The sequence below is a fragment of the Arachis ipaensis genome, chromosome B9 (genome assembly GCF_059453495.1).
Source record: "Arachis ipaensis isolate K30076 ecotype BB chromosome B9, ASM5945349v1, whole genome shotgun sequence".
In the NCBI taxonomy this organism is placed as follows: Eukaryota; Viridiplantae; Streptophyta; class Magnoliopsida; order Fabales; family Fabaceae; genus Arachis; species Arachis ipaensis.
The window spans coordinates 36,236,101-36,363,931 of record NC_142444.1 but is presented as its reverse complement, the minus strand read 5'-3'; the positions used below and the strand labels follow the sequence as shown (position 1 = coordinate 36,363,931).

The 127,831-nt window shown below is 38.6% G+C and overlaps 3 protein-coding genes and 8 non-coding genes across 11 annotated transcripts; 7 read left to right on the top strand and 4 right to left on the bottom strand.

Annotated features, from left to right (window-relative positions):
• Window positions 1-21,746: 21,746 nt before the first annotated feature.
• LOC148544307 (small nucleolar RNA R71) lies at window positions 21,747-21,854 on the bottom strand. The gene has a single exon (XR_015900948.1). It is a non-coding gene; the product is annotated as a small nucleolar RNA R71 (small nucleolar RNA).
• An 8,937-nt stretch (window positions 21,855-30,791) lies between these two features.
• LOC107619393 (uncharacterized) lies at window positions 30,792-33,365 on the top strand. Its single transcript, XM_088497989.1, has 6 exons — window positions 30,792-30,887; window positions 31,380-31,612; window positions 32,370-32,524; window positions 32,687-32,769; window positions 33,130-33,226; window positions 33,331-33,365. The coding sequence occupies exons 1-6, from the start codon at window positions 30,792-30,794 to the stop codon at window positions 33,363-33,365; spliced, it is 699 nt and encodes a 232-aa protein (XP_088354115.1).
• A 12,350-nt stretch (window positions 33,366-45,715) lies between these two features.
• LOC148544306 (small nucleolar RNA R71) lies at window positions 45,716-45,819 on the top strand. The gene has a single exon (XR_015900532.1). It is a non-coding gene; the product is annotated as a small nucleolar RNA R71 (small nucleolar RNA).
• Window positions 45,820-51,885: 6,066 nt separating this feature from the next.
• LOC148544305 (small nucleolar RNA R71) lies at window positions 51,886-51,989 on the top strand. The gene has a single exon (XR_015900521.1). It is a non-coding gene; the product is annotated as a small nucleolar RNA R71 (small nucleolar RNA).
• A 6,809-nt stretch (window positions 51,990-58,798) lies between these two features.
• Window positions 58,799-61,573, bottom strand: LOC148544303 (uncharacterized). Its single transcript, XM_088498458.1, has one exon. The coding sequence runs from the start codon at window positions 61,571-61,573 to the stop codon at window positions 58,799-58,801; it is 2,775 nt and encodes a 924-aa protein (XP_088354584.1).
• On the top strand, window positions 60,885-60,988 carry LOC148544304 (small nucleolar RNA R71). The gene has a single exon (XR_015900510.1). It is a non-coding gene; the product is annotated as a small nucleolar RNA R71 (small nucleolar RNA).
• A 9,069-nt stretch (window positions 61,574-70,642) lies between the features above and the next one.
• On the top strand, window positions 70,643-70,746 carry LOC148544302 (small nucleolar RNA R71). The gene has a single exon (XR_015900499.1). It is a non-coding gene; the product is annotated as a small nucleolar RNA R71 (small nucleolar RNA).
• A 6,962-nt stretch (window positions 70,747-77,708) lies between these two features.
• LOC148544300 (uncharacterized) lies at window positions 77,709-80,483 on the bottom strand. Its single transcript, XM_088498459.1, has one exon. The coding sequence runs from the start codon at window positions 80,481-80,483 to the stop codon at window positions 77,709-77,711; it is 2,775 nt and encodes a 924-aa protein (XP_088354585.1).
• On the top strand, window positions 79,795-79,898 carry LOC148544301 (small nucleolar RNA R71). Its single transcript, XR_015900830.1, has one exon. It is a non-coding gene; the product is annotated as a small nucleolar RNA R71 (small nucleolar RNA).
• Window positions 80,484-85,585: 5,102 nt separating the features above from the next.
• LOC148544299 (small nucleolar RNA R71) lies at window positions 85,586-85,693 on the top strand. The gene has a single exon (XR_015900681.1). It is a non-coding gene; the product is annotated as a small nucleolar RNA R71 (small nucleolar RNA).
• A 24,808-nt stretch (window positions 85,694-110,501) lies between these two features.
• On the bottom strand, window positions 110,502-110,609 carry LOC148544298 (small nucleolar RNA R71). Its single transcript, XR_015901230.1, has one exon. It is a non-coding gene; the product is annotated as a small nucleolar RNA R71 (small nucleolar RNA).
• Between the last annotated feature and the right edge of the window lie 17,222 nt (window positions 110,610-127,831).

Genomic DNA, 127,831 nt, shown 5'->3' with positions numbered 1-127,831 from the left:
AATTTCTCAGTTGTAGATGCTTGTGGTGTTGAAGAAGGAATATCTTCAACTGGCTCAGTAGGCTGGCTTGTAGTGGCTGCTGAAAGTCTGAGGTATTTCCCGTTAGGGACATATTGATCATCCTGTGGAAGCATGGCTTTGGTGTCCCCAGCTCTGTAGGAGACTCCGGCTGCTGAGATAAGATTTGAGACCAGGGCGGGAAAAGGTAGGATGCCCGCGATTTGTACGTGCTCCATGGCATTCCGGATGTGTCTTGAGAGATTCAGAGGTTGGTCTGTAAGGATGCACCATAGTAGAACAGCCATGTCTGCAGTGAAGGAGGACTCATGAGTGCTCAGAAAGACGTAATGGGACATGATCTGTGCCAATACACGAGCCTCCAAGGTAAGTGCGGAAGCCAAGATTCCCTTAGGGCGGGTACGGTGGTATCCGTAGATCCAACGGCTGCCAGGTAATGCGATGACTCCGAGAACGGAGTCCTAGTCAAATTGGTATCTCTGGCGCTGAAGGGTGGCTTCTTGAAAAGCGTCCATTCCTGCTGGAATAGGGGGAAGACTCAGAACGTGCTGAATGGCCTCTTCTGTGATGGGGACTTGTTGCTGCCAGACATAAACAGACTGCAGGGTCGGTATGTAGAAGTTGGAGTAGAACTCAACTACCCAAGAGAGATTGACCTGCCTCGGCTGTCTCCGTAAGAAACCCCATTGTCTTCGTTCAATTTGCGGCTCAACAAAGGAGGCAATATTGGATGGGAGGATAAGAAGGTATTCATTGTTATAGTTCCTTTCTGCTAGGATAGGGAACATCTGCTCACAGTTGCGATTGGGAAATCGCGCAGTGTCCTTTGCTGGAAAGGCTTTCTCCTTGTCGTCAACCTTTATTATCCTCTTAACTCTTTTTGTTGAGGGCTTGACTGTGGTTGAAGAAGGCTCTGCCACTAATGCTCTTTTAGTTCCTCTTCTTGTTGGTGGTTTGGAAGTAGCTTTCTCTTTTCCTTTCTTGGTGGCCATCCTGAAAGAAGGGAAGAGAAAGGAAATTAAATTCAAAGAGATAGAGCAAGGAAGAGGGTATTGTAAGTGATAGCCAATGCACAATAAAGATAAATAGCATTAACACATGGTCCGGATTACATGTGAAAAGCTCATCAATGGAAATATAGCAAGTGCATGTAGGACAATGGAATGCAAGAGGTTTATTGGCATGCAGGCAAATGCATGAGTAGCATATATCAAACATTCAATGTCCAATTCAGATTACCATTTGTAACAAACTAGCCATCACGTTTGTATTGACAATTAAATTTAATTAATAAAATATGAAAGGGAATTTGTGAAAAGCAAGCATTGCATATTAGAGTAAAATAATGTGAAGAAGTGCATAATGCCATATGGGCTTTTTCACAAACACATAGCATGCATGTAGAATAAGCTCTTGAAAGTATGAATTTGAACATGCAAGCAATCCTTTAAAAAGTAATATATATGATTGTCAAACAAATTTATAACAAACCATAAGCATATAAAGATGAATAATGACTCACATAAATAGATAACACCAAGTAAAAAGGAAAAGAAAAGAAAAGAAAATAAGAACAATGAAGGAAAGATAAGAAGATAACATATGAAAATAAGAAGAATAGTAGAAAAGTGAGAAAGAAGAAAAGAAAAACCTTGTTAATGGGGGTGAGAAAGATAGAGAATGAAAGGTGAGATAGAAAGGGGAAGGGAGAAAGAAGAAAGAAGGAGGGAAAAGAAAAATTAGGATTTGGAGGAAAGAAAGATAAGATAATTTGAAAACTGAGGTTGAGCTGTGTGGCGCATGCGACGCGGCCGCGGAAGGCACGCGTTCGCGTGGTTGCGCTCCAGGGAAGATGACGCGATCGCGTCGGTCACGCGGTCGCGTGACCTATGTTGCGCTGCTGGCGCGAGTGCAGCCTCGCTCCAGCACAACTCTCTGTTCGATTCATTTTAATTGCCAAAATTGGGTGACGCGATCGCGTGGGTCACGCGATCGCATGAGTGTGCGTTATAAAATGGGTGATGCGGCCGCGTGACAAGGATTGTGCTTCCAGCACCAATCCAGCATCACTCTCGCACAGAATGCGACTGTGCACCCTTTTACGTCGAAAACTCAGGGCACGCGGTCGCGTGGGAGGCCATGATTTCCATGCGACGCGGTCGCGTCAGCGACGCGGTCGCGTGGGGTAATTTGTGCCATTGGCACGACTCCAGCGCTGCTCCTGCGTAACTTTCTGTTCATTTTTATTTTTCTTTACTCCCCCTGCCACGCGGACGCGTCGCTGGTGCAATCGCGTCGCGCGGCGAAATTTTTTTTTTTTAAAAGTGAAAAAAAGAACGATCTTACCGCGGTGGGTTGTCTCCCACCAAGCACTTTGCTTTAACGTCCGTAAGTTGGATGCTCCACTAGCTCAATCTGCTGCTATGTGGGGATCTTCCAAGTGGAGGATCTCAATCTCCTTGCTTTTCTGCACTTTCTCACTATGGTACAGCTTCAGGCGGTGTCCATTAACCTTAATAAGTTCAGAGCTTGAAGGATGGCTTAGGTGATAAACTTCGTACGGTTCAGCCTTTTCTACTCTGTATGGACCTTCCCATTTTGATCTTAACTTACTGGGAATTAGCCTTAGTCGAGATTTGTAAAGGAGGACGAAATCTCCAGGTTGAAATTCTTTCTTCTTGATGTTTTGATCATGCACAACTTTCATCCTTTCCTTGCAAATTCTGGAATTCTCATAAGCTTCTAGGCGAAGGTTCTCCAGTTCCTGCAGTTGCAACTTCCTTTCAGCTCCGGCCTTCTCAATTTCCATGTTGCACTCTTTAACAGCCCAGAAGGCTCTGTGTTCGATTTCAACTGGGAGATGGCAAGCTTTTCCATAAACTAAGCGAAAGGGACTCATCCCAATGGGTGTCTTGTATGCTGTTCTATATGCCCACAGTGCATCTTGTAGCCTGGTGCTCCAGTCTTTTCTATGAGGCTTCACTATCTTTTGCAAGATACGCTTAATTTCTCTGTTCGACACCTCGGCTTGCCCATTAGTTTGGGGATGGTAAGCTGTTGCAACTTTATGGATTATCCCATGCTTCTTCATCAATCCTGTTAGTCTCCTGTTACAAAAATGGGTGCCTTGATTGCTCACGATCGCTCGTGGTGATCCAAAACAGCATATAATGTGGTTTCTCACAAAGGAAACAACAGTGTTAGCATCGTCAGTGCGGGTAGGGATTGCTTCCACCCATTTGGAAATATAATCCACAGCTAACAATATATAAAAATATCCACTAGAATTTGGAAATGGACCCATGAAGTCAATGCCCCATACATCAAAAACTTCACAGAAAAGCATATAGTGTTGAGGCATCTCATCCCTCCTGGATATATTACCAAATTTCTGGCATGGGATACAAGATTTGCAAAACTCAGCAGCGTCTCTAAAAAGAGTAGGCCACCAGAATCCACAGTCTAAGATCTTTCTAGCTGTTCGTTGAGGGCCAAAATGTCCTCCACTCTCAGATGAGTGACATGCCTCTAAAATGGACTGGAATTCTGATTGAGGCACACAACATCTAATTATCTGGTCAGCGCCACATCTCCATAAATATGGGTCATCCCATATATAATATTTAGACTCACTTTTCAGCTTGTCTCTTTGATGTTTAGAAAAATGTGGAGGAAATGTGCGGCTAACTAAATAATTAGCAACAGGTGCATACCAAGGGACTACCTCAGATACTGCTTGTAGGTTATCAAAAGGAAAATTATCATCTATAGGAGTAGAATCATCCTTAATATGTTCAAGGTGACTCAAGTGGTCTGCTACTAAATTCTGATTACCACTCCTATCCTTTATTTCTAAATTATATTCTTGTAGCATCAGTATCCAACGTATAAGCCTTGGTTTGGACTCCTTTTTAGCTAATAGATACTTTAGAGCTGCGTGGTCCGAATACACCACTACTTTGGTACCAAGTAAATAGGCCCGGAATTTATCCAGAGCAAAAACAATAGCAAGAAGTTCTTTCTCAATAGTAGTATAATTGGACTGGGCAGTGTCTAAAGTCTTAGACGCATAGGCAATAACAAAAGGATCCTTACCTTCACGCTGAGCCAGCGCTGCTCCTACTGCATGGTTGGAAGCATCGCACATGATTTCAAACGGCTGGCTCCAGTTGGGTCCTCTCACAATTGGGGCTTGAGTTAGAGCAGTCTTCAGCTTATCAAATGCTTGTTTGCAATCTTCACTGAACTCGAACTCAATGTCCTTCTGCAGTAATCTGGATAAGGGAAGTGCCACCTTACTAAAGTCTTTAATAAATCTCCTGTAGAAACCTGCATGGCCAAGGAACGAACGGACTTCCCTCACAGAAGAGGGGTAAGGTAAACTAGAAATAACATTCACCTTTGCTGGGTCTACAGAAATGCCATTATTAGATACCACATGTCCTAATACAATCCCTTGTTTTACCATAAAGTGGCATTTTTCGAAATTCAATACAAGGTTTGTATTAATACATCTATCCAATACTCTAGATAATCCCTCTAAGCAAAGGGTAAAAAAATCACCATAAACGCTAAAATCGTCCATAAAAACTTCCATACAGTCCTCAGTAAGGTCAGAGAAAAGACTCATCATACACCTTTGGAAAGTAGCTGGTGCATTGCATAAGCCAAAGGGCATTCTCTTATAAGAATAAGTCCCAAAAGGACATGTAAAAGTAGTCTTTTCCTGATCCTCAGGAGCTATATGAATCTGGAAATAACCTGTGTAACCATCTAGAAAGCAATAATGTGATTTACCTGACAGGCGATCCAGCATTTGATCAATGAATGGAAGTGGGTAGTGATCCTTACGGGTAGCTTGGTTGAGACGCCTGTAATCAATGCAGACTCTCCAAGCATTCTGAACTCTAGTTGCTATGAGCTCTCCATGCTCATCCTTCACTGTAGTGACTCCAGACTTCTTGGGCACCACTTGTACTGGGCTTACCCATTCACTGTCTGAAATGGGATATATGATACCGGCCTCCAATAGTCTGGTCACCTCCTTCTTGACAACTTCCAAGATGGTGGGATTCAATCTTCTCTGGGGTTGACGGACAGGTCTTGCTCCCTCTTCTAAAAATATTCTGTGCTCGCATACTTGAGGGTTGATTCCCACTATGTCTGCCAAGCTCCACCCAATTGCCTTCTTATGCTTCCTCAGCACATCAAGTAGCTGCTCTTCTTGTTGAGGAGTCAGTTCTCTTGCAATAATAATCAGTGGGAAATGTGAGCCCTTTAATGTTCACCAAAACATCTTCAGCAACTCCAGCCACTGTAATAATGCTTTTATCTGCTAACACAAAACGAGCTGCCGACCTTTTTAAGGGAGGGAGCCTCAAAACATCATATATAGACAAAGGCATTATACTGACACATGCTCCTAAATCACATATGCAATCATAAATTACTACACCACCAATAGTACAACTAACTATGCAAGGACCTGGATCACTACACTTTTCAGGTAATCCTCCTATTAAAGCAGATATAGAACTACCTAAAGGAATAGTTTCTAATTCATTAATCTTGTCTTTATGGATACATAAGTCTTTTAGAAACTTTGCATATTTAGGTACCTGCTGAATAACATCAAAAAGGGGGACAGTTACCTCGACCTTTTCGAATATCTCTACCATTTTAGGATAAGGTTCCAGCTGCTTCCTGGGCTTCCTTGCAAGCTGTGGAAATGGAATGGAAACAGTGGTTTCCGTGGTGCCTGCGCCTTTTGGTGCTTCTTCTTGTGGTTGAGCTATCTCTTCTTCAGCTATGTCCTGTATATCCTCTTCCTCTTCAACATCTTCGATTTCCACCACCTCTTCAGCTGAGGCGTATTCTGGTGAGCTTGGTTCCTCCTGATTCCTCTCCTGTAGTGTAGTTCCAGACCTCAGGGTGATGGCATTAATGCCTCCCTTTGGATTGGGTAATGGTTGAGAGGGGATTCCAGTGGTGCTTGAAGGTTGGTTACTGGAATTTTGTGCTGAACCAAGCTGTGTCATAAAAGCTTGCAGAGTAGAGGTGAGACCATTCAGATTGGCGTTAATACTGTTCACGATGGTACTTTTCATGGCTAGTTGTCTTTTCTCAAAAGCTTGTAATAAATCTTCATTAGAAGATACAAAAGAATGAGTAAATTGAGAGGTTTGCTGCTGATTGTTCGGTGGTCCTTGGTTTTGCCTCAGGTGAGGTGCTCGGTAAGGTTGATTTTGCTGCCTGTTGTTGTTATTATTCCACCTCTGATTTCCCTGATTATCTCTACCTCCCCTGTTATTATTGTCCCTCCAATTCTGGTTTGAATTGTTCTGCCATCCATGGTTATTATTTCCATTTTGATTGTTCCCTTGGTTGGGACGGTCATAAAAGTTGTGAGTGGATGCCACCATGTTGTCTTCTTGTTGGAGCTGCAGGCATTCATTAGTGTAATGGTTGTAATCAGCACAAATTCCGCAAATTCTTTGTGGGACTAGTTGTTGGTTTTGCTGCGGTTGAGTTTGCTGAGCTTGTTGATTCAACTGCATTTGCTTCAGCAGGTTGGTCATCTCACAGATGCTTTGAGTTAGAGCAGCAGTCTCTCTGCCAGAAGATACTTCTGCAACGGCTTTTGAACGGCCTTGCTTCTGTCTGTGGTTCCGAGTAGATTCAGCTAAATCACTGATCAATTGCCAAGCTTCATCAGTGGTCTTGTACTTCTTCATAGACCCATTGCTGGCACTTTCCAATGTGGTCTTATCTTGGGGCCTCATACCTTGTGTGGTATAGCTGAGTAGCACGATCTTGTCAATCATGTGGTGGGGGCATGCTTCCAGAAGATTATTGAAGCGCTCCCAGTATTCGAAGAGAGTCTCATTGTCATCCTGAACAATCGTAGAGATATCCTTCCTCAGTTTATCAGTAACTTCAGATGAAAAGAATTTCTCCAGAAACTCCTTTCTGAGTGTATCCCAGTTGGATACATTTGCTAGAGGTTGAGTGTAGTACCACTCTCTTACTTTTCTCTCAAGAGAAAACGAAAAATCTTTCAGCAGAATTGAAGTTTCATCAGTGCCGTCACGCCTGACAGTAAAACAGGCTGCCTGGAAATCTCTCAAGTGCTTGATAGGCTCTTGAGCAGGTAGGCCATGAAACTTGGGCATCAAATTTAACAGTGCGGTCTTTATTTCAAAATCTGTAGCTACCGCTGGATGATGCGCTTGAAACGGTTGCGTTGTAAAATCAGGAGCTCCTTCCTCCTGAATGGTAACTCTTCTAGCTGCCATGTTTTCTGCACGTAAAACAACCAAATCAGTAGAACGGGGGTTGGTTTTTTCCTCAGATTCACTTTCAGATCTGCCCTCAGAGCGGGCTAACCTACGCTGTTCTCGCCTTATTCGTGAAATAGTCCTTTCAATTTTAGGATCGAATATTAGCAAGCGCGGATCAGGAAGTGAATGCATCATTTGACGGAAGAAACATGCAGCTCATAGTAGCAAAATTAAACACAATTCAAATAAATAAATTCTAATTAATAAAATTAGCACTCTATTGCAACTCTCCGGCAACGGCGCCAAAAATTGATGGGAAGCAGAAGCTGATGAATTAAAAAATTATTAAATTTGATACGTTGCAAGTATAGTTCTTAATTCACCGAAAATCTGCCTATCAATTTAGAAATGTGTCACAAAGAGTTTAAATCAAAATTACTGGGAGTTTTAAGTCCCAGGTCGTCTCCCAACGAGTTGCAGAGAAGGGTGCTATCTTATTAATCAGAGGTTCGAAGAAGTTGAGGTAAGTAAATTGGAATGTAAACTGAGGAAAATTAAATGATATGAATAAAAAAACCTTGACTGGGAATTGATTGGTTAGAATCTCTATCATTGATGGAATGATTTTTTTGATGGATTTATAATTAACGGTTACTCTGTTTAGTTATCCTTTACTAGGTAAGGGAAAGTCAAACAAGTTGGATTACTAGATCCGTTCACGAGTTACAACCCACTTAGTTCAAGGGATTGACGTTGGTGACAGGATAGCAATTCAACAATTAACCCAATTACAAATTTTCTTTCAATCCTTCCAACTCAAGAGTTCCTTTTCAATCAATTCCCCATCAAGTAATGAAACTACTCACTCATTGTAAATAATAAACCCATAACACATAAAAGGGAATTAAAAGAAGACATGATTATTGGAATTAAAATTGAATTAAAAAGAAATAATCCTTGCATTAAATAATCATAAAAGTATCTGAATAATAAAAGAGTAAAGTATCGTTTTTGTCCCCAACGTTTGGGGTAAGTTTTATTTGTGTCCCTAACGTTTAAATCGTCTTATTTGTATCCTTAACGTTTATAAAAGTGATTCAATGTTATCCTACTATCAATTATACTAACAAATATGATTATATTTTTCAATTATTCTCACTTGGATGTATTTATTCTCAATTAGGTCCCACTTGGATGTGGTCGATTTTAATATTATACCCACTATTTATGTTTAAATTCAATTATGTCATAGAAAAGTGAATTATGTAAATATTGTAGGAATTAGTTTCAACATCTGATGACCTATTTTTCGGAGTAGATCATCGATTCTATCCCAGACATTTGTATTCTAACTTCAAGAAGAGATTTTTAAAACTCAAACTAAAGCGCTCATGATGTGTAATTGACAGCAGGATAACATTGAATCACTTTTACAAACGTTAGGGACACAAATAGGATTTATCCCAAACGTTCGGGACAAAAACGATACTTTACTCATAATAAAATTGAACAAAACAAAGAATATGGAAGAATAAAACCAAGTTAAGAAAACAAACTAGAATGATGAAGTCTTGATGAGGAAATAACTCTTCTCAATATTCCAATGCTAAGACCAATTGAAAATTAAAATTCTAAAAACTAGAGAGAAAAACCTAAGAGAGTGAAAAACTAGATCTAAAACTACTGAATGAATGTGTGTGTTGTTTCTGCATATTCTCTGACTCTAGTCTGCTGTTCCGGGCCAAAAACTGGGCTGAAATAAGGTCCAAAAATCTCCCCCAGCGAATTCTGCAGATTATGCAGATCGCACATGTCACGCGATCGCGTCGTCCATGCGGACGCGTCGCTTGCGCTTTTTCCTCTCCACGCGTTCGCGTCGTCCACGCTACCGCATCGCTTGCGCTTTCCAATCCGCGCGGCCGCGCAAGCCATGCGGCTGCGTCACTGCGATTTGCGCTCCTTCGCGTGGTCGCGTGAGCCATGCGACCGCGTCACTTCTCGTTGGTTATCTCCTCAAATTATTGTGTTCCTTCCATTTTTTGCTAGCTTCCTCTCCAATCTCCATCTCATTCATGCCCTATAAAGCCTGAAACACTTGACACACAGATCACGGCATCGAATAGAATAAAGGAGAATTAAAATTAAATAATTAAAGTCTCTAGGAAGCAATTTTCAAACATGTACTGAATTTAGGAAGGAAATCTAAATACATGCTAAATTGATGAATAATTGGGTAAGGATCATGAGAAAACCACACAATTAAACACAATATAAACTATAAAATAGTGGTTTATCAGTCCTGGTCCGATGTCATTTCAGATTAGGATGAGATCGTTGATAGCGAAACTTTACTGGACTACCTTTTCGGTTGTACCTTGAAGCCATTCGACGCTTTAATGCTTCCTCTCAAATCTGAGCTCTTTCTCGGACCTCGGGTAGTAGGTCGAGTTCCTCCCTTTGATTTTTGGAGTTGATCTCTTCATTGTAGAGGATCATTATGGGGGATCCTTCCTCTATCTCCACTGGGATCATTGCCTCCATTTCGTAAGCAAGTCGGAAGGGTGATTCTCCTGTGGTGGAGTATGGAGTTGTCCGATATGCCCATAGGACTTGTGGGAGCTCTTCGGCCCAAGCTCCCTTTGCACCCTGTAGTCTCCGTTTTAACCCGGCTAGTATGACTTTGTTGGCAGCTTTTGTCTGTCCGTTAGCTTGTGGGTGTTCTATGGATGTAAATTGGTGCTTTATTTTCAAGTCAGCTACCAAGTTCCTGAAACCTATATTAGTAAATTGAGTGCCATTATCTGTAGTAATGGAGTAAGGAACCCCAAACCTTGTAATAATGTTTCTGTATAGAAATTTCCGACTTCTTTGAGCGGTGGCATTGGCTAGGGGCTCTGCCTCAATCCATTTTGTGAAATAGTCCACTCCTACAATGAGGAACTTGACTTGTCCCGATCCTTGGAGAAAGGGTCCGAGGAGGTCTAGTCCCCATTTTGCGAACGGCCAGGGTGACGTTACACTGATGAGCTCTTCTGGTAGAGCGATGTGGAAGTTAGCATGCTTCTGACATGGTGGACATGTCTTGACGAACTCTGTCGCTTCCTTGTGTAAGGTTGGCCAGAAGAATCTAGCTCGGAGTACCTTTTTAGAAAGAGCTTGTGCCCCCCAAGTGGTTGCCACACATGCCACTGTGTACTTTTTCCAGGACTTCAGTTGTATTGGAAGTCGGTACGCATTTTAGGAGGGGTGTTGAGATCACTCTCCTATATAAGATGTCGCCCACCATAGTGTAGTACTGTGCTTCTCGTATCAACCTCTTTGCCTCCTTCTTATCTGTGGGGAGTGTCTTTGTCTTAAGGTAGCTGATAATGAGGGTCATCCACCCTTGATCTTGACCAGATATGGTTAGGACCTTTTCTTCCTCTGTGATTGATGGGCTTTGCAATGTTTCTTGGATGAGGCTTCTGTTATTGCCCCCTGGTTTGGTGCTAGCTAGTTTTGAGAGTGCATTCGCTCGAGCATTCTGTTCCTGAGGTATATGTTGGACCTCATATTCCCCGATCTGTCCGAGCTGTTCTCTAGTTTTGTCGAGATATTTCTTCATGGTAGAGTCCTTAGCTTGGTAGCTCCCTTCTATTTGTAAGGTAACTACTTGTGAATCACTGAAGATGGTGAGCTTTTGAACTCCTATCTCTTTAGCCAGCCTCAAACCAGCCAGTAATGCCTCATATTCAGCTTGATTATCTGAAGCAGGGAATTTGAACTTTAGTGAGAGTTTGATTTGGGTTTCCTGATTGCTTTCTATTATCACACCTACGCCACTTCCGGTTTTGTTTGAAGAGCCGTCTACGTAGAGGTTCCATCTTGTGGGAGTTCCCGGGGTATAAGTGTACTCGGCAATGAAGTCGGCCAGATATTGTGATTTGATGACTGTCTGAGCTTCATATTAAAGATCAAATTCGGACAACTCGATCGCCCATTGCAGGATTCTTCCCGCTAGGTCTGTCTTCTGTAGAATGCCTTTTATGGGCTGGTTAGTTCGAACTTTGATAATGTGCGCTTGAAAGTACGGGCAAAGTCATCGAGAAGTGAGTATTAGTGCGTAGGCAAACTTTTCTATCTTTTGATAGTTCAGTTCGGCCCCTTGTAAGGCTTTGCTGATGAAGTAGATGGGTTGCTGCTCACCTTCGTTTTCTCTGACAAGTGCTGAAGTGATTGCCCAATTTTCCACTGCGAGGTATAATATGAGTACTTCTCCTTCCCGTGGTCGGGTAAGAACTGGTGGTTACCCCAAGAATTTTTTGAAATATTAGAAGGCTTGCTCACACTCTGTTGTCCACTAAAACCTCTTTCCTTTCCTTAATGTGGCGTAAAAGGGAAGAGATCTGATGGCTGAGCCGGCTAGAAACCTGGACAGGGCTGCAAGTCTTCCGTTGAGCTGTTGTACTTCTTTGACGCAAGTCAGGCTTTTCATGTCGAGTATATCCTGACATTTATCTGGATTTGCCTCGATTCCTCTTTGCGTGATCATGAAGCCCAAGAGTTTGCCAGCTTCTACCGCAAAGGTGCATTTTGCGGGATTAAGTCGCATTCCATGCTTTTTGATAGTGTCGAACACTTTGGTTAGGTCGGGCAACAAGGATTCTTCACTTTGTGTTTTTACCAGCATATCGTCTACGTAAACCTCCATTAATTTCCCAATATGGTCTGCAAAGACTTTGTTCATCAATCTTTGGTAGGTAGCTCCTACGTTTTTGAGCCCAAATGGCATGACGATATAGCAGTGGTTTGCTTTTGGGGTTAAGAAAGAGGTCTTTTCTTGGTCGGGTGGATACATTGGGATTTGATTGTATCTTGAATAAGCATCCATGAAGAAGAGGTATTTATATCCAGAAGAGGCATCCACTAGAGCATCTATACTTGGGAGTGGGTAGGGATCTTTTGGACAGGCTTTATTGAGAGCAGTGTAGTCAGTGCACATCCGCCACTTCCCATTTGACTTTTTTACCAAGACAACATTGGCTAACCATAGTGGGTACTTGACCTCTCTTATGAATCCTGCCTCCAGTAAGGCTTGTACCTGTTCTTCCACAACTTGGGACTTTTCTGGTCCGAGCTTCCTACGTTTCTGCTGCACTGGTCGAGATCCTGGGTATACCGTCAGTTTGTGGCACATTAGTTTGGGATCTATGCCCGGCATGTCTGTGGCCTTCCACGCAAAGAGATCGGTATTATCCTTTAGAAATTGTATCAGAGATTCCTTTAAATCTCCCTTTAAGGTAGCCCCGACATTTGTCCTCTTATCCCGGGCATCACCTATTTGGACCTCTTCAGTCTCGCCTTCATGTTGTGGACGAAGTTCCTTACGAGCTCGAACTCCTTCGAGTTCAATAATATTGACTTCCTCTCCTTTGGGGTTGCCTTTAAGGTTCAGACTTTCATTGTAACAGTGTCGTGCAATTTTTTATCTCCTTTTATTGTGGCGATCCCTTCCGGAGTTGGAAACTTCATGCACAGATGTGGAGTCGAAACCACTGCGGCGAGCTGGTTCAGTGTTTTCTGACCTATTAGGGCGTTGTAAGGTGAGCTCACGTCAACTACGATTTAGTCTATGTTGAGTGTCCTTGACTGGGTTCCCTTTCCAAAGGTTGTGTGTAGTGAGATATATCCAAGTGGTTGGATTGGAGTATCTCCCAGTCCGAACAAACTATTCGGGTATGCCCTGAGCTCTTTATCTTACAAACCGAGTTTGTCGAAGGCGGGTTTGAACAAGATATCCATGGAGCTTCCTTGGTCTACTAGTATTCTGTGGAGATTAGAATTGACCAATATGATAGTGATGACCATGGGATCATCATGTCCCGAGATGATGCCTGTTGCATCTTCTTGGGTGAAGGTAATGGTGGGGAGGTCGAATGACCTCTCCCTTTCCCCAACATGATATACCTCTTTAAGGTGTCTTTTGTGAGATGATTTAGAGATCCCTCCTCCTGCAAATCCTCCATTTATCATACGAACATGTCTCTCAGGAGTGTGAGGTGGTCGTTCAGCTTGTCTGACCTCTTCATCCCTTCTTCTTTTTCTTGGTTCATCTGCTTTGTTGGCTAAGTACCGATCTAGTCGCCCTTCTCTTGCCAATTTCTCTATGACATTTTTTAGGTCGAAGCACTCGTTAGTAGGATGTTCGTAGATTCGGTGGTATTCGCAGTACTCTATTTGACTTCTCCCTCCTTTTTTGCTTTTAATTAGGCGAGGTGGTGGGATCTTCTCAGTGTTGCATATTTCTCGATAAAACATCCACAAGAGACACTCGGAGAGGGGTGTAATTGTGGTATTTTATAGGCTTCTCACCGGGTTGATCTTCTTTTTTCTTGGACTCTTTATCCTTGTTCCTAGATGGGTAGGAGAATCCAAGTTTTGAGGTCTCTCCTAGTCGTGAGTTCTCCTCCATATTAATATACTTTTCTGCCCTTTCTTGTACCTCGTTCAGAGATATTGGATGCTTTTTTGATATGGAGTGACTAAAAGGTCCTTCTCGCAGGCCATTGATGAGACCCATGATGGCTGCTTCAGTTGGAAGACTTTGTATGTCCAGACACGCTTTGTTGAATCTTTCCATGTAGTTGCGAAGACTTTCCCAATCTCCTTGCTTGATCCCTAATAGGCTCGGGGCGTGTTTGGCTTTGTCCTTTTGGATGGAGAATCTGGAAAGGAATTTTTTGGCTAAGTCGTCAAAACTTGTGATGGATCTAGGAGGCAAACTGTCGAACCACTTTATTGCTGTCTTTGTGAGGGTAGTCGGGAAGGCTTTACACCAAACGGCATCCGAGGCGTCAGTGAGATACATTCTGCTTCTGAAATTGCTGAGATGATGGCTTGGATCCGAGGTACCGTTGTATGAAGTCATGTCGGGAGCTTTAAAATCCTTTGGGACTTTAGATTTCATGATCTCTTTGGTGAAAAGATGTTGGTCTTTGTGGGAGTTATCTTCATGGTTGGGATAAGCAGTTTTGGTCTTGAGATTTGCTTCGAGTTTTGCAAGCTTGTCCTCTAGCTCTCGGCAACGTCTAGCTTCTCTTTAGAGGTCTCTTTCAGCCTCCCACTGATGTTCAGCCTCCTGTTCGAGCTGTTTGAGACGATCCTGTTGTTCTTGGATAGCTTTCAAAATTTCTGTGTTGGAGGGTTGTTTATCCCCTTTGTTTTGAGGTGCATCTTTTGATGTGACCTCCGTATTTCTGTGTTGGAGTTGTGATCATTGTCAAGGTTGTCCGCCATGAGGATGGAAAGACTTCTAGGTTCCCCGGCAACGGCGCCAATGTTCTGAGGGTTACCTGAAACTGTAGGTCGATCTCGGTCGAGATCTGCGGTGGTGGCCGGAGCTGACGTGTCCGACTTGTTGGACTTGGTGGTGCTGCTGATCCTTCGTCATCAGAGGGTGGTGGTACCTACAAGAGACTCCGATGCCTAAGTTAGCATGGGCTTTAAGCAGGTATTTTGTGTAGAATCAGAGTATATGTTATACCTGGGTGCTCCAGTGTATTTATAGTAGTGTGGGCTGACATTTCCAAATAAGATAAGTTAGTTATCTTATCTTATCTTTAAGTGAAGTCATATTTTCTCTAAGGGGAATCACCTTTATCTTTCTGGGCTTTGGCTACCTTTAGATTGGGCTGTGTCCCTTCGTTTGGGCTTGCTTGGGCTTCTTATGGCAATTTGGCCGAGCTCTTTAAGGAAGAGGTCGGGGGACCTGACCTGGAGAGGTCGGTTGCTTTGTCTTTAATCAGCCCGGATCGGATAGCTCGACCCAGGGTATGAACAATTAATGACTAGGATAGAAAGCCTATATTCTCAATCCTTGCCATGAATGTGTCTCTTTATTAATTTCTTTCTTTAATTGTTTACTTTACTTTTCTTGCTATTTATTTTCTTGCCCTTTTATCAAATCAAACCCCCCTTGTTCCCTCATAGCCAATAATTGATCACTTCATTGCAATTCCTTGTGAGATGACCCGAGGTTTGAATACTTCGGTTAATTTTCATTGGGGTTTGTACTTGTGACAACCAATTATTAAAATTTGATTTGAGGATCAATTATCGGTTTGGGCTATGATCACAACGAGATTATTTTGTTAAATTCCAAACCGGTATAAATCATTGTATCAAATTTTTGGCGCCGTTTCTGGGAAATTGCAATGGTGTTATGTTATTGGCTATTGTATATATGTGAATATTGTGAATATGTTTGCCTTTTGCTTCTTTGTTAGTTGTTGCTAGTTGTAGGACTTTGCTTTCTTTGTTTCTTATTAGTTTTTGTTTTTATTTTCTCTTGTCACTATGAATTCTTACCCTTTTGGCTATGAGTGTGGTTACAAATATGTTGTAGGAGATGGAAATTACAATGACAACATGCATCGAGAATGGAACAACCAAAGATGGGAGGAGCCTCAAGGATTTGATAACCCTTTTTGGCAACAACCTTCCCAAATGTGCTATGAACAAGAGCCATTCCAAGATGCATACCAATCTAATGTATGTGGTGACCTTCATTGTGGTTGTCAACCACAATCATCATATGCATATGAACCCCCTCCTCAATATAGCCCTCCACCATACTCACAAGCCCATATCACCATTCACCTCCATATGATCCTAACCCATATCCACCATACCAACCACCATATGAGCCATACTTAGAGCCACCACCATTCCAATACCAATACTCCCAAGAACCATAATTTTCCTATACACCACCTCAAGAATTTCACCAATATGAACCACCTTCCAACTACAATACCTTTCCCTCAAACAACGAGCCCTTTCTTCCACCAGCACCTTCAATGGACCAATCTCTCCAACCCTTAATGCAAGAACAACAAGAACTTCTAATTCGTTGCCAAAAGCAAGAGGAAGTGATCGCTAAGTTAACCGAAGCAATGGGCCAATTGGCATCATTGTGCTCAACTATCCAAGACACCCTTATTGATAAATGTGGAAGATTAGTTGAAGAGCACAATGAGAAGGAGAATTTGGAGCTTCAAGGTGGAGAAGAGGAGTTGAAGCAGGAATTGCCACAAGAGGAGGAGGTAGAGATAATTGAACAAGAGAAAGTAGTATTTGAAGATTTAGGAGATGTTGAGTGTAAGGAAGAATCTCAAGTTGAAGAGCCTTCTTCCATGAAGTGTGAAATTGGTGTTGAGGAGGAGAGTGCACAACCTCCAAGGCACGATGTGATTGAAGAATTGGAAGAAATGGGGCAAGCACCATGTTCCCCCATCTATGATGATTTCGCATCAACATATGATCCTTTTGAGTTTGATGAATCCTTCCCCATTGAACTTGGAATTGATGATGAGGTAGGTTTCACTCAACCTCCAAGATATAATTTGAGTGATGGGGAAGAGCTTGAAGAAATTTGTGAAGAAGAATTTGAACTTGAGGAAGCTTGGCAAGAGATAGAGCTTGAAGCACCTTGCCAAGTGGTGGAAGCCTCTAGAAGATGATGGACGGGAGTGAAACGTGCTTTGTCAAGATCATTGGGAACTTCTCTACCGAATTCACCATTCAATCCTTCATTTGAGTGGGTAAAACTTCTAACTCTTAGCTTTATTATCCCACTTGAATTTGGTTTGCTTGAAACGGATGGCCAACTTAGGGCGCTTTATGGAATGAAGTGTAAGAGAAGGATGTTTAGTGGTTGGCACTGTAAATCTAGGCTCATTATGGTTGGAAGCTCAAAATTGAGGAGCATGGATTAGTGTAGTGCTCAAAGGAGGATAGTTTGATGCCTTAGAGAGAATTCGACTTTTCTACCACCCAGAGGAAATCAACGTGATCAACTTGAAGACGGGTGTCAAAACAAAGTGTGGGATCCCAGATTACAAGATGTGGATCAACTTTGGGAGCTCATGGTTTGTGAAGAACTCCATTAAAGCTTGGAGCTATTAATTTTGGATGATGGAGCTTATTGGAAGTCCAAGCATTGGTGGATGTTTAAGGATAGATTCAAGTACAAGCCACCTTGATGAGAGCTCCCCATAAGTCCAACTTAAGGACAATAAACAAAAGTGCTAGGTGGGAGACACCCTACCATGGTAACATCTTTCCCTTTTTCTTTTTGTAAATATTGGTAAATAAGTTTAACTCCATGTTTAGTTTAGTTTGTTTGGTTTATTTAGTAGTCTAATATGTTAAATAAGGTTTTATTGTGTTTTGATAACTATTTGGAGGTTTGGAATTCTTGGTTTGGTGCAAGAAATTGTAAAAATTTTAAAAAATAGAGCACCATGCCACGCGTACGCGTCACCCGCGTGTACGCGTGACCCACGCTTTTCAACCATCCACGAGTACGCCTCGGCCATGCGTACGCGTGGGCCCAAAATTTTCACCTCCCATACAAATTCCAGAGAGTTGCGCACATTTTGGGCTAGAATTGTGCTTGATGAGCGGATAATTTATACGCTTTTTGGCATTATTTTTACATAGTTCTTAGTATGATTTAGTTAGTTTTTAAAATATTTTTATTAGCTTTTAAATAAAAATCACATTTCTGGACTTTACTATGAGTTTGTGTGTTTTTCTGTGATTTCAGATAATTTCTGGCTGAAATTGAGGGACTTGAGCAAAAACCAGATTCAGAGGTTGAAAAAGGACTGCAGATGCTGTTGGATTCTGACCTCCCTGCACTCAAAGTGGATTTTCTGGAGCTACAAAAGTCCAAATGGTGCGCTCGCAATTGCGTTGGAAAGTAGACATCCAGCGCTTTTCAGCAATATATAATAGTCCATACTTTGCCTGAGTTTAGACGATGCAAACAGGTGTTCAACGCCAGCTCTCTGCCCTATTCTGGAGTTAAACGCCAGAAACAGGTTACAAACTGGCGTTTAACTCCAAGGAGGACCTCTGCACATGAAAGCTTCAATGCTCAGCCCAAGCACACACCAAGTGGGCCCGGAAGTGATTTTCTGCATCATTTACTCAATTCTGTAACCCTAGTAACTAGTTTAGGATAAATAAAACTCTTTACTATTGTACTAGGGGTCTTTTCCCTTAATTTCGAATTCATATGCCATTTGGGGAGGCTGGCCATTCGGCCATGCCTGGACCATGTTCTTATGTATTTTCAACGGTAGAGTTTCTACACATCATAGATTAAGGTGTGGAGCTCTGCTGTTCCTCATGAATTAATGCAAAGTACTACTGTTTTTCTATTCAATTCAAGCCTATTTCTTCTCTAAGATATCCATTTGCACATAAGAACATGATGAATGTGATGATTATGAGACGCTCATCATCATTCTCACTTATGAACACGTGCCTGACAAACACTTCTGTTCTACATGCAAACAAGCTTGAATGTGTATCTCTTAGCCTTCTGATCGTGAGATCAGAGTCTTCGTGGTATAGGCTAGAACTATTGGCGGCCATTCTTGATGTCTGGAAAGTCTAAACCTTGTCTGTGGTATTCCGAGTAGGATCCGGGAAGGGATGGCTGTGACGAGCTTCAAACTCGCGAGTGCTGGGCGTAGTGACAGACGCAAAAGGATTACTGAATCCTATTCTAGTATGATCGAGAACAGACAAATGAATAGCCGTGCGGTGACAGCGCATCTTGGACCATTTTCACTGAGAGGATGGGAAGTAGCCATTGACAACGGTGATTCCCTACACAAAGCTTGCCATAGAAAGGAGTGGGAATGATTGGATGAAGACAGCAGGAAAGCAGAGGCTCAGAAGGAACGAAAGCATCTCTATACGCTTATCTGAAATTCTCACCAATGACTTACATAAGTATCTCTGTCCCATTTTACGTTTTATTTATCTTTTAATTATTAAAACTCTATAACCATTTGAATCCGCCTGACTGAGATTTACAAGGTGACCATAGCTTGCTTCAAGCCGACAATCTCCGTGGGATCGACCCTTACTCACGTAAGGTTTATTACTTGGACGACTCAATGCACTTGCTGGTTAGTTGTGCGAAGTTGTGACAAAGTGTGTGAATTACGTTCTGAGCACCAAGTTTTTGGCACCATTGCCGAGGATTGTTCGAGTTTGGACAACTGACGGTTCATCTTGTTGCTCAGATTAGGTAACTTTATTTTAATTTAAGCTTTTTATTTTTATTTTTTATTTCTATTTTCAAAAAAATTTAAAAACAAAATTTTTCAAAAATAAATTATTCTTTGGCTTCAAGAATTTTTAAGAATGAATTCTAGAGTTTCTTCATGATCTGTTGAAGCCTGGCTGGCTGTCAAGCCATGTCTAATCCTTTGGACCGAGATTTCAACTTATCATCACAAGAGTCCGTGGATTCTCATCTAATCAGCTGTTATATGTCTGATTTGTATCTGCTGAAGCTTGGCTGGCCATCGGCCATGTCTAGTGTTTTGGACCGGAGCTTTCACTGAAAGCTTGGCTGGCTAGTAAGCCATGTCTAATTCCTGGACTGGAGCTTTAGATTAACATTGCATGATTCCTGGAATTCTCATAAAAAAATTTTGAAATCCTTATTTTTCTTTTTCCAAATAATTTTCGAAAAATACCAAAAATTTTAATAAAATCATAAAATCAAAAATAATTTGATGTTTCTTGTTTAAGTCTTATGTCAGTTTTTAAGTTTGGTGTCAATTGCATGTTTATCTCTTTCTTGCATTTTTTCGAAAATCCATGCATTGCATTCTTCATGATCTTCAAGTTGTTCTTAGTAAGTCTTCTTGTTTGATCTTTAAAATTTCTTGTTTGATGTCTTTTCTTGTTTCTCATATGCATTTTTGAATTATTAATGTCTCAACATTGAAAATTTCTAAGTTTGGTGTCTTGCATGTTTTTCTTTTCTTAAAAAAATTTTCAAAAATAACTTCTTAGTGTTCATCTTGACATTCAAAGTGTTCTTGGTGTTCATCTTGACATTCATAGTGTTCTTGCATGCATCATTTGTTTTGATCCAAAATTTTTATGCATTGTGTCTTTTTTGTGTTTTTCTCTTTCTTCATTAAAAAATTCAAAAATCAAAAAAATATCTTTCCCTTTTTCACTCATAAATTCTCGAAAATTTGAGTTGACTTTTTCAAAAATTTTTAAAATCTAGTTGTTTATTATGAGTCAAATCAAATTTCAATTTAAAAATTCTATCTTTTTCAAATCTTTTTCAAAAATCAAGTCTTTTTCATTTTTTTCTTTCATTTTTTTCGAAATTTTCAAAATTTATTTTCAAAATCTTTTTCGAAATTAATGCTAACAATTAATGTGATTGATTCAAAATTTTTTAAATTTGTTACTTGCCTAGTAAGAAAGATTCAATCTTTAAATTTTAAAATCATATCTTTTTATTTCTTGTTAGTCAAGTAATCAACTTTAATTTTTAAAATCAAATTTTTTTAAAATTCATTTTCAAAATAAATTTCAATCACATCTTTTTCAAAATCAATTTCAAAATCTTTTCTAACCTCTTATCTTTTCAAAATTGATTTTCAAATCTTTTTCAATTAATCTTATCTTTTTGTTTGATTCTTATCTTTTTCAAAACTACCTAACTAATTTTCTCTCTCTAATTTTCGAAAATCACCTTCCTCTTTTTCAAAATTCTTTTGTAATTAACTAATTATTCTAAAATTTTAATTTTAATTTTATTTCTTTTCTTATTTTTGAATTTTAACTTTAATTTTAAATTAAAAACAAAAATATTTTCATTTTATTTTATTTAATTTTCGAATTCTTCCATCTCTCATCTCCTTCTAATTATTTATTCATCTACCAACACTTCTCTTCCACCCAAGAATTTGAACCCACTCTTCCCCTCTGTGTTTGGATTCTTATCTTTTCCTTCCTCTATTCTTCTCTTCTTATACTTACATAAGGAATCTATATACTGTGACATAGAGGATTCCATATTTTCTTTTTTGTTTTCTTCTTTTTCATATGAGCAGGAACAAGGATAAGAACATTCTTGTTGAAGCTGATCCTGAACATGAAAGGACTCTGAAGAGGAAGCTAAAGGAAGCAAAAGCATAACTCTCTGGAGAAAATCTGACAGAAATTTTCGAAAAAGAAGGAGACATGGCCGAAAATAATAACAATGCAAGGAAGATGCTTGGTGACTTTACTGCACCAAATTCCAATTTACATGGAAGAAGCATCTCAATCCCTGCCATTGGAGCAAACAATTTTGAGCTAAAGCCTCAATTAGTTTCTCTGATGCAGCAGAATTGCAAGTTTCATGGACTTCCATCAGAAGATCCTTTTCAGTTCTTAACTGAATTCTTACAAATCTGTGATACTGTTAAGACCAATGGGGTTGACTCCGAGGTCTACAGGCTTATGCTTTTCCCGTTTGCTGTAAGAGACAGAGCTAGAATATGGTTGGACTCTCAACCTAAAGATAGCTTGAACTCTTGGGATAAGCTGGTCACGGCTTTCTTAGCCAAGTTCTTTCCTCCTCAAAAGCTTAGCAAGCTTAGAGTGGATGTTCAAACCTTCAAACAAAAGGAAGGTGAATCCCTCTATGAAGCTTGGGAGAGATATAAGCAACTGACCAAAAAGTGTCCTTCTGACATGCTTTCAGAATGGACCATCCTGGATATATTCTATGATGGTCTGTCTGAATTATCAAAGATGTCATTGGACCATTCTGCAGGTAGATCCATTCACCTAAAGAAAACGCCTGCAGAAGCTCAGGAACTCATTGACATGGTTACAAATAACCAGTTCATGTACACTTCTGAAAGGAATCCTGTGAGTAATGGGATGCCTCAGAGGAAGGAAGTTCTTGAAATTGATACTCTGAATGCCATATTGGCTCAGAACAAAATATTGATTCAGCAAGTCAATATGATTTCTCAGAGTCTGAATAGATTGCAAGCTGCATCCAACAGTACTCAAGAGGCATCTTTTGAAGAAGAAGCTTATGATCCTGAGAACACTGTAATAGCAGAGGTGAATTACATGGGGGAATCCTATGGGAATACCTACAATCTCTCATGGAGAAATCATCCAAATTTCTCATGGAAGGATCAACAAAAGCCTCAACAAGGCTTTAATAATGGTGGAAGAAACAGGTTTAGCAATAGTAAGCCTTTTTCTTCATCCACTCAGCAACAGACAGAGAATTATGAGCAGAATCCATCTAGCTTAGAAAATATAGTCTCTGATCTTTCTAAGGCCACTCTAAGTTTCATGAATGAAATAAGGTCCTCCATTAGAAATTTAGAGGCACAAGTGGGCCAGCTGAGTAAAAGAGTCACTGAAACCCCTCCTAGTACTCTCTCAAGCAATACAAAAGAGAATCCAAAAAGAGAGTGCAAGGCCATTACCTTGCTTGGTGTGGCCGAACCCAAAGAGGAGGAGAAGGACGTGAATCCTAGTGAGGAAGACCTCCTGAGACGCTCAGTGACCAATAAGGAGTTTCCCTTTGAGGAACCAAAGGAATCTGAGGCTCATCTAGAGACCATAGAGATTCCATTGAACCTCCTTCTGCCCTTCATAAGCTCTGATGAGTATTCATCCTCTGAAGAGGATGAAGACATTACTGAAGAGCAAGTTGCTAAGTACCTTAGTGCAATCATGAAGCTGAATGCCAAGCTATTTGGTAATGAGACTTGGGAAGATGAACCTCCCTTGCTCACCAATGAACTAAATACATTGGATAGGCAGAAATTACCTCAAAAGAAACAGGATCCTGGTAAATTCCTAATTCCCTGTAACATAGGCACCATGACCTTTGAGAAGACTCTGTGTGACCTGAGGTCAGGAATAAACTTAATGCCACTCTCTGTAATTGAAAAACTTGGGATCTTTGAGGTGCAAGCTGCCAGAATCTCTTTAGAGATGGCAGACAACTCAAGAAAACAGGCTTATGGACAAGTAGAGGACGTGTTAGTAAAGGTTAAAGGCCTTTACATCCCTGCTGATTTCATAATCCTAGACACTGGAAAGGAGGAGGATGAATCCATCATCCTTGGAAGACCCTTCCTAGCCACAGCAAAAGCTGTAATTGATGTGGACAGAGGAGAGTTGGTCCTTCAACTGAATGAGGACAACTTTGTGTTTAAAACTCAAGGATTTCCTTCTGTAACCATGGAGAGGAAGCATGAAAAGCTTCTCTCACTGCAGAGTCAACCAAAGCCCCCACAGTCAAACTCTAAGTTTGGTGTTGAACCCCCATATTCAAACTCTAAGTTTGGTGTTGGGAGGTTCCAACAATGCTCTGAATATATGTGAGGCTCCATGAGAGCTCACTGTCAAGTTATTGACATTAAAGAAGCGCTTGTTGGGAGGCGACCCAATGTTATTTAATTATATCTATTTTATTTTATTTTATTTTTTTAGGTTGATGATCATGTGGAGAAACAAAAAAACTACTGAAAAATAAAAAACAGAATGAAAAACAGCTCACCCTGGAGGAAGAACTTACTGGCGTTTAAACGCCAGTAAGAAGCATCAAACTGGCGTTTAACGCCAGAAAGAAGCATCAAGCTGGCGTTAAACACCAGAAACAAGCACCAGACTGGCGTTTAACGCCAGAACAGAGCATGGAAGTGGCGTTAAACGCCAGAAACAAGCAGCAAGCTGGCGGTTAACGCCAGACATGCATACTAAGGGCGTTTTACACGCCTAATTGGAGCAGGGATGTTAAGTCCTTGACCCCACTGGATCTGTGGACCCCATAGGATCCCCACCTTTTCTTCTCTCCTCTTCACACCTTTTGATAACTCTCTTCAACAAATACCCTTCACCAATCACCTCAATCACTCTTCCCCATCACCTCTTCACCACTCACATCCATCCTCTCTTCCCAAAAACCCCACCTACCTTCAAAATTTAAACTCTTTTCCCTCCCAAACCCAACCCTAATGGCCGAACCCTAAACATTCCTCCACTCCTATATAAACCCCTCATTCCTTCTTCATTTTCACACAACACAACCCTCTCTTCTTCCCCTTGGCCGAATATACCTTCTCCCTCCATCTCCTCCATTTTCTTCCTCTTCTCTCTCTTTCTTTCTTCTTTTGCTCAGGGACGAGCAAACATTTTAAGTTTGGTGTGGTAAAAGCATAGCTTTTTGTTTTTCCATAACCATTAATGGCACCTAAGGCCAGAGAAACCTCAAGAAAGAGGAAAGGGAAGGCAATTGCTTCCACCTCTGAGTCATGGGAGATGGAGAGATTTATCTCAAAGGTCCATCAAGACCACTTCTATGAAGTTATGGCCAAGAAGAAAGTGATCCCTGAGGTTCCTTTCAAGCTCAAAAGGAGCGAATATCCGGAGATCCGACAAGAGATTAGAAGAAGAGGATGGGAAGTTCTCTCTAATCCTATTCAACAAGTCGGGATATTAATGGTTCAAGAGTTCTATGCAAATGCATGGATCACTAGGAACCATGATCAAAGTGTGAACCCGAATCCAAAGAATTGGCTTACAATGGTTCGGAAGAATTACTTAGATTTCAGTCCGGAAAATGTAAGGCTGGCGTTCAACTTGCCAATGATGGAAGAAAACACACGCCCCTGCACTAGAAGGGTCAACTTTGATCAAAGGTTGGACCAAGTCCTCATAGACATATGTGTGGAAGGAGCTCAATGGAAAGTTGACTCAAGAGGAAAGCCGGTTCAATTGAGAAGACTGGACCTTAAGCCTATAGCTAGAGGATGGTTGGAGTTTATTCAACGTTCAATCATTCCTACTAGCAACTGGTCTGAAGTTACTATAGACCGGGCCATCATGATCCATAGTATCATGATTTGGGAGGAAGTGGAAGTTCATGAGATTATACCTCAAGAACTCTACAAGGTGGCCGACAAGTCCTCCACTTTGGCAAGGTTAGCCTTTCTTCACCTCATTTGTCACCTCTGCAATTTGGCTGGAATTGACATAGAGGGAGACATCCTCATTGAAGAGGACAAGCCCATCACTAAGAAAAAGATGGAGCAAACAAGAGATCATAGACCTCAACAAGAGCATGAGGAAATTCCTCACCATGAAATCCCTGAGATGCCTCAGGGGATGCACTTTCCTCCACAAAACTATTGGGAGCAAATCAACACTTCCCTAGGAGAATTAAGCTCTAACATGGGACAACTAAGAATGGAGCACCAAGAGCACTCCATCATCCTCCATGAGATTAGAGAAGATCAAAGAGCTATGAGGGAGGAGAAACAAAGACAAGGAAGAGACATAGAAGAGCTTAAGAGCACCATTGGTTCTTCAAGAAGAGGAAAACGTCACCCTCACTAAGGTGGACCCATTCCTTAATCTCCTTGTTCTTATCTTCTGTTTTTCATTTACTATGCTTCATGTTTATTTATGTTTGTGTCTTTACTATATGATCATTAGTGTCTAAGTGTCTATGTCTTAAAGTTATGAATGTTCTATGAATCCATCACCTCTCTTAATTGAAAACTATTCTAAAAACAAAAGAACAAGAAGTACAGGGTTTCAAATTCATCCTTGAAACTGGTTTAATTATTTTGATGTGGTGACAATACTTTTTGTTTTCTGAATGAATGCTTGAATAGTGCATATGTCTTTTGAAATTGTTGTTTATGGATGTTAAATATGTTGGCTCTTGAAAGAATGATGAAAAGGAGAAATGTTATCGATAATCTGAAAAATCATAAAAATTGATTCTTGAAGCAAGAAAAAGTAGTGAATAGAGAAGATCTTGCAAAAAAAAAGAGAGAAAAGAAAAATGGCGAAAAAAAAGAAAGAAAAAGAAAAAGCAAGCAGAAAAAGCCAAAAGCTGTTTAAACCAAAAGGCAAGATCAAAAAGCCAATAGCCCTTAAAACCAAAAGGCAAGGGTAATAAAAAGGATCCAAGGCTTTGAGCATCAGTGGATAGGAGGGTCTAAAGGAATAAAATCCTGGCCTAAGCAGCTAAACCAAGCTGTCCCTAACCATGTCTTGTGGTGTGAAGGTGTCAAGTGAAAACTTGAGACTGAGCGATTAAAGTCGAGGTCCAAAGCAAAAGAAGAGTGTGCTTAAGAACCCTGGACACCTATAATTGGGGACTTTAGCAAAGCTGAGTCACAATCTGAAAAGGTTCACCTAGTTATGTGTCTGTGGCATTTATGTATCCGGTGGTAATACTGGAAAACAAAGTGCTTAGGGCCACGGCCAAGACTCATAAAGTAGCTGTGTTCAAGAATCAACATACTGAACTAGGAGAATCAATAACACTATCTGAATTCTAAGTCCCTAAAGATGCCAATCATTCTGAACTTCAATGGATAAAGTGTGATGCCAAAACTATTCAAGAGGCAAAAAGCTACTAGTCCCGCTCAACTGATTGGAGCTAAGTTTCATTGATATTTTGGAATTTATAGTATATCTCTTCTTTTTATCCTAGCTATTTGATTTTCAGTTGCTTGGGGACAAGCAACAATTTAAGTTTGGGGTTGTGATGAGCGGATAATTTATACGCTTTTTGGCATTGTTTTTAAATAGTTTTTAGTATGATTTATTTAGTTTTTAATATATTTTTATTAGTTTTTAAATAAAAATTATATTTCTGGACTTTACTATGAGTTTATGTGTTTTTCTGTGATTTAAGGTAATTTCTGGCTGAAATTGAGGGACTTGAGCAAAAACCAGATTCAGAGGTTGAAAAAGGACTGCAGATACTGTTGGATTCTGACCTCCCTGCACTCAAAGTGGATTTTCTGTAGCTACATAAGTTCAAATGGTGCGCTCTTAATTGCGTTGGAAAGTAGACATCCAGCGCTTTCCAGCAATATATAATAGTCCATACTTTGCCTGAGTTTAGATGACGCAAACTGGCGTTCAACGCCAGCTCTCTGCCATATTCTGGAGTTAAACACCAGAAACAGGTTGCAAAGCAGAGTTAAACGCCAAAAACAGGTTACAAACTGGCGTTTAACTCCAAGGAAGACCTCTGCACGTGAAAGCTTCAATGCTCAGCCCAAGCACACACCAAGTGGGTCCGGAAGTGATTTTCTGCATCATTTACTCAATTCTGTAACCCTAGTAGCTAGTTTAGGATAAATAGAACTCTTTACTATTGTACTAGGGGTCTTTTCCCTTAATTTCGAATTCATATGGCATTTGGGGAGGCTGGCCATTCGGCCATGCCTGGACCTTGTTCTTATGTGTTTTCAATGGTAGAGTTTCTACACATCATAGATTAAGGTGTGGAGCTCTGCTGTTCCTCATGAATTAATACAAAGTACTACTGTTTTTCTATTCAATTCAAGCCTATTTCTTCTCTAAGATATCCATTCACACACAAGAACATGATGAATGTGATTATTATGTGACGCTCATCATCATTCTCACTTATGAATGCGTGCCTGACAAACACTTCCGTTCTACATGCAAACAAGCTTGAATGTGTATCTCTTAGCCTTCTGATCGTGAGATCAGAGTCTTCGTGGTATAGGCTAGAACTATTGGCGGCCATTCTTGAGGTCCGGAAAGTCTAAACCTTGTCTGTGGTATTCTGAGTAGGATCTGGGAAGGGATAGTTGTGACGAGCTTCAAACTCGCGAGTGCTGGGCGTAGTGACAGACGCAAAAGGATTACTGAATCCTATTCCAGTATGATCGAGAACCGACAGATGAATAGCCGTGCGGTGACAGCGCATCTTGGACCATTTTCACTGAGAGGATGGGAAGTAGCCATTGACAACGGTGATGCCCTACACAAAGCTTACCATAGAAAGGAGTGGGAATGATTGGATGAAGACAGCAGGAAAGCAGAGGCTCAGGAGGAACGAAAGCATCTCTATACGCTTATTGGAAATGCTCACCAATGACTTACATAAGTATCTCTATCCCATTTTACGTTTTATTTATCTTTTAATTATTTAAACTCTATAACCATTTGAATTCGCCTGACTGAGATTTACAAGGTGACCATAGCTTGCTTCAAGCCGACAATCTCCGTGGGATCGACCCTTACTCACGTAAGGTTTATTACTTGGACGACCCAATGCACTTGCTGGTTAGTTGTGAGAAGTTGTGACAAAGTGTGTGAACTATGTTCCGAGCACCAAGTTTTTGGCGCCGTTTTTAAGGATCACAATTTCGTGCACCAAGTGCCTCTCGCACAAAATCCACCCACGCGTACTCGTCGCCTCTCTGGTTTGTCCACCACGCGTACTCGTCGCCTCTCTGGTTTGTCCACCACGCGGACGCGTCGCACCTCACTTTTGCCACTCACGCATACGCATGACGTGAAGCGTATGCGTGACACCCCTGTCCTGTTTCACTCATTTCTTTTCTTCTCCTCTTTCCATTTCTTTCCTTCTTCTCTCTTCTCTTCTTTTCTTTCCCTTCTTCAACCATCATCCAACACTACCAATCACCATTGATTGCCATCTCTTTTAGTTAGTTATTTGGTTAGTTTAATTTTTGTTCAATTTTCTATTTTTCATGATAAGTGTTGGATTATTAATTTTGTTTGTCATTTATTGCTGCTTATTATTAACTGAATGCTATTTTAGCATAATTGCTTTTGATATTTATTGTTGGATTCCTTTGTTGAGGTTATATTTTGTTACTTGGTTTTGCATTTTTCATGTTTAACACTTGTGAATACCAAGTATATGTGACATTGCCTTCAAGTTCTCTACATCTTTTGAATTGCATGTTTTGGCCACCATGCGATTTAAAGCATTTCATTATGATTAGGCAATAGTGTATTATCAATGCATTTTTTGTTAGGTGATGCTTGTTTACACTACTAGAAAACTAGTTATTACAGACGGATATTTCCGACGGATTTTATCCCACGGAAATACAAACGGAATTTTTGGAGAAATTTTTTGTCGAAAAACAAAAAAAATGAATTAGCATAAATTACAGACGAAAAGAAATCCGTCGATAATTCTGTCAAAAAAATTAATTTTTTTGTGTGGAAAATGATTATAGACAGAAAATCCATCTGTAATTAAATGGACAAAAATACTAATTTTATTAAATTATTACAGACGGATTTTTCCGTCCGTAATTTAAAATTTTCCGTCAATAATATTTAGTTAAACCTAGCATCTACTCGAACTCCACTCACAACACACAAATCAAAGAAGCCTAGCTTAACTTCAAATCGAAGAACTCCCTTGGCTAAACCTAGCTTTCCCCTCTCCGTCAACGGGCTCCTTCTTTTCTCTGCCGCTAACGGAATCAACCCGCGAAGCTGATAGAATGGCCAACCTTGTTAGGTTCAGCTCCTCCGTCCCCTCCCCCGTCGCTAAGGACACCCGCGGTTGGCTCCTCGACTCTATCTCGCTAGCTCGAGCTTCTGGCATTTTAGGTTATTCTTTTTCCCCTCTAACTTCGGTGTTTCTCATCATTGCCTTTTAGTTAGAGATCGGTATGTCAAATTGTATCATGATTAGCATGTTTATAATGTGATTATGCGATGGAGCAGAGTCAAATTGAAATTGAGAATTTTTGGGTGGATTAATTTGGTGTCTCGTTCATTTCGAGAATAGTTTGCATTTTAGCTTTGTTTTTTTAATGAGGATTTTGCATTCTTGTTATGGATCTGTTTTCTAGTGTTTAGTGGATTTGTTGATGTATTTGAGTGTTTTAACGGAGACTTAGATGTACGATGTGATTCTATGTTTTGTGGCCATTAGAATTTGAAAGGGAAATGGTGGTTGGTTCTCTGCAGGTGGAGCTCTCACTTGTGCTTCAGTTCATATAGGAGAGATTCGGCCTGGCAGGTTGAGAGGGAATCATAAGCATCATGATTGCAACGAGACATTTGTCCTTTGGGGTGCCCTAACCAAATTTAGGGTAAGCTTTATGGGATTCTATATTTCTATTATTTTATTAACATATATTTGTACTTCATATGTCTTGAGATATTTCTCACTATTTATTGTTAAGTATAGCAACTCTTGCAGAGAGTAAAGGTGTTTTAACAGCATGATGTAATTAATTATTAGTTGCAATCGCAATTCTAAAAAATCGATGAGGCTGCCATAGTTCCATTACTCTGGGTTGAAAAGTATTTCATCTGACACAATTTGTTGGATTAGCTGTGAAAATTTTGTATATTGAGTTTAGTTGACATAAGACAGAAGTTAATAGGTCCTTTGTTGGATCCATTATGCATTGCTGCAGTTACACTGATATATAAAGTCTGATTCTTTAAATTGCAGCTCTAAATACAAGTGGTCTTGACAAATTTCTTAAATCAATAGGAAGAAATCCCTCATATGTTGATTTGGAGGTGAGTTAATATTCAGGACATGTCTTGTAGCTTATTTCTCCTCATTAAACCAAATTTTGTTGCTTTATTCTAATTATTTGAATGTGTTCTTGTTTGACAGTTGACTGAACAAAAATTGACAAGAAAGGAAGGTATAAGATTTTCTTGTTTGAGGTTACTTGCTAAGATTAAAACCTCGTTATCTTTCACTTAAAATTTCTGAAGGTTTTGATAAATTTTACCATCAATAGAAGCAGGAGGCTAATCTAATTCAATTTGCTCTTATTGACATGATTTTTAAAAAGAACTAACCCAGAGAAATCTATGGAAGAGTTTCGACCAGCTAGTCAAAAACTTGGTGATGGCATGGGTGTAAAGTCTTTAATGCAAAGCACGGGACTTGGAATGATTTCTGGCCAAGTAGTTTCTGCTTTTAATTATGAGTGTTTCTTAATCTAGTTTTAGGTTCTAAGCATTTTTAGGGGCTAATAGTTTCTTCTATTTATGTCCATATAGAACAATTCAATGTATCAAATCTCCAAAGTCAATGACTCATTTATAATTGAATTTGGTATAATAAAGCTGATTCACTTCTTCTAACATTATATGATGTCTTAATTTTTTTATAATTTTTTACCTCTCCTCTGGCTAATGCTTATCTTGTTTCTCTATTGAAAATTAAGTATAAAATGCATGGCTGAGTCATTCTGTGTACTTGAAAAGGGTTATCATTCTGTGTACTTAGCCAATAAATAAACCGTTATCATTCTGTGTTGTGTTCTACCTCTTTTAGTACATTAATAAATCAATGTAATTGGAGAGAGTATTAAAGTATTTTTGTTTTCTAATCTGTGGATTCTTGTCTTTTTACTATGAAGAATAAATGTTATTCTGTTTGGATACGTAATGCAGGTCTTGGTAGGTCAAATGTATTACAGTGGTTATGGTGTTCCCAATTCTATGGGTTGGGGTGAGGCACCAATTCTGCCTTTTGTTACTACTGAGGACCAGAAAACTGCCATGGCCAAGGCTTCTGAGGCATATGCCTTTCTCAAGAGATGTCCTTCACTGACACTGGGTTCCATGTTGGAGGAGATTGCTGCTATTCTTCCTGGCCATGAATTTGCTTCTATGAGTGACATTCAGTTAAACTCTTCATCGTCATCATCATATTAATTTTTTCTACTCATTCTAATGTTTTCCTTTTGTACTTTTGAAAGGGATATTTTGCATGCCCCTTTTGCTACATGAATTCATATGGCTTTGAATTAATTACGATGCTTCTTATTATTGGTAATTAAGGAAATGAAACGAGACTTGTAAAATTTGAGAAAGTTTTAGTCTTCAATTAGGCATTGTATTTTGTTGTATTTATTTGGTTGACTTTTGCCATTATGCCCTGCTTTTTGCGCCTAAAATTTCTGCTTTGATTCTTGTCTTTGGTTGCTTTTGAGAAAATGTGTTGTTTCAAGGTAGCTTAGATTGTTTAAAAGTTGCTAGCTTTTCCTGCACAGGAATCAATATCAAAATGTACAAAGAAAAATGAATATTGTCCTGGTGCTTTCTAAAGGATAATTCAACCTTTTTCCTTCATAGTACATAATTTTCTCTTAATACTACTATAGCAATAAAGCTATTTTCATTCAGTTGAGATTTATGTAATGTTAAAGAAACTGGGTTAATGGAAATAATAATAATAATAATAATAATAATAATAATAATAATAATAATAATAATAATAATAATAATAATAATGGAATGGTGGAAAGTGTTAATGTGAATGTTAATGGTGGAGGTGGGAATTTGAAGACTTTAAGTCTTTCAATGAGTCCTGGTTGTTCATCTACTTCTTAATCATCATCAAGCCATGTAAGTGTTTCAACAACTCATAATCATAATCAGATCTCAGCAGGTTCTTCTTCAAATTCTTGCAAGGCCATGGTGGAAGTTGCAAAGAATAATAAGAGAGGACACAACAATAGTAGTAAGTAAACTGTTCATAGGAAATCCATTGAGACATTTGGTCAAAGAACTTCACAGTAGAGAGGTGTCACAAGGTTAGTCAAATTTTTCACTTTCACTTTCATTTCATTATTAATTTTATCAACTATTTAAAACATACTTTTATTTTGCTTTTTTGTTTTTTATTTTATTTTTTGCCTTTTTATTTAAATATATATATTTTTTAACATTTTTTCCTTTTGAGTTTCTTCTATTAGGCATAGATGGACCGGTAGATATAAAGCACATTTGTGGGATAATAGTTGCAAAAAAGAAGGGCAAACTAGGAAAGGAAGACAAGGTAATTAGTGAAAAAAATAAAATAAAATAAAAAACTATATATTCTTCATTTTTTGACATTTTAAAATTTATTTGTTTGGATTTCTTCATTATTTTTTTCCCTTTTGCAAATATTTTTTGATCCAATTAGTATGCATAATTATGAGGTGTTTCCAGTTTCCACTCTCTCTCTCTCTCTCTCTCTCTCTCTCTCTCTCTCTCTCATATCCAATGTTCACACTGTGAATTACAAATTCAATCAAATGAACGTTGCATGATATATTTTATTTGGGTAAGTTCTTAACCAAAGACTCTTATTTTCAACCATCTTCTTGTGATTGCTAATAAGTGTTTTTTTTTCTTTTATGTGAATTGATTAAAGGTGGCTATGATATGGAAGAAAAAGCTGCAAGGGCTTATGATCTTGCAGCCCTTAAGTATTGGGACCTTCAACACCTTCAACACACATAAACTTCCCGGTATATTCTATAGTTTTGTTTCTATTCTAATTATTATTCTTTCTTTTTTCTTTTATTTCATATTTATTCCAGTGATATAAAGATGCTATTTTTTTCATTATTAGAATTTGTTATGTTGGTTGTGCAATTGGGAATGTGATAAGGATACTCTTAGAGAGGGCAAGCATGTTTTTGGTGTTGCTCACATTTTTGCATCATTCAATGACACCTTTATTGTGAGTAAACTATGTTCATCTTTTCTCCTTGTTCTTATTTTATTTGAATTTACTGAATCGATGGTTTTGATCGGGTGATTTCTCATTGCAGCATGTGACTAATTTGTCTAGAAAGGAAACCCTTGTCCCCATCACTGGTAAGTGTGTTTCTCTTTCCATTGCATTAAGCTATAAACAAAGATTCTTATTACATGGATACTTTATTCTATAACAGTTCTATAATCAATTTTAATTTTTTTGGGGTATTTGAAACTCCTGCCGTATATTTTTTACTTTTTCCAAAATTATGATTGGACTGAATGGTTGATGATCTATTTTATGAAATTGTTTCAAAATACTAAAAATATTTATTTCTGTGATAAAAGAGTAGAAATAGGATTATATAGGAAGCTAAAACTACTAGTGGATAAGTTTTCACCAAAAGAACAACAAAGATAAAGAAAAACAGAAAATGAAAATCCCCATATAAAACAAGATACTGATACAATGTAGTAGTTTATGATGAATCCAATATTTTTAATTAATTTCTGTCCTCTACATATGCAGTCTCCTGTGAAAATGGTACCCACTAGCATGGCCAAAAAATTTGCTGGCGTAAATGTATGATGGAAATGATATGACATTTGGGATATCATCAAGAATGGCTGGCCTTGTTTTAATCACTCTATGTATTTATGTAAAAATTTCACAATGAAATTTTGATAATTAACTTGGCACTATTGTCTTTGTTCTTGATACATTGTAAAAACCAAAAAATTTCAATGAAAATTTGATAATTAACTTGGTACTATTGTCTTTGTTCTTGATACATTGTAAAAACTAAACATCATGTTTGGTTTTATTGCTAATATCAAATACTGGTTATTTTGAAATACTATGAATGTTTAGATACAAGTTAGATAAAAATTAGATGAAATTTTGTATTCATTAAATTTATATTTATTTTGTATGAAAACTTGTTTATTTTGCAATAGAAAAATCTAAAAAAAATGTTTTCTTATTGATGGATTTACAGACGGATTTTCCGTCTGTATTTAGAGTTTGGAATGCTTTCAAGGCTCCAATTTCTGACAAAAAATCTGTCGGAGAATCCGTCTGTAATTACCGACGGAAAATCCGTCGGAAAGTTCGTCGTCCTCGGGATATCGATGGAGAATTTACAGAGGGAAAATCCGTCGGTAACTGGTAAAAATTCGTCGGTAATTTTTTGACGGAAAAAATCCATCGGTAAATAATTTCCGACGAGGTTTTTACAGAGGGACAAAATCCGTCTGTAATTTCGTCGGTAACCAAAAATCCGTCTGTAATAAAGACTAAATCTATCTGTAAATCTGTCTGTATTAATCCATTTTCTAGTTGTGTTATGATTGATCTTTATTAACATCACCTATTTCATGCGTTGAGATTTGTGGAATTGTGAAATTGGATCGAAAGCTTACCTAGTGACATATTTTTTAGCTTTGTAAAGCTTTGTGGACCATGCTTGCTATGTGATTGATTTTCACTTTTATCTTCTTTTACCTAAGTTCCATAGCATCCATGTGTTCCACCTCTATGTCACTTAGGTGTTGCAAACAAACTTAAAAATGTGTGAGCTCTATATTTTATTTGGTTCATTAAGTTACCTTGCACATCAATCAATGTCCATTCATTATCCAATTTCACAATTGCTTGATTTTCGCTTGAGTGCTTTCATGCTTCTTCACTACTTGTTTGGTTGACTTAACCTACAAGTCTTTTGAAGTAGTTCAAGCACACTAGGATGAGTGAAGTGCATACTTCTTTTGTGTAATTGTGACATAGCTTTTTATGCTAGTGTGTGTGTGTTCTAAACCGCGTGCAAACTTAGAACTCACACACTTGTTTCATTAATGTCACACTAATTCACTCACTTCATTCTAGTGATTTACCTCATTCCAACAATTTATGCTTCCTTGGTTTTGCATTTACTTTTCTTACTATCTTATTTCTATTCTCAAGTCATCATAAGCAAAGACGGAAGCAGGAGAAAGGAACATGCAGCAACCGGTTGATCCACCAGCTGAAGGTGGCAATCCGAAAAGTCGTCGTACCCCCTTGCTCATCTTTGAATGCACGGAGGACGGTGCAAACTTTTAAGTGTGGGGAGGTCGTCCGACCAATCGGCATTTTTGGATGACAAGTTTCTAATGCCAACACTTTTGCATTTCATTTTTAGGTCTTTTAGGATTTTTAGTTGTATTTTCTTGTTTTGCATATATATATATAAAATAAGCTTAGTCAAAATAATAAAGTTTTTCAAGGATTTTATCTATAGGGCACCCCAATTGATTGAAATTTTTTTTTTTAGAATTTGCTTGAATTATATATATATTGTGGATCATGTTTTTGAGCTAAGAACATACAACCTTGTGAGTTTTGAGCCTAATTGTGTGGTTATATTGTATAACCACTTATTTTCATTCTTGTGTGCATTATTCTCTTTCTATGATTGTAATCTTTGATTTGTTTGATTCTATATGTCCATTATTCTATGCTAAACCCATTTGTTCTTAATTTTAGCACATTACAAGGCTTAAAGCGAAAAATAATAAATGTCCTTTGTTTGGATCTTTGATTAGCTTAGGCTAGTGAGAATGCTTATCATTCAAGTTTGGAAAAATTGGGAACATTAGGTGAGATAAAAGTGTATTTTTATATTTTTGTCAAAATTTTGGAAATTGGATACATACTCATGCATTAAATGTGTAAATCATATGCATTGATGTTCTTGTATATATTTTAATTGAAAAAAAAGAGAAAAACAATAAAAAGAAAAATAAAAGAAAAGAAAAAGAACATATAGAAAAAGAAAAAGAAAAGCAATAAAAAGGGCACAAAATGCCCCAAAGTAAAGTTCAATAAAAATAAATGCATATGTGTGGTGATCAAAAAGAGAATGCATGAGTGTGTGAAAAAGTGAGAATTATGAGTAGTTATGTTTGTTTAGAATTTTATAGGTTGTTATATAGGTTAGGTGGGAAGTTTAAATTAATCAAAGATTCAAATTTTAAGCTCACTTGACCATATGCATCCTTACTTTGACCCTATCCCCATTACAACCTATGGAAAAGCTCTCATGATATTTGTATGCATGCACGAAATAATTGTTGATTGTTAGATGAAAAATAAATCACGAAAAACATGATTAAGAGAGAATTGAGTGAATCAACCCTATACATTTGAGTGACTAGAGCGAATACACATCCGGTGAGGGTTCGATTGCTCAATTACATGTTTCCACCTATAATCATCTCTTTTCTTGCAAGTTTGTAAAATCCTTTCAATAACTCAATTCAATTATGGGTTTGATTTGATTGCTATTGCTTTAGCCCTTATGTTCATATATGTATTCTTGGGAACTGATTTATTTTGACCAAGTAATTGCATTCATTTAGATAGATTGAATGTAGGTAGGTTGCATATAGATAATTTGCATTGAATAAATGTTAATACCCTTTGTTTCTTTCTTGAGTGTAGCATGAGGACATGCTTGGTTTAAGTGTGGGGAGGTTTGATAAATCCCAATTTTGTGGTTTATCTTGTGCTTAATTTAGGGGATTTTATCAACTTATCTCACATTTATTCAATGAAATAGCATGGTTTTGTAATTCTCCCTAAATTTGTGTTTAAGTGTGAAAACATGCTTTTTAGGCCTTTAATTAGCTAAGTTTAATTCACTTTAATTCCATTCGATACCTTGATATGTTTGTTGAGTAATTTCAGATTCATAAGGCAAGTATTGGACGTGAGAAGTAAAGAGAAAAGCATGCAAAATGGAGATTTCGTGAAGAAACAAGGATTTGGAGTGCTTAGAGCGACGCACACGCATGACAGTCGCGTACGCGTGAAGATGAGGATAGTCAGGCGACGTGTACGCGTGACATGACGCGTACACGTGAGAAGGAAAAGGCCAGTCGATGCATACGCGTCACAGCAAGCACGTGACCTCATCAAAGTGAATTCGCTGGGGGCGATTTATGAGCTTTCCAGGCCCAAATCCAACTCGTTTCTGAGGCTATTTCATGCAGAATTGAAGATTGGACAAAAGAGAGAGCAATTAGTTTTTGGTTAGCATCATTTAGGTTAGTTTTCTAGAGAGAGAAGCTCCCTTTTCTCTCTAGAATTAGGGTTCTTAGGATAATTCTCCTCTTAGATCAGGGATTAATTTCTTGTTTTCATATTGTTTCCTTTACAATTTCTTGTTTCTACACTTTCATTCTCTTAGTTTGTATTGTTAATTTCCCTTTTTATGCCTCTTTTTATGTTGATGAACTTTGTTGGATTTGGATTTCCTTTAATGCAATTTGATGTTTGATGTTCTTTTATTGTTGATTTGAGTTGTTATTGTTAATTTCTTGCATTGGGTAGTTGTAGAATTTATATTTCTTGCAATTTTATTATGCTTTCCTTTTATGCCTTCCAAGTGTTTGACAAAATGCTTGGTTGGATGTTAGAGTAGCTTTTTGAGCATTCTTGGCTTGGAAAGAGAAATTGGGCAATCTTGAGTCATTAATACCCAATTTAGATTGGTGATCTAGAGTTGTTAGTTAATATTATTTTCATTGACTCTAATCTCTTGCTAATTCAATTAGTAAGTTGATGAGGACTTTTGGATTGAGATTAACTAGTCTTATTTGACTTTCTCTTGTGTGAAGATAACATTGTAGATTCTTCTATTGTTGGGGAAGACGAAATGAGATAAATTCTTGTTAATTATTGTTATGATTAGTGACTAGGATAGAAAGCCTATATTCTCAATCCTTGTCATTAATGTCTCTCTTTATTAATTGCTTTCTTTAATTGTTTACTTTACTTTTCTTGCCATTTATTTTATTGCCCTTTTATCAAATTAAACCCCCCTTGTTCCTTCATAACCAATAATTGATCACTTCATTGCAATTTCTTGTGAGACGACCCGATGTTTGAATACTTTGGTTAATTTTTGTTGGGATTTGTACTTGTGACAACCAATTATTAAAATTTTATTTGAGGATCGATTATCGGTTTGGGCTATGCTCACAACGAGATTATTTTGTTAAATTCCGAACCGGTATAAATCCTTGTATCAGAGACCAATCTTCATCTCTTCTCATGAGCAATTAGATCAAGAAATTGGCAATTGATCAAGTTAAGAGAGATTGATTCACCAAGAAATTGGGTTTCAATCAATTATGATTTGCCAAGAGATCAATGAATTGCATGATTGAAGATGAGATGAGAAGCAATTTGATCCATAGAATTCAATATCTCTGTACCCCAATAATTCTTCCTTATTCTATCTCTTCCCTTCCTGATTACTTATTTTTCCTTTAATGCCCATTTTCGTTAATTCCTTTACATTCCAGCAGTTTAATTTCCTTATCATTTACCCTTCCTGCATTTACATTATTGCAATTCACTTTTCTACACTTTAAATTTCCAGCTATTTACTTTCTCGCTCTTTATTTTCAGTCATTTATTTTCTCGTTATTTACTTTTCAGTACTTTACTTCACTGTCAAGTTATCTAATAGTGGATCAAACCTTATTGAATTAATTGTTTAACTAGAATAGCCAGTTAATTAAAGTTGCTTGATCAATCAATCCTCATGGAATCGACCTCACTCATAGTGAGTTATTACTTGATTACGACCCGTGCACTTGCCGGTGGATATTGTTTATCAAATCCGTATCAAGTTTGGCACTGTTGTCGGGGATTAATTGTGATTAACAAATTACCAATTGATTGATTACCTAGATTAGACACTTTTTCTTTCTTTGTTTTAGTCATTCATTTGCTTTTAATTCTTTCTTTTCTTTTTGTCATCCAACTGTTTATGATATTGCCTTACTTAGTTTTACTTTCAAATAATTTGGCATATGATTGCATAGAATAATTTTGGTGTTGCCATGTAATAATTTGATTTTCAAATTTTCACTGGGTACTTGCATAATTTTAAAATGAAAGTGTCACACCAAGTTTAGTGTTACCACCTATCTTTTCATGTAATGTACCATGCACAACCCACTTATTAATGCAATCACATTGTCTCTTCTTTGTGCCTTTATTGTTATCTTTAATTTTGCTTGCTTAAACACATGCATTATGTACATAACTTTTGAAGGCATTCATGATTAATTCACAATCCCATCACCACTATTCTCACTTGTTGCTTGAGGACAAGCAATCATTCTAAGTTTGGTGTTGGAGGAAGAGAATATGAGGAAAATGACAACAACAACGATGATGAACTATGAGGTGGTTAAGTTCTTTTTCCTCTTATTTGTTTCTAGTACTTTCAATTGCATGATTATCTTCTATTTCTTCTATATGCATGTGTGTTATTCCTTTTAGATAAGCATAGTTTAATTTTGAATTGTAACATGTTGTCTTTACATCGTTATTACCAAATTGAAATTTGTTAGTCAAAATAATTAAGCATCATGATGATAAACAAACAAGCTAAGGTGACTAAAGAAGAAGCTAGTATGAGCATATAAGTATTGGAAGGATAGTATGACTATTCTAGTTCAACACATTTGAATTTGTTTGATTGAAGTTTTCATCTAGAAAACTTTATGAAATTTTTGAACCTTTGAAAACCTTGAAGAAGCAAATCACAAAGTAATGATCAAGAAAGAAAAAGGAAAAGAATGGGAAAGTTGAAGGCTTTGAGTACCAATGACAATTCATTAGTCAAGTACTTTGGTATTTATGTATCAAGCAAAAAGCTTGAAAAAAAATACTTAGAGTCAAGGCTAGGCTCAAGTGTAAAGCATTCTCTCAAAGCTCAAGGCTTTGAGCATTAATGATTAGAGAGTAAAGAAAAGAAATAAATGAGCTTAAAAAGTTCTCTAGTTACATGCTTATGGTGCTTACGTATCAAATGGTAATACTTAAAAACAAAGCATTTAGAGTCGAAGCTAAGAACAAATAGTGCAAAGCACCCAAGAAGCTAAGCTAAGAAAGAGAAGAGAAAGACAAAAAGCTTGCTTCAAGGAAGGAATACAAGAAAAGATTTCATAAAGTGATCAAGATAGAAACATCAATAATTTGAATTTCTTTTGTGATTGTTGCATGCATAGTAAATTAGCCAACCATGAATATTTAATTTCTAATCTTCTCACCTTGAATTGTCAAATTGTATTGCTTGATTCTTTATTTGATTGAGGACAAGCAAAGTTTAAGTTTGGTGTTGTGATGTATGCACATCATATTGTGTTTTTCTATGCTTTTTTATATAAAAAATCAATTCATAATGCTTAATTATGAAAGTGTTTTGGTGATTAAATTGAATATTGCTTTGATTTCTTAAGGTAATGAATTTTATAGAAAATAATAGAAAAAGAAGCAAAAAGCACAAAACAAGCTCAAACAGGATTTGCATCCTTGACTTCTTCATACTCCAATAGAGATAATGTGAGCTACAAAGCTTCAAATGAGGTAATTATAGTGCCATTGAAAAGTAGACTTCTAGTACTTTCCAACCATATATAACATGCTATAGTGGACACTGAAGCTAAGGGTGAACATCACCCATCTTTCAGTGTTACAAAGCTAGCGTGTAGAACTTCACACGCCTTTGAACCTGTAAACATGCCAGACTGACCTCTTTACATTCGAAAGATTATAACTTGAGCTGGAGAGGTCTAAATGATGCACATCTAGTGGCGTTAGAAATCTGACGTCTAGAGCTTTCTAATGATATATAATAGTCTATAGTGGACTGGTGCACGAAATTCCAATCACACTTTTGCAATTCCGCACAACTAACCAGCAAGTGCACTAGGTTGTCCAAGTAATACCTTACGTGAGTAAGGGTCGATCCCACGGAGATTGCCGGCTTGAAGCAAGCTATGGTTATTTTGTAATTCTTAGTCAGGAGATCAATGATAAGAGTGATTCTATTTTTGAAGAGTAAAAAGCATAAATTAAATAGTACTTATTATACAGTAATGGAGAATATGTTGGAGTTTTGGAGATGCTTTGTCTTCTGAATCTCTGCTTTTCCCCTGTCTTCTTCTTCACGCACGCAGGGTTCCTCCTATGGCAAGCTGTGTGTTGGTGGATCACTGTTGTCAATGGCTACCATCCGTCCTCTCAGTGAAAATGGTCCAGGTGTGCTATCATCGCACGGCTAATCATCTGTCGGTTCTCACTCATGCTGGAATAGGATCCATTGATCCTTTTGCGTCTGTCACTATGCCCAACCCTTGTGAGTTTGAAGCTCGTCACAGTCATTCAATCCCTGAATCCTAATCGGAATACCACAGACAAGGTTTAGACTTTCCGGATTCTCAAGAATGCTGCTAATGGATTCTAGCTTATTGGTGCACAAAATTGTGATGTCCAGGCTCGAACAATCCCTGGTAATGGCTCCAAAGCTTGGTGCCTTGATCTTAATTCATAATTGTCACAACTTCGATACAACTAACCAGCAAGTGCACTGGGTCGTCCAAGTAATACCTTACGTGAGTAAGGGTCGAATCCCACGGAGATTGTTGGTATGAAGCAAGCTATGGTCACCTTGTAAATCTCAGTCAGGCGGATTTAAACATGATACTTTATTAGATTAAAATAAACAATAAAAGGGATAGAGATACTTATGTAGATTCATTGGCAGGGATTTCAGATAAGCGAATGGAGATGCTTTTCGTTCCTCTGAACCTCTGCTTTCCTACTATCTTCATCCAATCAGTCTTACTCCTTTCCATGGCTGGCTGTATGCAAGGGCATCACCGTTGTCAGTGGCTACATCCCCTCCTCTCAGTGAATCATATGCTCACGCACCCTGTCACGGCACGGCTATTCATCTGTCGGTTCTCGATCATGCTGGAATAGGATTCACCCTCCTTTTGCGTCTGTCACTAACGCCCAGCACTCGCGAGTTTGAAGCTCGTCACAGTCATTCAATCATTGAATCCTACTCAGAATATCACAGACAAGGTTTAGACCTTCCGGATTCTCTTGAATGCCGCCATCATTCTAGCTTACGCCACGAAGATTCTGGTTAGGAGATCTAAGAGATATTCATTCTAGCTTAATTCATGTAGAACAGAAGTGTTTGTCAGGCACGCGTTCATAGGGGAGATGGTGATGAGCGTCACACATAATCATCACCTTCATCACGTTCTTGGGTGCGAATAGATATCTTAGAAGAGAAATAAGAAGAATTGAATAGAAAACAGTAGTACTTTGCATTAATCTTTGAGGAACAGCAGAGCTCTACACCTTAATCTATGGAGTGTAGAAACTCTGCCGTTGAAAATACATAAGTGAAGGTCCAGGCATGGCCGAGATGGCCAGCCCCCTAAACGAGATCAATAGTCTCCTAAGATGAACAATGGAATAAAACTGAGACCACAGATGCCTAATACAATAGTAAGAGGTCCTATTTATAATAAACTAGCTACTAGGGTTTACATGAGTAAGTATTTGATGTATAAATCCACTTCCAGGGCCCACTTGGTGTGTGTTTGGGCTGAGCTTAAGTGTTGCACGTGCAGAGGTCATTTGTGGAGTTGAACGCCATTTTTTGTGCCAATTTGGGCGTTCAACTCTGGTTTTGGATCCTTTTCTGGCGCTGAACGCCAGATTTGGGTAGAAAGCTGGCGTTGAACGCCAGTTTACGTCGTCAATTCTTGGCCAAAGTATGGATTATTATATATTTCTGGAAAGCCCTGGATGTCTACTTTCCAACGCAATTGGAAGCGCGCCATTTCGAGTTCTGTAGCTCCAGAAAATCCACTTTGAGTGCAGGGAGGTCAGAATCCAACAGCATCAGCAGTCCTTTTTCAACCTCTGAATCTGATTTCTGCTCAAGTCCCTCAATTTCAGCCAGAAAATACCTGAAATCACAGAAAAACACACAAACTCATAGTAAAGTCCAGAAATGTGAATTTAACATAAAAACTAATGAAAACATCCCTAAAAGTAACTAGATCCTACTAAAAATATACTAAAAACAATGCCAAAAAGCGTATAAATTATCCGCTCATCACAACACCAAACTTAAATTGTTGCTTGTCCCCAAGCAACTGAAAATCAAATAGGATAAAAAGAAGAGAATATACTATAAATTCCAAACTATCAATGAAACATAGCTCCAATCATATGAGCGGGACTTATAGCTTTTTGCCTCTTGAATAGTTTTGGCATCTCACTTTATCCATTGAGGTTCAGAATGATTGGCATCTATAGGAACTTCAAATTTCGAATAGTGTTATTGACTCTCTTAGTTCAGCATGATGATTCTTGAACACAGCTTCTTTATGAGTCTTGGCCGTGGCCCTAAGCATTTTGTTTTCCAGTATTACCACCGGATACATAATTGCCACAGACACATAATTGGGTGAACCTTTTCAGATTGTGACTCAGCTTTGCTAAAGTCCCCAATTAGAGGTGTCCAGGGTTCTTAAGCACACTCTTTTTTTTTTTTTGCTTTGGACCTTGACTTTAACCGCTCAGTCTCAAGTTTTCACTTGACACCTACACGCCACAAGCACATGGTTAGGGACAGCTTGGTTTAGCCGCTTAGACCAGGATTTTATTCCTTTAGGCCCTCCTATCCACTGATGCTCAAAGCCTTGGGATCCTTTTTATTTGCCCTTGCCTTTTGGTTTTAAGAGCTTTTGGCTTTTTCTGCTTGCTTTTTCTTTCTATTTTTTTTCGCCTATTTATTTATTTATTTATTTTTTTTCTGCAAGCTTTGCTCTTTGCTGCTTTTTCTTGCTTCAAGAATCATTTTTATGATTTTTCAGATTATCAAATAACATGTCTCCTAGTCATCATTCTTTCAAGAGCCAACATATTTAACATTCTTAAACAACAACTTCAAAAGACATATGCACTGTTCAAGCATACATTCAGAAAACAAGAAGCATTATCACCACATTAATATAATTAAACTAAGTTCAAGGATAAATTCAAAACTCATGTACTTCTTGTTCTTTTGAATTAAAATAGTTTTTATTTTAAGAGAGGTGATGGATTCATAGGACATTCATAACTTTAAGACAGAGTTACTAACTACTAATGATCATGTAATGAAGACATAAACATAGATAAGCACATAACATAGAAAATGAAAAACAGAGAAAGTAAGAACAAGGAATGAGTCCACCTTAGTGATGTCCTTGAGCTCTTCTATGTCTCTTCCTTGCCTTGGCTGCTCCTCCTTCATTGCTTTTAGATCTTCTCTGATTTCATGAAGGATGATGGAGTGCTCTTGATGCTTGATGTTCCATCCTTTTCACCTTTCATCAAACGTTGAGGATATGGTGCTTTGGGTTTATACGGCTTCAGGACCTCTTTTTCTTTTTCTCTTGTTGCAGACGGTGTAAAGGATTGTCCCTGTTCCTTGTCTCTCACATTTTCCCTTGCTTCATCCTCTGTGGGTTCACTTGAGATCTCCTTTAGCTTTTTTCCACTTTTGAGGGTTATGGCTTTACATTCTTCCCTTGCAATAGCCTTGGCAGCATGAGAAACACTTGGCCCAGGGATTTGCTTATACAAATACCCAATTTGATTTTCTAACTTCTCGATGGCAGCTCCTTGGTTTTGCAAGTTGGAAATTACTTCTTCCTTAAAAGCTTTCAATTCGGTTATGTCTTGACCCATGGTTGCAAGCATTCCTTCTATCCTGTTTAATTGATCTTGAAATTGTTGGTTCGGATTAGGTTGGGTAGGTCGATTATTTTGGCCTTGATATGATGGTTGGGAGTAAGTGTTTTGTGTGGCTTGGTATGATCTTTGGTTGGAGTTTTGGTATGTGAAATTGTTATGTTGGTTATGGTTGTAAGGTTTGTGGTTTTGTGGTTGGGTTTGTTGGTTCCCCCACCCAAAGTTTGGGTGGTTTTTCCATCCTGGATTGTAAGTGTTGGAATGTGGATCATATGATTGCCTTTGTTGATTTCCTACATAATTGGCCTCTTCCCAATCACCTCCTTCAGTGCTTTCTTCCTCTTGATCTTGTGTGTGTATCGCAGCCACTTGCTTTGTTTCTAATTTCCTGGTGAGCTCTGCTAGTTGCTTGGCAAACACCTTGTTTTGGGCTAGGATTGTATCAACATGGTTCAGCTCCATGACTCCCTTAGTGTTGTGTCTCTCTGATGCATAGTAGTACTCATTCTCAGCCACTGTCTCAATCACTTCAATGGCTTCTTCCACAGTCTTTTTCCTGTTCAATGAACCTCCTGATGAATGGTCTACAGCCTTCCTTGATTCATAAGAGAGTCCATCATAGAAAATATGCAATTGCACCCAGTCATGGAACATGTCTGGTGGGCATTTCCTTGTCAAATCCTTGAATCTCTCCCATGCCTCGTAGAGAGTTTCACCATCTTGTTGTCTAAAAGTCTGAACCTCAGATCGAAGCCTATTGACCTTTTGTGGGGGGTAGAAATGTGCCAGAAACTTGCTTTCCACCTCGTCCCATGTTGTTAGGCTCCCCCTTGGGAATGATTCCAGCCACTTAGCTGCCTTGTCCCTAAGTGAAAATGGGAACAAAAGCAGTTTATAGGCATCTTCCTGGACTCCATTGGACTTCACAGTGTCGCAAATTCTCAGGAATTTTGTGAGGTGTTGGTTTGGATCTTCATTAGCACTCCACCAAATGAACAATGATTCTCCACAAGTGATATTAGCTGTGGTTTGAGCTCAAAATTGTTGGCCTGAATGGGTGGTTTCTGAATGCTGCCACCACAATTCCCAGAGGTTGGGTTTATGTATGAACTAAGAACCCTCCTCTCAGGAATGGCATTGTTTCCATCAGCTCTCTCATGGTTGTGAACTTCTCTATCCATGTTGAGATCTAGAGCTTCCTCAAAATTGTCCTCAGATTCTCCTTCAGATTCTTCTTCTCCCAGTACTCTCTTCCCTCTTGCTTCCCTTCTAAGTCTATGAAGGGTCCTCTCTGGTTCGGTATATGGAGGAGTTGATGTCTCTCCTCTCCTACCTGTCATACAAGAACACCGCACAGGAAACAAACAATTGAAATACTCTTGGTTAATGGAAGAGTATGGTTAGAGTAGTTGAGGAATTAATTCAAATAGTTAGTGAGTCAGTGAGTTAGTTGCTTAAATTTAAAGGCATAAAGAAAGAAAGCATGTAACAGAGTGCAGAAATTAAAATTCAACAAGTAACTTGAACTGAATTAACAAAGCAAGAAAAATGCTCAATCTAGTTAACTTCCAATTTGAGAATTGTCAATCGAAAACCAATCCCAGGCAACGGCGCCATAAACTTGATGCTCATAAACTTGTTATGCCACGATTTAGGAAATTGCACGATCGGCAAAATTCCTTCCGGCAAGTGCACCGGTTATCGTCAAGTAAAAACTCACAATAGAGTGAGGTCGAATCCCACAAGGATTGGTTGAGTGAGCAATTCGGATTAGAAGTGTGTTCTAGTTGAGCGGAATCAAAATTTAGATGAGAATTGCGGAATGTAAAATTGGCGGGAAAAGTAAATGACAAGAAATTGAAATGGCAGAATCGTAAATTGCATGAAGTAAAGAGCAGAAGCTAAATTTCTGAAATTAAAAGGGAATGGGGGTGTTGCATGAATTTAATTGCAGAATGTAAAGAGAAAGTGGAAATCAGAAATGGGGAATTCATTGGGTTGTAGGAGATATTGAGATCTCCGAATCAAAACATGTTTATCTCTTCCTCAACCAATGCGTTCATTGAATTTTTCTTGGCAATCTTATATGGTTGGATCCCAATCCCTTGGTTCACCAATTCTCTCTAAAAACAAACAAATTCCCAATCCTTTGGTTTAAATGTTCATAAGAAGAGATGATGCTCGATCACTGATTATACCACACAGTTTCATGAACCACAATTTGGTAGGATTACATGTCACAATATCCATCCAAACCCCAATCCAATTCACTGTGAGAAAGCTTCTCTAGCATGAATCCTCCATTCCTTTCCCAAGGTTCCGAAGGATTCCAATTATGGGTAGTTTCTTTCCCAAGACAACTACCCAATGGAATTAGATCGAGAAGCTTTCTAACAAAAATTCAAGAGAAAAGATTGAAGAAGAAGATAAACTATTATTGATTCATTGAATTACAATAGAGCTCCCTAACCCAATGAAAGGGGGTTTAGTGAGTCATAGCTCTGAATTCAATTACAAAGATATGAAAACTAGCCAAATGAAAAGATAAAAGTCCTTCCTAACTTAAATTCTATCCTATTTATACACTTTCTATATTGTGCTTCTGTTGTGTTTCTTGGGCTTTGAGGCCTCTCCCTGCTTTCCTTTTGCTTTGGGTTTATGATCCATAATCTTGATGAGGCTGCTGATCCAAATTCTGTAACATTCATTGAGCCAACTTAGTGATAATCAAATAATGACACATGACTCAACAAATTGAAATTTCAGACTCATCAATCCTTCAGGCCCAATCCCATAAACCATGATATTCAATTGGGTTTCATACCAGAGTAAGTTTAAGTTAATGTTTGTGCTCAAATACTAACTTAAACCGCAATATTTTTGGCCCAGAAACCTTTTCCAAGAGTGGCGTTTAAGTTGCAGTTTAAGCTTAAACTACAGCTTAAACGCCAGACACTTCCAGTGATGCCTTTTGTGGAAGCACGTTTAAGCTTCAGTTTTAGGTTAAACTGAAGCTTAAACGTGGAAATGGAAGAAGGCAGCCCTGGAGGGTCACTTAGTCGAACACGTTTAAGCTTCAGTTTAAGGTTAAACTGAAGCTTAAACGTGGAGATAGGAAAGGCAGCCCTGGAGGTCGAACACGTTTAAGCTTCAGTTTAAGGTTAAACTGAAGCTTAAACGTGGAGATAGGAAAGGCAGCCCTGGAGGTCGAACACGTTTAAGCTCCAGTTTAAGGTTAAACTGGAGCTTAAACGTGGAAATGGAGAGAGCAACCCTGGAGGAGAAAACTTGGTCGAACACATTTAAGCTCCAGTTTAAGGTTAAACTGGAGCTTAAACGTGGAATGCTCCTGGTGCCTTTCTTCCTTCTGGCGTTTAACCTCCAGTTTAAGGTTAAACTGGAGGTTAAACGTGGAAATGCTTCTTTGGTGAAACTTTCATTCTGGCGTTTAACCTCCAGTTTAAGGTTAAACTGGAGGTTAAACTTCAGTTCCAGCATTTCTTAGCCCTCATGATTCTGGCGTTTAAGCTCCAGTTTAAGCTTAAACTGGAACTTAAACTCCACATGTGATATTCAAGCTTCCTTTATTGATTTTGTTGCTTCCTTGCCTAGCCTCTTCTTCCCTGAAATCATCCAAACAATTGCATCAAAGTCTTGCAAAATTTCATGAGAAATCTTCCATTCATAGCATTCAAGTAATATAACTAAAAACTCATGGAATTTGCATCAAAATCATACTGTTTGGATGGTTCATTGCTTTGTTATTCATTTAACCATTCTTGGTTACTTTAAGCTCAAGAAAATGCATAAAACTACTAAAACTAACAGAAAAATGCTAGTGAAACTAGCCTAAGATGCCTAATGAGCTTCAGTTTTTGCTTCAAAAGTTCATAGGCTAGCATGCAATTTTTATCAAATACAAAGGGTGTATCAGAGACAAGCAAGTTACTCAAAGGTTTGGCTATTTTAGAAAAGTCTCTAATAAACCTTCTGTAAAAGCCAGCGTGTCCCAAAAAACTCCTAATTGCCTTGACATTACTTGGTGGAGGTAATTTTTCAATGAGTTCCACCTTAGCTCTGTCCACCTCAATGCCTCTATTCGAGATTTTGTGGCCAAGGACTATTCCTTCTGTGACCATGAAATGACACTTTTCCCACTTTAATACTAGGTTGGTCTCTTGGCATCTCTTAAGCACCAAGGCAAGGTGGTGTAGGCAGCTAGGAAAAGAATCTCCAAACACAGAAAAATCATCCATGAAAACCTCAATAAATTTTTCAATCATGTCTGAAAAGATGGACAGCATGCATCTTTGGAAAGTGGCAGGTGCATTGCACAATCCAAAGGGCATGCGTCTATAAGCAAAAACTCCATATGGACAAACAAATGATGTTTTCTCTTGATCTCTAGGATCAACTACTATCTGATTATAGCCTGAGTATCCATCCAGAAAGCAATAGTAAGCATGTCCTGCAAGCCTTTCAAGCATCTGATCCATGAATGGGAGTGGGAAATGATCTTTTCTGGTGGCTTCATTGAGCTTCCTGTAGTCTATGCACATCCTCCACCCAGTGACAGTTCTTGTGGGTATGAGTTCGTTCCTCTCATTTGGCACCACAGTTATGCCACCTTTCTTGGGCACTACATGGATGGGACTAACCCATGGGCTATCAGAAATGGGGTAGATTACCCCTGCCTGCCATAACTTCATGACCTCCTTTTGTACTACTTCTTTCATGACAGGATTCAATCTTCTCTGAGCTTGAATGTAGGGTCTAGCATCCTCTTCTAACAAGATTTTATGCATGCATATGGATGAACTTATCCCCTTTAAATCAGCTAGGGTCCATCCAATGGCGTCTTGATGAGTTTGTAGTACATTGATCAATTTTTCTTCCTGTTCTTGGCTCAGGGCAGAGCTAATGATAATAGGATAGCTCTCATTACTACCCAAGTATGCATACTTGAGATTAGGGGGCAATGCTTTGAGCTCAGGTTTTGGTGCTTCCTTCTCTTCTTTCACTTTATCTGGCATGCTTGGCATGGTTGTTTCAGCAGCCTTGATGTCACTATCTTCAATATCCTTGGTGAACTCCTCCTCTGCCACTTCCTTTGTTGTTTTCTCAAAGGTTTCTTGTACTGCAATGTCCACTACATCCACCCTCATGCATTCCTTTAGTGATTCTGATGGATAGCTCATTGCCTTGAATACGTTAAACACCAATTGCTCATCATGTAGTCTAAGAGTGAGCTCACCCTTTTGGACATCTATGATGGCTCCTGCAGTAGCCAGGAAGGGTCTTCCCAGAATTATTGAAGCTTCGGCTTCTTCCTCCATATCTAATACCACAAAATCGGCAGGGAATATGAAATCTCCCACTTTTACCAACAAATCCTCAACTATCCCATGAGGGAATTTAAAGGTTCGGTCTGCTAATTGGAGGGCCATTCTTGTTGGTTTGGCTTCCTCAATCTCCATTCTTCTCATCATTGTTAGAGACATCAAATTGATACTGGCCCCTAAGTCACACAAGGCCTTCTCCACCATGACTTCTCCTATGATGCAGGGGATTTAAAAACTGCCTGGATCCTTCAGTTTCTGAGGCAATTTGTGTTGAATGATGGCACTGCATTCTTCAGTCAACAACACAGTTTCCTCATTTCTCCAGCTTCTCTTTTTGGTCATTAATTCCTTTAAGAATTTTGCATAGAGTGGCATTTGCTCTATTGCCTCAGCAAACGGGATGTTGATTTGAAGCTTCTTGAAAATCTCCAAAAATCTGGAGAATTGGCCATCCTTTTCACCTTTCATCAAACATTGAGGATATGGTGCTTTGGGTTTATACGGCTTCAGGACCTCTTTTTCTTTTTCTCTTGTTGCAGACGGTGTAAAGGATTGTCCCTGTTCCTTGTCTCTCACATTTTCCCTTGCTTCATCCTCTGTGGGTTCACTTGAGATCTCCTTTAGCTTTTTTCCACTTCTGAGGGTTATGGCTTTACATTCTTCCCTTGCAATAGCCTTGGCAGCATGAGAAACACTTGGCCCAGGGATTTGCTTATACAAATACCCAATTTGATTTTCTAACTTCTCGATGGCAGCTCCTTGGTTTTGCAAGTTGGAAATTACTTCTTCCTTAAAAGCTTTCAATTCGGTTATGTCTTGACCCATGGTTGCAAGCATTCCTTCTATCCTGTTTAATTGATCTTGAAATTGTTGGTTCAGATTAGGTTGGGTAGGTCGATTATTTTGGCCTTGATATGATGGTTGGGAGTAAGTGTTTTGTGTGGCTTGGTATGATCTTTGGTTGGAGTTTTGGTATGTGGAATTGTTATGTTGGTTATGGTTGTAAGGTTTGTGGTTTTGTGGTTGGGTTTGTTGGTTCCCCCACCCAAAGTTTGGGTGGTTTTTCCATCCTGGATTGTAAGTGTTGGAATGTGGATCATATGATTGCCTTTGTTGATTTCCTACATAATTGGCCTCTTCCCAATCACCTCCTTCAGTGCTTTCTTCCTCTTGATCTTGTGTGTGTATCGCAGCCACTTGCTTTGTTTCTAATTTCCTGGTGAGCTCTGCTAGTTGCTTGGCAAACACCTTGTTTTGGGCTAGGATTGTATCAACATGGTTCAGCTCCATGACTCCCTTAGTGTTGTGTCTCTCTGATGCATAGTAGTACTCATTCTCAGCCACTGTCTCAATCACTTCAATGGCTTCTTCCACAGTCTTTTTCCTGTTCAATGAACCTCCTGATGAATAGTCTACAGCCTTCCTTGATTCATAAGAGAGTCCATCATAGAAAATATGCAATTGCACCCAGTCATGGAACATGTCTGGTGGGCATTTCCTTGTCAAATCCTTGAATCTCTCCCATGCCTCGTAGAGAGTTTCACCATCTTGTTGTCTAAAAGTCTGAACCTCAGATCGAAGCCTATTGACCTTTTGTGGGGGGTAGAAACGTGCCAGAAACTTGCTTTCCACCTCGTCCCATGTTGTTAGGCTCCCCCTTGGGAATGATTCCAGCCACTTAGCTGCCTTGTCCCTAAGTGAAAATGGGAACAAAAGCAGTTTATAGGCATCTTCCTGGACTCCATTGGACTTCACAGTGTCGCAAATTCTCAGGAATTTTGTGAGGTGTTGGTTTGGATCTTCATTAGCACTCCCACCAAATGAACAATGATTCTCCACAAGTGATATTAGCTGTGGTTTGAGCTCAAAATTGTTGGCCTGAATGGGTGGTTTCTGAATGCTGCCACCACAATTCCCAGAGGTTGGGTTTATGTATGAACTAAGAACCCTCCTCTCAGGAATGGCATTGTTTCCATCAGCTCTCTCATGGTTGTGAACTTCTCTATCCATGTTGAGATCTAGAGCTTCCTCAAAATTGTCCTCAGATTCTCCTTCAGATTCTTCTTCTCCCAGTACTCTCTTCCCTCTTGCTTCCCTTCTAAGTCTATGAAGGGTCCTCTCTGGTTCGGTATATGGAGGAGTTGATGTCTCTCCTCTCCTACCTGTCATACAAGAACACCGCACAGGCAACAAACAATTGAAATACTCTTGGTTAATGGAAGAGTATGGTTAGAGTAGTTGAGGAATTAATTCAAATAGTTAGTGAGTTAGTGAGTTAGTTGCTTAAATTTAAAGGCATAAAGAAAGAAAGCATGTAACAGAGTGCAGAAATTAAAATTCAACAAGTAACTTGAACTGAATTAACAAAGCAAGAAAAATGCTCAATCTAGTTAACTTCCAATTTGAGAATTGTCAATCGAAAACCAATCCCCGGCAACGGCGCCATAAACTTGATGCGCATAAACTTGTTATGCTACGATTTAGGAAATTGCACGATCGGCAAAATTCCTTCCGGCAAGTGCACCGGTTATCGTCAAGTAAAAACTCACAATAGAGTGAGGTCGAATCCCACAAGGATTGGTTGAGTGAGCAATTCGGATTAGAAGTATGTTCTAGTTGAGCGGAATCAAGATTTAGATGAGAATTGCGGAATGTAAAATTGCATGAATTAAAGAGCGAGAAGCTAAATTGCTGAAATTAAAAGGGATGGGGGTGATTGCATGAATTTAATTGCAGAATGTAAAGAGAAAGTGGTAAATCAGAAATGGGGAATTCATTGGGTTGTAGGAGATATTGAGATCTCCGAATCAAAACATGTTTATCTCTTCCTCAACCAATGCGTTCATTGAATTTTGCTTGGCAATCTTATATGATTGGATCCCAATCCCTTGGTTCACCAATTCTCTCTAAAAACAAACAAATTCCCAATCCCTTGGTTTAAATGTTCATAAGAAGAGATGATGCTCGATCACTGATTATACCACACAGTTTCATGAACCACAATTTGGTAGGATTACATGTCACAATATCCATCCAAACCCCAATCCAATTCACTGTGAGAAAGCTTCTCTAGCATGAATCCTCCATTCCTTTCCCAAGGTTCCGAAGGATTCCAATTATGGGTAGTTTCTTTCCCAAGACAACTACCCAATGGAATTAGATCGAGAAGCTTTCTAACAAAATTCAAGAGAAAAGATTGAAGAAGAAGATAAACTATTATTGATTCATTGAATTACAATAGAGCTCCCTAACCCAATGAAAGGGGGTTTAGTGAGTCATAGCTCTGAATTCAATTACAAAGATATGAAAACTAGCCAAATGAAAAGATCAAAAAGTCCTTCCTAACTTAAATTCTATCCTATTTATACACTTTCTATATTGAGCTTCTGTTGTGTTTCTTGGGCTTTGAGGCCTCTCCCTGCTTTCCTTTTGCTTTGGGTTTATGATCCATAATCTTGATGAGGCTGCTGATCCAAATTCTGTAACATTCATTGAGCCAACTTAGTGATAATCAAATAATGACACATGACTCAACAAATTGAAATTTCAGACTCATCAATCCTTCAGGCCCAATCCCATAAACCATGATATTCAATTGGGTTTCATACCAGAGTAAGTTTAAGTTAATGTTTGTGCTCAAATACTAACTTAAACCGCAATATTTTTGGCCCAGAAACCTTTTCCAAGAGTGGCGTTTAAGTTGCAGTTTAAGCTTAAACTGCAGCTTAAACGCCAGACACTTCCAGTGATGCCTTTTGTGGAAGCACGTTTAAGCTTCAGTTTTAGGTTAAACTGAAGCTTAAACGTGGAAATGGAAGAAGGCAGCCCTGGAGGGTCACTTAGTCGAACACGTTTAAGCTTCAGTTTAAGGTTAAACTGAAGCTTAAACGTGGAGATAGGAAAGGCAGCCCTGGAGGTCGAACACGTTTAAGCTCCAGTTTAAGGTTAAACTAGAGCTTAAACGTGGAAGAGGGGAAAGGTAGCCCTGGAGGTGTCGAACACGTTTAAGCTCCAGTTTAAGGTTAAACTGGAGCTTAAACGTGGAATGCTCCTGGTGCCTTTCTTCCTTCTGGCGTTTAACCTCCAGTTTAAGGTTAAACTGGAGGTTAAACGTGAAAATGCTTCTTTGGTGAGAGTTTGTGTCGAACACGTTTAAGCTCCAGTTTAAGGTTAAACTGGAGCTTAAACGTGGAATTGCTCCCATGGTGAATTTCCCACTTCTGGCGTTTAACCTCCAGTTTAAGGTTAAACTGGAGGTTAAACGTGGAAATGCTTCTTTGGTGAGACTTTCATTCTGGCATTTAACCTCCAGTTTAAGGTTAAACTGGAGGTTAAACTTCAGTTCCAGCATTTCTTAGCCCTCATGATTCTGGCGTTTAAGCTCCAGTTTAAGCTTAAACTGGAACTTAAACTCCACATGTGATATTCAAGCTTCCTTTATTGATTTTGTTGCTTCCTTGCCTAGCCTCTTCTTCCCTGAAATCATCCAAACAATTGCATCAAAGTCTTGCAAAATTTCATGAGAAATCTTCCATTCATAGCATTCAAGTAATATAACTAAAAACTCATGGAATTTGCATCAAAATCATACTGTTTGGATGGTTCATTGCTTTGTTATTCATTTAACCATTCTTGGTTACTTTAAGCTCAAGAAAATGCATAAAACTACTAAAACTAATAGAAAAATGCTAGTGAAACTAGCCTAAGATGCCTTGGCATCACAACACCAAACTTAATACTTGCTTGTCCCTAAGCAAGTCCTGAGTTATTTGAGAAAAAAAAGCATGAACAGAAAGCAATCCCATTGGCTATATTAGTAAGCACTTTAAGTTCATCAGAAGGGTTTTATGCAGAAAGTTGCAGCATCACTTTTTCATTCTCATCAGGTAAGATTATCACTTTTTCATTGCATCCAACAAACACTGCTATGGCCTCTTGTTACTCTTATGTCCTTGGCACTTTTCTCTTCTTTGTTTTTCTTTTCTTTTTCTTAGAGCTTCTTTGCTCCTTGTTTGCTTAGTGTCATGTGTTGCACCAGCCTTTGGCATTTTCTTTTTCTTATCAGTGCACTACACATATCCACTCCAGGCATTTTAGTTCACATTTCTTCTTGAGACATTGGTGCCCAGCACCTCTTTGTGTGACTAAATGTTTTGTATTTAGGTTGCTCTTGATAATGGACTTTTGGTTGATAATCCCGGGTTAGTTAACCCAAGTTACCAAGTGTTGAAACACTCCTCAGAACCTATTCATCCAAGCATATCCTTAATACATAAACACCACAGGCATTTGTCTCAGAAGTTCAAACCATTGATGCCTAGCTTATTTTCTCAAATTTTTTTGCTTTTTGGTTGCCCTTTTTCAGTGGCTTTTTCTTCTTCTTTTTCTTTCTTTTTCATGGCCAAAGACATTTATTCATCAAGATCCATAGACAGTTTTCAATTTCTACACAAAAAAAATGATAATTCTACACTCTAATTCCAGTGATCTGACTAAACAATCAAGCATGCATACCACCACTTAATTCTACTTGATTTGTCACTAATTGAGCCAAGTTACTTTTGTTCAAACTTTTCTTTTATTTTTGGAAACAGAACAAGCATGGCAAGCATTTGTTTAAGAAGGTGAAGTTATATCCAACATCTAGGCATTCGCTTTATTCAAAGCAATAAACAGACACTCATACTAAAAACTCCACATAACACTTAAATGGCTTATGATGAAAGAAAGCTCATAAAGACAATTCACCAATTATCATTTGATTATTAAGGAACGAGGCCACCTCTTATTTATTGCTTGGTTCTTCTTAATTCTTGGGATCCTGCTTCTTCTTGCTTCCTGCCTCTTTTTGACCACTTGTACTTCCTTTGTCTTTTCTTATGAGCTTTTTCCAGAATCCAACCTTTTTCATTGTTTCTTCCACTCCTTTTTCAAGGATCATTGCCTTGTTTATTTCTCCTTCTTTCCTCCCTTTGAAATACTCATCAAAAGCTGGGAATGCTGGGTCCATCTTGTGTAGATGTTCCCCTATGTAGTTAAGCTTGATTTGAGAACTGATGTTGTAATCAGCTTGAACTGAGTATCTTGCATTCTGTAAAGTGGTGGCTTCCTTGATTGCCAAGACATTGGCATCTTGGTGTTGGCATATGTGGCTGAAGGATTCCTGTAAGTGTAAATTCTGTTCCCTTTGCAGATCTAAGAATCTTGATTCAAAGTTCCTTTGCATATCCATCATTTTTAAGTGAAAGTCCTCTTGTCTCTCCTGAGACCTCATGTATTGTTGAGACATTCCTTCTATGATTTCCTGCATTCTGCTCATATCCATGGGGTCTCTGGGAATTTGTTGTCTTCTTTCTGGAATTCCTTGCTCTTCTTGCTCTTCTTCTCCGTCTTCTCCTTCCTGTCCTTCTTGTTCCGCTTCTTGCTCTGCTTCTGCTTGTTGCCCTTCTTTATTTCTTCTTTTTGTATGTCTTGGAGCAATTGGGCCAAGAGTCATTCTGTACGCAGTTATAGCCAATCCAGGATATAGCCAATTAGGTCTTTCGTCTTCAAGTGGTACTTGGGCATCGATGCATAGTCTAATGATGGTGCTAGGGAAGTGGAGCCAGGATTCAGGGTCACTTTTCTCACTAAGCTCTTGTATCTGTTCAGCAATGAGTTTATGAACTTTAATCTCCCCTCCCACCATAATGCAATGTAGCAAGATGGCTCTTTTAGGGACTATTTCTGAAGAGTTTGTAGTGGGTAGGATGGATCTCCTAACTATTGCATACCACCCTTTAGCTTCCGGTGTTAGGTCTCCCCTTCTCAAGACTCTTGGAGCCCCTCTTGTTTTTCTCACCCATTCAGCTCTGATGGCACAAAGGTATTCAGCAATAGTTGTATAGTCAGGTTCTCCTATCATCCTTTCTTCATAACTTGCTTGGCTGAAATGTATGTTTTTCAGCCCAAGAGTTTTCATGATTGCTTTGGGACTGAAGTCAACTTCCACCCCTCTCACATAGCTTTTGTATGTGGGTTTCTTGGTTGAGTCTTCCCTCACTGCATTTGCATAGAACTCCTTCACCAAGTTGATGTTGATTTTAGTGATTGGCTTAGTCAGGAGCTCCCACTTCCTCTTTTTGATCTTCTCCCAAACACCTGGGAACTCATCCTTTTCAAGGTCAAAGGGAACCTCAGCTAGTACCCTTTTAGGTCTCATCCATTCGGCTTGAATCTCATGGAAAACTGATTTGTATCTCCATGCATCGAATTCCCTGTTCTCCTCCATTGGCTGCTTGTCTTTTCTTCTTTTGTGGCTAGATGAAGCTGCCATTGGTTCTTTAGTTTTGGGTAAGTGACAAGCTAAAGTTGACAAGGTGAAGCAAGAAGTGTTGTTGGAAGTGTGGTGAGGTTGTTTTCGGCAAGAGATAGTTATGCTATGATGAAGAAAATGTGCATGAAGGAGATTTGGTAGTGTTGAACTCGTTCCCCAAGTGGTTCTTTATAGTGCCCGTGAGTGAAAAATGGACGGCTAGGGTGGTTTGTGAAGGGTGGCTTGATGGTAAATATATGAATTAGGGAGAAGGACGAATTGCTTTTCATTTTCTTGGAAGTATTCCGGGTGCATTAGGTTGTACATGTGGCTATCTTTTCTTGTAGAACTTCCTTTTTCCATGTGTTAGTTTCAAAGACTTGTGAACTTTCTTTTTGACCAAGCATCGTACCTCCCTTTGTCTTTTTCCTCCATTTTTGTCTTTTCTTTTGTACCTGCACAAACAAACAAGTTTGCTATCATTTTTCGGTCCATGTGAATGATGAATAGTACTTGCACATGTAAATCAATGATTGACTTCATGAGCTTATAGCCGTGACTTTTGTATGTATGCACACTTATTACTGGACACCAAACTTAGTGTTTGGTAAAGTCTCCTGATGACATGAAATCCATATTGGTTGTCCTTAATGAATGTGCATAATTCTAATAAATCATAGTCACTTTGGCTCTTTGATTCTAAACAAATTTACTACCCTAAGTGATTGAAACCAAAGCATTAAAACATGCGAATGGTATACTTGTCATGAAATTCGAAATCCAGAGGAACTTCTTGCTTTTCATGAACCGTGTTCAAAGAGGAACACCAAACTTAATGTTTGGTTGTGCATTTTGAATGAAAAATTGAATGCATTTTGAATAAAATTTGGGGTGCCTTCAGGCACACCAAACTTAGAGACAAATTGTATTTTACATGCAATGTTTAGTGCACTCTTTCAGCAGTTGTCCTGAGGATTCAAGTTCATGCATAAGAAACCATGCTTTATTAAATGCACAACAAAAAAGTAAGGATATTAAAACATGGGTTGCCTCCCATGAAGCGCTTCTTTAACGTCACTAGCTTGACAGTTGTCCCTTGTTAGGGTGGATTGTAGTGCTTGACGTCTTCTCCTCTCACTATGAAAACGTCCCCACTTGATTCCTTCATGATTTCTAAATGTTCCATAGAAAGAACTTTCCTGATTGTGAACACTTGAGGGAGCTGGGAAGGAATGGTTTTGAGGCCAGGTGGAATTGGCAAATAATGGCTTGATATCACTTTATCTCCCGGAGAGAAACCTTCAGTGGGAATTTTCTTGTTTCTCCACCCTCTTGGCAATTTCTTTACAATTCTTCCCTTTCTCCTGAGGATTTCTTCATTGACCCTTATGCAATGAGGATCCTTCTGATCTGTTTCCATTGATTCTTGTGGCTTTAACTCTTGCAACTCTCGTTTGCCTTCCAAGGACTGTTTTAGAGTTTCAGTTGCTGGCTTGCTTTCCTCCAAACATAGATGGCTACTATCATCCTTAGGCTTTTCCGATTCTGGTTCAGGCTCAGATGCAGGTTTGAAAACTTTGAAAATGAGCTGTTCATCACGTATTCTCAGAATTAGCTCTCCTTGTTCTACATCTATGATCGCTCTGGTAGTGGCTAGAAATGGCCTGCCCAGAATGATAGGGTGTAGGTAGCTTTCCTCCATGTCCAAAATGACGAAGTCTATGGGGAAGTAATAATCTCCCACTCTAACCAGCACATTCTCAACTACCCCTTCAGCTTGCTTCTGAGTTTTGTCAGCTAGTTGTATGATTACATCAGTGGATCTCACCTCATTCAGTTGTAGCCTCTTCATGAGAGTTAGAGGCATCACATTTATGCTAGCTCCTAGATCACAGAATCCTCTATCAATTTTTGTTCCCCCTATGATGCAGGGGATATGAAAACTTCCTGGGTCTGTTTTCTTAGAAACTGTGTCCTTCTTGATGAGGGCACTGCATTCTTTGTTCATTGTTACCGTTTGTCCTCCCTTCAAAACTCTTTTCTTGCTCAACAATTCTTTTAAATACTTGATATGTGTAGGCATTTGCTGGAGAATCTCAAGAAAGGGAATATTAATATGGAGAGACTTAAATGTCTCTAAAAACCTTGAATAGGTTTTCCCTTTTTCTCCTCCTCCTAACCTCTGAGGAAATGGTGCTTTTGGTTGATATGCTTCTATCATGCCTTTTTGCAGTTCCTTGGCTTGCTCCGTTTCACTTTCCTGCTTAGCTTCTTCCACACTTTCCTTCAAGATTTCTGGCTCCTGTTTTGAGGGTCTGATTCCTTCTTCTTCTGAGATTTCCTTCAATATAGTGATGGCTTTGCAGTCTTCCCATCTCACTCCCTTTTGTTCCCCTTTAGGATTCTTTTCCGTGTCACTAGGGAACACTGCTGTGGACTTGGGGGCTTGTTGGGATAGCTCTCCTACTTGAGACTCCATCCTCTTTAGTCTTTCACCATGGTCCCTTAAGGTAGATCTCACCTCATCCCTAAAGCTTTTCAACTCACTTACGTCCTGACCCATGTTTGCCAGCCTTCCTTCTATCCTGTTTAATTGATCTTGAAATTGTTGGTTCGGATTAGGTTGGGTAGGTTGATTATTTTGGCCATGATATGATGGTTGGGAGTAAGTGTTTTGTGTGGCTTGGTATGATCTTTGGTTGGAGTTTTGGTATGTGGACTTGTTATGTTGGTTTTGCTGGTTTCCCCACCCAAAGTTTGGGTGGTTTTTCCACCCTGGGTTGTAAGTGTTGGAATGTGGATCATATGGTTGCCTTTGTTGATTTCCTACATAATTGGCCTCTTCCCAATCACCTCCTTCAGTGCTTTCTTCCTCTTGATCTTGTGTGTGTATCGCAGCCACTTGCTTTGTTTCTAATTTCCTGGTGAGCTCTGCTAGTTGCTTAGCAAACACCTTGTTTTGGGCTAGGATTGTATCAACATGGTTCAGCTCCATGACTCCCTTAGTGTTGTGTCTCTCTGATGCATAGTAGTACTCATTCTCAGCCACTGTCTCAATCACTTCAATGGCTTCTTCCACAGTCTTTTTCCTGTTCAATGAACCTCTTGATGAATGGTCTACAGCCTTCCTTGATTCATAAGAGAGTCCATCATAGAAAATATGCAATTGCACCCAGTCATGGAACATGTCTGGTGGGCATTTCCTTGTCAAATCCTTGAATCTCTCCCATGCCTCGTAGAGAGTTTCACCATCTTGTTGTCTAAAAGTCTGAACCTCAGATCGAAGCCTATTGACCTTTTGTGGGGGGTAGAAACATGCCAGAAACTTGCTTTCCACCTCGTCCCATGTTGTTAGGCTCCCCCTTGGGAATGATTCCAGCCACTTAGCTGCCTTGTCCCTAAGTGAAAATGGGAACAAAAGCAGTTTATAGGCATCTTCCTGGACTCCATTGGACTTCACAGTGTCGCAAATTCTCAGGAATTTTGTGAGGTGTTGGTTTGGATCTTCATTAGCACTCCCACCAAATGAACAATGATTCTCCACAAGTGATATTAGCTGTGGTTTGAGCTCAAAATTGTTGGCCTGAATGGGTGGTTTCTGAATGCTGCTACCACAATTCCCAGAGATTGGGTTTATGTATGAACTAAGAACCCTCCTCTCAGGAATGGCATTGTTTCCATCAGCTCTCTCATGGTTGTGAACTTCTCTATCCATGTTGAGATCTAGAGCTTCCTCAAAATTGTCCTCAGATTCTCCTTCAGATTCTTCTTCTCCCAGTACTCTCTTCCCTCTTGCTTCCCTTCTAAGTCTATGAAGGGTCCTCTCTGGTTCGGTATATGGAGGAGTTGATGTCTCTCCTCTCCTACCTGTCATACAAGAACACCGCACAGGCAACAAACAATTGAACTACTCTTGGTTAATGGAAGAGTATGGTTAGAGTAGTTGAGGAATTAATTCAAATAGTTAGTGAGTCAGTGAGTTAGTTGCTTAAATTTAAAGGCATAAAGAAAGAAAGCATGTAACAGAGTGCAGAAATTAAAATTCAACAAGTAACTTGAACTGAATTAACAAAGCAAGAAAAATGCTCAATCTAGTTAACTTCCAATTTGAGAATTGTCAATCGAAAACCAATCCCCGGCAACGGCGCCATAAACTTGATGCGCATAAACTTGTTATGCTACGATTTAGGAAATTGCACGATCGGCAAAATTCCTTCCGGCAAGTGCACCGGTTATCGTCAAGTAAAAACTCACAATAGAGTGAGGTCGAATCCCACAAGGATTGGTTGAGTGAGCAATTCGGATTAGAAGTATGTTCTAGTTGAGCAGAATCAAGATTTAGATGAGAATTGCGGAATGTAAAATTGCATGAATTAAAGAGCGAGAAGCTAAATTGCTGAAATTAAAAGGGATGGGGGTGATTGCATGAATTTAATTGCAGAATGTAAAGAGAAAGTGGTAAATCAGAAATGGGGAATTCATTGGGTTGTAGGAGATATTGAGATCTCCGAATCAAAACATGTTTATCTCTTCCTCAACCAATGCGTTCATTGAATTTTGCTTGGCAATCTTATATGATTGGATCCCAATCCCTTGGTTCACCAATTCTCTCTAAAAACAAACAAATTCCCAATCCCTTGGTTTAAATGTTCATAAGAAGAGATGATGCTCGATCACTGATTATACCACACAGTTTCATGAACCACAATTTGGTAGGATTACATGTCACAATATCCATCCAAACCCCAATCCAATTCACTGTGAGAAAGCTTCTCTAGCATGAATCCTCCATTCCTTTCCCAAGGTTCCGAAGGATTCCAATTATGGGTAGTTTCTTTCCCAAGACAACTACCCAATGGAATTAGATCGAGAAGCTTTCTAACAAAATTCAAGAGAAAAGATTGAAGAAGAAGATAAACTATTATTGATTCATTGAATTACAATAGAGCTCCCTAACCCAATGAAAGGGGGTTTAGTGAGTCATAGCTCTGAATTCAATTACAAAGATATGAAAACTAGCCAAATGAAAAGATCAAAAATCCTTCCTAACTTAAATTCTATCCTATTTATACACTTTCTATATTGAGCTTCTGTTGTGTTTCTTGGGCTTTGAGGCCTCTCCCTGCTTTCCTTTTGCTTTGGGTTTATGATCCATAATCTTGATGAGGCTGCTGATCCAAATTCTGTAACATTCATTGAGCCAACTTAGTGATAATCAAATAATGACACATGACTCAACAAATTGAAATTTCAGACTCATCAATCCTTCAGGCCCAATCCCATAAACCATGATATTCAATTGGGTTTCATACCAGAGTAAGTTTAAGTTAATGTTTGTGCTCAAATACTAACTTAAACCGCAATATTTTTGGCCCAGAAACCTTTTCCAAGAGTGGCGTTTAAGTTGCAGTTTAAGCTTAAACTGCAGCTTAAACGCCAGACACTTCCAGTGATGCCTTTTGTGGAAGCACGTTTAAGCTTCAGTTTTAGGTTAAACTGAAGCTTAAACGTGGAAATGGAAGAAGGTAGCCCTGGAGGGTCACTTAGTCGAACACGTTTAAGCTTCAGTTTAAGGTTAAACTGAAGCTTAAACGTGGAGATAGGAAAGGCAGCCCTGGAGGTCGAACACGTTTAAGCTTCAGTTTAAGGTTAAACTGAAGCTTAAACGTGGAGATAGGAAAGGCAGCCCTGGAGGTCGAACACGTTTAAGCTCCAGTTTAAGGTTAAACTGGAGCTTAAACGTGGAAGAGGGGAAAGGTAGCCCTGGAGGTGTCGAACACGTTTAAGCTCCAGTTTAAGGTTAAACTGGAGCTTAAACGTGGAAATGGAGAGAGCAACCCTGGAGGAGAAAACTTGGTCGAACACGTTTAAGCTCCAGTTTAAGGTTAAACTGGAGCTTAAACGTGGAATGCTCCTGGTGCCTTTCTTCCTTCTGGCGTTTAACCTCCAGTTTAAGGTTAAACTGGAGGTTAAACGTGAAATGCTTCTTTGGTGAGAGTTTGTGTCGAACACGTTTAAGCTCCAGTTTGAGGTTAAACTGGAGCTTAAACGTGGAATTGCTCCCATGGCGAATTTCCCACTTCTGGCGTTTAACCTCCAGTTTAAGGTTAAACTGGAGGTTAAACGTGGAAATGCTTCTTTGCTGAAACTTTCATTCTGGCGTTTAACCTCCAGTTTAAGGTTAAACTGGAGGTTAAACTTCAGTTCCAGCATTTCTTAGCCCTCATGATTCTGGCGTTTAAGCTCCAGTTTAAGCTTAAACTGGAACTTAAACTCCACATGTGATATTCAAGCTTCCTTTATTGATTTTGTTGCTTCCTTGCCTAGCCTCTTCTTCCCTGAAATCATCCAAACAATTGCATCAAAGTCTTGCAAAATTTCATGAGAAATCTTCCATTCATAGCATTCAAGTAATATAACTAAAAACTCATGGAATTTGCATCAAAATCATACTGTTTGGATGGTTCATTGCTTTGTTATTCATTTAACCATTCTTGGTTACTTTAAGCTCAAGAAAATGCATAAAACTACTAAAACTAACAGAAAAATGCTAGTGAAACTAGCCTAAGATGCCTTGGCATCACAACACCAAACTTAATACTTGCTTGTCCCTAAGCAAGTCCTGAGTTATTTGAGAAAAAAGCATGAACAGAAAGCAATCCCATTGGCTATATTAGTAAGCACTTTAAGTTCATCAGAAGGGTTTTATGCAGAAAGTTGCAGCATCACTTTTTCATTCTCATCAGGTAAGATTATCACTTTTTCATTGCATCCATCAAACACTGCTATGGCCTCTTGTTACTCTTATGTCCTTGGCACTTTTCTCTTCTTTGTTTTTCTTTTTTTTTTCTTAGAGCTTCTTTGCTCCTTGTTTGCTTAGTGTCATGTGTTGCACCAGCCTTTGGCATTTTCTTTTTCTTATCAGTGCACTACACATATCCACTCCAGGCATTTTAGTTCACATTTCTTCTTGAGACATTGGTGCCCAGCACCTCTTTGTGTGACTAAATGTTTTGTATTTAGGTTGCTCTTGATAATGGACTTTTGGTTGATAATCCCGGGTTAGTTAACCCAAGTTACCAAGTGTTGAAACACTCCTCAGAACCTATTCATCCAAGCATATCCTTAATACATAAACACCACAGGCATTTGTCTCAGAAGTTCAAACCATTGATGCCTAGCTTATTTTCTCAAATTTTTTTGCTTTTTGGTTGCCCTTTTTCAGTGGCTTTTTCTTCTTCTTTTTCTTTCTTTTTCATGGCCAAAGACATTTATTCATCAAGATCCATAGACAGTTTTCAATTTTTACACAAAAAAATGATAATTCTACACTCTAATTCCAGTGATCTGACTAAACAATCAAGCATGCATACCACCACTTAATTCTACTTGATTTGTCACTAATTGAGCCAAGTTACTTTTGTTCAAACTTTTCTTTTATTTTTGGAAACAGAACAAGCATGGCAAGCCTTTGTTTAAGAAGGTGAAGTTATATCCAACATCTAGGCATTCACTTTATTCAAAGCACTAAACAGACAAACATACTAGAAACTTTACATTCCAGACAGATTCAACAATTTCAGTTTATACCAGAACAAGCATGCTTTTGTTTACCCATTTTAAAGAAATGTCAAGGAACAACACCACCTTGTGAAATTTCTTGTTTTCTCTTTGTTGCCAGGAACAATCTGATTTCTCCTTCTTCTCCTAGTTGTTGCTTCATGTTCTTTCTAAGATCCTTGTTTCCTTTCCTGCAAAGAGTGATGAAGTTGCTTGCTTCTCAAGCACTTGAGTGGTTAGCTCAACTATGTATGGGCAAGTGTCTGAGTCTTAAGTTGGTGTGTGAACACCAAACTTAGTCTCCTACTTACTTCTCTGTTCTTTGAATCCTTGAATTCTCCTTGGAATGAAGTTGCTGCTAAGGATTTTAAGCATTTCTGTGATTGCTTAGAATGGTTGTTCCTTTCATATAATTCAAAGGTTGTTGTGTTCAGTTGAGCTTTATGGTGGAATACCAAACTTAGAGTCACACATTCCCCTTTGAATTATTGATCCACGAATTCATTGTTTGGTGTGAAACACCAAACTTAATTCTTTGCAATGCACAGAAACTACTTCACCTTTTTATTGAAACAAATAAAAGAAACAGCAAGGGAGTATTACCTCAGGTTGGGTTGCCTCCCAACAAGCGCTTCTTTAACGTCATTAGCTTGACGGTCAGCTGCCTCAGTTGAGGTGATATTTAACCTTGTCCTTCTCCTCCACATCTCCCAAGTAATGTTTGAGTCTTTGACCATTCACCGTGAAGGTTCGTTGTGACTTTTCTTCCATGATTTCTATTTGTCCATATTGGGAGACTTTGGTGACAAGGAATGGTCCAGACCACCTTGATTTTAGCTTCCCTGGAAATAGCTTCAGCCTAGAATTGTAGAGCAATACTTTTTGTCCCTCCTCAAATTTCCTTGGGGCTATGTTGCTGTCATGCTTCTTCTTTGCTCTTTCTTTGTAAATTTTGGCATTCTCATAAGCTTCAGCTCTGAATTCTTCCAACTCTTGAATTTGCAACATCCTTCTTTCTCCAGGAGCTCTGCTGTCCAAGTTCAAGAGTTTCAAGGCCCAGAATGCCTTGTGCTCCAACTCCAGTGGCAAATGGCAAGCTTTTCCATATACTAGTTGGTAAGGAGACATTCCAATTGGTGTTTTGAAAGCTGTCCTATATGCCCAAAGAGCATCATCTAGCTTAATCGACCAGTCCTTCCTTGAAGTTCCCACAGTCTTTTCCAGGATTCTTTTGAGTTCCCTATTAGATATTTCGGCTTGCCCACTCGTCTGTGGATGGTATGGTGTGGCTACCTTATGTTTGACTCCATATTTTAGAAGCAATGCCTCTAATGGTTTGTTGCAGAAGTGGCTTCCTCCATCACTGATGATTGTTCTTGGAACCCCAAAACGGCAAAAAATGTGTTTTCTGAGGAAGTTCATGACTACCTTATTATCATTGGTTGGAGTTGCTATTGCTTCAACCCATTTGGAGACATAGTCTACTGCCACAAGGATGTAATTATTTGAGTATGAGGTGGGAAAGGGTCCCATGAAATCTATCCCCCATACATCAAACAATTCAAGTTCCAGAATGAATTGTTGTGGCATTTCATTTCTTCTTGGCAGGTTCCCCGCTTTCTGGCATTCATGGCAGTGCTTCACTAGTTCCTTTGCATCTTTGAAGATAGTGGGCCAATAAAAACCACACTGCAACACCTTAGCTGCTGTTCTTTCTCCTGCAAAATGTCCTCCATAGGTGGAGCCATGGCAGTCCCATAAGACTTCCCTTCCTTCTTCCTCTGATATGCATCTTCTAAGTATGCCATCCGAACATTTTTTGAACAAGTATGGTTCGTCCCAGATGAAGTATTTGGCATCATTTACCAATTTCTTCCTTTGATGCTTATTAAATTCCAACGGCAAACTCCCAGTGGCCTTGAAGTTCGCTATGTCTGCAAACCAGGGTGCTTTGTGAATTACCATGAGTTGTTCATCAGGAAAGCACTCATTTATATGTGTGCTTTGTGCGCTTCCTTCTTCACATGGTATCCTTGATAAATGGTCTGCCACCTTGTTCTCTACACCCTTCTTGTCTTTGATTTCAATGTCAAATTCCTGCAACAAAAGAACCCATCTAATAAGTCTTGGTTTGGATTCTTGTTTAGCAAGTAAGTATTTTAAAGCTGAATGATCAGTGAAGACAATGACTTTAGATCCAATGAGATAGGATCTAAATTTGTCAAATGCAAAGACTATTGCCAAGAGTTCTTTTTCAGTGGTTGTGTAATTCCTTTGGTTATCATTCAAGACCTTACTGGCATAATAAATCACATGTACCAAATTGTCTTTCCTTTGTCCTAACACTGCCCCAACAGCAAGGTTTGATGCATCACACATCAGTTCAAAAGGTAAGTTCCAATCAGGTGGGGCAATGATAGGTGCAGAGGAAAGTTTTTGCTTCAAAAGTTCATAGGCTAGCATGCAATTTTTATCAAATACAAAGGGTGTATCAGAGACAAGCAAGTTACTCAAAGGTTTGGCTATTTTAGAAAAGTCTCTAATAAACCTTCTGTAAAAGCCAGCGTGTCCCAAAAAACTCCTAATTGCCTTGACATTACTTGGTGGAGGTAATTTTTCAATGAGTTCCACCTTAGCTCTGTCCACCTCAATGCCTCTATTCGAGATTTTGTGGCCAAGGACTATTCCTTCTGTGACCATGAAATGACACTTTTCCCACTTTAATACTAGGTTGGTCTCTTGGCATCTCTTAAGCACCAAGGCAAGGTGGTGTAGGCAGCTAGGAAAAGAATCTCCAAACACAGAAAAATCATCCATGAAAACCTCAATAAATTTTTCAATCATGTCTGAAAAGATGGACAGCATGCATCTTTGGAAAGTGGCAGGTGCATTGCACAATCCAAAGGGCATGCGTCTATAAGCAAAAACTCCATATGGACAAACAAATGATGTTTTCTCTTGATCTCTAGGATCAACTACTATCTGATTATAGCCTGAGTATCCATCCAGAAAGCAATAGTAAGCATGTCCTGCAAGCCTTTCAAGCATCTGATCCATGAATGGGAGTGGGAAATGATCTTTTCTGGTGGCTTCATTGAGCTTCCTGTAGTCTATGCACATCCTCCACCCAATGACAGTTCTTGTGGGTATGAGTTCGTTCCTCTCATTTGGCACCACAGTTATGCCACCTTTCTTGGGCACTACATGGATGGGACTAACCCATGGGCTATCAGAAATGGGGTAGATTACCCCTGCCTGCCATAACTTCATGACCTCCTTTTGTACCACTTCTTTCATGACGGGATTCAATCTTCTCTGAGCTTGAATGTAGGGTCTAGCATCCTCTTCTAACAAGATTTTATGCATGCATATGGATGAACTTATCCCCTTTAAATCAGCTAGGGTCCATCCAATGGCGTCTTGATGAGTTTGTAGCACATTGATCAATTTTTCTTCCTGTTCTTGGCTCAGGGCAGAGCTAATGATAACAGGATAGCTCTCATTACTACCCAAGTATGCATACTTGAGATTAGGGGGCAATGCTTTGAGCTCAGGTTTTGGTGCTTCCTTCTCTTCTTTCACTCTATCTGGCATGCTTGGCATGGTTGTTTCAGCAGCCTTGATGTCACTATCTTCAATATCCTTGGTGAACTCCTCCTCTACCACTTCCTTTGTTGTTTCCTCAAAGGTTTCTTGTACTGCAATGTCCACTACATCCACCATCATGCATTCCTTTAGTGATTCTGATGGATAGCTCATTGCCTTGAATACGTTAAACACCAATTGCTCATCATGTAGTCTAAGAGTGAGCTCACCCTTTTGGACATCTATGATGGCTCCTGCAGTAGCCAGGAAGGGTCTTCCCAGAATTATTGAAGCTTCGGCTTCTTCCTCCATATCTAATACCACAAAATCGGCAGGGAATATGAAATCTCCCACTTTTACCAACAAATCCTCAACTATCCCATGAGGGAATTTAAAGGTTCGGTCTGCTAATTGGAGGGCCATTCTTGTTGGTTTGGCTTCCTCAATCTCCATTCTTCTCATCATTGTTAGAGACATCAAATTGATACTGGCCCCTAAGTCACACAAGGCCTTCTCCACCATGACTTCTCCTATGATGCAGGGGATTTGAAAACTGCCTGGATCCTTCAGTTTCTGAGGCAATTTGTGTTGAATGATGGCACTGCATTCTTCAGTCAACAACACAGTTTCCTCATTTCTCCAGCTTCTCTTTTTGGTCATTAATTCCTTTAAGAATTTTACATAGAGTGGCATTTGCTCTATTGCCTCAGAAAACGGGATGTTGATTTGAAGCTTCTTGAAAATCTCCAAAAATCTGGAGAATTGGCCATCCTTTTCACCTTTCATCAAACGTTGAGGATATGGTGCTTTGGGTTTATACGGCTTCAGGACCTCTTTTTCTTTTTCTCTTGTTGCAGACGGTGTAAAGGATTGTCCTTGTTCCTTGTCTCTCACATTTTTCCTTGCTTCATCCTCTGTGGGTTCACTTGAGATCTCCTTTAGCTTTTTTCCACTTCTGAGGGTTATGGCTTTACATTCTTCCCTTGCAATAGCCTTGGCAGCATGAGAAACACTTGGCCCAGGGATTTGCTTATACAAATACCCAATTTGATTTTCTAACTTCTCGATGGCAGCTCCTTGGTTTTGCAAGTTGGAAATTACTTCTTCCTTAAAAGCTTTCAATTCGGTTATGTCTTGACCCATGGCTGCAAGCATTCCTTCTATCCTGTTTAATTGATCTTGAAATTGTTGGTTCGGATTAGGTTGGGTAGGTCGATTATTTTGGCCTTGATATGATGGTTGGGAGTAAGTGTTTTGTGTGGCTTGGTATGATCTTTGGTTGGAGTTTTGGTATGTGGAATTGTTATGTTGGTTATGGTTGTAAGGTTTGTGGTTTTGTGGTTGGGTTTGTTGGTTCCCCCACCCAAAGTTTGGGTGGTTTTTCCATCCTGGATTGTAAGTGTTGGAATGTGGATCATATGATTGCCTTTGTTGATTTCCTACATAATTGGCCTCTTCCCAATCACCTCCTTCAGTGCTTTCTTCCTCTTGATCTTGTGTGTGTATCGCAGCCACTTGCTTTGTTTCTAATTTCCTAGTGAGCTCTGCTAGTTGCTTGGCAAACACCTTGTTTTGGGCTAGGATTGTATCAACATGGTTCAGCTCCACGACTCCCTTAGTGTTGTGTCTCTCTGATGCATAGTAGTACTCATTCTCAGCCACTGTCTCAATCACTTCAATGGCTTCTTCCACAGTCTTTTTCCTGTTCAATGAACCTCTTGATGAATGGTCTACAGCCTTCCTTGATTCATAAGAGAGTCCATCATAGAAAATATGCAATTGCACCCAGTCATGGAACATGTCTGGTGGGCATTTCCTTGTCAAATCCTTGAATCTCTCCCATGCCTCGTAGAGAGTTTCACCATCTTGTTGTCTAAAAGTCTGAACCTCAGATCGAAGCCTATTGACCTTTTGTGGGGGGTAGAAACGTGCCAGAAACTTGCTTTCCACCTCGTCCCATGTTGTTAGGCTCCCCCTTGGGAATGATTCCAGCCACTTAGCTGCCTTGTCCCTAAGTGAAAATGGGAACAAAAGCAGTTTATAGGCATCTTCCTGGACTTCATTGGACTTCATAGTGTCGCAAATTCTCAGGAATTTTGTGAGGTGTTGGTTTGGATCTTCATTAGCACTCCCACCAAATGAACAATGATTCTCCACAAGTGATATTAGCTGTGGTTTGAGCTCAAAATTGTTGGCCTGAATGGGTGGTTTCTGAATGCTGCCACCACAATTCCCAGAGGTTGGGTTTATGTATGAACTAAGAACCCTCCTCTCAGGAATGGCATTGTTTCCATCAGCTCTCTCATGGTTGTGAACTTCTCTATCCATGTTGAGATCTAGAGCTTCCTCAAAATTGTCCTCAGATTCTCCTTCAGATTCTTCTTCTCCCAGTACTCTCTTCCCTTTTGCTTCCCTTCTAAGTCTATGAAGGGTCCTCTCTGGTTCGGTATATGGAGGAGTTGATGTCTCTCCTCTCCTACCTGTCATACAAGAACACCGCACAGGCAACAAACAATTGAAATACTCTTGGTTAATGGAAGAGTATGGTTAGAGTAGTTGAGGAATTAATTCAAATAGTTAGTGAGTCAGTGAGTTAGTTGCTTAAATTTAAAGGCATAAAGAAAGAAAGCATGTAACAGAGTGCAGAAATTAAAATTCAACAAGTAACTTGAACTGAATTAACAAAGCAAGAAAAATGCTCAATCTAGTTAACTTCCAATTTGAGAATTGTCAATCGAAAACCAATCCCCGGCAACGGCGCCATAAACTTGATGCGCATAAACTTGTTATGCTACGATTTAGGAAATTGCACGATCGGCAAAATTCCTTTCGGCAAGTGCACCGGTTATCGTCAAGTAAAAACTCACAATAGAGTGAGGTCGAATCCCACAAGGATTGGTTGAGTGAGCAATTCGGATTAGAAGTATGTTCTAGTTGAGCGGAATCAAGATTTAGATGAGAATTGCGGAATGTAAAATTGCATGAATTAAAGAGCGAGAAGCTAAATTGCTGAAATTAAAAGGGATGGGGGTGATTGCATGAATTTAATTGCAGAATGTAAAGAGAAAGTGGTAAATCAGAAATGGGGAATTCATTGGGTTGTAGGAGATATTGAGATCTCCGAATCAAAACATGTTTATCTCTTCCTCAACCAATGCGTTCATTGAATTTTGCTTGGCAATCTTATATGATTGGATCCCAATCCCTTGGTTCACCAATTCTCTCTAAAAACAAACAAATTCCCAATCCCTTGGTTTAAATGTTCATAAGAAGAGATGATGCTCGATCACTGATTATACCACACAGTTTCATGAACCACAATTTGGTAGGATTACATGTCACAATATCCATCCAAACCTCAATCCAATTCACTGTGAGAAAGCTTCTCTAGCATGAATCCTCCATTCCTTTCCCAAGGTTCCGAAGGATTCCAATTATGGGTAGTTTCTTTCCCAAGACAACTACCCAATGGAATTAGATCGAGAAGCTTTCTAACAAAATTCAAGAGAAAAGATTGAAGAAGAAGATAAACTATTATTGATTCATTGAATTACAATAGAGCTCCCTAACCCAATGAAAGGGGGTTTAGTGAGTCATAGCTCTGAATTCAATTACAAAGATATGAAAACTAGCCAAATGAAAAGATCAAAAAGTCCTTCCTAACTTAAATTCTATCCTATTTATACACTTTCTATATTGAGCTTCTGTTGTGTTTCTTGGGCTTTGAGGCCTCTCCCTGCTTTCCTTTTGCTTTGGGTTTATGATCCATAATCTTGATGAGGCTGCTGATCCAAATTTTGTAACATTCATTGAGCCAACTTAGTGATAATCAAATAATGACACATGACTCAACAAATTGAAATTTCAGACTCATCAATCCTTCAGGCCCAATCCCATAAACCATGATATTCAATTGGGTTTCATACCAGAGTAAGTTTAAGTTAATGTTTGTGCTCAAATACTAACTTAAACCGCAATATTTTTGGCCCAGAAACCTTTTCCAAGAGTGGCGTTTAAGTTGCAGTTTAAGCTTAAACTGCAGCTTAAACGCCAGACACTTCCAGTGACGCCTTTTGTGGAAGCACGTTTAAGCTTCAGTTTTAGGTTAAACTGAAGCTTAAACGTGGAAATGGAAGAAGGCAGCCCTGGAGGGTCACTTAGTCGAACACGTTTAAGCTTCAGTTTAAGGTTAAACTGAAGCTTAAACGTGGAGATAGGAAAGGCAGCCCTGGAGGTCGAACACGTTTAAGCTTCAGTTTAAGGTTAAACTGAAGCTTAAACGTGGAGATAGGAAAGGCAGCCCTGGAGGTCGAACACGTTTAAGCTCCAGTTTAAGGTTAAACTGGAGCTTAAACGTGGAAGAGGGGAAAGGTAGCCCTGGAGGTGTCGAACACGTTTAAGCTCCAGTTTAAGGTTAAACTGGAGCTTAAACGTGGAAATGGAGAGAGCAACCCTAGAGGAGAAAACTTGGTCGAACACGTTTAAGCTCCAGTTTAAGGTTAAACTGGAGCTTAAACGTGGAATGCTCCTGGTGCCTTTCTTCCTTCTGGCGTTTAACCTCCAGTTTAAGGTTAAACTGGAGGTTAAACGTGAAAATGCTTCTTTGGTGAGAGTTTGTGTCGAACACGTTTAAGCTCCAGTTTAAGGTTAAACTGGAGCTTAAACGTGGAATTGCTCCCATGGTGAATTTCCCACTTCTGGCGTTTAACCTCCAGTTTAAGGTTAAACTGGAGGTTAAACGTGGAAATGCTTCTTTGGTGAGACTTTCATTCTGGCGTTTAACCTCCAGTTTAAGGTTAAACTGGAGGTTAAACTTCAGTTCCAGCATTTCTTAGCAATCATGATTCTGACGTTTAAGCTCCAGTTTAAGCTTAAACTGGAACTTAAACTCCACATGTGATATTCAAGCTTCCTTTATTGATTTTGTTGCTTCCTTGCCTAGCCTCTTCTTCCCTGAAATCATCCAAACAATTGCATCAAAGTCTTGCAAAATTTCATGAGAAATCTTCCATTCATAGCATTCAAGTAATATAACTAAAAACTCATGGAATTTGCATCAAAATCATACTGTTGGTTCATTGCTTTGTTATTCATTTAACCATTCTTGGTTACTTTAAGCTCAAGAAAATGCATAAAACTACTAAAACTAATAGAAAACTGCTAGTGAAACTAGCCTAAGATGCCTTGGCATCACAACACCAAACTTAATACTTGCTTGTCCCTAAGCAAGTCCTGAGTTATTTGAGAAAAAAAAGCATGAACAGAAAGCAATCCCATTGGCTATATTAGTAAGCACTTTAAGTTCATCAGAAGGGTTTTATGCAGAAAGTTGCAGCATCACTTTTTCATTCTCATCAGGTAAGATTATCACTTTTTCATTGTATCCATCAAACACTGCTATGGCCTCTTGTTACTCTTATGTCCTTGGCACTTTTCTCTTCTTTGTTTTTCTTTTCTTTTTCTTAGAGCTTCTTTGCTCCTTGTTTGCTTAGTGTCATGTGTTGCACCAGCCTTTGGCATTTTCTTTTTCTTATCAGTGCACTACACATATCCACTCCAGGCATTTTAGTTCACATTTCTTCTTGAGACATTGGTGCCCAGCACCTCTTTGTGTGACTAAATGTTTTGTATTTAGGTTGCTCTTGATAATGGACTTTTGGTTGATAATCCCGGGTTAGTTAACCCAAGTTACCAAGTGTTGAAACACTCCTCAGAACCTATTCATCCAAGCATATCCTTAATACATAAACACCACAGGCATTTGTCTCAGAAGTTCAAACCATTGATGCCTAGCTTATTTTCTCAAATTTTTTTGCTTTTTGGTTGCCCTTTTTCAGTGGCTTTTTCTTCTTCTTTTTCTTTCTTTTTCATGGCCAAAGACATTTATTCATCAAGATCCATAGACAGTTTTCAATTTCTACACAAAAAAATGATAATTCTACACTCTAATTCCAGTGATCTGACTAAACAATCAAGCATGCATACCACCACTTAATTCTACTTGATTTGTCACTAATTGAGCCAAGTTACTTTTGTTCAAACTTTTCTTTTATTTTTGGAAACAGAACAAGCATGGCAAGCATTTGTTTAAGAAGGTGAAGTTATATCCAACATCTAGGCATTCACTTTATTCAAAGCAATAAACAGACACTCATACTAAAAACTCCACATAACACTTAAATGGCTTATGATGAAAGAAAGCTCATAAAGACAATTCACCAATTATCATTTGATTATTAAGGAACGAGGCCACCTCTTATTTATTGCTTGGTTCTTCTTAATTCTTGGGATCCTGCTTCTTCTTGCTTCCTGCCTCTTTTTGACCACTTGTACTTCCTTTGTCTTTTCTTATGAGCTTTTTCCAGAATCCAGCCTTTTTCATTGTTTCTTCCACTCCTTTTTCAAGGATCATTGCCTTGTTTATTTCTCCTTCTTTCCTCCCTTTGAAATACTCATCAAAAGCTGGGAATGCTGGGTCCATCTTGTGTAGATGTTCCCCTATGTAGTTAAGCTTGATTTGAGAACTGATGTTGTAATCAGCTTGAACTGAGTATCTTGCATTCTGTAAAGTGGTGGCTTCCTTGATTGCCAAGACATTGGCATCTTGGTGTTGGCATATGTGGCTGAAGGATTCCTGTAAGTGTAAATTCTGTTCCCTTTGCAGATCTAAGAATCTTGATTCAAAGTTCCTTTGCATATCCATCATTTTTAAGTGAAAGTCCTCTTGTCTCTCCTGAGACCTCATGTATTGTTGAGACATTCCTTCTATGATTTCCTGCATTCTGCTCATATCCATGGGGTCTCTGGGAATTCGTTGTCTTCTTTCTGGAATTCCTTGCTCTTCTTGCTCTTCTTCTCCGTCTTCTCCTTCCTGTCCTTCTTGTTCCGCTTCTTGCTCTGCTTCTGCTTGTTGCCCTTCTTCATTTCTTCTTTTTGTATGTCTTGGAGCAATTGGGCCAAGAGTCATTCTGTACGCAGTTATAGCCAATCCAGGATATAGCCAATTAGGTCTTTCGTCTTCAAGTGGTACTTGGGCATCGATGCATAGTCTAATGATGGTGCTAGGGAAGTGGAGCCAGGATTCAGGGTCACTTTTCTCACTAAGCTCTTGTATCTGTTCAGCAATGAGTTTATGAACTTTAATCTCCCCTCCCACCATAATGCAATGTAGCAAGATGGCTCTTTTAGGGACTATTTCTGAAGAGTTTGCAGTGGGTAGGATGGATCTCCTAACTATTGCATACCACCCTTTAGCTTCCGGTGTTAGGTCTCCCCTTCTCAAGACTCTTGGAGCCCCTCTTGTTTTTCTCACCCATTCAGCTCTGATGGCACAAAGGTCTTCAGCAATAGTTGTATAGTCAGGTTCTCCTATCATCCTTTCTTCATAACTTGCTTGGCTGAAATGTATGTTTTTCAGCTCAAGAGTTTTCATGATTGCTTTGGGACTGAAGTCAACTTCCACCCCTCTCACATAGCTTTTGTATGTGGGTTTCTTGGTTGAGTCTTCCCTCACTGCATTTGCATAGAACTCCTTCACCAAGTTGATGTTGATTTTAGTGATTGGCTTAGTCAGGAGCTCCCACTTCCTCTTTTTGATCTTCTCCCAAACACCTGGGAACTCATCCTTTTCAAGGTCAAAGGGAACCTCAGCTAGTACCCTTTTAGGTCTCATCCATTCGGCTTGAATCTCATGGAAAACTGATTTGTATCTCCATGCATCGAATTCCCTGTTCTCCTCCATTGGCTGCTTGTCTTTTCTTCTTTTGTGGCTAGATGAAGCTGCCATTGGTTCTTTAGTTTTGGGTAAGTGACAAGCTAAAGTTGACAAGGTGAAGCAAGAAGTGTTGTTGGAAGTGTGGTGAGGTTGTTTTCGGCAAGAGATAGTTATGCTATGATGAAGAAAATGTGCATGAAGGAGATTTGGTGGTGTTGAACTCGTTCCCCAAGTGGTTCTTTATAGTGCCCGTGAGTGAAAAATGGACGGCTAGGGTGGTTTGTGAAGGGTGGCTTGATGGTAAATATATGAATTAGGGAGAAGGACGAATTGCTTTTCATTTTCTTGGAAGTATTCTGGGTGCATTAGGTTGTACATGTGGCTATCTTTTCTTGCAGAACTTCCTTTTCCCATGTGTTAGTTTCAAAGACTTGTGAACTTTCTTTTTGACCAAGCATCGTACCTCCCTTTGTCTTTTTCCTCCATTTTTGTCTTTTCTTTTGTACCTGCACAAACAAACAAGTTTGCTATCATTTTTCGGTCCATGTGAATGATGAATAGTACTTGCACATGTAAATCAATGATTGACTTCATGAGCTTATAGCCGTGACTTTTGTATGTATGCACACTTATTACTGGACACCAAACTTAGTGTTTGGTAAAGTCTCCTGATGACATGAAATCCATATTGGTTGTCCTTAATGAATGTGCATAATTCTAATAAATCATAGTCACTTTGGCTCTTTGATTCTAAACAAATTTACTACCCTAAGTGATTGAAACCAAAGCATTAAAACATGCGAATGGTATACTTGTCATGAAATTCGAAATCCAGAGGAACTTCTTGCTTTTCATGAACCGTGTTCAAAGAGGAACACCAAACTTAATGTTTGGTTGTGCATTTTGAATGAAAAATTGAATGCATTTTGAATAAAATTTGGGGTGCCTTCAGGCACACCAAACTTAGAGACAAATTGTATTTTACATGCAATGTTTAGTGCACTCTTTCAGCAGTTGTCCTGAGGATTCAAGTTCATGCATAAGAAACCATGCTTTATTAAATGCACAACAAAAAAGTAAGGATATTAAAACATGGGTTGCCTCCCATGAAGCGCTTCTTTAACGTCACTAGCTTGACGGTTGTCCCTTGTTAGGGTGGATTGTAGTGCTTGATGTCTTCTCCTCTCACTATGAAAACGTCCCCACTTGATTCCTTCATGATTTCTAAATGTTCCATAGAAAGAACTTTCCTGATTGTGAACACTTGAGGGAGCTGGGAAGGAATGGTTTTGAGGCCAGGTGGAATTGGCAGATAATGGCTTGATATCACTTTATCTCCCGGAGAGAAACCTTCAGTGGGAATTTTCTTGTTTCTCCACCCTCTTGGCAATTTCTTTACAATTCTTCCCTTTCTCCTGAGGATTTCTTCATTGACCCTTATGCAATGAGGATCCTTCTGATCTGTTTCCATTGATTCTTGTGGCTTTAACTCTTGCAACTCTCGTTTGCCTTCCAAGGACTGTTTTAGAGTTTCAGTTGCTGGCTTGCTTTCCTCCAAACATAGATGGCTACTATCATCCTTAGGCTTTTCCGATTCTGGTTCAGGCTCAGATGCAGGTTTGAAAACTTTGAAAATGAGCTGTTCATCACGTATTCTCAGAATTAGCTCTCCTTGTTCTACATCTATGATCGCTCTGGTAGTGGCTAGAAATGGCCTGCCCAGAATGATAGGGTGTAGGTAGCTTTCCTCCATGTCCAAAATGACGAAGTCTGTGGGGAAGTAATAATCTCCCACTCTAACCAGCACATTCTCAACTACCCCTTCAGCTTGCTTCTGAGTTTTGTCAGCTAGTTGTATGATTACATCAGTGGATCTCACCTCATTCAGTTGTAGCCTCTTCATGAGAGTTAGAGGCATCACATTTATGCTAGCTCCTAGATCACAGAATCCTCTATCAATTTTTGTTCCCCCTATGATGCAGGGGATATGAAAACTTCCTGGGTCTGTTTTCTTAGAAACTGTGTCCTTCTTGATGAGGGCACTGCATTCTTTGTTCATTGTTACCGTTTGTCCTCCCTTCAAAACTCTTTTCTTGCTCAACAATTCTTTTAAATACTTGATATGTGTAGGCATTTGCTGGAGAATCTCAAGAAAGGGAATATTAATATGGAGAGACTTAAATGTCTCTAAAAACCTTGAATAGGTTTTCCCTTTTTCTCCTCCTCCTAACCTCTGAGGAAATGGTGCTTTTGGTTGATATGCTTCTATCATGCCTTTTTGCAGTTCCTTGGCTTGCTCCGTTTCACTTTCCTGCTTAGCTTCTTCCACACTTTCCTTCAAGATTTCTGGCTCCTGTTTTGAGGGTCTGATTCCTTCTTCTTCTGAGATTTCCTTCAATATAGTGATGGCTTTGCAGTCTTCCCATCTCACTCCCTTTTGTTCCCCTTTAGGATTTTTTTCCGTGTCACTAGGGAACACTGCTGTGGACTTGGGGGCTTGTTGGGATAGCTCTCCTACTTGAGACTCCATCCTCTTTAGTCTTTCACCATGGTCCCTTAAGGTAGATCTCACCTCATCCCTAAAGCTTTTCAACTCACTTACATCCTGACCCATGTTTGCCAGCCTTCCTTCTATCCTGTTTAATTGATCTTGAAATTGTTGGTTCGGATTAGGTTGGGTAGGTTGATTATTTTGGCCATGATATGATGGTTGGGAGTAAGTGTTTTGTGTGGCTTGGTATGATCTTTGGTTGGAGTTTTGGTATGTGGACTTGTTATGTTGGTTTTGCTGGTTTCCCCACCCAAAGTTTGGGTGGTTTTTCCACCCTGGGTTGTAAGTGTTGGAATGTGGATCATATGGTTGCCTTTGTTGATTTCCTACATAATTGGCCTCTTCCCAATCACCTCCTTCAGTGCTTTCTTCCTCTTGATCTTGTGTGTGTATCGCAGCCACTTGCTTTGTTTCTAATTTCCTGGTGAGCTCTGCTAGTTGCTTAGCAAACACCTTGTTTTGGGCTAGGATTGTATCAACATGGTTCAGCTCCATGACTCCCTTAGTGTTGTGTCTCTCTGATGCATAGTAGTACTCATTCTCAGCCACTGTCTCAATCACTTCAATGGCTTCTTCCACAGTCTTTTTCCTGTTCAATGAACCTCCTGATGAATGGTCTACAGCCTTCCTTGATTCATAAGAGAGTCCATCATAGAAAATATGCAATTGCACCCAGTCATGGAACATGTCTAGTGGGCATTTCCTTGTCAAATCCTTGAATCTCTCCCATGCCTCGTAGAGAGTTTCACCATCTTGTTGTCTAAAAGTCTGAACCTCAGATCGAAGCCTATTGACCTTTTGTGGGGGGTAGAAACGTGCCAGAAACTTGCTTTCCACCTCATCCCATGTTGTTAGGCTCCCCCTTGGGAATGATTCCAGCCACTTAGCTGCCTTGTCCCTAAGTGAAAATGGGAACAAAAGCAGTTTATAGGCATCTTCCTGGACTCCATTGGACTTCACAGTGTCGCAAATTCTCAGGAATTTTGTGAGGTGTTGGTTTGGATCTTCATTAGCACTCCCACCAAATGAACAATGATTCTCCACAAGTGATATTAGCTGTGGTTTGAGCTCAAAATTGTTGGCCTGAATGGGTGGTTTCTGAATGCTGCCACCACAATTCCCAGAGGTTGGGTTTATGTATGAACTAAGAACCCTCCTCTCAGGAATGGCATTGTTTCCATCAGCTCTCTCATGGTTGTGAACTTCTCTATCCATGTTGAGATCTAGAGCTTCCTCAAAATTGTCCTCAGATTCTCCTTCAGATTCTTCTTCTCCCAGTACTCTCTTCCCTCTTGCTTCCCTTCTAAGTCTATGAAGGGTCCTCTCTGGTTCGGTATATGGGGGAGTTGATGTCTCTCCTCTCCTACCTGTCATACAAGAACACCGCACAGGCAACAAACAATTGAAATACTCTTGGTTAATGGAAGAGTATGGTTAGAGTAGTTGAGGAATTAATTCAAATAGTTAGTGAGTCAGTGAGTTAGTTGCTTAAATTTAAAGGCATAAAGAAAGAAAGCATGTAACAGAGTGCAGAAATTAAAATTCAACAAGTAACTTGAACTGAATTAACAAAGCAAGAAAAATGCTCAATCTAGTTAACTTCCAATTTGAGAATTGTCAATCGAAAACCAATCCCCGGCAACGGCGCCATAAACTTGATGCGCATAAACTTGTTATGCTACGATTTAGGAAATTGCACGATCGGCAAAATTCCTTTCGGCAAGTGCACCGGTTATCGTCAAGTAAAAACTCACAATAGAGTGAGGTCGAATCCCACAAGGATTGGTTGAGTGAGCAATTCGGATTAGAAGTATGTTCTAGTTGAGCGGAATCAAGATTTAGATGAGAATTGCGGAATGTAAAATTGCATGAATTAAAGAGCGAGAAGCTAAATTGCTGAAATTAAAAGGGATGGGGGTGATTGCATGAATTTAATTGCAAAATGTAAAGAGAAAGTGGTAAATCAGAAATGGGGAATTCATTGGGTTGTAGGAGATATTGAGATCTCCGAATCAAAACATGTTTATCTCTTCCTCAACCAATGCGTTCATTGAATTTTGCTTGGCAATCTTATATGATTGGATCCCAATCCCTTGGTTCACCAATTCTCTCTAAAAACAAACAAATTCCCAATCCCTTGGTTTAAATGTTCATAAGAAGAGATGATGCTTGATCACTGATTATACCACACAGTTTCATGAACCACAATTTGGTAGGATTACATGTCACAATATCCATCCAAACCCCAATCCAATTCACTGTGAGAAAGCTTCTCTAGCATGAATCCTCCATTTCTTTCCCAAGGTTCCGAAGGATTCCAATTATGGGTAGTTTCTTTCCCAAGACAACTACCCAATGGAATTAGATCGAGAAGCTTTCTAACAAAATTCAAGAGAAAAGATTGAAGAAGAAGATAAACTATTATTGATTCATTGAATTACAATAGAGCTCCCTAACCCAATGAAAGGGGGTTTAGTGAGTCATAGCTCTGAATTCAATTACAAAGATATGAAAACTAGCCAAATGAAAAGATCAAAAAGTCCTTCCTAACTTAAATTCTATCCTATTTATACACTTTCTATATTGAGCTTCTGTTGTGTTTCTTGGGCTTTGAGGCCTCTCCCTGCTTTCCTTTTGCTTTGGGTTTATGATCCATAATCTTGATGAGGCTGCTGATCCAAATTCTGTAACATTCATTGAGCCAACTTAGTGATAATCAAATAATGACACATGACTCAACAAATTGAAATTTCAGACTCATCAATCCTTCAGGCCCAATCCCATAAACCATGATATTCAATTGGGTTTCATACCAGAGTAAGTTTAAGTTAATGTTTGTGCTCAAATACTAACTTAAACCGCAATATTTTTGGCCCAGAAACCTTTTCCAAGAGTGGCGTTTAAGTTGCAGTTTAAGCTTAAACTGCAGCTTAAACGCCAGACACTTCCAGTGACGCCTTTTGTGGAAGCACGTTTAAGCTTCAGTTTTAGGTTAAACTGAAGCTTAAACGTGGAAATGGAAGAAGGCAGCCCTGGAGGGTCACTTAGTCGAACACGTTTAAGCTTCAGTTTAAGGTTAAACTGAAGCTTAAACGTGGAGATAGGAAAGGCAGCCCTGGAGGTCGAACACGTTTAAGCTTCAGTTTAAGGTTAAACTGAAGCTTAAACGTGGAGATAGGAAAGGCAGCCCTGGAGGTCGAACACGTTTAAGCTCCAGTTTAAGGTTAAACTGGAGCTTAAACGTGGAAGAGGGGAAAGGTAGCCCTGGAGGTGTCGAACACGTTTAAGCTCCAGTTTAAGGTTAAACTGGAGCTTAAACGTGGAAATGGAGAGAGCAACCCTGGAGGAGAAAACTTGGTCGAACACGTTTAAGCTCCAGTTTAAGGTTAAACTGGAGCTTAAACGTGGAATGCTCCTGGTGCCTTTCTTCCTTCTGGCGTTTAACCTCCAGTTTAAGGTTAAACTGGAGGTTAAACGTGAAAATGCTTCTTTGGTGAGAGTTTGTGTAGAACACGTTTAAGCTCCAGTTTAAGGTTAAACTGGAGCTTAAACGTGGAATTGCTCCCATGGTGAATTTCCCACTTCTGGCGTTTAACCTCCAGTTTAAGGTTAAACTGGAGGTTAAACGTGGAAATGCTTCTTTGGTGAGACTTTCATTCTGGCGTTTAACCTCCAGTTTAAGGTTAAACTGGAGGTTAAACTTCAGTTCCAGCATTTCTTAGCCCTCATGATTCTGGCGTTTAAGCTCCAGTTTAAGCTTAAACTGGAACTTAAACTCCACATGTGATATTCAAGCTTCCTTTATTGATTTTGTTGCTTCCTTGCCTAGCCTCTTCTTCCCTGAAATCATCCAAACAATTGCATCAAAGTCTTGCAAAATTTCATGAGAAATCTTCCATTCATAGCATTCAAGTAATATAACTAAAAACTCATGGAATTTGCATTAAAATCATACTGTTTGGATGGTTCATTGCTTTGTTATTCATTTAACCATTCTTGGTTACTTTAAGCTCAAGAAAATGCATAAAACTACTAAAACTAATAGAAAAATACTAGTGAAACTAGCCTAAGATGCCTTGGCATCACTTCCAATAATTGTGTGGAAGAAAATGTATCCCCTGAGGTATCTCAGGGATCTCTTGATTTGCAATCAAATGTTCTACCACTGAGCTATAGATCCTTTACATAATTGTTTTACCACACCAAACTTAGAATGTTGCTCGCCCTCGAGCAAAAGAGGAAGGAATAGATGAAGAAGAAGATGTGGAAATAAAAACTAGGATTATGAGGAGGTAGAGTGGGGATCCTGTGGGGTCCACAGATCCTGAGATGATCCTGTGGTGTCCACAGATCCTGAGGTGTCAAGGCATTTACATCCCTGCACCAATTTAGGCATGCAAAATGCCCTTGCACACAACTCTGGGCGTTCAGCGCCAGGTTGGTGCCCCTTTTGGGCGTTCAACGCCCCTTTGCTGCCATTTCTGGCGTTGAACGCCAGAACCATGCTTGTTCTGGGCGTTCAGCGCCAGGATGCTCCCATTCTGGGTGTTCAGCGCCAGAACTATGCTCTGTTCTGGCGTTTGAACGCCAGACAGATGCTCCTCCAGGGTGTGATTTTTCTTCTGCTGTTTTTGATTCCGTTTTCAATTTTTATATTTATTTTGTGACTCCACATGATCATGAACCTACAAAAACATGAAAAACAATAAAAAAATTAGATAAACATTGGGTTGCCTCCCAACAAGCGCTTCTTTAATGTCAATAGCTTGACAGTGGGCTCTCATGGAGCCTCACAGATGTGTAGAGCTTTGTTGAGACTCTCCAACACCAAACTTAGAGTTTGGATATGGGAGTTCAACACCAAACTTAGAGTTTGGTTGTGGCCTCCCAACACCAAACTTAGAGTTTGACTGTGGGGGCTCTGGTTGACTCTGCTTTGAGAGAAGCTTTTCAAGCTTCCTCTCCATGGTTGCAGAGGAAGATCCTTGAGTTTTGAATACAAGGGAGTTCTCATTCCATTGAAGGACTATTTCACCTCTGTCAACATCAATCACAGCTCTTGCTGTGGCCAGGAAAGGTCTTCCTAGGATGATGGATTCATCCTCTTCCTTTCCAGTATCCAGGACTATGAAATCAGTAGGTATGTAAAGGCCCTCAACCTTTACTAATACATCTTCTACTTGTCCATAAGCCTGTCTTCTTGAGCTGTCTGCCATCTCTAGTGAGATTTTAGCAGCTTGCACCCCATAGATTCCCAGTTTCTCTATTACAGAGAGGGGCATGAGGTTTATCCCTGAACCAAGGTCACACAGAGCCTTAAAGATCATAGTGCCTATGGTACAGGGTATTATGAACTTTCCAGGATCCTGTCTCTTCTGAGGCAATGTCAGTTGATCCAGATCACTTAGTTCATTGATGAACAAGGGAGGTTCAACTTCCCAAGTATCAATGCCAAATAATTTGGCATTCAGCTTCATGATTGCACCAAGAAACTTGGCAGTTTGCTCTTCAGTAACATCCTCATTCTCTTCAGAAGAGGAATACTCATTAGAGCTCATGAAGGGCATAAGGAGGTTCAATGGAATCTCTATGGTCTCTAGATGAGCCTCAGAGTCCTTTGGTTCCTCAGAGGGAAGCTCCTTATTGACCACTGGACGTCCCAGGAGGTCTTCCTCCTTGGGATTCACGTCCTCTCCTCTCCTCACAGGTTCGGCCATGGCGCTTATGTCAATGGCCTTGCACTCTCCTTTTGGGTTCTCTTCTGTATTGCTTGGGAGAGTACTAGGAGGGATTTCAGTGATCCTTTTACTCAGCTGGCCCACTTGTGCTTCCAGATTTCTAATGGAAGATCTTGTTTCATTCATGAAACTTACAGTGGCCTTAGATAGATCAGAGACTAGATTTGCTAAATTAGAAGCATTTTGTTCAGAGTTCTCTGTCTGTTGCTGAGTTGATGATGGAAAAGGCTTGCTATTGCTAAACCTGTTTCTTCCACCATTATTAAAGCCTTGTTGGGGCTTTTGATCCTTCCATGAGAAATTCGGATGATTTCTCCATGTTGAGTTATAGGTGTTTCCATAAGGTTCACCTAAGTAATTTACCTCTGCTATTGCAGGGTTCTCAGGATCATAGGCTTCTTCTTCAGAAGATGCCTCTTGAGTACTGTTGGATGCAGCTTGCATTCCATGCAGACTCTGAGAAATCATATTGACTTGCTGAGTCAATATTTTGTTCTGAGCCAAAATGGCATTCAGAGTATCAACTTCAAGAACTCCTTTCTTCATAGGCGTCCCATTATTCACAGGATTCCTTTCAGAAGTGTACATGAACTGGTTATTAGCAACCATGTCAATGAGTTCTTGAGCTTCTGCAGGCGTTTTCTTTAGGTGAATGGATCCACCTGCAGAGGTGTCCAGTGACATCTTTGATAGCTCAGATAAACCATCATAGAATATATCCAGGATGGTCCATTCTGAAAGCATGTCAGAAGGACACTTTTTGGTCAACTGTTTGTATCTTTCCCAAGCTTCATAGAGGGATTCACCTTCTTTCTGTCTGAAGGTTTGAACATCAGCTCTAAGCTTGCTAAGCTTTTGAGGAGGAAAGTACTTGGCTAAGAAAGCCGTGACCAGCTTATCCCAAGAGTTCAGGCTGTCTTTAGGTTGAGAATCCAACCATAATCTAGCTCTGTCTCTTACAGCAAAAGGGAAAAGCATGAGCCTGTAGACTTCAGGATCTACTCCATTAGTCTTAACAGTATCACATATCTGCAAGAATTCAGTTAAGAACTGAAAAGGATCTTCAGATGGAAGTCCATGAAACATGCAGTTCTGCTGCATCAGAGAAACTAATTGAGGTTTCAGCTCAAAGTTGTTTGCTCCAATGGCAGGAATGGAGATGCTTCTTCCATGTAAATTGGAATTAGGTGCAGTAAAGTCACCAAGCATCTTCCTTATATTATTATTATTTTCGGCTGTCATCTCCTCTTCCTGTTCAAAAATTCCTGAAAGGTTTTCTCTGGATTGTTGTATTTTAGCTTCTCTTAATTTTCTCTTCAGAGTCCTTTCAGGTTCTGGATCTGCTTCCACAAGAATGTTCTTATCCTTGCTCCTGCTCATATGACAAGGAAGAATGGCCAGAAAAATGATAATAATAATAGAGATCCTCTATACCACAGTATAGGGATCCCTTTGTGAGTGGAAGAGAAGGGGGAGACAAAGAATGTGATGTAAAGGAAGAAATGCAACTGTACGAATGGAAGAGATGTGAGATGAGATGTTAGGATATGAATGAATAAATATAATAGAATGAGAGAGAAGGAGGGAATTTTCGAAAATTATTTTTGAAAAGGAGTTAGTGATTTTTGAAAATAGTTTTTGAAAATTGTTGGTATTTTTTTCGAAAATTTTTTTGAAATAAAAATAAAAATAAAATAATTAGTTAATTAAAAAGAAATTTTTGAAAAAGGGGGAGATATTTTCGAAAAATGAGAGAGAGAGAGTTAGTTAGGTAGTTTTGAAAAAGTTAAGAAACAAACAAAAAGTTAGTTAGTTAGTTGAAACAAATTTTGAAAAAGATAAGAAGTTAGGAAGTTAGAAAAGATATTTTGAAAAGATATTTTTGAAAAAGATAAGATAAGAAGATATTTTTGAAAAGATATGATTAAAATTAGTTTTGAAAAAGATTTGATTTTTAAAATCTCAATTAATGACTTGATTCATAAGAAATCACAAGATATGATTCTAGAACTTAAAGTTTGAATCTTTCTTAACAAGCAAGTAACAAACTTCAAATTTTTGAATCAAAACATTAATTGATTATGTTATTTTCGAAAATGTGGTATAAAAATGAGAAAAAGATTTTTGAAAAATATTTTTGGAATTTTCGAAAATAACTAAGAAATTTGAAAAAGATTTGATTTTTGAAAAAGATTTTGAAAAAGATAAGATTTTCAAATTGAAAATTTGATTTGACTCATGAGAAACAATTTGATTTTAAAAAATTTTAAAAAAGTCAATCCAAATTTTCGAATTTGATGAGAGAAAAAGGGAAAGATATTTTTTTTTATTTTTGAAATTTTTATGATGAGAGAGAAAAACACAAAAAAAAATGCAATGCATGAAATTTTTAGATCAAAACATGTGTTGCATGCAAGAATGCTATGAATGTCAAGATGAACACCAAGAACACTTTGAATGTCATGATGAACATCAAGAACATATTTTTGAAAAATTTTTAATGCAAAGAAAACATGCAAGACACCAAACTTAGAATTCTTTAATGCTTAGGCACTAAGAATTCAAGAATGCATATGATAAACATGAAAAGATACAAAACAAAAAAATCATCAAGATCAAACAAGAAGACTTACCAAGAACAACTTGAAGATCATGAAGAACACTATGAATGCATGAATTTTCGAAAAATGCAAGATGCACATGCAATTGACACCAAACTTATTATATGACTCAAGACTCAAACAAGAAACAGAAAAATCTTTTTGATTTTATGATTTTCTAAATTTTTTGGATTTTTATTTTATATTTTTCGAAAATTAAAAGGAAAAATAAGGATTCCAAAATTTTTAATATGAATTCCAGTAATCTTGCCATGTTAGTCTAAAGCGTCAGTCCAGGAATTAGACATGGCTCACTAGCCAGCCAAGCTTTCAAAGAAAGCTCCAGTCCAAAACACTAGACATGGCCAATGGCCAGCCAAGCTTCAGCAGGTGATCAGAAACAGTAGCAGGTGGATTAACTCCAACTAACTTGCTCTTGATAACAAATTGCTGCCTCAGTCCAAATGAATTTAGACATGGCTTTACAGCCAGCCAGGCTGCAACATATAATTACATGGGCTGGAGTGATTAGTTGAATACCAATCCCAAAGTAGTTTGGGTATGGCTTTACAGCCAGATATGATTCAACATATTTCATGAAACACTAGAATTCATTCTTAAAATTTTGAAGCCATAGAATAATTTATTTTTGAAAACATTTTTATTTTTTTCGAAAACAGATGAGAAAATTTTAGAAATTATTTTTTTTTTTTGAAAATATTTTTGAAAGATTTTTGAAAGAAAACGAAAAGAAAGTTACCCAATCTGAGCAACAAGATGAACCGTCAGTTGTCCAAACTCGAACAATTCCCGGCAACGGCGCCAAAAACTTGGTGCACAAAATTGTGATGTCCAGGCTCGAACAATCCCTGGTAATGGCTCCAAAGCTTGGTGCCTTGATCTTAATTCATAATTGTCACAACTTCGATACAACTAACCAGCAAGTGCACTGGGTCGTCCAAGTAATACCTTACGTGAGTAAGGGTCGAATCCCACGGAGATTGTTGGTATGAAGCAAGCTATGGTCACCTTGTAAATCTCAGTCAGGCGGATTTAAACATGATACTTTATTAGATTAAAATAAACAATAAAAGGGATAGAGATACTTATGTAGATTCATTGGCAGGGATTTCAGATAAGCGAATGGAGATGCTTTTCGTTCCTCTGAACCTCTGCTTTCCTACTATCTTCATCCAATCAGTCTTACTCCTTTCCATGGCTGGCTGTATGCAAGGGCATCACCGTTGTCAGTGGCTTGCACCCTGTCACGGCACGGCTATTCATCTGTCGGTTCTCGATCATGCTGGAATAGGATTCACCCTCCTTTTGCGTCTGTCACTAACGCCCAGCACTCGCGAGTTTGAAGCTCGTCACAGTCATTCAATCATTGAATCCTACTCAGAATACCACAGACAAGGTTTAGACCTTCCGGATTCTCTTGAATGCCGCCATCATTCTAGCTTACGCCACGAAGATTCTGGTTAGGAGATCTAAGAGATATTCATTCTAGCTTAATTCATGTAGAACAGAAGTGTTTGTCAGGCACGCGTTCATAGGGGAGATGGTGATGAGCGTCACACATAATCATCACCTTCATCACGTTCTTGGGTGCGAATAGATATCTTAGAAGAGAAATAAGAAGAATTGAATAGAAAACAGTAGTACTTTGCATTAATCTTTGAGGAACAGCAGAGCTCCACACCTTAATCTATGGAGTGTAGAAACTCTGCCGTTGAAAATACATAAGTGAAGTTCCAGGCATGGCCGAGATGGCCAGCCCCCTAAACGAGATCAATAGTCTCCTAAGATGAACAATGGAATAAAACTGAGACCACAGATGCCTAATACAATAGTAAGAGGTCCTATTTATAATAAACTAGCTACTAGGGTTTACATGAGTAAGTATTTGATGTATAAATCCACTTCCGGGGCTCACTTGGTGTGTGTTTGGGCTGAGCTTAAGTGTTGCACGTGCAGAGGTCATTTGTGGAGTTGAACGCCAGTTTTTGTGCCAATTTGGGCGTTCAACTCTGGTTTTGGATCCTTTTCTGGCGCTGAACGCCAGATTTGGGTAGAAAGCTGGCGTTGAACGCCAGTTTACGTCGTCAATTCTTGGCCAAAGTATGGACTATTATATATTTCTGGAAAGCCCTGGATGTCTACTTTCCAACTCAATTGGAAGCGCGCCATTTCGAGTTCTGTAGCTCCAGAAAATCCACTTTGAGTGCAGGGAGGTCAGAATCCAACAGCATCAGCAGTCCTTTTTCAACCTCTGAATCTGATTTCTGCTCAAGTCCCTCAATTTCAGCCAGAAAATACCTGAAATCACAGAAAAACACACAAACTCATAGTAAAGTCCAGAAATGTGAATTTAACATAAAAACTAATGAAAACATCCCTAAAAGTAACTAGATCCTACTAAAAATATACTAAAAACAATGCCAAAAAGCGTATAAATTATCCGCTCATCACTTATACCACGAAGATTCTGATTAAGGAATCCAAGAGATACTCATTCAATCGAAGGTAGAACGAAGGTGGTTGTCAAGCACACGTTCATAGGTTGAGAATGGTGATGAATGTCACGGATCATCACATCCATCATATTGAAGTGCGAATGAACATCTTAGATAGAAACAAGCGTGTTTGAATAGAAAACAGAAATAATTGCATTAATTCATCGAGACACAGCAGAGCTCCTCACCCCCAACAATGGAGTTTAGAGACTCATGCCATCAAAGAGTACAAATTTCAGAACTAAAAATGTCATGAGATACAAAATAAATCTCTAAAAGTTGTTTAAATACTAAACTAGTAACCTAGGTTTACAGAAAATGAGTAAATTATGATAGATAGTGCATAAATCCACTTCCGGGGCCCACTTGGTGTGTGCTGGGGCTGAGACTTGAGCTTTACATGTGCCTAGGCTGTTTCTGGAGTTAAACGCCAGCTTGTAACCTGTTTTGGGCGTTTAACTCCAACTTGTAACCTGTTTCTTGCGTTTAACGCCAGAATAGGGCAGAGGACTGGCGTTGAACGCAAGTTTGCATTGTCTAAACTCGGGCAAAGTATAGACTATTATATATTGCTGGAAAGCCCTGGATGTCTACTTTCCAACTCAATTGAGAGCGCACCATTTGGACTCTTGTAGCTCTAGAAAATCCACTTTGAGTGCAGGGAGGTCAGAATCCAACAGCATCTGTAGTCCTTTTTCAACCTCTGAATCAGATTTTTGCTCAGGTCCCTCAATTTCAGCCAGAAATTACCTGAAATCACAGAAAAACACACAAACTCATAGTAAAGTCCAGAAATGTGACCAGCTTAGCTTTCAGAGTTTCAAACGCCTGTAGACACTCTGTGTCAAACACAAATGGCATGTCAGCAGCTAGCAGGTTGCTTAGAGGTTTTGCAATTTTTGAAAAATCCTTTATAAACCTCCTATAGAATCCTGCATGCCCCAGAAAGCTTCTGATTGCCTTAACATTGGCAGGTGATGGTAATTTTTCAATTACTTCTACCTTAGATTGATCCACCTCTATTCCCTTGCTCGAAATCTTGTGCCCAAGGACAATCCCTTCAGTCACCATAAAGTGACATTTTTCCCAGTTTAAAACCAGGTTAGTCTCTTGGCATCTTTTCAGAACCAGTGTCAGGTGATCAAGACAGGAGCTTAATGAGTCTCCATATACTGAGAAGTCATCTATGAAGACTTCCAGAAAATTTTCCACCATATCAGATAAAATAGAGGGCATGCATCTCTGAAAGGTTGCAGGTGCATTACACAGCCCAAATGGCATCCTTCTGTAGGCAAATACTCCAGATGGGCATGTGAATGCTGTTTTCTCTTGATCCTGGGGATCTGCTGCAATTTGGTTGTAACCTAAATAGCCATCCAAAAAGCAGTAATAATCATGACCTGCTAGTCTTTCTAGCATCTGGTCTATGAATGGTAAAGGAAAATGATCCTTTCTAGTGGCTGTATTGAGCCTTCTATAGTCAATACACATGCGCCACCCTGTAACTGTTCTTGTAGGAACTAGTTCATTTTTTTCATTATGAACCACTTTCATGTCTCCCTTTTTGGGGATAACTTGGACAGAGCTCACCCAGGGGCTATCAGAAATAGGATAAATAATCCCAGCCTCTAGTAATTTGGTGACCTCTTTCTGCACCACTTCCTTCATGGCTGGATTTAGCCGCCTCTGTGGTTGAACCACTGGCTTAGCATCGTCCTCCAATAGGATCTTGTGCATGCATCTTGCTGAGCTGATGCCCTTAAGATCATTTATGGACCACCCAAGAGCTGTCTTGTGTGTCCTTAGCACTTGAAGCAGCGCTTCCTCTTGCAGGGGATTTAAAGCAGAGCTTATGATCACCGAAAAAGTGTCACCTTCTCCTAGAAATGCATATTTCAGGGATGGTGATAATGGTTTGAGCTCGGGTTTAGGAGGTTTTTTCTCTTCCTGAGGAAGTTTCAGAGGCTTTCTCAATTCCTCTGAATCCTCCAGATCAGGCTGAACATCTTTAAAGATGTCTTCCAGTTCTGATTCGAGACTCTCAGCCATGTTGATCTCCTCTACCAAAGAGTCAATAAGATCAACTTTCATGTAGTCTTTTGGTGTGTCTGGATGCTGCATGGCTTTGACAGCATTCAACTTAGACTCATCCTCATTGACTCTCAGGGTTACTTCCCCCTTTTGGAAATCAATGAGAGTTCGTCTAGTTGCTAGGGAAGGTCTTCCTAGAATGAGAGTAGCACTCTTGTGCTCCTCCATTTCCAGCACTACAAAGTCAGTGGGGAAGGCGAATGGCCCAACTCTGACAATCATGACTTCAATCATGCCTGATGGGTATTTAATGGAGCCATCAGCAAGTTGGAGACATATTCGGGTTGGTTTGACTTCTTCAGTTAAACCAAGCTTTCTGATAGTGGATGCAGGTATTAGGTTGATGCTTATCCCAAGATCACATAAAGCTGTCTTGGTGCAATTACCCTCTAATATGCATGGTATCATAAAGCTCCCGGGATCTTTAAGCTTTTCTGAAAAGCTTTTCAGAATGACTGCATTGCATTCTTCAGTGAGGAGAACTCTTTCAGTTTCTCTCCAATCCTTCTTATGACTCAAGATCTCTTTCATGAACTTGGCATAAGAGGGTATTTGCTCAAATGCCTCTGCAAACGGAATCTTTATTTCAAAATTCCTGAGATAGTCTGCAAAGCGAGCAAATTGCTTATCCTGTTCCTCTTGGCGGAGTTTTTGAGGATAAGGCATTTTGGCTTTGTATTCCTCAACCTTAGTTGCTGCAGGTTTATTTCCTACAGAGGTGGTTGGAGAAGCCTTTTTAGAGGGGTTGTTATCAGCACTTATGTGTGTCTGATCCCTCACTGGCATTTGAATGCCAGGGTTAGAAGTTGGATAGGCGTTGGACGCCAACTTCTTACCTGTTTCTGGCGTTTGAACGCCAGAACTGAGCTTCCATTGGGCGTTTGACGCCAGCTCCTTTCCTGTTTCTGGCGTTTGAATGCCAGAACTGTGCGTGCGTTGGGCATTTAACGCCAGCTTTACATCCTTTTCTGGCGTTTGAACGCCAGAGTTATTCCTCTCTGGGCTCTTACTGTCCTCAGAGGGATTTTGGATAATATTTTGCTCATCCTCTGTCAGTTGATCTTTTCTTGGCTTTCTGCTGCTCTGAAGTGAGGTATTTGATGTTTTTCCACTTCTTAATTGAACTGCTTTGCACTCTTCTGTTATCTGCTTTGATAATTGCTGTTTTGTCTGATTCAATTGTGCTTCCATATGTTTATTAGCATTTTTAGTTTCTTGTAGCATCTCCTTAACTTCTGCTAACTGCCTTGTTATAGAAGATAGTTGCTGATTGAGTTCAGCAACTTGTTCCTGAGGACTAAAGTCAGTTGATACTGCTTTAGCTTCTTCTTTCATGAAGGACTCATTACTTATGTACAGATGCTGATTTCTAGCAACTATATCAATAAGCTCTTGAGCCTCTTCAATAATCTTTCTCATGTGTATAGATCCACCAGCTGAGTGGTCTAGAGATATCTGAGCTTCTTCTGTAAGCCCATAGTAGAAGATGTCTAATTGCACCCACTTTGAAAACATTTCAGAGGGGCATTTCCTTAGCATCCCTCTGTACCTCTCCCAGGCGTTATAAAGGGATTCATCATCCTCTTGTTTAAAGCCTTGGATGTCCAGCCTTAACTGTGTCATCCTTTTTGGAGGGAAATATTGATTCAAGAATTTGTCTGATAACTGTTTCCATGTTCTTATGCTTGTTGTGGGTTGGTTATTTAACCACCTCTTAGCTTGATCTTTTACAACAAACAGAAACAGCAACAGCCTGTATACGTCCTGATCTACCTCCTTGTCACACACTGTGTCAGCAATTTGCAAGAACTGCGCCAGAAACTCAATAGGTTCTTCTTGTGAAAGACTGGAATACTGGCAATTTTGCTGCACCATGACAATGAGCTGAGGATTTAGCTCAAAACTGCTTGCTTTGATGGGAGGTATACAGATGCTACTCCCATATGCAGCAGTAATGGGGTTAGTATATGACCCCAGAGTCCTTCTGGACTGTTCATTTCCACTTAGGTCCATGATGGAGAAAGGGAGATGATGCGGATTGCAAATAAAATATATATTTTTTTTGAAAACCGAAATTAAAATAAAATAAAATAAAATAAATGAAAAATTGAATATAATTTCGAAAATTTGAAGAAAAAGAAATAAAAGAAAATTGAAAACTAAATTAATTAATTAAAAAGATTTGAAAAAGATGTGGGTGAGGATTTTCAAAAAAAATGAAGAGAGAGAAATTGGTTAGGAACACTACAAGAAAAATACTCATTTAGCCACACTTTTTTTAAGCTACATTTCAAAAGCGTAGCCTATTCATAGAATAGGCTATGCTTTTCTCTGTGTTTTCCTTTTATAAGAGAATAGGAAACACAATTATGGCATCATTTAAAAAGTGTAGCCTTAGATACAATAAAAATCACTTATAAAGCGTAGCCTTATATTGATATCTATGGATACATTTTTTGTATCAAAGAAAACGCTTTTAAAAAGTAACCTATTTATTATGTTTTGGGTACATTTCAAAAGTGATGCCTAATGTATTTAGGACTAAATGCTGACACTTAGTAAATTTTTTTCCCCTTTTTCACCCAAAAGCACACACGACCTTCAATTCGATCGCACCATCATTTTCAGAGAGCTCACCTTCGCCATTCTCCCCAAAAGCACAAACCCTTCACCATCGACACTCATCAGCTTCACCATTCTCACCATGGCCATTGACCATCGCCCCCCACTCACCACTCACCGCCAGTCGCCACTCACCACTCACCACATCGCTGCACTGACCAGCTCCTCTTCGCGCATAAACCCTTCACCATCGGCACTAATCACCTTTGCCATTCTCACCGTCGCCATTGACCGTCGCCCCCACTCACCACTCACCACATCGCTGCACTAATCGTCGCTTCTCTTAGCCGTCATGCACTGATCGTCGCTGCGCCGCCGCGCCGCCCTCACCAACGTCATCTCTGCACTTCTCATCGTCCTCTCTGTGCTCACATCGTCGGATAGGTATGTATTGATTTGCATTTGGTTCTGAAATTTCAAAGGTTTAGGGTTCTGATTTTAGGGGTTCTGTGATTGGGGTTTCTGTTTGGATTTGATTTGGGATTCAACTCTTATGATTAGAATTTATTGCTGATGATTAAGGTTCTAGTTTTAATTGATTGCCTATTCAGCTGCCGTGTTTATGAGAGGCAAAGGGATGAGTTTATAAGAATGAGATTACAGCTTAGAATACCCGCAATTGAAACGGGTTTTTTTACATGTGAAAATTCTGTACAATATTTTGAAAATAGATTTCATATTCTTTATTCGAGAACAAAAATATAACAATTCTGATTTGATTTGATTTGATTAGCCATTTTAGAATTCTGATTTTAGGGTTTTTAATTTTGGGGGTTTTAGGGATTCTCAGTCACCGCAAGTCACCTCTCACCACCATTGCTGCTCTGCTCTCTGCTCGCCCAGTCTTCGTCACTGCCTTTATAAGTAAGTGATATGCATTCAAAATACCTGGAAACTATTAATGATGTTATAAGTTTAGGATTGATTTGAATATTGATCCATTTGGACTATTTGTTATATATGATGCAATAAATTGATGATAATATATGTGAATTGTTTGAGTGATTTGGGGTTGGATTGCTATGTTGAGTGATGCAGAAATTTTTTATTTCATATGAGTATGCTTAAATGTGAAAAGTGACCAAAAATGGTGATTTATTAATCCTGAGTACTTGGGGCTGATTTAATCTTTCCAACAAGTCACAATAGGTAAAAGAAAGTTAGAATGCAAGGTTAGAGTGAGTGAAAAGCTAGGAATCAATTTTTGACCTCTCAAAACCCCAGGTTACATGTTGCAGAATTATGTAGTTTCGGGCAGCACTTTATAAACAAAACTGGGAGCAATCTAACCACTCAAAATGAGTGAAATTATTTTTCTATGAAACCTTGAGATGTCTAGATTGTTTCCCTAAAATTTCATAATTTTTCGATGTGTGGTTTGGGAGATATGATTTTTAGAAAATGGTCATTTTATGCAGAAATATTGCTGTCCGAATTTTGGAACAGCAACTTCAAAATCACATATCTCAAGAATCTGAAACTCTTTGGAGGTACAACTAAAGAGGGGTGAAATATTAGGATGTATAGTATTTTATGTCCAAATTTTAGGGCAATTTGAGTTTTGTAGGGAAAGTTGTGCCTTTTGGAAGCAGGGCTGTTTACTACTGAGACAGCACCCTTTCCTTAAAATAAAATCATATTTCAAGAGGCATAACTTTTTCTAGAGAAGTGAAAATGCCCTAGGACTTGAAATGGGTGAAAGATGGGTAAGTGTAGTTCAACCAACCACAGCAAAATTTAGGTGAATCCAACCAAAGATGGATTTTATATGATTTTTCTAAATTGGTTACTGCTTGCTGTTTTTCTGAAATGTACTAAATCAGTAGCCGGTCTTTAAAAAATCATATAAAATTAAATTCTTAGAATGCCGTTGCGAAACCAACCTATATATAGTTAATTGTAATTAGGATGAATTAGTGACAGGGTTGTTATTCTGTTAGCTACTGCGCTTGTGTATTAAGCTACACTTAGAAACAGTCTAATGACTCACACTCGTAGACTGTATGCCCATGCTCATGATTATCACATCAATTCTATTTCAAATAACAGGTGATTTAGGTTTTGTTCGTATGTTTCATTATTATATTTCTCCTCATGCAGTCTTGTTTTAAAGATGCCATTCCTTTTGATCTATTGTTTAATTTTGTTATTCTTGTCTTTTGTACCCCTGAAATCTGATGAAATTTGGATGATGGTATTTTTTTTCTTCTCTAGTGGCGGTGAAACTTTCATAGCGGCTGATGATTTGCGAATAAACCTTTGGAACCTAGAAATTAGCAATCAAAGTTTCAATATTTTGATGTAAAGCCCGCAAATATGGAGGATCTGACTGGTAAGCTTTCACTGCTATATTTTTATGCCGTTGTGAAATTATTTGTGGTGGTAACTTAGTATGCTTTACCTAGTTAAAGGAGTAATAACTTGAGTTGTAGTCATTTGATAAGTGTTCATTTTGTGTGTGCAAACTTATCTAGTCTAGATCACGGAGATGAACAGCACTACAGCAGTAAGATTATGGGTTCAAGGTAGAAAATAGGTGAACGAAAGGTTCTGTATAATTTTTTGGTATGGAGGTTCAACGCCTGTGAATGCTGTCAACAATGCTTGTGATAGGTTATTCTTTTATTGATGGGGTGATTCTTTTGTTGTTGCCAGTCAAAATTGTTGCCTTTTGCTGCTTTTAGGCTTTATAAGTTAAAAAATGATTCACTTGCTTGCTGAAATTGATTGCAGATTTTAGTTATCTTCTGTGGTCACCACATTTTAAAGCAGCAGCACAAAGAGAAAGTGACAACTTTGAAGGATGAACTTGGAGACATGAAGGCCAACCAGCAACAACAAGAGGAAGAGATTCATGAATTGCAGAATATGGTTTAGTTATTAGAAGATACTTATGTAGGATATAATATTTTAGTTTTTCGTAGAGTATTAGTAGTAAATTCTAAGTGGTCTCATGCTTATTTTGATATGACTATACTTAATTTAACGTGAGATGTATGAATATTTAAAATTAACTTCATTCCAATACTTTTGGTTCATTATAAATATATTTTGTTCACAGATAATTTTTATTATTTAAAAAATTATTTAGTATAATTATGTATTTATTTTTATTTTATAATATTTAACTCATTTAATTAAAAATACAGAATTATATATGTAATCATATTACTAAATATTATATTGTACAAAAAATTATTAGAATATTAATTATATATATACAGAAAATCAAAAAAAAAATAATGAGGGAGCTAAGGCTACACTTATATACAGTGGTTATAGTTATACTATTTGTTACGTTTATAAAGTGATGCAGTAGCCTTGAAAAGTGTAGCCTATTCTTTTGAATTATGATAACCATTAGTGCTAAAAAGCGTAGCCTTTGGTCCTGAATAGCATCACTTAATAAGCGCACCCTATTCTCAAAGGCCAGAAGCGTAGCCTTTGATACAGAAAAGCGTAGCCTTTGAGAATAGGCAACACTAGTATAGGCATCCCCAGAAAAGCGTCTCCGAAGCCTAAAAAGCGTAGCATTTGCCTAAGGCATAATTTTTTTTCATTTTTGGCTACACTTTTCAAGTGTACCTGAATGGGTGTTTTTCTTGTAGTGGAAGTTTTGAAAAAGATATGTCTTAAAATTAAAGATACTTGTAAGAAAATAAAATAAAATAAAATAAAATAAAGGAAAGATATGAAAAAGATTTGATTTTAAGATTTGAGATTAGAAAAGATAAGATAAGCTAGGTAAGAGAAGATAAGGAATTTAAATTAAAAAGTTTTGAAATTTGAAATAAGATAAGATAAGATTTTGAAAAAGATATGATTTTTTTGAAAAAGATTTGAATTTTGAAATTTTAAAACTAAGATAAGATAAAATAAAAAATTTTAAAATAAAATCTGAATTTTTAGAAGGAAAATTCGAAAAATCAATTAAAATAAAGGAAAAAGATATTTTTGAATTCAATGAGGAAAGAGAAAAACAATAAAAAGACACAAAACTTAAAATTTTTAGATCTAATGCTCCTTATTTTTGAAAATTTGGAGGAAAAAAACCAAGGAACACCAAACATAAAAATTTTAAGATTAAAATGTAAGAAAGACTCAAGAACACCTTGAAGATTCACAAGAACACGAAGAAAAAAAATTCAAAGACTCAAAGGACTCAAGAACATAAAAAAAAAAGAACACCAAACTTAAAATTTTTAGAAAGCCAAAAATAAATTTTCAAAAATTAAATAAAAACTGACAAGAAAATAGCAAACTTAAAACTTGACACAAGATTTAATCAAAGAAAAATTATTTTTGAAAAGATTTTAAAAGGAAGATACCCAATTACCAAGAACATAAGCACAACGCTCTAGCCAACTCAGCTATAAATTTAACGTGTTTTAAAAAAGGTATTTAATGTATATAAATTTTTTTTTGGATACTGATAATTTGAAAACCCACAAGAAAAACAAGAAAAATCTCAAAACAAGAAAAACTAAAGATAAAACAAGGAAAATAAACAAGAACAACTTGAAGATTAAGAAAGAACAATGAACACAAATTCGAAAATTTAAAAGAAAATAAAAACATACAATTGACACCAAACTTAAAATATGAAACTAAACTCAAACAGAAAAACTCAATTATCAGTTTATAAAATTTTCGAAAAATTTAAAAAGAGAAAATAAGGATTTAAAAAAAAGTTTCAACCAAAAACAATAATAGAAGACTCTAAACCAAAAAGAAAAATTTTTCCTAATCTAAGTAACAAAATAAACCGTCAGTTGTCCAAACTCGAACAATCCCCGGCAACGGCGCCAAAAACTTGGTGCACGAAATTACAATCACACTTTTGCAATTCCGCACAACTAACCAGCAAGTGCACTGGGTCGTCCAAGTAATACCTTATGTGAGAAAGGGTCGATCCCACGGAGATTGCCGGCTTGAAGCAAGCTATGGTTATTTTGTAATTCTTAGTCAGGAGATCAATGATAAGAGTGATTATATTTATGAAGAGTAAAAAGCATAAATTAAATAGTACTTATTATGCAGTAATGGAGAATATGTTCGAGTTTTGGAGATGCTTTGTCTTCTGAATCTCTGCTTTTCCCCTGTCTTCTTCTTCACGCACGCAAGGTTCCTCCTATGGCAAGCTGTGTGTTGGTGGATCACCGTTGTCAATGGCTACCATCCGTACTCTCAGTGAAAATGGTCCAGGTGCGCTGTCACCGCACGGCTAATCATCTGTCGGTTCTCACTCATACTGGAATAGGATCCATTGATCCTTTTGCGTCAGTCACTACGCCCAACCCTTGTGAGTTTGAAGCTCGTCACAGTCATTCAATCCCTGAATCCTACTCGGAATACCACAGACAAGGTTTAGACTTTCCGGATTCTCAAGAATGCTGCCAATGGATTCTAGCTTATACCACGAAGATTCTGATTAAGGAATCCAAGAGATACTCATTCAATCGAAGGTAGAATGGAGGTGGTTGTCAGGCACGCGTTCATAGGTTGAGAATGGTGATGAATGTCATGGATCATCACATCCATCATATTGAAGTGCGAATGAACATCTTAGATAGAAACAAGCGTGTTTGAATAGAAAACAGAAATAATTGCATTAATTCATCGAGACACAGCAGAGCTCCTCACCCTCAACAATGGAGTTTAGAGACTCATGCCATAAAGAGTACAAAGTTCAGATCTAAAAATGTCATGAGATACAAAATAAATCTCTAAAAGTTGTTTAAATACTAAACTAGTAACCTAGGTTTACAGAAAATGAGTAAATTATGATAGATAGTGCATAAATCTACTTCCGGAGCCCACTTGGTGTGTGCTGGGGCTGAGACTTGAGTTTTACACGTACCTAGGCTGTTTCTGGAGTTAAACGCCAGGTTGTAACCTGTTTTGGGCGTTTAACTCCAACTTGTAACCTGTTTCTTGTGTTTAACGCCAGAATAGAGCAAGGGACTGGCGTTGAACGCCAGTTTGTATCATCTAAACTCGGGAAACATATGGACTATTATATATTTCTGGAAAGCCCTGGATGTCTACTTTCCAACGCAATTGAGAGTGCGCCATTTGGACTCCTGTAGCTCCAGAAAATCCACTTTGAGTGCAGGGAGGTCAGAATCCAACAGCATCTGTAGTCCTTTTTCAGCCTCTGAATCAAATTTTTGCTCAGGTCCCTCAATTTCAGCCAGAAATTACCTGAAATCACAGAAAAATACACAAACTCATAGTAAAGTCCATAAATGTGATTTTTATTTAAAAACTAATAAAAATATATTAAAAACTAACTAAATCATACTAAAAACTATGTAAAAACATGGCCAAAAAGCGTATAAATTATCCGCTCATCATGGATGTTCAGTTTGGGGATGTAAACGATCCCATCTTTCAACATTGAAAGCCTTTCCAAGCCTTCAAGTGACACTTCAATGACACTCCACATTGGACCACTTTCAATACCTCAAATCCTTCATTTATTCTTCAATGTTTCAAGCTTCCAAGAAGAGAATCAAAACTTCACAAGCCCAACACAATTCCATCCAAGTCAAGCCACAATTAACAATCAATCAAGGCCTCAAGAATCATCTAGAAGTAGTTAGAAAATTTGCATTTGATTGGAATTTCATTTGAATTTGTAATTTATATAGCTTATAAATAAGACCTTAGATTCATCATTTTGGACACACCAAGAGGTGGTGGAAGTGACTCCACACCCCACTCTCATCCTCTTCCTCTCTTCTATTTTCTTTCATACACACTTTTGTAATTTTTTAGTTATGAGTTTCTAGTTCTCTTAATTGGGAAAGAGAGCTTTATTGTAATTTAATGGATTAATTTAATTTCTTCTTCATCTTCAAAAATTCTTTTATTGTTTCTTTAGAAAGATCTTCGATCTTCATTCTAATGATTCAAATTCTATTGGAAGAGGAATTGAATCTATTTGAATTCTATGGGAGCCTTGGAAAAGAAATTATAGAATTAATACTTGAAGTTCTTTCTCACAATGGTTATGAATTTGGGTTTGAGATTGATACGTGACATATAATCAACCCATCACTTGATTCTTGAAATTGTGTGGGTCTAAATTAGAGACCGGTCTTCATCTCTTCTCATGAATAATTAGATCAAGAAATTGGCAATTGCTCAAGTTAAGAGGGATTGAATTACCAAGGGATTGGAATTCAATCACTTATGATTTTCCAAGAGATCAATGATTGCATGATTAAAGAGGAGATGAAAATTATTGATCCTAAGATTGCAGTATCTCTTGATCTCAATGTTAATTTCATTCTTAATTCTTGTTATTTACTTCTTTTCTTTAATTCTTGTCATTTAATTGTTCTCTTTAAATTCTTGTCATTTACTTATGCACATTTATTGCTTTCTTATGCACATTTATGCCTTCCAAGTGTTTGTAAAAATGCTTCTCTTAGTTTTACTTTCTAGTCATTTAGATTCTTGCAATTTAATTTTCAGCACTTTACATTCCTGTCATTTACTTTCTTTTCTTTATTACTTTCATTTATTTCAAGTCATTTAAATTCCTGTGTATATTTTGTTCATGATCCAAATATGACCGTCTAACTAGAATAATTAATTAATTATTACTTACTTAATCCGTTAATCCTTGTGGGATCGACACTCACTCACTGTGAGTTTATTACTTGATACGACATGATGCACTTGCCGGTAGTTCTACGGAATATTGGGTTTGTAAATTTTCGTATTAGACACCTCTTTTTTCTCAACTTATTTTAGGAAAATATCATTTTTATAATTATATAAAAATTAACATTTAATAAATAATTATACTAATTTTTAGTTATTCTAATTGTCAATCATTAAAATATAATTGTCATATGATATTTACGTTAGTTGCACCTCTCTCTTTTCCATTTATTTTTTGAGAGTACCTTCTCTATAATTATATAAAAATTAGTATTTAATGAATAATTATATTAATTAACAATTATTTTAACTATCAATCAGTCTAATTATACTAAATATCAATTGTTCTAATTGACAATAATTATAATATAATTGTCAATCATACATAGTTAACATTTACATAATATTTACACTTAATAGCTTTTTTATGCACGTACGTATTAATAACAGAATAATTAATTTTCTGCGACTAGAAGTTATCTATAGTGCCACATATAAGGTTAATAAGTCTAAATTTTACAGGAAAATATTTTATTTAATTTTTTAATTTGTTATTCTTCATTGACTACTTTATAGAATAAGAATGTATTCTTCATTTTTACTGAAATGATCCTTTTAAGATATAAGTTATAATTTTTTATGATATTTTATTGATATACCTATTCTATTATTTTTTTAATAATTTGATTATTTGATTATTGTTCTTACTCGAGTTTATTTTTTTCATCTAACCTTACATCGCGATTCTCTTTTGCCACAATCAATTACAATGCATCACATCCATCAAATACCACCTCGGATTGTATTCACTAATCGGAGTTCTAATTACATGGATGTAAGAGTTTAACAAAGGGCAATGAACTCTATTTTACTGAAGGATGGTTGGAACTACTTATATATTATGACCAACCCAATGGAATGTGGGTAAAGTTAGTTTTCTTAGGAGGAACTCGATTTTTTATTGAGCAATTTCTTCCAAGAAATTTTATAGGCCAAGTTCAAATTCTATCCCCTCCATGCTTTCTACGTCTATAGAAAATCTTCGAAGTGGAGTGTAACACCCTACCATATGGAGCATTATACTTAAGTCGTAAAGCAAAGGTGACGAGGTATTACAATCTCTAAAAGGAAAGACGTATGTAGATATAATTGAAAGAAATTGTAACTAGGAGACTTAAAGAAAGAGATAAACAAAGTCAAAAATAGAAAATCATATCACACTTGTTTGGATAAACGTGAAATAGATAAACAAGATCGAAAGAAGGCTAAAACATATATATATATATACACAAGATCGAAAAGAAGGCTAAAATATATATGTATATATATGTGGTGTGTGTGTGTGTATATATATATATATATATAACACATACACACACACACACATAAGTCTGGAGCTTGATATCTGTATCTTTTAGAATTTCATTCTTTTATATATATATATAGACAACCCACAATCATCCTAAAAGACAACATAAAAACACCTGTTTCTCCAGTCAACCTCTAGGAGGGACAAAATACAAAATATACAGGATGGAGAATATAACTACACATATATACATAGCCTAATCACAAAATATCACAGCCCAAAATGAAATCTTTGTTTGCATAGGGAATCTCCAGACGCTCAATGTAACGAACGAATTCCCAGTACGTCATGATCATACTGGAAATCAAGTGTCACCAATTTGCTCACCTAAAACTATAGCTATTTATTATTGAGCCTGTAATCGTATTAACGCACTATCAAATTTTTTGGAGAAAAAACTTTTATTTTATAAAAGAATTTGTGATGACAGCTAACTAAACACACACAAGCCATATAGGGAATCAAATAAAACATATACAAGGCCAACATCATATATAAACATAACATATAGCAAAGATCATACATACATATAAAGGTACTGTCATATAAAGGTACTGTCGTAAGTTAGCATACAACTATTCGCATCTTGCTACTATGTACAAATCAACACTTCGGGCCCTGATCCATATAAGAAACCCCTAAGCTGGCGCCCAAAACTAGCCTAGTCAACTATGCACACCCTATTCTCTCAGTGAATCTAATCAAAAGTGAGAGACTAACACAAAAGCTAGGCTAACATAAAAAACTATCAAAAGGCACAAACTCAGCTCTCAGGCATCAGCTATCATCGTCAGAGGAGATCATAATCACGTCAGAACACTCCTCAGGATCCTCGTCCTCGTCATCAAAAATCTCTATAATCTCAGGAGGGGCACAAGCACTCGTACTATTGGTCTAACCAGCCCTCGCCGGTCCACTAATAGAGGCAGAGAGTGGCTCCTCAAAAGATGGCTTGGACGACGATAATGAGATCTGCTCTACTGGGATGTCCTCCTCCGGTACAAGCTCTAGAATATGCTCCTCCATGGGCTTAGGTTCAGGGTCCGCCTAATCCGCAGGATGATCGGGATGCTGGTGAGGCACCGGCCCGTCATGAAACGGGTGAAATGGAGCATCCGGGTGCAGGAACTCGTAGGGAAAGTCGGGGTTAAACTATAGAGTGTCAATCGGGTGACAGAAGGGGTGATCACGTAGAATGTACAGACGGGTCCGAATCTCCGCACCTACTACGTAAAACATATGTTGTACAATGTCCTCATATATATAGGGAGGGTCCATCTCGTAAAATATAACTCCAGTCTCTATCTGAAGGGGAGGAAGAAAAGGGGTAAGAATTGGGGGGGGGGTTCTTAGTAGGGTCAGGGATAGTTAGTTTAGTCAAGGTTACCACAGTTCAAGTAATTTAGAATGAAATATACAAGAATCACAGAGAAGTATCTAATTACCACTATTCATAGTAACAGTAACGAATGCATAAACACAGGAAGACAATCACAAACAATTTCACCGTATCAGGTAAAATGAAAATACACAACATGGATGATGCATGTCTAGTCCTATCGCAGGTAATAAGCTCATTTGTCGGTTTTGACCCGCACCCGATGCAATCTGACTTGCAAGTCAGATAAGGCATTCCAGCGGCATAACCTCTGCAAGGTTTCAACCTCTTGCAGGCGCTGATTCTCCAGCTGAAGTATGCCGAACATGACCTCTGCAAGTACTTGCAGGCGCTGATTCTCTAGCTGATGCATGTGCCCCTTTCTCGTGGAAGTCATTTCATATACACGGGCATCCCCGTACAACCATTCACACATAAAGCCCATGAGTTAACCTTTTCACATCAGCACCTTAACTATTTATTTTTAAAGTTCACTAATACTTTTCTGAACGAAATCCTTAAGTAAAATTCAAAATATAAGCCCTTTTCTTATTTAAATCAAATTTAAAACATAATACTTTTCTTAAATAATTTAAAATTATAAAATAATTCTTTTCTAAAAAAATCGAACTCAAAATATATACTTTTCTTAAATGAATTAAATCCGACATATAACTATTTTCTTAATAAATCGAAAATCAAATACTACAAGTTCTCAAATTCAATATTTTTCTTCTAAATAAAATTTCAAATAAATTCTTAAGACCTAAAACAAAATTTTGGGGGCATTCCCTCTAAAACCCAGACTCTGCCACCCTTCTCGGGTTCCATCCAAACCATTTTTCACACGCTTTTCAAATTATTTCCAATAGACCAAATCAGACAAATTCTAACATTTTCAAATTATCCTATCGTAATCCAGAAATCAAATTCATCAGAATAACTTAGTTCCTGGCTGTACTAAAACCCTCTGAACCTCAAACTTATCACAAATATCAATATATCACAAAATTCAATATAAATTCAATCAAATTCAATCAAAAAGTAATCATGACATCAATTCACTTGTCCAATACCAATTTAACCGATGAGAGTTTACCAAAACCCTACCTTCGTACAAAATCAAAATACTCGAAACTCCAGAGAAGCCTGCTGACCGAGTAGTCGAAGAAGAAAACGTCCAGAATTGTTTGTGCCTCCTAGAACTCCAGTTGGCCAAACTCAAGGGGTAGGGGAGTTACGTCACCGTCGACTTTCACCGATCAAATTGACGCCAACACGTAGAGGAGGAGGATACGAACACTTTTACCAGATTAGGTTTTTATTGAAGTTACGGATTTAAAGAAATTGGAATAAAAATTTTTAAGAGGTTCTTGATTTTCTCCCTCTCATTCTCGGTACTTCTCTTCTCACCGTGCTTGAAAATGAAACCAAATGAAGCTAGTGGGTAATGGTTAATATGATGTAGAAGGTGATGAGGGGATAATTTATACACTTTTTGGCATTGTTTTTAGTATGTTTTTAGCATGTTTTAGTTAGTTTTTATTATATTTTTATTAGTTTTTATTTAAAATTCACTTTTCTGGACTTTACTATGAGTTTGTGTGTTTTTCTATAATTTCAGGTATTTTTTGGCTGAAATTAAGGGACTTGAGCAAAAATCTGATTCAGAGGCTGAAAAGGACTGCAGATGCTGTTGGATTCTGACCTCCCTGCACTCGAAGTGGATTTTCTGGAGCTACAGAAGTCCAATTGGCACGCTCTCAATTGCGTTGGAAAGTAGACATCCAGCGCTTTCCAACAATATTTAATAGTCCATACTTTACCTAAGATTTGATGGCCCAAAATGGTGTTCAAAGTCAGCATCAGAATTTCCAGCGTTAAACGCCAGAACTGGCACCAAAGTGGGAGTTAAACGCCCAAACTGGCACAAAAGCTGGCGTTTAACTCCAGGAAAAGTCTCTACACGAAAATGCTTCAATGCTCAGCCCAAGCACACACCAAGTGGGCCCGGAAGTGGATATTTACGTCATTTACTCATTTTTGTAAACCCTAAGCTACTAGTTCTCTATAAATAGGACCTTTTGCTATTGTATTTGGGGCGAATCTTTGAGTAGTTCTATGCTACCTTAGATCACGTTTTGGGGCTGGCCTCATGGCCATGCCTAGACCATGTTCTTATGTATTTTCAATGGTGGAGTTTCTACACACCATAGATTAAGGTGTGGAGCTCTGCTGTACCTCGAGTATCAATGCAATTACTATTGTTCTTCTATTCAATTCAGCTTGTTCTTGTTCTAAGATATCACTTGTTCTTCAACTTGATGAATGTGATGATCCGTGACACTCATCATCATTCTCACCTATGAACGTGTGCCTGACAACCACCTCCGTTCTACCTTCGATTGAGTGTTTATCTCTTGGATTCCTTAATCAGAATCTTCGTGGTATAAGCTAGAATTGATGGCGGCATTCTTGAGAATCCGGAAGGTCTAAACCTTGTTTGTGGTATTCTGAGTAGAATTCAAGGATTGAATGACTGTGATGAGCTTCAAACTCGTGATTGTGGGGCGTTAGTGACAGACGCAAAAGAATCACTGGATTCTATTTCGACACGATCGAGAACCGACAGATGAATAGCCGTGCTGTGACAGAGTGCGTTGAACATTTTCACTGAGAGGACGGGATTGTAGCCACTGACAACGGTGATGCCCAACATACAGCTTGCCATGGAAAGGAGTAAGAAGGATTGGATGAAGACAGTAGGAAAGCAGAGAGACGGAAGGGACAAAGCATCTTCATACGCTTATCTGAAATTCTCAGCAATGAATTACATAAGTATCTCTATCTTTATTTTATCTTTATTTTATGTTTTATTTATCTTTTAATCATTCATCATCCATAACCATTTGAATCCGCCTGACTGAGATTTACAAGATGACCATAGCTTGCTTCATACCAACAATCTCCATGGGATCGACCTTTACTCGCGTAAGGTTTATTACTTGGACGACCCAGTGCACTTGCTGGTTAGTTGTGCGGAATTGTGACAAAGTATGATTCACGTTTGAGAGCTCCAAGTCTTTGGTGCCATTGTTGATGATCACAATTTCGTGCACCAAGTTTTTGGCGCCGTTGCCGGAGATTGTTAGAGTTTGGACAACTGACGGTTCATCTTGTTGCTTAGATTAGGTACTTTTCCTTTTTATTTTTCGAAAAATTTTTTTCAAAAATACAAAAAGATTTTCTATTTTGTTCGTCAGAGTTTTTAAGAATGAATTCTAGAGTTTCATGATTATTTGTTGAAGTCTGGCTGGCTGAGAAGCCATGTCTAATCTTTTGGACCGAGGTTTCAACTTATCATCACAAGAGCTTGTTGATTTCTATCAATTTTGCTGTTGAAAGCAATGATCTGCTAAAGCTTGGCTGGCCATTGGCCATGTCTAGTGTTTTGGACCAGAGCTTTCATTGAAAGCTTGGCTGGCTAGTAAGCCATGTCTAATTCCTGGACCGGAGTCTTAGACTAGCATTGCAATGATTCCTGGAATTCTTATTAAAAGTTTTGATTCTCTTTATTTTCTTCTCTATCTAATTCTCGAAAATCACAAAAAAATTTATAAAACCATAAAAACCAAAAATATTTTATGTTTCTTGTTTGAGTCTAGTATTAATTTTTAAGTTTGGTGTCAATTGCATGTTTCTATTTTTCTTGCATTTTTCAAAAATTACATGCATGTGTCTTCATTTATCTTCAAGTTGTTCTTGATGATTTCCTTGCTCTGATCTTTAAATTCTCTTGTTTAGTGTGTTTTGTTGTTTCTCATATGCATTCTCAATTTGTTAGTGTCTCCTATATGAAAATTTTTAAGTTTGGTGTCCTGCATGCATTGTTTATTTGATCTTAGTTGCATTTTTATTGTTTCTCATCATCGAAAAATTCAAAAATATTTTTCAAAACTATGTCTTTTCAAGTCAACAATACAGAGAATTGAAGATTCAGAACATTCAGCAGAGGAATCAAACAGAAAAAGCTGGGCGTTCAAAATGCCCAGTGAAGAAGGAAAACTGGCATTTAAACGCCAGCCAGGGTACCTGGCTGGGCATTTAACGCCCAAAAAGGTAGAGATTTGGGCGTTAAACGCCAGAATGGGCACCATTCTGGGCGTTTAACGCCAGGATGACACTAGAGGGAAGATTTTGTTTTTAATTCACATTTTTTTTTCAAATTTTCATTTTTTTAAAATCAAATCTTTTTCAAATCATATCTTTTCAATCATATCTCTTTCAAAATCAATTTCTTTCCATTTTATATCTATTTTTACCATTTTCAAAAATCCTTGCTTCAATTCAAGATTTACTTCAAAAATTTTCAAGTTGTTACTTGCCTATTAAGAAAGGATCAAATTTTAAATTTTAGAATCATATCTTTTAACTTCTTGATAGTCAAGTAATCAACTTTAATTTTAAAAATTTTCTTTTTCTAAATTGATTTTCAATCATATCTTTTCAATCACATCTTTTTCAAAATTAATTTTTTCAATCATATCTTTTTCTAATTTCAAAATCTTTTTCAAAAATCACTTTAGTTCTTTCCCAATCTTAGTTTTCGAAAATCTCAATCAAATTTTCAAATTTCTTTTTAAAATCTTTTAATTAATTTTCGAAAATTCTTCCCCTCTTCTCACATCCTTCTATTTAAGGACTAACACTCCTCCATTATCAATAATTCGAATTTTATCTCTCTTAATAAGTTCGAATTCTTATACCTCCTCCTTCTATTCTTCTTTTCCTCTGACACCTCAAGGAATCTCTATACTGTGACATAGAGGATTCCCTACTTTCTTGTTCTCTTCTCTTTCATATGAGCAGGAACAAAGATAAAGACATATTTGTTCAAGCTGATCCTGAACCTGAAAGAACCTTAAAGCGAAAGCTAAGAGAAGCTAAGGCACAACTCTCTGGAGAGGACCTAACAGAAATCTTCAAACTAGAAGAAGATATGGCAGCCGAAAACAACAACAATGCCAACAATGCAAGGAAGGTGCTTGGTGACTTTACTGCACCTACTCCTGATTTCTATGGGAGAAGCATCTCAATCCCTACCATTGGAGCAAACAACTTTGAGCTTAAGCCTCAATTAGTTTCTCTAATACAACAGAATTGCAAGTTTCATGGACTTCCATTGGAAGATCCTCATCAGTTCTTAGCTGAATTCTTGCAAATCTGTGACACTGTCAAGACCAATGGGATTGACCCTGAGGTCTATAAACTTATGCTATTCCCTTTTGCTATAAGAGACAGAGCTAGGATATGGTTGGATTCACAACCTAAGGAAAGCCTGAACTCTTGGGAAAAGCTAGTCAATGCCTTCTTGGCAAAGTTCTTTCCACCTCAAAAATTGAGTAAGCTTAGAGTGGAAGTCCAAACCTTCAGACAGAAGGAAGGTGAATCCCTCTATGAAGCTTGGGAAAGATACAAACAATTGATCAGAAAGTGTCCTTCTGACATGCTTTCTGAATAGAGCATCATAGGTATCTTCTATGATGGTCTGTCTGAACTGTCCAAGATGTCATTGGACAGCTCTGCTGGAGGATCTCTTCATCTGAAGAAGACGCCTGCAGAAGCTCAGGAACTCATTGAAATGGTTGCAAATAACCAATTCATGTACACTTCTGAGAGGAATCCTGTGAATAATGGGACAAGTCAGAAGAAAGGAGTTCTTGAGATTGATACTCTGAATGCCATATTAGCTCAGAACAAAATACTGACTCAGCAAGTCAATATGATTTCTCAAAGTCTGTCTGGAATGCAAGTTGCACCAGGCAGTACTAAGGACGCTTCATCTGAAGAAGAAGCCTATGATCCTGAGAACCCATCAATGGAAGAGGTGAATTACATGGGTGAACCCTATGGAAACACCTACAATCCTTCATGGAGAAACCATCCAAATCTCTCATGGAAGGACCAATAGAGGCCTCAACAAGGCTTCAACAACAACAATAGTGGAAGAAACAGGTTTAGCAATGGCAAGCCTTTTCCATCATCTTCTCAGCAGCAGACAGAGAACTCTAAGCAGAACCACTCTGACTTAGCAACCATGGTCTCTGATCTAATTAAAACCACTCAGAGTTTCATGACTGAAACAAGGTCCTCCATTAGAAATTTGGAAGCACAAGTGGGTCAGCTGAGCAAGAAAGTTACTGAACTACCTCCTAGTACTCTTCCAAGCAATACAGAAGAGAACCCAAAAGGAGAGTGCAAGGCCATAAACACAATCAACATGGCCGAATTTAGAGAGGAGGAAGAGGCAGTGATCACCACTGAGGAAGACCTCAATGGACGTCCACTGGCCTCCAATGAGTTCCCTAATGAGGAACCATGGAAATCTGAGGCTCACACTAAGACCATAGAGATTCCATTGGATTTACTTCTGCCATTCATGAGTTCTGATGAGTATTCCTCCTCTGAAGAGGATGAAGATGTCACTGAAGAGCAAGTTGCTAAGTACCTTGGAGCAATCATGAAGCTAAATGACAAGTTATTTGGTAATGAGACTTGGGAGGATGAACCCCCTTTGCTCACCAAAGAACTGGATGACTTGACTAGGCAGAGATTACCTCAAAAGAGACAGGATCCTGGAAAGTTCTCAATACCTTGTACCATAGGCACCATGACCTTTGAGAAGGCTCTGTGTGACCTAGGGTCAAGTGTAAACCTCATGCCTCTCTCTGTAATAAGCTAGGGATCTTTGAGGTACAAGCTGCAAGAATCTCACTAGAGGTGGCAGACAATTCAAGAAAATAGGCTTATGGACTTGTAGAGGATGTCTTGGTAAAGGTTGAAGACCACTACATCCCTACTGATTTCATAGTCCTAGAGACTGGGAAGTGCATGGATGAATCCATCATCCTTGGTAGACCCTTCCTAGCCACAGCAAAGGCTGTGATTGATGCTGACAGAGGAGAATTGACAATTCAAGTGAATGAAGAATCCCTTGTGTTTAAGGCTCAAGGATATCCCTCTGTAACCATGGAGAGGAAGCATGAAGAGCTTCTCTCAAAACAGAGTCAAACAGAGCCCCCACAGTCAAACTCTAAGTTTGGTGTTGGGAGACCACAACCAAACTCTAAGTTTGGTATTGAACCCCCACATTCAAACTCTAAGTTTGGTGTTGGGAGGTTCCAACATTTCTCTGAACATCTGTGAGGCTCCATGAGAGCCCACTATCAAGCTACTAACATTAAAGAAGCGCTTGTTGGGAGGCAACCCAATGTTATATCTATCTATTTTCCATTGTTATTTTATGTTTTCTGTAGGTTGATGATCATGTGAAGTCACAAAAGCAATTGAAAAAGCAAAAATAGAATGAAAAACAGAGAAAAAATAGCACACCCTGGAGGAAAAGCTTGCTGGCGTTTAAACGCCAGTAAGGGCAGCAAATGGGCGTTTAACGCCCAGTCTGGTACCCCTTTCTGGCGTTAAACGCCAGAAAGGGGTACCAGACTGGCGTTTAACACCACGAATGGGCAAGGAGCTGGCGTTAAACGCCAGAAAAGGGCAGCAGCCCGGCGTTTAACGCCAGAATTGGCAGAAAGGGCATTTTTGCACGCGACTCGGTGCAGGGATGAGCTATCCTTGACACCTCAGGATCTGTGGACCCCACAGGATCCCTACCTACTGATGAGTATTTTGGTGGAAAAATGAATTTCTCCTAAAACACACAAATCTAACCGGCAAGTGTACCGGGTCGCATCAAGTAATAAAAACTCATGGGAGTGAGGTCGATCCCACAGGGATTGAAGGATTGAGGAATTTTAGCTTAGTGGTTAATTTAGTCAAGCGAATCAAGATTTGGTTGAGTGTTTTGTGATTTGCAGAAATTAAATTGCATGGAATTAAAGAGAACAGGGAATTAAAGTGCTGAATCTTAAAGAACAAGAAATTAAATGGCAGAAAACTTAGAATGCAAGAAATGTAAATTGCGGAATCTTAAAGTGCAAGAAATGTAAACGGCTGGAATTGTAAAGGGAATTGGGGATTGGATTTGCATAATTTAAACAAGGAAAAGTAAATTGCATCAAATAGAAAAGTAAAAGAGTGTTTGGGTTGAATCGGATCTGAAGCAAAACAAGTAAATGAACATGAAAAGCAAAAACAGAATGTAAATTGGAATTTCAGATCTCAGGGGTCCAGAGACTAGAAAACCAGGTCTAGATCTCACTACCTTCCTTGATCCAACAAGAACAATTGCAAGGGAAAAGTAAATTGCAAAGAAAGTAGATGAAGAACAATTAACCCAAACTGAAATTCAATTAAGCAGTAAATAAACAGAGAGATCCAAGGATGAGATTGAAACAGAATTTCTTCAATTCTTCAACCCAAGATCCAAGACAATTGTAATAGAAATTGAAAGCAATAAAACTAAGAGGAAGAGAAGTGAATTCTCTTTCCCCAAGACAAAGAAATTAAAGATCACTCAATATCCAAAGCTCTCCGAAAACTATTATGAAAATTCCAAAGAAAAGCTCCCCGAAGAACTTGAATTCTATCCTATTTATACACTTTCTTCAAATGATCTTCAAGCCTTGAGTTGGCTTTTGCTCTTGGTGGAATTGGGTTGAAAGAGGCCTTGATTGATTGCTCTTGAAGTTTGGAGAAGAACCAAAGTGAACCAGTTGAACCGGGTTGGAGTTTTGCAAAAGTTGGACCAAAAGTTGGAGCAAAAGTTAGGGTCTAACTTTTGGTCCAACTTTTCATATCAGCTAACATAATTTGCTGATACTCACGTTGGTGCAAAAGTTAGGGGTCTAACTTTTGCACCAACGTTGGCCTTCCTTGGTGCACTTGGGGCGCCAACGTTAGCCCAAAAGTTAGGGGCTAACGTTGGCGCAAACTTTTGCTCCTCCCCTTGTAATTTTCATGTGCCAACGTTAGCCTCAAAGTTAGGGGCTAACGTTGGCGCAAACTTTTGGTGCCCAGGGAGTGTTTTTCTCATGCCAACGTTAGCCTCAAAGTTAGGGGCTAACGTTGGCGCAAACTTTTGGTGCCCAGGGGTGATTTTCATGTGCCAACGTTAGCCTCAAAGTTAGGGGCTAACGTTGGCGCAAACTTTTGGTACCCAGGGAATGATTTTCAAGTTCCAACGTTAGCCCAAAAGTTAGGGGCTAACGTTGGGGCTAACTTTTCACCCAAAAGTTTGTGCAAAAGTTTGAGGCTAACTTTAGGTCCAGCTTTTTGCTTCCTGGTTCAATTTCACTTATTCCATTGTCTTCTCTTTACTCCTAGCTATTCCTTCTTGCTTCAACCTTTCTCCAAGCTTTCTTCACCTATCATTAATCAACCAAACACATCAAAGCTATGCTTAAAATCATGAGATATTCATTCTTTCATAATATGTGACAATTATAGTATAAAACCTCATGAAACAGCATGAATTCATACATGGTTGATTCAATCAAAGGAAACATGAAAATCTACCTAATTGGCTTGCTTGTAGCTCAAGAAAGTGCATAATTCTAATGAAAACAAAAGAGAAAGACTAGTTAAAATAGGCTAAGATGACTTGTCATCACAACACCAAACTTAAAGCTTGCTTGTCCCCAAGCAAGAAATAAATTTATGCTCCAAGGTTCTTTCAATTAAGATGGATTGAAGAATAACTTGTAAAGTCCAGTGAGTGAAGTGATCAGGTACAGTGGGGTGAACTCTAAATCATGTGCTCTTGCAAGGGCTTCAGTGCTTACTAGTCCTCACATATTGGGAGTCTTAGGTCTTAGGATTTTCATCCAAATGGTATCATGGAGATCTCTTTATATGAATCACCTTGAAGCAGCTTATAGTTTCTGTGCTTTGGCCTCGACTCTAAGTATCATGTCTCAAAGCGGCTTTTTAATTAAGCTTTCAATCAATACTCCTAAACCAGTTGGTTTTAAGGTATTGGGTGTTAAAGCACCCCTAAGGATTTATTTGCTCAAGCCTCTTTCTTTGACACAACTCAACCACAAGCATTTTACTAGGCTAACAACTCTTTGAGTCATTGTTTCTTCTTTCTTTTCTGCCTAGTAATTGATGCTCAGAGCCTTGGGCCATGTTCTTTTTGTCTTTGTATTTTCTTTTCTTTCTTTTGTTTTGTTTGCTGCTTCTTGGATCAATAAATTTTTGAGAATCTCCACAATACTTCTTTGAACTTCATGTCCTGCCTATGAGCTCCCATGCAAGTTTTCACAAGCATGCAACCTCAATACATAATCATACAACTAGAACCACCACTTCTCCTAATCTTTTGCTTGCCTCAAAATTGTTTAATTCCTCAATCCTTCTTTTCAAAGAACTTTCATGTGATGCAATTCTTGAATCATTGAGTACAAACAAGTTTTGAAGAGAAAAATATTGTGAATAATCAAGCATCTTGCTTATTGAATTACAGGAAAACTATGCTATGCAGACAGATAATCAGGGAAACTAAACCACTCTCAATCATATCAGTGCTTGATGTAAGATAATCACTTAACAATACAACCTTTTGGAGTTCGCTTGCTTTCCTTCTTCTCATCATCATCATTGCTGGCCTTTAGGTTCATCTTTTGTTTCTTTGATTGAAGATTCTTAATCCTTCCAAAAGCTTGTATGGACCTCTGCAATGATATTGAAAGTTGCTTGTTCCCCAAGCACTTGGAAACAATGGTTAGTCTGGCTGATTTATTTATGGGCTTTTGAACTTACTTTGGTGTGAGAACACCAAACTTAGTACCTTGCCGATGGGTTTCATGCATCAAATTAACCATGTGTAATAACTTTTTTCTTTTCTTCTTCTTTTTCAAAAGCAATAAAACTGAAAACTAGGAAACAGCAGAATAGTTAACTAGTTCATCCAACATGCTTGAAGCCAGCATTATGCGGAGAGTGAGAATGTGTTTTATAATGAGAATTTGGTGAAACACCAAACTTAGAATCCTGCATTCTCCTTTAGATTGTTTTGGTGTGCAACACCAAACTTAGCTTCTTGCATTATAGATAAAACTAATTAACCTTTTTATTAAAATAGATATGAAAAGATAGTTACCTCCGGTTGGGTTGCCTCCCAACAAGCGTTCTTTTATTGTCACTAACTTGACATCCTTCACTCTGTGCTCATGGAAGTTGAGGCTTCTGTTGCCTTAGGTTTCCTCCTCTCGCTATGGGCTTCCTTCCCTCTGTTTCTCTTTCCATAGCCCTCTTACTTTCCTCCATGACTCCCTTCTCTTTCAACACAGCATCCTTTTCATGGCTCTTTGGGTTCAGAGTCCCCTCCTTCTCACTCAATTCAGCAAGGTTTTGAACAAGTTGTTCCATCTGCCTTTCAAGTCTTCTGAGTGAAGCCTCCTGGTTCTTGCTTATCATCTCTTGATGTTTCTTTATTTCTTCCCGCTCTATTACCATCATTTCTTGAATTTTTATGGACCTCTCCATCAGCATTTCTAGAATATAGATTCTTTGAAAGGTTGGAAGTGGTTGTGGCTGTGTCAATTGTGGTGGTTGATGAAGGTCATTTTGAGTGAATGGTGAGGTAGGACGGGGTTGGAAATGTGTGTGATTGTTGTTGTAGGGGTGTGCTTTAAGTTGGTTTTTGAAGCTGGGATTGTTGCAGCTGAAGTCCCTTGGTTTTTGGTTTTGGTTCTCAACCCCCCTCCCATTAGAATGAATTCTCCAAGGTGGATTGTACACATCATTCTGAGGCCTGTGTTGGAGCATGCTAGAGTGATTGCTTGGAGATTGTAGTTGCTCATGGTTAATGACCCCAAAACTGTGTTCAGCTTGATTACTCCCATATGAGCCTTGAGTCAGGTTGTATGTATGTATTACAGCATGTCTCAACTCAGTGATTTTCCTAGCCATAATGTCCAGTTGTTGTAGAGTCTGCTGATGTATCTGCTTGTTTTGGCTTATTACTGCACGAGCACCTTCAATTTCTTTCTCTTGTGTGAATGGATGCACTTCTGCCTCTAGCTTAACAATTCTTTGTGATGGGTTCAATTTGACTAGGAGCCCATTCATCAGTTCTTCCCATCCGATAATGCTTCCTTGTGGAAAAGCTTCAAACCATTGGGCAACATCATTCATGGCTATGGATAGTTGCTTCGAACTATGGGTTACATTATCATCCAAGGTGGGGATATTACTCTCATGATTGCTAGAATTTGTTGAGTTCCCCTCCATGATCTGCACAGTCACAAAAATTCAAGTGATGATTGAATATTTTCAAGTTCAGAATGTGATTCAGAAGGTTAGCTGGCACAAAGTATCAAACAGTTGATGGACTTGGGAGATTAGTGGCAGAAATTGCTTCTCTTGTGTAAGCAAGAGCATTGCATAGAGCCAGAAATTTTCCGGAAAACTTCACTTTGTTGCTAAAGCGAAGTTTCAGTCATCTCAGGCAAAAATTCAAACAGTTAGTGGGTTAGTCGAAATTAGATAAAAATAAAGAGAAAGTGCTTGATCTAGATCACCACCTCACTTAATCATTGTCAATCTAATCAATCCCCGGCAACGGCGCCAAAAACTTGATGAGTATTTTGGTGGAAAAATGAATTTCTCCCAAAATACACAAATCTAACCGGCAAGTGTACCGGGTCGCATCAAGTAATAAAAACTCACGGGAGTGAGGTCGATCCCACAGGGATTGAAGGATTGAGCAATTTTAGCTTAGTGGTTAATTTAGTCAAGAGAATCAAGATTTGGTTGAGTGTTTTGTGATTTGCAGAAATTAAATTGCATGGAATTAAAGAGAACAGGGAATTAAAGTGCTGAATCTTAAAGAACAAGAAATTAAATGGCAGAAAACTTAGAATGCAAGAAATGTAAATTACGGAATCTTAAAGTGCAAGAAATGTAAACAGCTGTAATTGTAAAGGGAATTGGGGATTGGATTTGCAGAATTTAAACAAGGAAAAGTAAATTGCATCAAATAGAAAAGTAAAAGAGTGTTTGGGTTGAATCGGATCTGAAGCAAAACAAGTAAATGAACATGAAAAGCAAAAACAGAATGTAAATTGGAATTTCAGATCTCAGGGGTCCAGAGACTAGAAAACCAGGTCTAGATCTCACTACCTTCCTTGATCCAACAAGAACAATTGCAAGGGAAAAGTAAATTGCAAAGAAAGTAGATGAAGAACAATTAACCCAAACTGAAATTCAATTAAGCAGTAAATAAACAGAGAGATCCAAGGATGAGATTGAAACAGAATTTCTTCAATTCTTCAACCCAAGATCCAAGACAATTGTAATAGAAATTGAAAGCAATAAAACTAAGAGGAAGAGAAGTGAATTCTCTTTCCCCAAGACAAAGAAATTAAAGATCACTCAATATCCAAAGCTCTCCGAAAACTATTATGAAAATTCCAAAGAAAAGCTCCCCGAAGAACTTGAATTCTATCCTATTTATACACTTTCTTCAAATGATCTTCAAGCCTTGAGTTGGGCTTTTGCTCTTGGTGGAATTGGGTTGAAAGAGGCCTTGATTGATTGCTCTTGAAGTTTGGAGAAGAACCAAAGTGAACCAATTGAACCGGGTTGGAGTTTTGCAAAAGTTGGACCAAAAGTTGGAGCAAAAGTTAGGGTCTAACTTTTGGTCCAACTTTTCATATCAGCTAACATAATTTGCTAATACTCACGTTGGTGCAAAAGTTAGGGGTCTAACTTTTGCACCAATGTTCGCCTTCCTTGGTGCACTTGGGGCGCCAACGTTAGCCCAAAAGTTAGGGGCTAACGTTGGCGCAAACTTTTGCTCCTCCCCTTGTAATTTCCATGTGCCAACGTTAGCCTCAAAGTTAGGGGCTAACGTTGGCACAAACTTTTGGTGCCCAGGGAGTGTTTTTCTCATGCCAACGTTAGCCTCAAAGTTAGGGGCTAACGTTGGCGCAAACTTTTGGTGCCCAGGGGTGATTTTCATGTGCCAACGTTAGCCTCAAAGTTAGGGGCTAACGTTGGCGCAAACTTTTGGTACCCAGGGAGTGATTTTCAAGTTCCAACGTTAGCCCAAAAGTTAGGGGCTAACGTTGGGGCTAACTTTTCACCCAAAAGTTTGTGCAAAAGTTTGAGGCTAACTTTAGGTCCAGCTTTTTGCTTCCTGGTTCAATTTCACTTATTCCATTGTCTTCTCTTTACTCCTAGCTATTCCTTCTTGCTTCAACCTTTCTCCAAGCTTTCTTCACCTATCATTAATCAACCAAACACATCAAAGCTATGCTTAAAATAATGAGATATTCATTCTTTCATAATATGTGACAATTATAGTATAAAACCTCATGAAACAGCATGAATTCATACATGGTTGATTCAATCAAAGGAAACATGAAAATCTACCTAATTGGCTTGCTTGTAGCTCAAGAAAGTGCATAATTCTAATGAAAACAAAAGAGAAAGACTAGTTAAAATAGGCTAAGATGACTTGTCATCACCTACCCCACCATTCTCTCTCTTCTTCAACCATTCACCAATCACCTCAATACCTCTTCCCCAAAAACCCCTCACCTATCAAATCCCACCATTCTCTTCACCAGTCACATCCATCCTTCATAAAATCCCACCTACCTCACCATCCAAATTCAAACCACTTTCCCTCCCAAACCCACCCATACTAGCCGAACCCTACACCACTCTCAACTCCTATATAAACCCATCTTCACTCCTTCATTTTCACACAACCTCAACACCACTTCTCCCCCTTGGCCAAACCACAAAGCCTCCTCCATCTTCTCCATTTTTCTTCTTCTTCTACTCTTCTCTTTCTTCTTTTGCTTGAGGACGAGCAAACCTTCTAAGTTTGGTGTGGTAAAAGCATTGCTTTTTGTTTTTCCATAACCATTTATGGCACCTAAGGCCAGAGAAACCTCTAGAAAGAGGAAAGGGAAGGCAAAAGCTTCCACCTCCGAGTCATGGGAGATGGAGAGATTCCTCTCAAGGGTGCATCAAGACCACTTCTATGAAATTATGGCCATCAAGAAGGTGATCCCCGAGGTCCCTTTCAAACTCAAAAAGAGCGAATATCCGAAAATCCGACATGAGATCCGAAGAAGGGGTTGGGAAGTTCTTACCAACCCCATTCAACAAGTCGGGATCTTAATGGTTCAAGAGTTCTATGCCAATGCATGGATCACCAAGAACCATGATCAAAGTGTGAACCCGGACCCAAAGAATTGGCTTACAATGGTTCGGGAGAAACGCTTAGACTTTAATCCAGAAAATGTAAGGTTGGCATTCAACTTGCCCATGATGCAAGGAGATGAACACCCCTACACTAGAAGGGTCAATTTTGATCAAAAGTTGGACCAAGTCCTCATAGACATTTGTGAAGAGGGCGCTCAATGGAAGAGAGATTCAAGAGGAAAGCCGGTTCATTTAAGAAGGCATGACCTCAAGCCCGTGGCTAGGGGATGGTTGGAGTTTATCCAACGTTCAATCATTCCCACTAGCAACCGGTCCGAAGCTACTATAGACCGGGCCATCATGATTCATAGCATCATGATTGGAGAGGAAGTAGAAGTTCATGAGGTTATATCCCAAGAACTCTATAAGGTGGCAGACAAGTCCTCTACCTCAGCAAGGTTAGCCTTCCCTCATCTCATTTGTCACCTCTGTAATTCAGTTGGAATTAACATAGAGGGAGACATCCTCATTGATGAGGACAAGCCCATCACTAAGAAAAGGATGGAGCAAACAAGAGATCCCACTCATGGATATGAGCATGAGGAAATTCCTCATCATGAAATCCCTGAGATGCCTCAAGGGATGCACTTTCCCCCACAAAACTATTGGGAGTATATCAACACCTCCCTAGGAGAATTGAGTTCCAACATGGGACAACTAAGGGTGGAGCACCAAGAACATTCCATTCTCCTCCATGAAATTAGAGAAGATCAAAGAATCATGAGAGAGGAGCAACAAAGGCAAGGAAGAGACACTGAGGAGCTCAAGAACTCCATAAGATCTTCAAGAGGAAGAACAAGCCGCCATCACTAAGGTAGACCCGTTCTTTAATCTCCTTGTTCTTTACTTTCCTGTTTTTCGAATTTTTTATGCTTATGTTTATCTATGTTTGTGTCTTATGATCATTAGTGTCTTAGTGTCTATGCCTTAAAGCTATGAGTGTCCTATGAATCCATCACCTTTCTTAAATGAAAAATATTTTTAATAAAAAAAAAGAATAATAAGTGCATGAATTTCAAATTTTAAAACAGTTTAATTATCTTGATGTGGTGGCAATGCTATTGTTTTTCTGAATGAATGCTTGAACAGTGCATATTTTTGAATTTGATTGTTTATGAATGTTAAAATTGTTGGCTCTTGAAAGAATGAAAGGAAAAGGAGAAATGTTATCTGATGATCTGAAAAATCATAAAATTGATTCTTGAAGCAAGAAAAAGCAGTGAAAAGCTTGCAAAAAAAAAAAGAGATATATGCGAAAAAAAAAAGAAGAAAAAGCAAGCAAAAAAAGCCAATACCCCTTTAAACCAAAAGGCAAGGGTGATAAAAAGGATCCAAGGCTTTGAGCATCAGTGGATAGGAGGGCCCACAGGAATAAAATCCTGGCCTAAGCGGCTAAAACAAGCTGTCCCTAACCATGTTCTTGTGGCGTGAAGGTGTCAAGTGAAAACATGAGACTGAGCAGTTAAAGTCGAGGTCCAAAGCAAAAAGAAGAGTGTGCTTAAGAACCCTGGACACCTCTAATTGGGGACTCTAGCAAAGCTGAGTCACAATCTAAAAAGGTTCACCCAGTTATGTGTCTGTGGCATTTATGTATCCGGTGGTAATACTGGAAAACAAAGTGCTTAGGGCCACGGCCAAGACTCATAAAGTAGCTGTGTTCAAGAATCAACATACTTAACTAGGAAAGTCAGTAACACTATCTGGATTCTGAGTTCCTATAGATGCCAATCATTCTGAACTTCAAAGGATAAAGTGAGATGCCAAAACTGTTCAGAAGCAAAAAGCTAAAAGCCCCGTTCATCTAATTAATACTGATCTTCATAGATATTTTTGGAATTCATTGTATATTCTCTTCTTTTTATCCTATTTTATTTTCAGTTGCTTGGGGACAAACAACAATTTAAGTTTCGTGCTATGATGAACGGATAATTTATACGCTTTTTGGCATTGTTTTTAGTATGTTTTTAGCATGTTTTAGTTAGTTTTTATTATATTTTTATTAGTTTTTATTTAAAATTCACTTTTCTAGACTTTACTATGAGTTTGTGTATTTTTCTATGATTTTAGGTATTTTCTGGCTGAAATTAAGGGACCTGAGCAAAAATCTGATTCAGAGGCTGAAAAGGACTGCAGATGCTGTTGGATTCTGACCTCCCTGCACTCGAAGTGGATTTTCTGGAGCTACAAAAGCCCAATTGGCGCGCTCTCAATTGCGTTAGAAAGTAGATATCCAGGGCTTTCTAGAAATATATAATAGTCCATACTTTGCCTAAGATTTGATGGCCCAAACCGGCGTTCAAAGTCAGCATCAGAATTTCCAGCGTTAAACGCCGGAACTGGCACCAAAGTGGGAGTTAAACGCCCAAACTGGCACAAAAGCTGGCGTTTAACTCCAGGAAAAGTCTCTACACGAAAATGCTTCAATGCTCAGCCCAAGCACACACCAAGTGGGCTCGGAAGTGGATATTTACGTCATTTACTCATTTTTGTAAACCCTAAGCTACTAGTTCTCTATAAATAGGACCTTTTGCTATTGTATTTGGGACGAATCTTTGAGTAGTTCTATGCTACCTTAGATCAAATTTTGGGGCTGGCCTCATGGCCATGCTTAGACCATGTTCTTATGTATTTTCAACGGTGGAGTTTCTACACACCATAGATTAAGGTGTGGAGCTCTACTGTAGCTCGAGTATCAATGCAATTACTATTGTTCTTCTATTCAATTCAGCTTGTTCTTGTTCTAAGATATCACTTGTTCTTCAACTTGATGAATGTGATGATCCGTGACACTCATAATCATTCTCACCTATGAACGTGTGCCTGACAACCACCTCCGTTCTACCTTCGATTGAGTGTTTATCTCTTAGATTCCTTAATCAAAATCTTCGTGGTATAAGCTAGAATTGATGGCGGCATTCTTGAGAATCCGGAAGGTCTAAACCTTGTCTGTGGTATTCTGAGTAGGATTCAAAGATTGAATGACTGTGACGAGCTTCAAACTCGTGATTGTGGGGCGTTAGTGACAGACGCAAAAGAATCACTGGATTCTATTCCGACATGATCGAGAACCGACAGATGAATAACCGTGCTGTGACAGAGTGCGTTGAACATTTTTACTGAGAGGACGGGATTGTAGCCACTGACAATGGTGATACCCAACATACAGCTTGCCATGGAAAGGAGTAAGAAGGATTGGATGAAGACAGTAGGAAAGCAGAGAGACGGAAGGGACAAAGCATCTTCATACGCTTATCTGAAATTCTCAGCAATGAATTACATAAGTATCTCTATCTTTATTTTATCTTTATTTTATGTTTTATTTATCTTTTAATCATTCATCATCCATAACCATTTGAATCCGCCTGACTGAGATTTACAAGATGACCATAGCTTGCTTCATACCAACAATCTCCGTGGGATCGACCCTTACTCGCGTAAGGTTTATTACTTGGACGACCCAGTGCACTTGCTGGTTAGTTATGCGGAATTGTGACAAAGTGTGATTCACGTTTGAGAGCTCCAAGTCTTTGGCGCCATTGTTGATGATCACAATTTCGTGCACCAGAAGGATTATGTGTCATGCTTACAATAATAAGTAGTTAAGTGTCATCACAAGCTTCTTTCTTTTTTCTTCTTTCAATCAACAACAACAATGATGATGATGATGATGATGATGATGATGATGATAATAATAATAATAATAATTATAACAAGGTTGAATATGTATGAGTTACTAACACAAATGACATTAGTAACTTAGGAATTAAAAGATATTTGACGAAACATTAACAATTTTAAGCTCATCAAGAAATACCAATAATTAATTTTTTATCGGCAAAAATCCGACTTGATAATAATATTAATATTATTAACTAAGCTCCATTGTAATTAGAGCAAGTAAAATAAATAAATAAGATAATAATTAAATTATATTACCATTTATTTTACTTGGGGGTGATGGGTGAAAAATTAGATTTTCACACAAAACTCACCGGCAAGTGTTCCGGGTCGCATCAAGTAGTAATACCTCACAAGAGTGAGGTCGATCCCACAGGGATTGATGGATCAAGAAAATTTAGTGAGTGATTAGTTTAGTCAAGCTAACATTGGTGAATTGGATGAAATTGAACCAACAAAAAGAAAATTGCAGTGAATTTAAAGTCCAGAAAGTAAATTGCAGTGAAAGTAAAGTGTAGAATGTAAATTAGCTGAAGCTTAAATGACAAGAAAAGTAAAATTGCATCAGATCTAACTTGCAGGAAGTAATTGACAGAACCTTAAAGAACAAGGAATGTAAATTGCATCAAATGTAAAGAGGGTTGGGTGCTGGAAAATTAAATGAAAGCAGTAAAGCAAGCAATTGAAGAGATCTTGAGAACAACTGACAGGAAATTTAAAGTACAGGAAAATTAAATTCAAATCACAGTAGCTTCAAATGAACAATGGCAGAAACTGAAATTTCATAAGCCAAATTGGATTCAATACTTGAAATGCAAAGTGCATAAAAATAAATGTGTATCAAAGAGAGCTTTCTATTCTATCCTACTCCTACTCCTATTGCTCTCTAGCAGAGCCAGCCTCCTTTTTGAAATGAAATTGATGCCTTTATATAGGCTTTACAAAATGAAAATAAAATTGAAATTTAAAACAAATTACAAATGAAATTCCTAATCTAGCTTTTCTTTGTGCCTTTGAGCCATGTTAATGGGCTTTGCTTGCTTTGGATTTAAAGAAGAATGGATCCGGATGGCTTGGTTCAAGTGGCATGGGTCTGGGTGCATTTGGTTCCCTCCCAGGGGAGCGCTCCATTTGGAAAAGTGAACTCCACGTTCACTTTGTTAAGGCATGCCTTTGGTGCGCCTTTGTTCCTCCAGCGTTGCTTTAGTGAACGGCACGTTCACTCTTTGAACGCTACCCTTCCTTGGTGCGTGCCTCCCTTGGTTGAGTGCTGTCTAGTGCTCCCTTGGTTGAGCGCTACGTTGCCTTCCTTGAGTGCTAGCCTCTGTTTGAGTGCTGCACCCTGCTTCCTTGCCAAAATCCACGAAAAAGGTGGAAAGAGTGAATGCTACGTTCACTTCCAAAGTGAACGCTAGCTGTTTGTGTTTCTAAGCTTGGTTTTGGGCCTGAAAGATGCCTTTCACTTGTGCTTCAATTTCATGCCAAATATAAATTGTTATATATCGTTGGAAAGCTCTGAATGTCACATTTCCAACGCAAATAAAATCACCTCATTTGGAGCTTTGTAGCTCGTGTTATTTTTGTTGGAGTGTGAAGAGGTCAGGGTTGCAAATCCTCTTTGCTCCTTTTGAGCTTAATTGAGCTTAAGTTGTGCTTCTTTGCTTCTTTTTTTACTTATTTCCTATAAAGTTTATCAAATCAAAAGATCAAAGAAATATACCATTTAAGCACAAAAGCATTCAATATTTAAGCACTAATCATCAATTTCTTGTATGAAAAAGCATAGAAAAATATGACATGATGACATGTCATCACAACACCAAACTTAAACCTTGCTTGTCCCCAAGCAAGAAAAGAATCATGCAGCGCATTTTGACAAACCAAGGTGAGAATAATAACAAGTTAATGTTCATGGTAGGCTAGTTTTCTATACATGCTACAATCATAAGAGAAATGTAAATGATTGATGCTTTTGTCTAGCTCATTTTATGAAATATTTTCCTTATGTTTTCCTTGAAACAAGCTTTTGATTTTCTTATTAGCTTCTCCTTTTGGGTGCTTTACCCCATGAGTTGATAACAAAGCTACAATTCTAAATGCTTTGTTTTCAAGTATTACCACTTGATACATAAGCACCACAAGCATTGAATTAGAGGACTTCATTAAGCTCATTTGTTTCTTTTCTTGACTCTCTAATCATTGATGCTCAGAACCTTGAGCTTTGAGGGAGTGCTTTTGCACTTGAGCCTAGCCTTGACTTCTAAGTGTTTTATTTTCAAGCTTTTTGCCTGATACATAAACACCACAAGTACTTAACAAATGAATTGTCATTGGTACTGAAAGCCTTCAACTTTTTCATTCTTTCCCTTTTTCTTTCTTGCCTTATTTGCATTTGCTTCTTTCAAGGTTTTCATGATTTCCAAAGATTTCACAAAATGTCCTAGATGAAAATTTTAATTAAATAAAATCTAATGCAATTGAGTAACAATTAATCATACTAGCATTCCAATACTTGTATGCACATGCTAAGTTCTTCTTTAATTCCTTTGTTTGTTTATGATCATGATACTTCACTGCTTTGAACTTACAAAACCCAAGTTGGTAGTCATAATGGCATAGCAACATGTTACAAATCAAAATTTAGGTTATGCTTATTCATATACATATGTAAACAGAGAAGATAAAGACAATCATGCAATTTAATGTGCTGGAAACAAATGAGAGGAAAAGAAACTTTACAATCTTGTAATTCATCTTCTCTATTGTTGTCATTTTCCTCCCATTCTTTCCCTTCCCCTACCAACTTCAGAATGCTTGCTCATCCTCAAGCAACAATTAGAACAATGGTCATGGGGCTAAGATGGATCATGAGTGCCTTACACAATGAAATGTTAGTAGTACATGTGTTTTAAGCAAGCAAAATTAAAGATAACCATGAAGGCACAGAGAAATAGAGACATTGTGATTGCAAAAATAAGAGGGTGTGCATGATACATTGCATAAAGAATGAGTGGCACACCAAACTTAGTGTGACACTTTCACTTGGACTTGATGCAAGTATCCAGTAAAGATTGGAAGCAAATTTTGTTGCATAGCAACACCAAACTTAGCATGCAATCCTATGTCAATTTATTTGAACTAAAACAAAGGCAACTATTATATGTTAAATACAATTACCAAGGAAAGAATTTGTCATGAATAAGGACTTCTTGGTAAGGTATTTAACAAAAACAGTTAAGGAGAAAAATAAATGAAAGCATTGAGAACAAGGAGATAACTAAAGCAAAGAAGAAAAATCAAACCCAAAAGAAAGACAAGACTGCAAAGGCATTATGATTATGCAGACAAGTGGTGTTGCTAGATGCTTTGCATAGAAAATTAAGTGGCACACCAAACTTAGAATCTTAGTGTGACACTTTCATTTTTGATGCAATCATCCATAGAGATTGAAACAGATTGTTGCCGGGTATCACCAAACTTAGAATGTAACCATATGCCAATTTATTGAATTTAAACAAAGCAAAGAAAGAAAACAAAGCAGAGAAATGAAATATTACCTAAGGTTGGGTTGCCTCCCAACAAGCGCTCTTTTAATGTCATTATCTTGACATGTTGTTCTTCACTTTCTTCCTCATCTTCCAGTTTGTTAAGAGGAATGACTTCAAGGGGGGAGAAGATTCAGCTATTGCCCTCTGTCTTGGTCTCTCCTCAGCAAGCTTCCTTTTGTTAATGGATTGATTAAGCTTGCTTGTTGGATCAGGGGTAGGATTGGTGCTCTTGTTAGTTGCCTTCACTTCTTGGATATCAATACTTGGTGGTTGTGTGATGGTTGGAGTGTTTTCTTCATCAAGAGCCTTTTGAATTGGTGGTTCA

Bases quoted from the DNA above. Each gene is read 5' to 3' on its own strand.
- LOC148544300 (XM_088498459.1), bottom strand. From the start codon at position 80,483: ATGACAGGTAGGAGAGGAGAGACATCAACTCCCCCATATACCGAACCA.
- LOC107619393 (XM_088497989.1), top strand. From the start codon at position 30,792: ATGGAAGAGTTTCGACCAGCTAGTCAAAAACTTGGTGATGGCATGGGT. The intron at 31,613-32,369 runs GTTAAACTCTTC...AATCATAATCAG, and splicing joins GCTTCTATGAGTGACATTCA to ATCTCAGCAGGTTCTTCTTC. The intron at 33,227-33,330 runs GTATATTCTATA...TTTCATTATTAG, and splicing joins CAACACACATAAACTTCCCG to AATTTGTTATGTTGGTTGTG.
- LOC148544303 (XM_088498458.1), bottom strand. From the start codon at position 61,573: ATGACAGGTAGGAGAGGAGAGACATCAACTCCTCCATATACCGAACCA.